This window comes from Monomorium pharaonis, chromosome 7 (assembly GCF_013373865.1).
Source record: "Monomorium pharaonis isolate MP-MQ-018 chromosome 7, ASM1337386v2, whole genome shotgun sequence".
NCBI lineage: Eukaryota > Metazoa > Arthropoda > Insecta > Hymenoptera > Formicidae > Monomorium > Monomorium pharaonis.
In genome coordinates, this window is record NC_050473.1 from 22,639,827 (window position 1) to 22,784,005 (window position 144,179).

General features: G+C 37.2%; 5 protein-coding genes and 1 non-coding gene across 19 annotated transcripts; 4 read left to right on the plus strand and 2 right to left on the minus strand.

The window, feature by feature from the left end:
- Nucleotides 1-20,570: 20,570 nt before the first annotated feature.
- On the plus strand, nucleotides 20,571-27,666 carry LOC105840889. 5 transcript variants are annotated; one of them, XM_036289464.1, is made up of 5 exons: nucleotides 25,179-26,065; nucleotides 26,168-26,260; nucleotides 26,348-26,866; nucleotides 26,940-27,058; nucleotides 27,131-27,666. In XM_036289464.1, the coding sequence occupies exons 3-5, from the start codon at nucleotides 26,706-26,708 to the stop codon at nucleotides 27,370-27,372; spliced, it is 522 nt and encodes a 173-aa protein (XP_036145357.1). In that variant the 5' UTR covers nucleotides 25,179-26,065; nucleotides 26,168-26,260; nucleotides 26,348-26,705; the 3' UTR covers nucleotides 27,373-27,666. The 5 variants fall into 5 exon arrangements, with proteins under 5 accessions (XP_036145354.1, XP_036145353.1, XP_036145357.1 ...); XM_036289461.1 differs by adding an exon at nucleotides 20,571-21,023 and having other exon boundaries at nucleotides 25,604-26,866; XM_036289460.1 differs by adding an exon at nucleotides 24,891-25,063 and having other exon boundaries at nucleotides 25,604-26,866.
- On the plus strand, nucleotides 24,866-45,907 carry LOC105828494. Of its 6 annotated transcripts, XM_036289450.1 has the most exons (11): nucleotides 24,866-24,876; nucleotides 27,569-27,571; nucleotides 37,537-37,777; nucleotides 38,251-38,366; nucleotides 40,572-40,616; nucleotides 42,465-42,731; nucleotides 42,970-43,545; nucleotides 43,805-44,001; nucleotides 44,775-44,940; nucleotides 45,435-45,528; nucleotides 45,649-45,907. In XM_036289450.1, the coding sequence occupies exons 4-11, from the start codon at nucleotides 38,264-38,266 to the stop codon at nucleotides 45,779-45,781; spliced, it is 1,581 nt and encodes a 526-aa protein (XP_036145343.1). In that variant the 5' UTR covers nucleotides 24,866-24,876; nucleotides 27,569-27,571; nucleotides 37,537-37,777; nucleotides 38,251-38,263; the 3' UTR covers nucleotides 45,782-45,907. The 6 variants fall into 6 exon arrangements, with proteins under 6 accessions (XP_036145343.1, XP_036145344.1, XP_036145345.1 ...); XM_036289451.1 differs by lacking the exons at nucleotides 24,866-24,876; nucleotides 27,569-27,571; nucleotides 40,572-40,616 and having other exon boundaries at nucleotides 37,305-37,777; XM_036289452.1 differs by lacking the exons at nucleotides 24,866-24,876; nucleotides 27,569-27,571; nucleotides 43,805-44,001; nucleotides 44,775-44,940 and having other exon boundaries at nucleotides 37,307-37,777.
- On the minus strand, nucleotides 30,810-50,825 carry LOC105838619. 5 transcript variants are annotated; one of them, XR_004964050.1, is made up of 6 exons: nucleotides 38,573-38,661; nucleotides 34,533-34,729; nucleotides 32,392-32,783; nucleotides 32,080-32,317; nucleotides 31,865-32,020; nucleotides 30,810-31,777 (listed from the first exon to the last, which is right to left on the minus strand). It is a non-coding gene; the product is annotated as an uncharacterized LOC105838619 (transcript). The 5 variants fall into 5 exon arrangements; XR_004964051.1 differs by lacking the exons at nucleotides 30,810-31,777; nucleotides 38,573-38,661 and adding an exon at nucleotides 47,823-50,825 and having other exon boundaries at nucleotides 31,837-32,020; XR_004964048.1 differs by lacking the exon at nucleotides 30,810-31,777 and having other exon boundaries at nucleotides 31,837-32,020.
- A 4,074-nt stretch (nucleotides 50,826-54,899) lies between these two features.
- LOC105830224 lies at nucleotides 54,900-57,805 on the plus strand. Its single transcript, XM_036289459.1, has 2 exons — nucleotides 54,900-57,681; nucleotides 57,792-57,805. The coding sequence occupies exon 1, from the start codon at nucleotides 56,340-56,342 to the stop codon at nucleotides 57,282-57,284; it is 945 nt and encodes a 314-aa protein (XP_036145352.1). The 5' UTR covers nucleotides 54,900-56,339; the 3' UTR covers nucleotides 57,285-57,681; nucleotides 57,792-57,805.
- On the plus strand, nucleotides 57,370-60,027 carry LOC105829651. The gene is made up of 4 exons (XM_012668672.3): nucleotides 57,370-58,560; nucleotides 58,756-58,997; nucleotides 59,197-59,356; nucleotides 59,729-60,027. Exons 1-4 carry the CDS (start codon nucleotides 58,527-58,529, stop codon nucleotides 59,746-59,748), a joined length of 456 nt encoding a protein of 151 aa, XP_012524126.1. The 5' UTR covers nucleotides 57,370-58,526; the 3' UTR covers nucleotides 59,749-60,027.
- Nucleotides 60,028-65,096: 5,069 nt separating this feature from the next.
- Nucleotides 65,097-68,676, minus strand: LOC118646475. Its single transcript, XM_036289466.1, has 2 exons — nucleotides 66,164-68,676; nucleotides 65,097-66,033 (listed from the first exon to the last, which is right to left on the minus strand). Exons 1-2 carry the CDS (start codon nucleotides 66,372-66,374, stop codon nucleotides 65,783-65,785), a joined length of 462 nt encoding a protein of 153 aa, XP_036145359.1. The 5' UTR covers nucleotides 66,375-68,676; the 3' UTR covers nucleotides 65,097-65,782.
- Nucleotides 68,677-144,179: the final 75,503 nt, after the last annotated feature.

The following is a 144,179-nucleotide window of genomic DNA, read 5'->3' on the forward strand; positions in this document are numbered from 1 at the left end:
CCCACGTTTATATGTATTTGTTGCCAATAGTATGTTTTTATAATTTTGCAGATCATTAGTCATGTACATGATCAGCATTTTCATGAAAATTAACTCGTACAGACGAGGGGTTTCCGCGTATATTTTACCATCTAGGACTATGTTGTCATTCTTACGTATGTCGATGCGTTTATCGCCGAGCATTGTTCCAATGTCTGTGAAATAAACTTTGTGAACAGTATCTATGATGACTGGTTTTTTACCGCTCAGAACAGTTCCCGTGTAAATATTTTTTACCTAATAGGCCGTAGTGCATATGCAACTTTTCACATCCCTCACGTATTTCCAACTGTTGTCGAACTGATGTTACACTTTATTGGTTGCGATTTCAAAAACGTTTTCATCAGAAGGCACATGGCTGTACGATAAATCGCTCTCATGTACTATTTGCGATGTTCTATTTAAATTAATTGATACAGTTTTTGATCGTCTCATTGTTTCTTTAACAGGAGTCACTGTAGAATTGTTAAACGAAGCGTTTGATCGCTTTCGTTTGAGTTTTGGTTCTGTGTATTTATCTTCCCTCGAAAAGAATGTTTCAACCTTAATCGGATCTGATATATCACCAGCGATGTTTTCAACAATCTGTTTTAATGGTTTGACGATGGCTTAAAGTATCTTTTCAACCCCATCTCTTCTTGTAGTTTACCTACTTTCAAAGCGCGATATTTTTTGCGAATTGAATCACTTGTTTTCGCAATCTCTTTCACGATCCATATTGTTATCTGTGTTATCAATGTTGAGGAACGCTACTTAGTCAACGTACTGAAAACAACTAATTGCTTTATGGTATTGTGAAGTCATTAAATTCTCTTCGATATCGTTTATCAGCGAGTGCACTATCCTTATCTATCACTAAAAATCCATACTTTTGTGGCCAAGTATGACATAAATTGCTAAAATCGTCGTAAGACATATCAGTGTTTATGTGATCGTTGTACGTATGCTTTAGATTGGTACCATCCAGCTTGAATAAAATTAGCAAATTCGCGTTATCGCGTATAAGATGTTTCGGTATCTTTGCATACGTCTGACAGAGGTAGAAGCAATCGACGTCTACGTGTCGCCCCATTGCAAAGTAGTCTCTTATCGTATCTTGCTTGTCATATGTCACATCATCAAAGATAAAAATGGAATTCGGAAGCACTTCACTCGGATGAATGACGTCATAGTCACTGAGAATGCAAAATAACTGACTTTTTCAATCGGTATCAATAAATTTTCCAAGTATCGATATTTCGGTTGTTGTAATGATTTCGAGTACACATACATTCACAAAACGTACTCCATGCGGACTTTCAGACAAACTTATTAACACGTCTGTCTTACTACAATTTGACGGACCATAAATTATACTGCGTATAGAATTCGGCAACATGTCTCCATGCCTCCGTATCTTTTTTTCGGACATTATCTTGTCATTGAAATTTGTTACTTTAACCGCTGGTGAATGTTATACAAACCGCATATTTTCTTTTTCTATGCTCTGACAAAAACTGACAAAAGTTATATAATATTAGAAGTGATCTATTTATAGAGACGCGCCGAGCAAAATTGCTCAGTATGTAAAATGTTTCTCATATTGTCACATCCCTTTGACATACTCGATTTGAGCACCGAGCACTTAAGCGAGAGAGCGAGTAAACGAATACTTCCGGTAGCGAAATGTGGTGGTGTTTTACCCGTTCTATCGTTATTGGGGTTCTCGGGTCGTTGGTCGGCGGAGCGGCGGGAGTTGCGAAGGTTGTGAATGATAACAAGACAGCGCAGCGTCAGCTGGAAGAATTGAAACGTCATAATCATGGAAGGTCATGGAGTTTATCTCGCTCCATACAAGCGTGGATGAAAAAAGAAACGTCAAAAAGACGTTAAAAATGCCAAGAGGTGCAACTACCGACATACAATTATTATAGCTAACATTGTGGAATTTAACTCACAAGGGAACCTCGCGAACCCGAAAATTCTGATTTTAATGAAACTTGGCAGAAATGTAGAAGGGGTAAATACATGAATTTAGAAATTTTTAGTCGGTGCTTATAAACGGCATAGTTAAATATAAGTATTTATACTGTAAAATTTTTGTATGAAACATTTTTTTTAATTTTGTTTAGTTTGCGAGATATATCGAGAAAACGCAAAAATGTCTCAACTTTGAAAGGTGATTAAAGCCGGTTTTGAACCAAAATAGAGAATTTCTAAATTAATGTATTAACCTCCTCTTCATTTATGCCACGTTTCATTAAAATCAGAAAATTTCCGTTTAGTCTTATAAACAGTTTAAAGTAGTGAAGCCACTCTTTCAAGGTTGAGATATTTTTACCTTTTCTCGATATACTTCATAAGCTAAACAAAATAAAAAAAAGTTTTATACAAAAGTTTCACAGCATAAATACCTCCATTTAACTACGCTGTTTATTTTTCGAAAAAAAATTAAAATAAATTTTCATTAAAATTGACTTTTATGTATATAACATTTATAAATTTTATAATTTTATTTTTTATAAAATTATAAATTGATTATTATAATTATACTATTGTTACGTCCAGTCGATTTTCCTTGCCGGCCGTCACGAAATTGACAAGAATCGCGCCCCACGATGACGCGTCACCATGGTAACGCGAACCGGCGGATTCACGCGCTCTCGGTGCCCGGGCGATCACGCGTTGCGAGCATGCGGCCTTCGCTGCGTTAATTAGAAACGGTAAATTTTTAATGAACCGCATTAGATGTCGCGAAAACGCAAAAAGAGGAGTAATCCTCTCCCTAGCCGGTTTGCTCCTGCGGCGCGCGGCGTCTCAACCCCGAATTATCAACGGCAATCGCGCAAATCGAATAATTAAGCTAGCTCATTAATTACTTTTCGGACAAAATCAAACTTACGCTTCCGCTTGCGCCGGAGCATTAACACTCGCGCGGGAACATTTGGAATAGGGCAGCAAGGGCCGGACGCCCTTAATTAACTAATTAACTAAGAAAACGAGTTCCGAACACGAAGAGGAGCACGCTGTACCTCCGTGGTACAGGAAACTCTTATCCTCAGCTCCGTTTATAAAAACTCGATTGCGGAATGCGGCAAATTAAAAGAAGTGGGCGATAGTTACGCGCCCTGCGACTATAAAATATGAATAGGAGGGCGAGAATTCATCCAACGACCCTAAAGTCAGTCACGACAATTGATTAATTGTTGAATTAGATGACGTTAAGTCGTTAAATGATTTATTGCTCTCCTTTCCTCGAAGACCCTTACTTTGCAAGTATATAAACTGCGATTTTCGGGCGAAAATCGAGATTTTATCTCTTCCTCTCGCGCCGAAAGGCTGTAAGAGTCACTCCGCGATTTTCGAACTTAGAATATTTACGTAAATCAGTTATTCGAACTTAGAATATTTTCGCGCTATCACTTTCGGACTTAGAATATTATCGTGATTCAAATCTTGAATATCTTTCGCAAGTTGGATTTAGAATCTCTTCGAACATCTTTATTTCGGTCTACTTTTGCTTTATCATTCAGACTCACGAGAAATAGGAGGTGGCAACTTCTCCCTCGCTCTATTAATTAGTTTTTTTTTTCTTCTACAGATCGCAACGAGCGATCCCAGCGAGCCCGTGCGTGCAATACCTAATAGTGTGACATCAGCGGGCGTGCGTGCGTTACTCGTCGATTCGAACAAATCTAAGTGTGAAAGTGCGAGTTCTCTCTTTTTTTTTCTTTTCCTATTTTTTTTATCTTAGTTAAAGCAGTATTATTGAATTAGAATCTTTTTCTTTTCTTCTTCTTTTCCCCCGCGTCGCGGAGTCGTGCGTGTGTTAATCGGTGGTGCTTCTCTTTTTTGTTGTGTGTGCGTGTCATTCCCTCAGACAGTGAGAGTGGTGAACCATGGCCCAGAGCTGCGGTTCCCTAGGGAGCATAGCGGCCCCCGTCACTCGCTGAGGGAACGCGTTTCAGCGTTCGCTCGCGGCACGCGGGAGTATCGTGCGCCTAGGTTCTCTCTCTCTCTCTCTCTCTCTCTCTCTCTCTCTCTCTCTCTCTCTCTCTCTCTCTCTCTTTCTGTTGCAATCTCCAATCCCTGCGAGAACGACTAGCCAACGGTGCGGGAAGGTGCGCGCTGTGAAGCGTACGTCCTTCCCCGTCAACCGCCCCTGCGAAGTCGCAAAACTTTAGCGTAGACGCGGGGTTACCGGCGCGCTATATGCGTTCCGACATATCTGACAGCACCGAAGTGGACACCAAAGACGGTGCCGCTACTTAACCAGGCGCCTCCACCCAAATCTATGGTGTGAGGTATACGTCTCTCGATCCCTTTCTATCCACGCCCCAGCGTCTTCCGTACATCAATAACAATGGAAATCTTCGCGCGAAGCACAACCGGACGAATCGCCCGCCGACTTAAAAATATTAAATTTCCACACCGTGAATAATTAACTAAGTAATAATAACTTATAATCTAAACGAGAGAACTAAAGATATGGCATTTCCCGTATTCAGATGGGAAGATCTCGGCGAGGCGGCAGAAAAGTGCAGCTAAGGCGGTTGTACGCCGAACTATTGAACACGGGGAGTTCGACCCCCGCGTTTTTGATCAACCGCTACCGGCTGCTCTCGCGACCCCGCCGTGCCAACCTCTGCCTCCCCCTCGCGAGCTGTTCCATCGGGAGTCCCGCTGACCCCCGGCAGTGCCGACGTGGCGCCCGCAAGTGAGACCCGGCTACGGTCTCACCAGAGGCCAAGGATTTTCGACGACCGCATCGCCCCTGATACGGTCATAAAGGCCGTCATCTCATTAGTCACAATAAAATAAATTGATCTCTAAAAGAAATAATTTTTATTCACATATCATTTCCTTTCCCGCTGCGTACATTATCTCTCTCTGTTTCCGCTCGGCAGAGTAGAGCAATTTATAAAATCCCTAACAATAATAAAAACTCGCGATCCTGACCCCGCCGGACGTAACACTATTGTATACTACGTTTTATTTGTATCATCTATGTGTATATTGTGTATGTTATATATTATCTATGTTATAATACTATACATTTATATTATCTGCATCCCTGTATGTATTAGTTTTTATCTAACAGTTGCACAATATTAGAGTAAACACGTTGCTTTCACACAGTGTTTATTCTGTCTACGTCACATATTTCACATTCAAGTTTTATATTCGTCATATCACGGTATGTATCATATATGAAATGGAAATCATGTATTAATACAAGTTTGGTATCTTTATTAATGATGTTACGCGTCATTTTCACATTAGTATCAAGTCTAACGTGTGCTTGATCAGTACATCAGTATCACATCTAACGTCGGCTTGATTTTTCTGTTAGATTGTTTTTAATTAAGCGAAGCATAATGTTACACATAAATGTTGTGAATGTTCTTAATATGTTAATTATTTTAAAATTATTAAAAAAAAAACAATTTTTTATTGAAAAAAATTATTTTTGAAAAAATAAATAGCACAGTTAAATAGAGATATTTATACTGTAAAACTTTTGTATGAAATATTTTTTTATATTTTGTATAGTTTGCGAAATATATCAAGAAAATGCAAAAATGTTTCAATTTTGAAGGGTGGTTTCATCCCTTCAAACCGTTTATAAGCACCAACTAAGAATTTCTAAATTCATGTATTTACCCTCTCTACATTTATGCCAAGTTTCATTAAAATCAGAATTTTCGGGTTCGCGAAATTCCCTTCAGTATTCATTTCAACACGTCACTGACGTTTACGCTAACCAGCAAGAGTAGCATCCTCGCGGTAAGCTATTTTCCAGTCGTAGATTGGAGCGATGGCAATTACGAGCTCGGCCTCACAAGTTTTAAAACACAATATACCATACCTAATGTAAATTTGTCGAATATCAAATTTTACTATGACAAAGACGACAAGAAAATTGTTATTCCCGAAGGATCGTATAAATTGCTTGATATAAATATTTGAAAAGCAATCGCATCCCGATGTTGCAAGAAAGAAGACGTTTCATAAAAAAGATGAAGAGAGCGAGTATCCGCTGGTGATTTGTCCCAACAATAATACAATGAAGAGCGAAATCATGTGTGGTTAACGGATAAATTTCATTAAACCTAACAACATTGGATTGCTGTTGAGATTTTTATCGCGCTCTACTCTTGAATCGCGACTGTAGTGAATCGACTGTAGATGCACCTCTAAATCATAAACGTAAACATCATTCGCATAGAATGTAACTGAAGGTGTGTACAGCAACGACACGTGTGTACACACGATACACGAATTTTTACCGAGGGTACTGCCAGGACATAAGATATTGAAAATGCCCGCACAGATCATTTATCTTTCAATTATCGCACGGAGCATTTGTTACGTCCGGCAGACTCCACGATTTCCCTTCTTCGAAGAAACGAATAAGATTACAAAAGAAATTCCGTTTCAACGATCTCCAATAATTTTTTATGCGTCTAGGATTAGTCCGTTAGAAGCGTAACGACAAATATGGATGGACGAAAGGACCAAGTTGATAATTTCGACTCCTTTTGAATATTGAGTCAACAAATAATAAATTCTGAAGATAGAAATACAAAAAACAAATATGGGATTGAAGCAAAGTTTTCTCACAAAAAAAAGGAGCAATAAAGTATCTAAACATTAGCAAAAAATAAATAACCGTTTCCTTTGTCTGCAAACCATACCGTAGCACGTCTAGCACGATAAAAAATTATTTATCTTTTAAACCCCAAAGGGAAGATAACTTACGCGGTAGGTCGGATCCCTTCGATAAAATTAAAGGAATATGGGAGGAAACAGAGAAACTTTCAGATTTACTCAACGTATGATTGGGCAAAAAGGAAAAACTATTTCTCCAATAAGAAAACTTAGAATTTACCCACCACACAATCCTGAAAAAGAGTCCTACCAATTAGAATATTTGAATCACCTACATCTGGATCCTCCCTTTATAAGACTCTGTATATATAATACCAAATCTTGAAGAGAACAAATCAGTAAGAGAGTTAGTTAATAGTCAGTTGTCAGTTAAGTTAGTAGCGAGTTAGTTAGTAATCGGTAACGAGAAAAGTAGTTAAAAGAAATAATCATGTAGAATCAGTGCGCGAGTAAACTTTAGTGCCGTTTCATCCGGTCAAGAAATCCCTTTGATTCCGATAGATTTGTTCGAGAACCAGTAATGAGTAAGTCCCACAATTACAATTTCTTTCTTTTGTTTTTGCGTTACTCATTTACTCCTTTCCGTTTTAATTCTTTAAGACACCCTTCTATTATTTATAAATAATTCCCTCTTGAGGCTCCCGTGTGCGAATCTCAAGTTCCCCCACACTTACACGAACCAGTATGCGAATCTCGAGCTTTTTCATCGTACTCTCCGATCAGTTCTCTAAAACCCGAAGATGTTTCATCCCCACTCTCTCCCGCGCTACTCTATATCTTCTTATGATTTCTAGCATCTCTGTTTTCCCCATGTAACCATTTAGTAAACCCTTCTATTTCTTTGCTCCACGTTTATCGTTATAACTATAGAATAAAAAAAAAAAAATCTTTTTGTTTCTCTTTCTCCGCCCACCACATACTTATATAATATTTGTACAACTATATACATACTCACTATGCGTCTTAAATTCGATTATACCGTTATTACAAAATTGTCAAACCACGACTTCAGCGCTTATTTATATTTTCTTTTTATTTTCATTTCTATTTGTTATTAGAATAAATATTTTTGTTAATTTTATGTAAAACTTCATCATTTATTTTAATTAATAACGACCTCCCCTCATTCCGAACAAAGACTGCACCTGGTCCGATCCCGAGTTAAAGCGATTCAATTCGTTGACTCGAAACTTGGACCGACGGAGTACGTTGACCTATATTTTTGAGTCATAAAAAGTGCGTTCGACCCGAGGCACCTACCCTCTCTTAATTTGTGTGCCTTGTGGGAATTCCACGTGTTTGTTACGTTCTTCTTTGCTTTACCTGTTTTTCCTGAAATATCCTTCCTACCGAATAAAAGAGTTGAAATCCCATAAGGCTGGACGTAACACGTTACTGATTTGACGATTCGCATTGTGGATTAGGACGGTCGATTACTCGATTTTCGCGGAGAGAAGATAACGATCAGGTTACATGTACGAAGATGATAACGTGAGATACTCGTGTTGAATAAGCAAATGCAATACACGATTTTTATGCCAATCAAGAATATTCGGTCGCCTGAAACAATTTTTACACCAGTTAAAAATATTCGCTCGTCTGATAAAAAGAAACTCACTGCGTCAAACATTGAATTTTTAAAATCATTGGGATTCATCGTACAAAATATATAAGGTGTCTAACATCTTGAACATTGGAGGCCGATCTTTGACGACAACATCGTTAAGATTAAGACTCACACGTACAATCCGTACGCCAACATCACATTTGAATACAGCAATGAAATAAGGATACCAATACAACAGCAGGATTTATACATGTTGCCATGTGAAAGTTTTCTCTATGTCAAAGGAAGATTGGTGATGAAGAAAGACGATAAGGATAAAGACAAGGATGAAACAATTTTCGGAAATAATTGCGTGGCGTTCATGTTTGATAAAATTCGATATGAACTCAATGGTGTGGAAATTGATCGTCCAATAATTGTCAACTCTCCAAAGCTCGTAGCAAAGATAATTTGTTGAATTCATTTAACGTAATATGCGACATTTGCCACTGCACCTTGAATAATTCAATTTCCGATTGAGCCAAAGGATTTCCAATGATATCATTCTATATAGAATTGTTAACGTTACGCGCTTGTATCAAAATCAATTCGTGACGAGCGTTAACAATCACACGTTTGTAATCCTCGCAAAAGCCCAAAAATACACTAAGCGGTACGCAAAAGTTGAAGTATCCTTCTGGTAGGCAGGATACAAAAATTGCTATCCTACATTCTGAATAATTTTGCTTTGTCATATGATAACAATGCATAGTTCTTGAAGGTGCTGGTTATTCCAACGTTTCTGTTGAATATCAATTAGACTCCACACACTATGCGCGCGCGCACGCGCACACGCGCGCGCGCGCACACACACACACACACACACACATCTTGAGCGCAAAATTAATGCAACAAAAATGCCAAAATTTTACTCAACTTAAAATAATTGTAACTTCGCGAAAAACTTATCATATTTGAAAGTTATTTTCTTCGTTTTAAAGTTTGAAGTCTCTACTTTAAAGAGCATTTATCAAATTTTGGACCTCTCCCATTCCCTATTCGGCATCTCTTCAAAAGTAAGAACATGTTTTATCTTCAGAAATTTTCATACTTTGACGCACGGAGTGCAATAAACTTTTTTCGCAAATTTTATAAGAATTATCGTAAAATATGAACTTTTCTCTACAAATTCCTATAGGAAAAAATTATGCAAAAATTACTGCACAAAAAATTGCATATTTTTGCGCATGAATTTCTGCAGTTTTTACAAATTTTTGTACAAAGTTTTCGCCTTCAGAATTTTTTTGCAGAGTATTTTGCAGAATTTTATGAAATGTTTTTTGAAGTTTTTGTCTTCAGACAAAATTACATAAAATTCTGCAAAATATTCTACAGAATAATTCTGAAGGCAAAAACTTTGTACAAAAATAACTCAGGAATATGTCATTTCAAGGACACCTAGATTGTTTTGAATCACTTTGTATATACATTTCTATATTTTATAAAATATGCTTATAATATAAAATTGAATTTTATATAGGGCTTTTGATAATTTCAAATCTTCGAATATTCAAAATTGTCAAAAGTAACAGCCCCAGTTTCCGAATTTTATCAGCTAAAGAGTTTAGAAATTTAGGTGTAATTAATAAATTAATTCTCGCTCTTTACCTTAAATCAATTACAGTACTTATTCAAATTTAATTTTTTTAATACAAGTTATAATGATTGATGGTATTATTGACATAATCTCAACAAACAGTAGTAAAAGTAATGTCGTTCCAAAAGCAGCATCTCGAGAATTGCCTCTTTTTCGTATTCCAACAGCTCAAGAAATTATAATTTGGGCAAGAATGCTATGACTATAGCACGTATAAAAAGATTCCAGAAGTTCTGGAATGGAAATTTTGATCTCCAGGATGACGAACGCTCTGGACTCTGAACTAAAAGAAATTGAAGATAAGAAATTGGAGAAATTACTCCACGCCTTGTTAAGCAAAAGAAGCTTGCTGAAGAATTGGGAGTCACCTAGCTATGTTTATACATTTAAAAAAGCTCAGAAGAATGCAGAAAGAAGATGATTGGGTTCTTCATAATTTTCTGAAAACAAAATTCAACGTTGTGAAACATGTCTTTCCTGTCACAATTTAAATAAAACGACTTTTTGCACAAAATTATGACTTTGGGATGAAAAAGGTATATTGTATAACAATCCTAAGAGACGAAAGTTATGAATTCAGCTATCAACAAGTTGGAGAAAGGGAGGTAAGATGACAATCTTAAAATTTGTCGATTTTTCTTAATTTCTGTGATGGTGTAAAAACAATGATCTATTTTTTTAGATTTACTAAAGCGTTTTGTATCTACTATAAAAATTAAAAGCTGTTAAATAAATTAAAATTTTAAGAAATTTTGATTTTCTAAGAACGTGTCAATTTCGTCATCTTGTCCCCTTATGTAAGTAAGATAACTTTCAGTAGCGAAAAGAGTCCAATTTAGTGATATTGTAATCTATTGTTTATCTATATAAACAATTTTCTTATTTATTTAACGATATATTATATTAATAATACAACTACTTTATTTTTTAAAAGTAACGAAATTAATAAATTGCTTATAATAAAATTTATTTACAGATTACCAATATAACCAGTATCATAAATTACAAACTTAATTTGTCAAGAGACACGGTAGTGGCCAAGTGAAAGCGCAGCGCGAGACCGACCGTGTTCTTTACGCGAGTACGTGACTTGCGAGCACCCGAGATTATCGGATCTCAGAAATGATTAAACCGATCAATTTCTAACTAGGTTCAATCGAAAGCTTGGGGTCGATTTACATTAGAAAACTGTTTTTATTTTTCCTCTACATGCCCTATGAGTGGAGATATCGCGACGCAAAGTTCGAAATGCCAAAATTTCATTTAGAATACGTCATCGTCATTGTCGTCGTCAACTTTGCAGATATCTCTGCGGGTGCCGGCATGAGAGACGAAATTCCATCTCGCGTATCTGCTACCATGTGGCGTTCGCATCATCACTATGTGGGTTTGATGGTCGAAGGAATGATAAGTAAGTCGACATCAGGTATGCTGCTGCTGGTTTCATTGTTGGGCAGTTACACAAGGAGAATACTAAGAATAAAAGACGAATAATAATAAACGAGAAAAACCGAAGTAGTCCGACAGCAATAGCTATAATAATAGTAATAATAATCGAGATCCGCAGCGCCCTCGTTTTTTGATTGGTTTCGAAGCTGCCGGAAGCAAGCGTGATTGGTCGTCACTGGTTCCCCTAGAGCCGTGCATTATGGCGTCGGGTGATGAAGACGACGCTCGAACCCGCAGGTCATCATTTGGAAACGCGACAGAGTGCGTGGCTTATGGGCTTAGCTGGCGCGGAATTAAGAGTTGCTTCTGCCGGTAGCGCCGTAATTTAGGTACGGGCGACTCCTGAGGCTGGAAGTAGCTTGCGCGGAGAACCGCGTCAGATGGTGGTTCCACCCAGTGTTTCCAGTTTCGAATCTTTTTATAGCAGCGTGCTGTAAGTTGAGGGGACAGCGAACAGCTTGCTCGACGGCGCTCGACTATCTGCTGACTCTTTTTTTCTCGAGCTGTCTCCTTTAAGGAAAGGAGACAGCTGATAGTCGATTGTCGATCGCACGCTGCTGTAAAAGATTCGAGACGGGAAGCACTGGTTCCGCCAGAACTACAGTAATGTGTATAAGTCACGTGAGTCGCCAGTGTCTCGCTCGCGCCACGCGTCAGTTTGCGTATGATGTGCAATGTGACGTTATGTTGAGGTTATATTATGAATGACGGTTTTATAAAGTAGTGCATTGTTATACTGTTTGATGTATCTTTTAACAATAATTTTAATTTTAATTTTAATTTTTTTATACAAGAAGTCTAAGTTTTGATAATACTAGCGTAGAGCTCACTGTTCTCCGAATTCGTTGAATTTAGGCTTAATCGACGAATTTTTGCACAAAACGAACGAATCTAGCAGAATAAAGCGTCGCTCTGCCCCGCGAAGGGAGTTATTAACAGTTAAAATTGACAACTACTACAGATTATAAAACCTATCATACCGACAAAATGTAATGACTTGAGCATGCGCAGCAGTCATATCCTCATACTTCTTGGCCACAAGCGCATGGTCTATCTAGTACAAGCTATGTAAAAAAATGCGCGAATTTCAAATGTCTATATACATATTTTTACGAGCATCTTGTTTTGCGCGAAAAGGTGCAAACCCATGTGATGCAGAAAATGCTTTGCGCGCGCGCGCACACGCACGCACGCACAAACGCACGAACGCACGACGCACGCACACACACACACACGCACACACACACACACACACACACACACACACACACGGGGTGGATGCAAGGGGAGCCTTTGGTCCCCTTCCCGCACCCACCCCGTCCAAGTCGTTAACCTATGTACATTGTATTGGAAATCTGCAAACACATATGAACTTTACTTTATTTGTAATGTACAACATGGGTTAGCGACTTGAATGGGGTGGGGGGCCGGGACCCCTCTTGCACCGCCCCGTGTGTGTGCGTGCGTGCGTACGTGCGTGCGTGCGTGCGCGCGCGCCCGCGAAGCGTTCTCTGCACCACATGGGTTTGCGACTTTCCATGCAATAATCATTTTAAATTGCGAATACACGAGCTTCTCGTCGTAATTCATAATAGGAAACAATTAATAAATTATTTATTCGAACATAATTTAATAAAAAATAAACTGAAATACAGTTATCACGTGCGATCACGGAGCGTGCGCATGTGGCAGCGGAGCATATCCGTAATCGCTACATCGTGTCGATATGACAGGTTTCATAACCTGATAGGCGTTAACTTTAACTGTTAATATCTCCCTTCGCAGAGCAGAGTGACTTTTTTTCTGCTAGATTTGTTCGTTTTGTGCACAAACGTGTCGATTAAGCCTAAATTCAACGAATTCGGAGAATCGTGAGCTCTCCGTTAGTATTACCGTGATAAATTTCGGAAAACCTAATAGTGGTTCGCTGTAAGTGACGCGTAGCGTGAAATTATGATTAATTCGCTGTAAGTGACGCACAGCGGACACAGAGGTTACAAGACAGTTTCGTGCATTCTTCTTTATTATTATTGATAATCGTATCAATAGTAAAACCTCGAGAAGCCGAAAGAGAGAGAGAGAGAGAGAGAGAGAGAGAGAGAATGAAGAAAGCGGACAGCAGAAAGAGTCGGAACGGGAAAGAGTGGAAAATACAATTATATATGTGGTACTTAAGCTTTTACACAATTTTATATGCTTTGCGTAATGTAAGAAACGTGTATGATAGCTCTGATACTGATTGTTTTGAATTTTGTTTATTAATATAAGTGTAGTAATGTGGCAAAGAAAAAGAAGTCTTACATAATCATGAGATCAAAAGACATAGTAGTGACTCGTGCCAAGTTATGACTATTGATACAAATTTTTTATTGATTGTTCTCAGATTGTCATATTGTTACAAGCGTAGTCTCGCGCGCGTTGTGAGCGCGAGCTTTAGTTTGCGCTCCGGAAAAATCAGTAGTATTGATCGCCTTGGTCAGCTGTTGACAGCGTCGCCAGGAAGATTGTAAATAAATGAAATGACGTTGTTGTTCTTAAGACTGTCTCGTGCAGACGTACTCAGAATAATTGTATTTGTATTCGGCGTTATCAATAAAGCTTCTACTCTGTTCGCTATAAACGTGTGCTTATTCCATCGCGCTCGCGTGTGAAAGTGAGTGTGTCGCGGAAGAGTTTGAGCGCAATATTATAGATGTATTAAACAATTAACTGAGCTACGTTACTCTGTGATTCAACTTTACACTAGTGTTAATGAGATAGATGAGATGCTGTGTGATATAGAATTGTGTATTAGTTAAATGTTGCTGTAACTGTCAAGTAATTTTGTTGTATAAATTTATTAAAAATGTATTAAACATTTAATTGAGCTACGTTATTCTCTGATTCAATTTTACACTGGTGTCGATGAGATGCAGTTTGATATAGAATTGTGCATTAGTTAAATTCCTGTAATTGTCAATCAATATTAACAACTATTATTTAGCTTTAATAAATCTTTAAATAAATATTTTTAATAATACTACTTTCTATTCTTTTCTTTACTAGTAATGTATAAAATTGTTGGTATCTTGGCGATAAAAGATGGTCCTTATCTTTACAACATTATTAGTATTTAACCGATGCACAACTCTACACCCAGCTCAATATTACATCTTATCTCTTTTTTAATCATTAATATCAATGTAAAATTAATTAAACATATAGTAACATAGATCAGATTTTACAGTGGTGTTGATGAGATAGATGTTATACTTTACAAAGTAGTAATTATAACAGGGTGGCGCTCACTTGGACACGGTTCAAATGGACACGGTGCTTTCAGACACGATATCTTGCGCACGGTTCAAATGGCCACGGTGCATTTGCACACGGTGCATTTGGACACAAAAGAAATTTTATTAAAAATGTACACCAGTTATATGCACACGTACAATTTGACCACTGGATATTTGCACACGAAAAAATGCCCACCGTTCACTTGGAGACGTAAAAGTTACACACCATTCATTTGTACACCGCTCACTTGCACACCATTTACTTGCACACCGTTCACTTGCCCACCACTCGTTTGCACACCAAGAAATGCGCACCGATTATTTGCACACGGAAAGATGCGCACTGATCATTTGCACACGAAAAAATGCGCACCGAACATTTGCACACGGAAAGATTCGCACTGATCATTTGCACACGGAAAGATGCGCACTGATCATTTGCACACGGAAAGATGCGCACCGATCATATGCACACCGTTCATTTGGACACGGTGCTTTTGGACATCGTTTACTTGCACACCGTTCACTTGCCCACCACTCGTTTGCACACCAAGAAATGCGCACCGATTATTTGCACACGGAAAGATGCGCACCGATCATATGCACACCGTTGGTTTCATTTGGACACGGTGCTTTTGGACACCGTTTATTTGCACACTGCTCAGTTGCACACTATTTAAGTCGCAAACCCATGTGGTGCAGTGAATGCTTTACACACACACACACACACACACACACACACACACACACACACACACACACACACACACACACACACACACACACACACACACACACACACGAGGGTGCAAAGGAGGCCTTCGGCCCCCCTCCCGCACCCATCCCGTCCAAGTCGCTAACCCATGTACACATTGCAAACGCAGCCATAATGTATTAATATTTAATATGCGTTTTATTGAACGTTGTGCAATTGAACGGTGTGCAATTGAACGGTGTACAACTGAACGGTGTGCAAATAAACGGTGTGCATCTTTCCGTGTGCAAATGATCAGTGCGCATCTTTTCGTGTGCAAATGATCAGTGCGCATTTTTCCGTGTGCAAATGATCAGTGCGCATCTTTCCGTGTGCTAGTGATCGGTGCGCATCTTTCCGTATGCAAATGATTGATGCGCAATTTCTTGGTGTGCAAATGAGTGGTGGGCAAGTGAGCGGTATGTAAATGAATGATGTGCAACTTTTACGTGTCCAAGTGAACAGTGGGCATTTTTTCGTGTGCAAATATCGGTGGTCAAATTTTACGTGTGCATATAACTGGTGAACATTTTTAATAAAATTTCTTTTATTTGTGTCCAAATGCACAGTGTGCAAATGCACCGTGTGCAAATGCACCGTGGTCATTTGAACCGTGCGCAAGATATTGTGTCCAAAAGCACCGTATCCAAATGCACTGTGTCCATTTGAACCGTGTGCAAGTGCACCGCTCCCGACGAAGAATACTTCCGTATACATTACTTTTTAAAAATAATAGATACTGCGTTAGTATCATTCAAAAATAGATTTGAATTATATGCAAATAACCAGAATATTTTTGATTTTCTATATACGAATGAGATTGCAAATTTAGATGATGAATATTTATTATTATTAGATGATGAATAATTATTGTTATTTAGATGACAATATTAAAATGTTGTCAAGATCTTCATTTACATTTGGAAGGAGATTTCAACGGAACTGAAATCTTTGAAGAGATTATATAAAATGTTCCGATCGATAACGCAAGCCAATTATTCGGCTCTAGATGCAATAAAATACATTATAAAAAACAATCTTTCGGAAGCATTTATTAATTGCGTTACAAATAATGTTAACGCCAGTAACCGTGGCTTCAGCTTAACATAGTTTCTCGCGGTTGAAACTAATAAAAAATTATCTTCGATCATCACCCAGACAGCACCAGATATCGTACGAATATTATACTCTCATACGTAATGTACTGTGATCATACCGAATATACGTAAAACATTCATATAACGTCTCAATAGAATGTCATTTTGATATATCCTCAAGATAAACTTAGAATATAGCGACTGAACTTCGCAACTCCTACTGAATATACTGAGATTATATCTAATATACTCAAAACATCCGTAAAATATCCTATGATATATCTCATGTATATCTATCACATATTTCCAAAATATCCGCGTAATATCGAAAGTGAATCATGTCAACGCTATCTATGATCTGTAACGTTACGCATTTTCGTCTGCCGTGTGATGCAGACACGTGGTGAAGTGTAGGGTGTGAACGTGCGAACACGAACTCACGGACAACGTGGTTTTCTCAGGAATTACGCCCAGATAACTCTGGTATGTACATAAGATATAATATAGTAACGTAAACTATAATAATATATATATATTGTATATATACATATATTATTTAGGTTATAACCTACAATTATCTGAGCATAATTTCCCAAAGCACCCCAGCGTATTCAACAGATATTACGCTTCATTTTTTGCGATAGCTTCCTGATGTGCGAAATGATTAATTCCTCTTCTTTCTTCTTGCTAATTCTGTATGTTTAATTCCTTGTTCCTTATTCCTCTCATTATGCATGAGCCCATATAATGTGAACATACTGTAGACATATTGTGAATATACTGAAGATATACTTTAGACATACGTATAACATTCTTAAGATATATTCGGTATATTCTCATAAACTGCCAGCGAAATTCTATGGGATAAGGCAACGCGGACATAGTACGTTATGAGTATATACTCGCCATATCACAGACGTATCTCTAATATTATACGAATATTGCAATATACTTTCGCAATATCCTATTATCGTTCTCATAATCTACATGTGCTGTCTGGGCAATAAGCCAGGACCAATTTACATCTCTGGCTATTCTTTCAATAGAAAGCGAAGTAGCAAACTTAATCAATTTTGATGACGTAATCAGATTTTGCAGCGAAAAAAGCAAGAAAAATTATGTAATATTCATTTTAGAAAAAATATATGTAACATCCTTTGTACTTATAATAAATAATTCCTTACTGTAAAATTTAAATATAGAAGGGAGGGAGGGAGGGAGGGAGGGAGGGAGGGGGGGGGGGAGGGAGGGAGAGAGGGAGAGAGGGAGAGAGGGAGAGAGGGAGAGAGGGAGAGAGGGAGAGAGGGAGAGAGGGAGAGAGGGAGAGAGGGAGAGAGGGAGAGAGGGAGAGAGGGAGAGAGAGAGAGAGAGAGAGAGAGAGAGAGAGAGAGAGAGAGAGAGAGAGAGAGAGAGAGTCACGACATTTATACATGCAGATATATGTGTATATATAAATATGCGAGCAAGTTGACAAGTGCAAACTCACGTAGTAGACCTTAAAATGGCAATTTTCAAAAATTTTTATCTCCGAAACTAGGCATAGAAATGTCGCACAAATTGTAATTTTTTATTAGGGCTATAAGTACTTCAATATATAAAAAATTCAAGAAAATTGACCCAGCTTTTTTTTCATATAAATTGTGCGGGGTCCTTTCATTTAATCTTGTGTTATTTTATTCATAAAACAGTCTAATATTTAACACTAATATAATCCGTGGATCAACCCCACACAGCATTTTATACAACATGTATAAACAATCCAGTATTCGATACACATTTTTTTTGCGTATTTCTGATGTCAAATTTTATTAAAAATTATATTTAATGTTAGTTTTTCAATTTAATCGAACACTTAATAAATAAATTTAATAATATAATTGTTTAAAATATATTTTTAAATAATACAATCATAATCTTTTCTAACACCTATAATATTTTATCCATCCATTTCATTGTCAACACCAGTACACATTCTAATATTTATTAAAGATTATTCAATTTAAGTTACTCAGAGTATCTATCAACAAACATCAGTACCTTTAAATTTTTAATTAAATTAATAGCAATGTACATTGTTATAAACCTTGCAAACAATGCAGTATTTAGATTAAAAAATACACATTTTTATGTTTGTATTAAAAAAATGTTAAATTAATTTTTATTAAAAATTATTTTTAATTTAGGTTATTTAAATACAACAAAATTAGTAAAATATTAAATAAATGTTCAATATAATAACTATATAAAGTATATATAATTATCAATAATTAAACAATAAATAAACACTAATGAATAATATGATTGTAAGAATACTTAAATATTCTGCACTATATTGATGGCATGTAAACAGTAGTCAGTATCGTAGGTACTGAATAAAGGATAAAGTCTTTCCACAGCATCAATAACATTAGATGGAGATCTCCACAGCATAAAGCATTTCATCCATCCATCTCATCATCAACATCAAACATAAAAAAAATATGTACAGGCAATTCAAAATCAAATTAATTTTTATTGAAAGTTTATATTTAATGTGAGTTATTTAGATTCAGAGTTATCACAACATTTTTGCAAGTAAATGTAATGAATCTATATTTATTGTTGTGATAATTCTGCATTGACTTTCTGAAGTGTTCCAAAGATTAATCTATATTTATTATTGTGATAACTCTGCAGTGACTTTCGGAAGTGTTCCGATGATACTAGTTCTTATCCCAAGTTCGCATTTCCAACCATTCTCGAGATATACATATAACAATGTTTAGTTAATTAATAAATTAATTAATTTTAGATAAATATTGACTCTTTAAAGTGTCCCGACGATACTAGTGCTTATACCAAGTTCGCATCTCTAACCGTTCTCGAGATTTGTATGTTTTAAAATTTAATTAATTAATTTTAGATACTTATTAACTCTTTGAAATCCAAAAATATAATGCTTATACCAAATACGCATGGCGTAAATAGTGAACCAGACATAGAAAATTTCTAAATGAAAATTTCACATTTCTGGCTTTACATTGCAATATCTCCACTCGTAGGATACATAGCAAAAAAATGACAAAAATTTTCTTATACAAATTAAACTCAAACTTTTGATTGAGCCTAGTTAGAATTCAATCGGTTCGGCCGTTATTGAGATCTGATAAATTCAGGTGCTCACAAGTCGCGTATTTGCGTAAATATAAAAAAAATATATAAATAAATATATATATAATAATATATACACGGTCTGTCTCGCGCTGCGCTTTCACTTGGTGCAAGACACTACCGTGTCTTGTCTACCTAATAACTGTGTTTCAAGACTAACAAAATTGTTGACGCAGTTTACATAAGATAAAAATATTAAATTTATTTAAAAATTATACTCAGAACCGCTACAGATCGAAATAAGTAATCTAAACTTTATCTTTATAATTTTGACAAATAATATATATAATAAAAACAATTTTTTTTCAATAGATCAAATAATTCGAGCTGAATAATTCTTCTCAACATCCTTTTATTACAATTAAAATGTTGAGAAAAAGGGGGAAAAGTATTGTAGTAATTTTTTTTTCAATTAAAATGAGAAATATGTATACTTTATAAATATTCGTTATTTGTTTAAATTTAAAAATATTTAAGATAAGTATAAAATATGTTTTAAATAAAAGTAAACCATTACATAAATAACATAATTAAATAGCTTAATATTTAATATTAATGAGTGCAATAATTTATTAATATTAATTGAATATAACTTTTATTAATATTAATAATTTTATGTAATAAAGATAAAGTCTTGCGTAACTTGTCTATTGTATAATATATTTATATTACGAAAATTTTAAATATACGAAAATGAGATTTTTATTGTTCGCAAAGTTTAGAAAAGATATCAAAGATTGATTATAGAAAATAATTGGAAAAAATTATGATAAATGCAAAAGTAATAAGTATTTAGTAAAAAGCTATAAAAAGTGGATTCTATCCATTTAAAATGCACATATAATGACAAATTACAAATAATTATTTTTTTTAGTTCGTAATAGTCTTTTTTAGATGAATTAAATGAAAAAAGAAACGTTTAACAAAGAATTGGCATGAAAAAAAATATAGGTTAAATAAATAAAGCAGTAGATAATATGAGCAGCTTTACGTTCAAATAGAGAGTAAAGTGGTGGTTTGGATCATGTTGAGTGGATAATGTTCATCTTCCTGTGACACACTCAATGTTACGAAATTGTCACATGTACTTAATCATCTACTCGAGTATTTGCGCGGCACATATTTATTCAAGATTTTTTAATTCTCATTTAATTCTCATCGAGGCTTTTATTTTCTAATACACACTTGTGCTCTAAATTAAAATCAATAATTACTTAGTTATTGGTTATTAAAATTTGTTGTATTAGCCCGGGGTACCAGCAAATGCAAGCGCGCGGCAAAATGTAGCTACCCAGCGTTAAATATGAAATTCATATTAAAAAAATACGTGTCTTTTTGATTTTTGTACTCAGCAACATATTTCATGGAGAATCAACTTGGCATTGAACGCCCGTGAACGACACTTGTGAGTTGATTTTTTGTTCATGTAACTTTAACTTTTAATTAAATTAATTTTATAATCTATTAACTTTAACTTAATTTACCTAAAAAATATATAACTTACCTGCATATATATATAATTGTAATGATATTATTCGTATTGTTAATAATTTTATGTATATATATTTGAATGAACAAATATCTTTGCTGTAGGTACAGCGTTAACATTCAGAGACTTGTAATAAAAAAAAATTTTTAATAACATTTACATATATACCATATGTATATTATTACTATATGTATATTATTTAAGTTATTATTATTTATTTATTTATTTTATTTTTATTAGTTATGTATATTTACTTGGCGCCGCATGGCTAAATTTACAATTTTGTACTTATGTATATAATTTTTTTTTTATTATGTAAAGAATTTTTTTTTTGAAATTTTAACAAAATTTGTAGAATTTAATGTATTATTAAATTAAAAAATTTCAAGATTTATGTACATAAGTATAATAAAATTGTAAATTATATATAAATTTTTATTACTTTATTATATAAAAATTTATATACATAATTTAAAGTAACATTGCAAAGTAAAATATTAACAATACGGATTACAAGTATTGAAAGTATGTCAAGATAGGTGTGAAAAGATCGCTAAAACGCTAAATACGTTAATATCAACGACAATGAAAGATCTATTTAATATTAATTTGCACATATATACTTGTATATACACTTTCAAGGATTATATCATGATCCTGTATTTATTGTGATTTTTCAATACTTATATATTTTGACCATATTACTACATTTATGACGATTTGAATTTAAATCTATTTTTTTTGTTTTTATTAAAAAACATATTTATAGGAAACATAGAATTATAGAAATTATCAAATTATAAAAAATATCAGAATTTCATATCAGATATAGGCAATTCCACGAAACTTTTTAATATATAGCATTCGAGTATTATATGTTAAAGAATATTAAGTATTTTATTATATCAGAATTTCATATCAGATAGTGGCAATTCCACGAAACTTTTTAATATCCCAATCAGCAAAACAATATTAAAAAAATGTTTTTAATAATATTTAAAAAACATTTCCAAAAACGTTAAAAATAATGAGATAAGTTCCCCTTTTTAAATTGAAAAAATGTTTTTTTAAATGTTTGGACAATATTTTTTTAACCTTTAATAAATATTTGTTTTAAAATTTAAGAAAATGTTTTTTTAACATTTGGTAAATGATTTTTTTAATATTTACTAAACATATTTACAACAAAAGCAAAAAATTGATTGCATTATTAAATAATTTTATACATTCAACGTAACTCATCAATCTAATAAATTTCTACAATTTCGTAAAGGGAAGAAGACTATATACATGTTTCAGCCAAGCCACAGTATCTGTTAGAACATATTTAATTTCTACGCCTGAAAAAACGGCCACCCATCCAAGTGTCAACCACTCCCGACGTTGCTTGACTTCGAAGATCGTATGCATCCTAATGCTTCGTGATGATCCATGAATACTTTATGTTAACGCATACATATTTGGTATACATTATTTCAATAGATGTTGTCAGAGGGATGAAACATGTATAGTTAACTTATATTTTTATAAATAAATATAAATATAAAGTATTACAATTTTTTACTGATTTTCACATATGCGAAATAGTATGTGAAATATGAAAAGATCTATTTTTGCTTTGTTCGTAAAAAAATAAAAAATAGATGTCATTTCTAAAAAATATTAATTAAATATTATATAAATATATGTCCTAGATTATTATTTCAAATAATTAATTATTGTAACATAAATATTAAATTAATATTAAATAAACATTTTTTAAATATCTTTTTAAAATATTTTTTTAAAGGTTTAAATAAATATTACATAAATATTAAATAAATGTTATGTAAATATTATTTTAAACGTTTCATTAAAATGTTAAATTAATATTAAATAAATATTAATTAAATATTATATAAATATTTGCTCAAGGGAAGGAATGTAGTAGTGGCAAACAGAGGGCTGTGGGTGGATGAGAGGAGGTGGAGTTGGGATGAAGAGGGGGGTAGATGGAGGGAGGAGGGAAAGGAGGAAGAGAAGAGGAAGTAAGGAGAGGAAGGTAGTATAAGCTTATTAATGGAAAAATGTTTTGATTTGTTTTTGATTTGTGACAGGTAGCAGAAGGACAGAGGAGAGGGAAGGAGACGATAGATGTATAGAAGGAGAAGCGAGAGTGGAGAGAATCTATCCCTAGTCATTGGAGAAGGTAAAGCAGGGAGAGCAGAGGAAGTCAGGAGAAAAAGAGGAGGAGGAGAGGTCCCAGAAGGAAAAAGGAAGGAGAGGTTTGAAGAGAGGTTGAAGAAAATAATAGAGAAGAAATGAGAAGAGAGAAGGGATGAGTGGAGGAAAAGGGGAGGAAGGGGGTGGGGGGTAGGGGGGTAAGGGGCGTGCGAGAGGGGTGGGAGGTAACAGAATGTAAGGGTCGCTTATGGCCAGGTCGGTGTCGGGAGCAGAGGGTTTAAGTATTTGTGAACGGTTCGGGAACGCTCAGTGTAAAAAAGCGCCTTGTAACCCCATTTGGGAAACAATAAATTCTATTCTATAAATATTTGCTCTAAATCATTATTTCAAATAATTAATTGTTGTAACAATAAATTTTAAATCAATATTAAATAAACATTTCTTAAATATTTTTTTAAAGATTTAAATAAATATTACATAAATATTAATTAAATCTTATGTAAATATTATTTTAAACGTTTTATTAAAATGTTAAATTAATATTAAATAAATATTAATTAAATATTATATAAATATTTGCCCTAAATCATTATTTTAAATAATTAATTAATTAAATATAAATATTAAATTAATATTAAATTAATATTTTTTAAATATTATTTTAAATACTTTTTTAAATTTAAAATAAATTTTGAATAAACATTAAATAAATGTTTGATAAATAATTTTCTTAAACTATTATTTTTAATAAAAAATTAATAATTTTTAAATATTAAATAAACGTTAAATAAACGTTTTATAAATATTTTTTAAAATTATTATTTAAAATAAATAATTTATATAAAATAAATGTTTAATAAATATTATTTGTACAATAAACGCTAATAATGTAAAAATAATCAAAAATAAATATTTAAAAAACATTTATAAAATATTGCTTGCTGATTGGGATATAGCATCCGAGTATTATATGCTAAAGAATATCAAGTATTTTACTATATTATAGTTACATTACATAGTTACATAGCTGTGGAAATGTCTTGCTGCTTAAAAAATAACAAATACTTTTAATATGGTAATTAAAACTACTCTTGTGAGCTATTTGTAAGCATTAACTTAATTTAATATAAAATCGCTTTCATACAATCTAACTTACATACTAAAATAATAATTACTTAATTACAAACAATAATTACTAAAATTAAAATTTTTTAACACTTGAAATCTTAATGGCATCATATACGTATCAAGAGACACGGTAGTGTCTCGCACCAAGTGAACGCGCAGCGCGAGACCGCCCGGTGTATTATACGCGAGCACGCGACTTGCGAGCACCTGCGATTATCAGATCTCAATAACGACTAACCGATCGAGTTCTAACTAGGCTCAATCAAAAGTTTGGGTTTGATTTTGTTGTACCCCTCGTTGTGAGTACGATTTTGGGATCGCTGCCAGAGATCTCGCGAGGAAGGTATTTCGTCACATACACCGTTATTTGTCTTGAACACTTTTATTCTTGTATTCAGTTACAATAGTTAGATCGCGACCCCGCAAGGCAGAGTGTCGCGTCTATGAACTTGTTGTCCACGACCCCGCAACGCAGAGTGTCGTGGTTGTATATTTAGTATAAGTTATCTCGGCGATACACGACCCCGCAAAGCAGAGTGTCGTGTGTTGTCTTAGTTTGTCTACTTCGGATTTACCCGTTCCTCATCTTCTTTTGCCGGTTTATATATCCGATAATTCGGTAGTTGGATCGAAAGAAGGGGAGGATTGCGTGAGGGCGTAAATCGGTCAGTATTCCAAATTATTGCTTAGACAGCAAGTGCTGTCTAAGGAGCATTGCGCTAATTGTCAAGCGGATTGCGCGAAACCTCGCGCGATGCGCTCGATGCTGACTGCAGCTGACCGACTTACGTCATCGTGTTACTGACACCTTATCGTTATGAGTGTGTCACTCATAACAATTTGTATCAGAAAACTGTTTTTATTTTTACTCTACGTGTCCTACGGGTGGAGATATTTTGATGCAAAAACCGAATTTTAAATTTTTCATTTAAGATACGTCATCGTCGTTGATGTCCAGTACATGAATTTAACATTAGAGGGCATTAAGATTTACCTGTGACAGGTCTCTTATAAAGTGTTGATGTATATTATATATTGATATGATGATAAATCGCTGTTATTCGTTTTGCGAGAGTAAAAAATAAATAAATATTAAGTAATATGTATCTATAAATCGTACGATTAATAATAATAATCTCTTATAAGAAAAGTCATGTAGATCCGAGAAGTGCACGTTAATTTTATCATCGCTTTTCCACGTAAAGGTGCCTTTTCATGCTGACGCTCGACGCTCGATTTCGGCGTCAAAACTGATCACGTGATGATCACGTAATAGTGAGCGTTAAAGCTCAACTGTGTTCAGCTTTGACGCTTGACGCTTATTTTTGACTGTGAATTTGAATCGTGGTATTTTGTCCCTATGGGGACGGAAATCCAGTGGGCAAAAAGAAGAAGACTGTGAATAAAGTGTGAATAAAATGGATTTCCAAGAGGTAAAAATTTATTAAAATAACATTGATATTAATGTAACCTCTAAATATGCTGTATAGTGAAACAATAAATAATTGATGATACATGATATTTTTCCACTTATTTAGCAAATTCACATTGTACACACCTGCGGAATATGTGAGGAAATTTGCGATGAGGTAGAAGGCCATCAATGCATCAAAGACTATACAATCACATTTACATTGACGAAAATTATTATTTTTATCCCCTGTTAGGTATGTATAAGGTATAATTATTTTTGGTGTAAAGTTAATTATATGTAAAGTTAAATAAACGAAAAAAGATTAATTAAATAAATGAAAAAAATCATTTTATAGATGACGGAAAAACGATTGTTCGTCGGAGTATGATGCCAGATAATACAGAAATAATTGCATTGGATAATCAGGAAAATGTAAATTAGAATATACGTAAGATAAAACTCAACTTGTAATATTATAATTTAACTAAAACTGTTTAAGAATGACACATTCTTGTAAGTAATCATTTAATACCAGTTAAGCCAAGCTCATCAGCCAAAGAAAAAAATATTTATTCAATATCTGCCACAAAAAAAGCAAGAAGTAAGAAATTGACCGACCTAGAAGTGGAGATCCACATTCTAGAAGTCCAAAAGAGACCTCTTTTATGGAATATAACAATACGCATAGATCAAAAACATCGAGAAACTGTGAGGCGTCTCTGGGAAGAAGTCTCCTTCAAATTAAATGGTGAGGAATAATAAATTCTTTTAACATTTTCTTTTATAAGTGATTTGAGTAGCTGATTCGATTTTGATGAAATTTTCCCAAATAGAATTTATGCTACATATTATAACATTAACAATTTTTTGTTTCATCTTCATAGGCAAATTAAATGCAGCAGAGGCAAAAAAAATTTAAAAGCTTGCGAGACACATATCGCAAAATTATTCAGACAGAGCACCATGCCAGCGGTTCCGCAAGGATTGATCCGAAAGAAAAATGGAAATATTACGACATGATGGAATTTCTACGCGATTATTGCTTGATACGACCGTAAAACTTGTTATCTTTAAACATTAATAAAGTGTTGATTTGTTAATTATAATTATTACTATTTTATTTGTAGAACTCAAACAAATGTCAGACAAGATTCCATTTGCGAGGAGAATTGTCAAGAAGATATTAATGAAGACGCAGAAACACCAAACGATATTGACAGAGATGAAGACTGCAGTATGACGTCAGGTATGAAACATTTATAGGCTTTATAATGACTAAATAATAATAATTGCAATGATGATCATGATAATGTTACAGCTTCAACAGACACACGAACGAAATCGCGCAAAAATACAGCTAAAGAAAATGCCAATGAAGCTATAAATGCAATTAACAGAATTGCAGATGCTATGTGCAGAGAAGAAGCAAATATCGTTTTACCTGCTCCCCCGCAACCGGAGGTAGATTCAATATTGCATGCGGCAGAGCTGCAATTGCGTCGAATGCCATGCAGGAGACAGATGCAAACATTATTGGATATACTACAAATGACCGAGTAGAATTTGCATTTAGTGACTGTGTAGTCATGACATAGAAAAGTTGTGTCTAACATCATAACTAGCTAGTGTGTCTAGATAGTGATGAGCCAGTAATGTAACGCTCACTTTGGCTAGTAGTTGCATAAAAAATATGACCTAATGACGAGACAAAATAATATATACAGTAATGAGATAGATAATCAGAGCTGGTTACTAGACAGTAATGTAACGCTCACTTTGATTAGTAGCTAGACAGCCTGGACTATATAGAGACTAGATAGAAAATAATAAAATGTAAAAACTATTTTTGTGACATTTCTTTATGACATTTATTTTCTACATCAGACGTACATCACCCCTAGATAGATTTTGCTAATCAGAATTTGTAATTCTATTAATACTGTCCTTTAGAAACAATGCTAGTGACTTTTAATGCTGGAACTCTTGTTAATTATGTGTAACATAAATATTTCAATATTGGAAAAAATCGCTTACCACATTACTGGGATTTGAACCTGGGACCCCTGACTCTACAGTCAATCGTCTTACGTCTTGTGCTATTGCAACTATTGATAAAGGATGTTTTGCATAGTCTACATAAGTTAAATCAGAGACTAAATCACTTGAAATTCTTAATATGAAGATATTATATATTGATTAACTTGTATGTAGCTATTAGAAAGACTGAACTTCTTAAATGACTAGCATTAGAAAAAGAACAGAGATAATATAATAGATAAATTCACTACCGTATTGCTAGACAGTCCTGAGGTTGCAATTTCCACTTAGGGTTAACTCATTTTCTTCTTAGATCTGTTCTGTGTATTTTTCAAAGAACTTAAACTAGTGTACATTCGTGTAATAAGCTATAATAAAACAAAATATACTTGTCTACTCTGAGAAGTTTTTGGACAAGAACAGACCATTTATAATTAATACGGGTTACTTAGCCCTGACATATTTGCTATATGTCCTTTGCGTTATATAGCGCATTAAAACAACGTTTCCACGAGATAGTTACTAGACATTTATAATAAAGAAATATATAACTTTCTTCTTGGATCTGTCAATTAATTTTAAATTGTTAATAACACAGGCACACAAAAAAAAGTGGTTGGTCCGGCGGACTAGACTAGTCAATCCTTATGTATTTCGACCCGCTGAATCCGAATCTGAAGTCAGAATTGCAAAGTTAGCTCGCATTTTCTAACCTCAAAAAAAATTTTTTTTTTAATATTGGTCCGGTGGGTCAGACTAGTCAATTCTTATGTATTTTGACCCGCTGAATCCGAATCCAAGATCAGAATTGCAAAATTAGCTCGCATTTCCTAACCTAAAACAAAAAAATTTTTTTTTAAATGATGGCCCGGCAAACCAGACTAGTTTATTCTTATGTATTTTGACCCGCTGAATCCAAATCCAAGGTCAGAATTGCTGAATTGGCTTATTTTTTCCTAACCTCAAAAAAAAATTTTCTTTTAATGTTGGTCCGGCGGACCAGACTAGTCTATCCTTATGTATTTTAACCCGCTGAATCCAAATCCAAGGTGAAAATTGCTGAATTAGCTCATTTTTTCCTAACCTCAAAAAAAATTTTTTTTAGGTTAGGAAATGCGAGCTAATTTTGCAATTCTGACCTTGGATTCGGATTCAGCAGGTCAAAATACATAAGAATTGACTAGTCTGGCCCACCGGACCAATATTAAAAAAAAAATTTTTTTTGAGGTTAAAAAATACGAGCTAACTTTGCAATTCTGATCTTAGATTCGGATTCAGCGGATCGAAATACATAAGGATTGACTAGTCTAGTCCGCCGGACCAACCACTTTTTTTTTGTGTGCCTGTGTAATTAAAAAAGAATTTTTTTTGTGGTTAGAAAATGCGAGCTAACTTTGCAATTCTGATCTTAGATTCGGATTCAGCGGGTCGAAATACATAAGAATTGACTAGTCTAGTCCGCCGGACCAACCACTTTTTTTTTTGTGTGCCTGTGTAATTAGACAGTAACTAGATTGTTTTCTGGAAAAGCAGCATCATATACTATCATCATTTCTATGTGATTACTAGATACCAACTGTATAATTCCAACTGATTACGAATACTCAACCAGAAATGAGCTAATACTAACCTAAAACCGTGAATATAGCCAATACTATTTAACGACTGGATGTTGAATCAGAGAAATTTATAAATTCTTAAATTCCAATTGAAATCTTCTAAAAAATTCCACTATACTTACCCTGCAGACGAGTTCTTATCCGAGAACAATGATAAGGATACATATGAATATTCGCAATTAGTTGGTATGATATAGTTAGTGTCTAGTAATCACATAGACACAACAATAATAGATAGCGCTGCTTTTCCAGAAAATATAATCTAGTTACAATCTAGTTACTAGCAGTTGTAAAATTGATTAACAAATCCAAGAGAAAGGTTATGTTCCTGCTTTACAATATATCTAGTAACTACCTTGTGCTAATGTAGTCAGCATACCGTGTGGATAATACTATTACTCAAGTAGAAATAAATCTAATTCTTCTGATTCAACAGCCAATCATTAAATGATATTGGCTACATGCAGATTTCTAGATTGATACTAGCTCGTTTTTGGCTAGTATTCGTAATTAGTTGGGGTTATCCAGTTGATGTCTAGTAATCACATAGAAACGACGATAGTAGATGGCACTGCTTTTCCAGAAAACATATTCTAGTTACCATCTAGTTACTAGCAATTTGAAATTGCTCAGCAGCTCTAAGGGTGCGGTCCCATGAAGCGGATTATGCGGAAGCGGAACGAGCGGATCACCAATCGCGGGATCATTCTGATAGAACTCTTTCAAAGATTCCGTCGAAACGATCCTGTGATTGGTGATCCGCTCGTTCCGCTTCCGCATAATCCGCTCTATGGGACTGCACCCTAAGAGAAAGGTTATGTTTATGTTTCTGGCTAAGTATTTGTAATAAGTTAGTGTCCAGTTGATGTCTAGTAATAGAAACGACGATAGTATATGATGCTGCTTTTCCAGAAAACATAATAGTTTTAATTTTTATTAAAATTATTAAAATAATTTAATTAATCTTAAACGGCGAACTGCGCATTAGGAAATGAATCTGTAATACACAAATTTACTAGACCACTGCTAGACGGTTCTGAGATTGCAATTTCCACTCCGGTTAATCTCACTTTTTCTTTAAACCTGTTCTGTTTTAAAGACTTTCCTGAACTAATAGTGTAATATGCTATAATGCAACATAATACACTTGTTTTATTCCAACTTATTACCAATGTACATTAGTTCTGCAAGATTTTTAAAAGAAAACCTTTTGTAATAAACCTTTTGTTAATAATACGAGTTATTTAGCCCTGACATACTCATGACATGCCTTTTGCATTATATGCTAGCATCATCTGTAAATTCTGCTGACTACGTTACTACTAGGCAGTTACTAGACATATTGTAAGGCAGGAACATAACCTTTCTCTTGGATCTGTTAACCAATTTTATAACTGCTAGTAACTAGATTGTAACTAGTTCATGTTTTCTGGAAAAACAGCGCCATCTATTATCGTCATTTCTATATGATTACTAGACACCAACTAGATTACACCAACTGATTACGAATACTCAGCCAGAAGCGAGCTAGTACCAAACTAGAAAACTGTATGTAGCCAATACTATCTAGCTACTAGGTTTTAAGTCAAACGTACTAGATGAAATTCTACTCGGGTGGTTCACACTTGATTGGCAGAGGAAAATATCTTGCAAACGCCATAATTTCTTGTTAATGTTTAATGTTTAATGTTTAGCGTGCATTAAAAGTATCAAATTCAGTTGTAATTTTTATTTTGTCTTTACATATAAAAATTATACAATATACAAATTCATACTGTTTCTTCCCAGCAAACACAAAGTTACATGTAACACAAGTTTAAAATCATTTTTAAATTAATTAATTTTAATTACGATTATACTGCCAAGGAACAGTATCTTCTCCAGCAAAAAAATCACAAAATTCTTCTCTGATAGCTGCAGCAAGTCGACTACTGTTATTATTACCACGCACACTAATATCTCTTAATGCCGAATTCTCTATTTCTTGTCTCCAAAGTCCCGGAATTAAACCGTTAGGACCATATTGATCAATCAAGTTTGGTGGAATGTATTCGTTTAAATTGTCACATTTTCGAAGCCAATTATGAAGACATATGAAGACATATGGACTATGTTTATTGTATTATCTACAATAGTTTCAATAGGTTTTCTTAAAATTCTCCACTGACTAACTAATATTCCGAAAGAATTTTCTATTGTTCTTCGAGCACGGCTGAGACGGTAATTGAAATTGTTTTGATCTGGATTAAGACTTCCTTTTCCAGGATACGGCCGTAGTAAATAATCAGTTAACTGAAATGCTTCATCGCCTACGAGAATATATGGCAAAGGTATTCCATTAACAGTCAGTGGTTTGGGTTCCGGTAAATTCTTTTTTTTTTCATTAAATTTCTGACCTATTAGCGAGTCTCTAAAATTCCACCATCGCTACGTCGACCATAAGCACCAATGTCAATGAATGTAAACAAGTAATTAGCGTCACAGATTCCTAGCAATACGATGCTGTGACTATTTTTATAATTAAAGTAAGTAGAACCAGCATTATCAGGACACTGCAATAAATATTATTATTTAATAATGCAATTCAATATTTATCCAGACGTATACATACCTGAATTACAACACGTTTTCCATCAATAGCACCTATGCAATGGTTGAAATTCCATTGGTTTTCAAACTCTTCAGCAATATTTAACCAATCTGTTATTTGTAAAGGATACGGCAATGCTTCCTTACTAAGACAAGTCCAAAGTGTTTTACAGGTTTCATGAATGATTTTACTTGTTGTAGTAAGGCCAACAAGATATTGATTAGAAGTGGAAGTCATACAGTCACCTGTCGCTAAATATCTGCATACAAATCATATATTTTATACAATCAATTTAGACAATCGAATATATTAAAATTGTTTTGAATGACTAACCTTAATGTCATAACCAATCGTTCTGCAGCAGGTATAGACTTTTTTGTTACATTTAGTTTGGAAATAAAAGGGCCAACCAAACACAATAGTTCTTCAAATTGAATTGTTGTCATACGTAAATAATTTTGAAATTTGTCTCCATGCAAAAAGTGTTGGAAATATGGCTTTATAAAATCCACGAACGTGTCGCAGTTGAAATAGTGGATGTACCCAAAAACGCTTTTTTTGTAAGCCCTTTTTTTCTTCAGTTTTATAATTTCATTAATAATAAGAGTCATTACAACTCTTTTTCGCAGTTTCTGTTTTTTTGTTTTGTCTATAATTTTCTGACATTGAGTAATCCATGCTTGATATTTATATACACTAGACATTATGTGTATATGTAACAATCACTGCAATGTATTTAAAATTATTCAATTAAAAACAATTTTTTATTCCAGAAAAAAATACTTATTTTGCACAATTAAAGATGCGCTTATTAACCCTTTGCGGCACGGTGATCGATATATCGACCACTTATCTTGAAGTCATTTCTTTAATTTTTCGGACACCAAATACTGTATTTTATTACTTTTTCTTGTAATTTTACTTTAGTAAGAGTCTTAGTAATATTTGGTAAGGTATAATTTTCCTTTATTATTAGTTAATTTTGTTATATAAATAAATAAAGTGAAAAAAAGTGTGTGTTTTTTACAAAAAATGTATGTCAGAAAGAAGGAAGAATCATGAAGCTGTGAAAATCAGTATACAGAGGTTTTTTGGGTCGCTGATTACGAATCTGTTATCAGATTTCGACGATTCTTTTTCAAAATGGCGATCCAATATGACGATTTACGATTTTGAGTGTTTTTTATTGGTTTTTTAATAAAAATTGGTATACGGGGATTTTTCAGAACGCTGATTACGAATCCACCATCAGATTTCGACGATTTTTTTTTATGGCGAATCCAATATGGCGATTTTGAGTATTTTTTATCGGTTTTTTATGGAAATATACAGGGATTTTTCAAAATGCTAATTACGAATATAAAAATTGATTTGCTGTGCTAACTGTAATAAAAAAAGTAAATTGTGGGAAAAAAAATTGTAAAATACAAAAATACAAAAAAAAAGAAAATGGAGACAATGACCGCCACGTCCATGTTCGTGTCTCTGAAGTAAACTAAGTGCGGTTTCTTTTATGAAAAAATTTTATGTTCTATGTACCATTGTCAAAAAAATGAAAAAATATATAATCTCAAAAAAACATTTTTTATCACTCATTATTTGAAATTTTCCATATTTAAATTTCAAAAATCTGATCTACACATAATCAATCTAAAAAAGCTAATTCTGTACATCTGTTCTTGTAAAAAAAAAAGTAAGAAAGTCCGAAATTTTTCAACATTCCGACCCTAAAAAATTAAATATATCAATTTCCATAAAAAACCTATAAAAATACTCAAAATCGTAAATCGCCATATTGGATTCACCATTTTGAAGAAAAATCGTTGAAATCTGATGGTGAATTCGTAATCAGTATTTTGAAAAATCCCTGTATACCTATTTCCATAAAAAAACCGATAAAAAATACTCAAAATCATGACTTGCCATATGAAATCCGCAATTTTGAAAAAGAATCGTTGAAATCTGATGGCAGATTCGTAATCAGCGACCCTAAAAACCTTTCTACACCAATTTTCATAAAAATCCGATTAATAGAAAAATGTGTGCCGCAAAGGGTTAAAGAGCAACCTAGACAGCACACAATATTTATAAAATATTTACACAATATTTATAATATTTATTTGAATATTAAAAAAATATTTATCTAAATATTTTATAAATATTTTTGTGCTCTTAGATTTGACAGATTATAAAAATTGGTTATAAATATTATTAAAATATTTGTAAAGTATTTATAAATACTTATAAAATATTACTACCAAATCTTTATTTTTTATTTACCATAAATATTGTACAAAATATTTAGTCTATATTTTAATAATATGGTGAATAAAGATTTTTCCTTCGTGTATATGTATAAAATAATATTTATATAATATTTTTAAAAAATAATTAGAAAATTATTTATAAATATTTATTATAATTATTGTGTGCTGTCTAGGAAGTAAATAAAACGATTACATAATTCGGATAACCTCGTTAATGCTGCAACTGTAGTCACAATGCTAAAAACGCTTGTTGACATTAAAATGCTGAACAAACTGAACAAACGTTGACGTTCACTATTTCTCCTTCCACTGACAGATTTGGTCACGTGATTAGTTTTGACGCCGAAATCGAGCGTCGAGCGTCAGCATGAAAAGGCATCTTAAGTGATTGACGGTCGAATCCGCTACAAGTTTCACGACGATGACGTGACAGTTCGTGGTTAATGACGCGCGCGAGGTTAATAGCGAGTTATTTGTTTCTGTACGCGTATTATATTGCAAAAGAAAATACGGCTGTGCCGAATTTGGAGATTGGTTAACGTACTGTGCGCTGTAGAATCAGATAAGTATATTACATAAAATTTCATTTTTTTAAGAAAATAAGTATTTTGAGATAAGTCAGTACTTTATGTCATGTTTTATTTTTAGTTATTAAAAGAAAAAGAGAAAGAAATACTTGAAGTTGAACTAGAGAAAGAATAGTTTGGGTGAGTAAAAAAAGAGAGAGAGAGAGAGAAGAGCATCTACGACGGGAACATAGAGACCTTTCTGAAAACGCGGCAATTTATTAAACATACCGCCCGCCTTTGTTCACCAAAGGAAAAAATAATCACTAAAGGGAAAGATAAGAAGGAAGAGTAAGAAAAAGTGAAAATAAAGTAAGTTATGTTACACATGTAAATAAATTATAATTAATTATGTATGCTAGAAAGAGCGTTATTGTCAAATTGAGAGAGAAAGAGAGAGAGAGAGAGAAAGAGAGAGAGAGAGAGATAGATAGATAGATAGATAGATATATTTATTATGCCCAAGCATAAGCTAAAGGGCAAAGTATAAGTTACATGGAGTAAAGAAAAATATCAAGAACAAAAGTTAGATAAAACGCAGAATAATAAACGCTACATAAGAATACAAGGTAGGTTAACTTAATCTAATCTAACCTAACTAAAACTAATATAAACTAAAACTAAAACTATATAACGCAAAGAAGGACGAGTCAAAGCAAGACTAAGAATCAAGAGTAAGCGAAAAATAGGAGAAAAAAAGTAAAATTAAGTACAAATAAGTTTAGAAATAAAAGTAAAAATAAAAATAAAATAGAAAATAAAAATGAAAATAAAAATAACAGTGAACAGGCGTGCTTCAATGGTGCAGCAGAGATCATGCTAACTCCGATACTAGAAGAAATGATCGCAGGAGATTCTTGAAAGATGCAAGTGAGGGAGCGGAAACAATGTTGTCCGGAAGAGAATGCCAGAAATAAATCGCCGATAAATGAAAGGAATTACGATATGAAGTAGTTCTATGACTAGGAATATGAAAAATATGTGATGATGTCATTGTGCGATTAGATCTTCTTAATGAAGGATCAAGAGGAATGAAGAGTTCACTGAGATATGAGGGGGACTGATGATTGAGAATGCGGTAAATTAGGCAACCAAGGAAGAACAGCCTCCTGTTTTCGACGGAAAGCCACTCAAGTCGACGTCTAAATGGTGTGATATGTTCATCTCGCCTCAAACTAAAGATGAATCTAATGCAACAATTCACAAGTCTTTGCAACTTGATATTTAAATCGTTGCTAAGTCCATGATAGACCAAACAGCAATAGTCGATGTGAGAGAGAGAGAGAGAGAGAGAGAGAAGAAATATAGAAGAATAATAGATAACAACAAAATAGAGAGTAACGTTGTTAATAATGTGTTCATATGTATGTATTTATTTTTATATGTATGTATGTACATATAAGGATGTATGTACCTACTTGTGCGTGCGTGTGTGTGTGTGTGTGTTTTATCTCTTTCTCTCTTTTTTTCTTTATGTAAATAATACTTTCCTTCTTTTTTTCCGTATGTTATACATACCCAATCAGCAAGCAATATTTTTTTAATGTTTTTCAAATATTTATTTTTAATTATTTTTACATTATTAATGTTTATTGTACAAATAATATTTATTTAATATTTATTTAATATTTATTTTATATAAATTATTCATTTTAAACAACAATTTAGAAAAAATATTTATAAAATGTTTATTTAATATTTAAAAATAATTAATTTTTTATTAAAAATAATAGTTTAAAAAAATTATTTACGCAATATTTATTTAATGTTTATTTAATATTTATTTTATATTAAAAAAAATATCTAAAATAAAATTTAAAAAAATATTTATTTAATATTAATTTAATATTTATATTTCAATTATTAATTATTTAAAATAATTATTTAGGATAAATATTTATATAATATTTAATTAATATTTATTTAATATATTGACTTTATATTTTAATAAATCGTTTAAAATAATATTTACGTAACATTATTTATTTAATGTTTATATAATATTTATTTTATTTTTAAAATAATATTTAAAGTAATATTTAAAAAATATTTTTTTAATATTAATATAATATTTATGTTACAATGATTAATTATTTAAAATAATGATTTGGGACAAATATTTATATAATGTTTAATTAATATTTATTTAATATTAATTTAACAATTTAATAAATCGTTTAAAATAATATTTATATACATTTATTTAATGTTTATGTTATATATTAATTTTATCTTTAAAAAAATATTTAAAATATTTATTTATTTAATATTGGTTTAATATTTAAGTTACAATAATTATAATAATTTAGGACAAATATTTATATAATATTTAATTAATGTTTATTTATTATTAATTAATATTTTAATAAATTGTTTAAAATAATATTTACGTAACATTTATTTAATGTTTATGTAATAATTATTTTGGATTTAAAATAATATTCAAATAAATATTTGATTATCCTGGTTGGCGATCGAGCTGTCGCGATCAAACACGATGACGCATATTTTGATGCGTGTGTGGGATGATCGCTATATATGAGCGAATCTTGCTTGATTGCCTCGGTCTTTTTCGTGGTCAGTCGCCCATGTCCGTATGTGTCTGTGTGTGCCCATATATGTGTGCACCCGTGTGGCATGCGCAGTGCGTGGTACTGCGTAAAGTAACGTGTGTGAAGTGGACGAAAGCGGACACGTGTTTTGCATTCAATATAATTTTTACTTATTTCTACTGGACGTGGCTAATGCAATCAGCCGATTTTACTTTTTTGTGGTTGGTGACCGTATGGATTGAAACAAAAAATTCGAAGTGTACTGCATATATACAAACTAAAAGAACGAGCACCGGGCCTTAACTCATCGAACAATCGAGAAACTTCTGTGACGGTAAGATTGCTCTTCGACGCATTTTTTCTTCTTTCTTTCAATAGAAAAATGGTTTGAAGCATTAATTTATAACATCAAACATGTATTATATTTTTTAATTATATTTATTATATTTATTTATAGTTTCTATACAGAAAAAATGTAATATAACCAATAACATGTGATTGCGGGCTGCCAACTACATAAAATACTCAATACAATAATATTTACTATTAATGCAAGTACAATGTTGATACTGTAATAGCATATTAATTATTGTATTGAGTATATCTGTAATTGGCAGCCCGCAATAACATATTTTATTGAATATATTACTTTTTTTTCAGTGTATATTTTGTTATATCTTATTCTTATTCTCCATAACTGTTATGATTGTGCAATAAAATATTTGAAAAAAGTGTCTTTCAAAAAAGAAAAAAATATCTGCATATAAATCTAAATTTTTATATATTTTAAGTATTAAATATTTACAGATTAATATACAACATGTCTAAAAGACCGTTTCATGAACTTCATGTAAAAGTAAAAAGAAGAAGACTTGTCAAAGAAAATATTGAAGAATTTAATTCAACAGATTCTTCAATTGACTGTGAGGAATCTTTTAATAATTCTGATCTGTTAAAACATTCTGAGCACTCTAAATCTTTTAACAATGATTGTTCTGGGGAAGATATTTTACATGAAAATATTGACCCTGATAATTCTTTTCATGACTCTCATTCATCATCTCAGTCTTCGCAGTCTAATAAAAATTCAAATAGCTCTGTGGGAGATATTTTATATGAAAATATTAACCTTAATGAATCTTCTTATCATTCCCATTCATCATCTCATTCTAGCTCTTCGCAATCTAGTAAAAATTCAGTTTCTGTTAATTCGAAAGTATTACATTTTCTTCGTGGTTGGGCTTTGCAGCATAATGTAACGCATGAAGCCATTTCAGATTTATTGAAAGGTTTAAAAAAAAATCATGAATGTTTTGCTGATGATTCGGAATCCAGATTTCCTATCGATGCACGCACACTGTTAAAAACAGAAATTAAAATCATGAAAAAATTTGTTGAGCCTGGTTATTACATCCACATAGGATTGCAAAATCAATTATCAAAAATTGCTTCTAAATATCTAAAAACTGTAACTTCTTTCAAATTATTAGTAAACATTGATGGATTACCTCTCTTTAAAAGCTCTCCTGATCAAGTTTATCCGATATTATGCACAGTAGTATCTATTTCAGAGTTACGTAAAAAAGTATTTCCTGTTGGAATTTATTATGGAAAAGAAAAACCTGTAAATTTAGAGGACTTTTTAATAGATTTCATTACAGAAATTAATAATCTCTATGACAATGGCTTACATTTTGAGAATCACATTGCACAGTTAGATGATATCTATTTTGTTTGTGATGCCCCAGCAAAAAGTTTTGTAATGGGAACTGTTTCGCATACAGGTTTTTATTCTTGTACTAGATGTACTGTTAAAGGTATTACTTCAGATAATAGAAGAGTTTTTATTAATTTAGAAAGTCCTGCTTGCACTAATGAGGATTTTTTGCAATGGAAAGATCAAAATTTTCGTCGTCGACACACACCTCTTGTTAATATTAGAGGTTTAGATTTTGCACATCATTTTAGTCTTGATTATTTACACTTGCAATGTCTTGGCATAATGCGTTCAATGCTAGTAAATATGTGGTATCAAGGAGTAATTCCTCATAAACTTTCGGCAGCACAAATTGAATTTGTATCAAATCTTCTAGTTCAGTTTCAAAATTGTATTCCTGCAGAGTTTGCAAGAAAATGTAGAGAATTGTACATTGTTTTACGATGGAAAGCAACCGAGTTTAGATTATTTCTTTTGTATATAGGACCCATTATTGTCAAGAATGTATTGAGCGAAGAAAAGTATAATCATTTCATAGAGTTTCATTTTGCAATGAGAATTTTATTAAATGTGGATCTTTGTAAGCAACAAGAACTCCGTCAGTTTGCCAAAGAACTTTTAAAACATTTTGTTCAATCAACTATAATATTATATAATCAAAATTTTATTTCTCACAATTTTCATAATAACATTCACATAGTTGATGATGCAGATTATTTTGTCGATAAATTAGATAATTTCTCTTTGGACACGATATCTGCATTTCCTTTTGAAAATTATATGCAAAATATTAAGAGAAAAGTCAGAGGACGCAGTAAGCCACTCGAACAAATAGGACGACGAATTGCAGAAATAATGTCATTTGAATCTACTTATTCAACAAAAGAACGCCAAGATAATCAATTTCCAAGATTTTATTATCCTCACAATACTGGTCCATTGTTACCAAATTGCACGCGTCAATATCGTGGTGTTGTTCTTTCAAAATTTAAAATAACAACCCAAAGTCCTAATAACTGTTGTGGTACTGCTGCTGGAACAATCATTCAAATCGAAAATATAGCTTTTTGTAAAAATTTACAGGTTCCAATTGTTATCGGTAGAGAATTTATCAACAAATGTAACTTTTACACTGTACCTTCTGAGAGTTCCCGTGTAGGAGTATTCAAAGTTAATAAATTGTCTAATCTCAAAAAGTGGCCATTATCAGAAATTATTTTAAAATATGTACAGTTGCCGTATAAAAACGGCTACGTTGTGGTATCAATTTTACATTGCGATACGCTTTAATTGAGCTATACATATCTTTTAATATACATCTTTTTTACTATATCATATTTCTTTATTTTTCTTTTTCTTATTTCTTATCTTATTTCTTTTTTTATTTCTTTTCTATTTCTCTTTTTATCAGATCAGAAATATGACATGTTATTGTTGTATGTGAGAAACGTTAAAGGTAATTTACTTCTAATTATATAAGTTACATATTTGGTTAGATAAATTATTAAAACATAAACAATTTAAATTTTATGAGATAGACAACTAGAATAATTTAATAAATTACCCTATCTTATTATAAAAAGATTATTGTTGCTACTTTTCTGTGATGCTAATTGATTCTCTTGCTTCATGCTAGTAGCACAGTGCATGAGAGTAGCACAGTGATATATATTTTGACAATTTTAATAATTTATTAGGTTTTAAAAAAAATTAAGAAAATAAAAAGTTCTTTTAATCTTAAGTCTTAACTAAAATTATGATTATAATAAGAAACAGTGTGCACAAAATACAAGGAAAATTTGTTTAAAAAAATAAGATAAATTTAATTAAAAATAATAGATTTCTTAAATTTTAAATCTTATTTTAGTTTTCTTATTGTACAATATAATATACGGAATAATATTACAGAATATCACTTAGAACGCCGTTTTTCCATGATTATCTACTTATATCATTTTTATCATTTATTATACCATTTATTATCTATAAATATTGTTTATAAATAAATAGCATTTTTAGCATTTATTAACCATAAATGCTATTTAAAACAGCATTACGAATGGTATTCTGTAATATTATGTATATTATACAATAAGAAAACTATGGTTTAAAATTGAAAGTCTTATTTTTAATGAAAAAAAACTAGAACATTACAGTGCGCGCTTCGCACGCGTCATTAAAAAGCCAAAAATTAATTGCTACACGGAGAAAATTTTTCTCGAAAATATAAGTATACACGAATAAAGTAAATACCATACTAATCTTTCACGGCTAGGATTAGTTAAAATATGTAAAAGATTTCAAGAAAGTATGGGAAATTTAGAGAGCAAAGAATAAAACTATACGCAGACGTAAATATTTCCATCAGGTATGGGAATACTTTTTCGATGGCGCGTTTTACTATATGTTTTACTATGGGTGCTTTCGGGGAGACGCTATTAACGCTACCAGCATCAGTCCACCTTCATTACTCATTAAAAGTAAAACAAGGATAAACTGATGCTGATAGCGCTAATAGCGTCTCCCCGAACACACCCTTCATGTAGAACGCACTAACCTCAAAAGGAACGTTTTACATCACAAGGACATACCAAGAGTACTTCAATTATACTGCGTTCGGCAATGCAAATCCGAGGTGTCGGATGTGCTTTTTATCTTGAAAATCGTTCGGCAATTCACATCTCGGTTCGGAGATTGACGAACGTGCGCAGTCCGCATCACAGAACATATACTGTCCACGTATTCGCGGTTACTATCGCATTTCTATAAAGAACATAAACTATTATCAGATACGCAACAAATATTTTTATGCAGTTCACAGTAGGTACCACCCTAGATTATATTTTTTCTTATACTGTCTTGAGAAGCAATTCAAGCTACAACTTCGAATATACACATATTAGTATGGGACTTTTTTATTTTTCTCATATTTCCTTGTTAGTATGGCAAATTTATTTACCTTTAGGTTACAAAATATATCTGATCAAACTATTACTTTTCTATCGTCATATATTAATTTTCGTTTGAATACGCGTATATCCTACCGGTGCGATACAATTCTACTAGTAAATTTTATTATGAGTATTCTACGTTATTCGAGAAAAATTTTCTGCGTGTAGTATATTTCAAAAATATTTAAAAAATATTAATATAATCTGTCAAGTTTTACGCATACTGTTATCTCACTATTATCATTGGTTCTATTTATAAATGCTGTTTATGGATAAACAGCATTTATTATCTATAAATAAATAAATTTACATTATTATAAAAGCATATAAATGTTCTATATATTTTTTTACAGACACTATATATTTTTTACAATTATTACAAATTATTAGAAGTACAATGACTGAGTTAATTAATTTGGATACAATTAAAAATAACAATATATCAGACAAAAATGATATTACTTGCACAAAATCAGTATTTACTGAGAAAACGCATATTGATAACAACCATTTTGATGATTCTATGACAGAATGGTCTATTGTTCATTTTGAAACTGACGAAGAAGAAGAAATTGAAAATTTTTATGATTTAATTCCATCTTCATGGATAACAACAGCAGGTACATTATGTTAGTATCCTATGAAAGAACATCAGGCAACAGTGCAAAAATTAGTTAAACAGTGTGCAAAAGCTAGTATGGAGTGGAATTGTTATATTATCAAAAGAATAGAAGCAAATATAGGTAAATTTTACGTTAATATAGTTTGGCCTACATATTGTCCTTTAATATATACATAATTGTCCTTTAATAGTTTACGTATTCTTGCTCTTGTAATTAAAATTTATGTCTTTTGCAGAAAATTATGATAAGGGTATGAAAATGCTCGTCAAACTTTCGAAAAATCTTAATGCTACACTATATTCAGATATTGAAGAGAAAGGAAAAGGAAAACGAATGAAAAAGCAAATCAAGCATTTTGACAATTCTAATAAAGAAAACAAACCCAAAAAAAGACGGAATGAACAATTGATGTTGCCACCATTTCCACAGTTAATGAATGTAAATAAGTTGTCACATCAATCATTGCCTAACAAAATAGACAAAATGAAAAAGTCATTTATGGATAAAGCTTCAACTTCAAAAAATATACAAAAGCCGATTTCAGTCTCACACAAGATAAATGTTTCAAATGAAATTGGTGAAATACCGGAAAATAACAATTACATGACACATCAAGAAGTCAAATCTGTAAAAGAGAGTTTTTCTATGGAAATGCCAAAATCAAAATCTGCAGCAATTACTTCAGAAGAAAATCCTGAAGAATTTTCTTTAACATCTACAAAATGTTCTGCAAACCACCAGAAGTGTGCTTATACTTCAAAAGGAAAGGTCACATTAGAATCTATTGCACAAGCAATTTGTCATCTTAATGGTAAGTTAAAAATTGTTATGTTTATATTTTAATGTAATTTTATTATATTAAAAAAAGACACTTGCAAATTAAAAGCTTTTTATGTATTTTGAACATTTAGAATTACATTTATAATGTAGATTAACATTTGTTTTATTATTTTATTTATAAGCCAATTAGAACTAAGCACATACTCTTTAAACGCTGCAGAAAATGCACAAATTTTAAATAAATATTTTAAAATTAATAACAAGCTGCTCGTGATTACTTTTTGCTGAAGTATTATCTTTTAAACAAACTATGCGTAAAATGGATAGAAATATAGAAAGTTTTTTGGAAACGGAAGCAATTGCCAAAAAAAATACAAATAAAGATACCACTGTACACATGTTTGACGATTTTCCATTAACCAATTTGGAGGACTTAAAGAAAATAGAGCGTAAATTAAAACATGATGAAACTTTTTATTCAAAAATGGTAAGATATTTAATTTCTTTTATTAGACTCTTTACACGTACTCACTGGCACACACACAAAAAGCCAACTGTTAACTGCCTAACAGCAGATTTGCAACAAATTAAGTATTTATGTCAATAGATCCATAATATAGTCAATAGTCCATAATTTGCCATTGTTTTATCAGCAAAGACTGTTAACAAAATCTGACGACAGAAAAAGCAAGATCTGCAGTACACTCTATTTAAAATATTGGAGACACTATTATCACAGACGGCACGGCGGTTTTATCCATGTTTTATTTAAATTCTACAAGAGAAAAAAATATACATGAGCTTTTTCTCATTCTCTTTCTCTTTTGTTTTTTACTTAATATCTCTTATTCTGTCTTTTTCTTTCTTTCGGGATTAGATAAAAAATGGGGAACCTATCAAAATTGGTTTTTTCGTGACTGATTACTAATTAGAGTGTCTTGAACTGGAATGACCTTGCTTGATTTCTGTCATTAGGTTATTATAACCTTAGAGAAAAATATTACTGGCTATAACAAACTGATCAATGATAAATTATTGTTATTTAGTAATTTTATTATCTCTTATGAAGGTAATAAAATTACTCTGATCAATAATAATTTATTACTGGCTGATAATCAATAATATTCTGTAAAGATTTTCTCACAGGTCTTGTAATATTTCTACTAGAAAACCTGTTAATAATGCCTGTATCAAATATTACACAAAATCAGTTTCTGTTTATTTGAGTTTATTTAGATCTTTATTTTTTATTATTTATAGGTTGATGCTCTACATACCGCGATAATAGGACAATCTCTTCAAAAACAAATCAATTCTGTGTTTCGGATAGTTTTAGATGATAAATTAGCTAGTCAATTTAACTGGAAAGGTCAACGAGGAACTAAATTAAAATTGTCAAAACGCCGAATAACTAAAATAATGATTGGTAAGATTGATAATATTTTATTAATTAAATATGTTTCAATAAATAATAAAATTATATAAAGAAAAAAATACCGCGAATATAATGTAATAATATTATGACTAATACACTCATCATTGTTCAATTTATGCGGTTTGCAAGAGAAAATATTACTTTTTTGACGAATTTGTTTTTAGCAAATTTTATATACGAAAAAGAGCATAAATATAAGGATTATGAGTTTTATTTCTTTAATTGTCTAAGCAGATTATATTTTCATAAGTATCCATACATGTGCAATGTTTAGTTCCCAAAAAAGAGGAATAATTAGGAAACTTTTATTTTTAGTACCTTTTTTATATATATAGATGCAATATGTTAAATAATTATTTTTTATATAAAACATATTTTTCTTAATATAAAACATTTTTCATTTAATATAATAGATAATAAAGCATACATAACGATTTTTATTTATTTATATTCTTAACTGTGTGCTCTTATTTCTTTTTTTATAGAAGCGGTGGCTAAAAACTTTCCGGGGGTCAATGAAACTATGTTTGGTAGAAAAGCCGGAGCATGGTTGGCTCAAGCTACTTTTCGTATAAAAAAGTAAGTATTATATATTTTAACATTAAAATGTACGTAAATGAGTTAAAGATTTAGAGGAAATCATTACATTGTAACATTTATCAATATTTATTAAAATTAAAATATTTGTAAAATTAACAGACAGAACAATAAAAGTGAGGAAGATAACATAACAACATCAGATGATGAAATAAAAAACGAGGTTGAGGACATAACGGAAAACATAACGGAAGACATACCGGAAAACGAAAAGTTAACAAATATAAGCGTATGATAGTTTAATATATTACATATTTTATAATATATTATGGGATTATAAACAAGTTTATTGTAATAAACATATATTTCTTAAAATATAATATACATTCGTACGATAAATAAAAAAATATATTTTGTGTAATTCAAAATGTTTATATTTTGCATTATTTATCTAAATATCCATCATTGTTATAATTATATTTATTTTGGAAATTAATTATTTTAATTTTTGTAGTTAAATGCTAAAATAATAATTCAATTAATATACCAGTTTATCTTACATTAATATGTTTAAAATATTATCTTAAAAGAAAATTTTTTAACAGATTATTAGACTCCTCAAATATTAATAAAACATTTTTTAAACATTAGAATAAATCTTTAATAAACATTTATGTAAACATTAAAATAGAAATTTATCAAATGTTAAACAAACATTTTTTTTAATCTTAAAGCAAATGTTTATTCAATATTAAAAAAATCATTTACCAAATGTAAAAAAAACATTTTTTTTAATTTTAAAGCAAATGTTTATTAAATATTAAAAAATATTTGTCCAAACATTTAAAATAACGTTTTTTTAATTAAAAAAAGGGAACTTATCTCATTATTTTTAACGTTTTTAAAAACGTTTTTTAAAATGTTTTTTAAATATTATAAAAAATATTTTTTAAATATTATTTTGCTGATTGGGTAGTTCTAATAATTATTTGTTATTACTCATATACTATATTTATTACGAGTAATTATTTAAATTATTAGAACTATATATAACATAAGGAAAAAAAGAAGAAAAACATTACTTACACAAAGAAAAAAAGGCAGAGAAAGATAAATAAAATTTACAAATAACACAGCACACATACACACATATGTAGATACATATATCATTCTATATATGTATATGTACATACGAACATATGAAAACACTTACATATATATATATATATAAACATACTTATATATATTGTAACCGCCGCTCGCGAGCGACGGCCAACTTCGCCTCCGTCCCTGGTCGCGGCCCTGAGCCGCCCGGGTGTCGGGGCGACTATCTTCACGAGGTTTCCCGACGCAACACTAAGTTGGGCGCCAGGTACGTTAAGCGTACCACTCTGTGTACACCAACTCGCAAACGAATGTTACGATACTTGAATCTCGGGAAAAACGGGCGCACGCTAGACGACCGGGGCGTTAGCGGCTCCGAGATCCAGCTGCTCAGCCCTCCAATGGCAGAGGGGGAGGTTCGGTGCGGGCGGATGGAATCGGGAAGGCGAGAGAATTACTTGCACGACACAAATGTAACAGAAAAGTAACAATTGTATTTGATCGTAAGAAATACAGAAGTGGACGATTCTGCGGAGCGGTGGTGGCTCGCGCGCGTGATCAGCGGGCGTCCGCTGAATATCAAATTTTGCGAGAACGGTATTTTAAACGAGCGGGTTATGATGCGTACGCGGGAACTCTCCGACTTGTCTTACGCTTGACCCGGCGTCGCTGGAGGACGCCGTCTTCCGCCGGGATGACCTCGCCAAGGGCGAACGGGACGGATCGCAACTCCGAGCCCGCGCGACACGCGACGGACTCGGGTCTCCCGCGCTCGAACGATTCTCACGAAAGATAAGCGCGATAATTATTAGGTATTCGCCAGTCCGGCGGTATAAGACGATTGCGTCGACAATTATCAGAGTACGCTCACCGAAGAACTCGCAGTAACCGTGCGATCGACCAAATTATACAACAATAACAACTGAATTGTTACACGACGCGACAAGATACAGCGCGGGAATAACCCGCGACACGACGACCGGACGAAACGACAATTGACTCGGCTGCGGATCGGAACGCACACGCAACGCGAAACTATCACGAAATACACAGCACGTAGCGAAATCACGCGGACGGGCGCGATCGGGCGAGACGACGATGCTCCGTGGAATCCGCGAGCTCGGGATTCTCATAAACACGCCGAACGATGTTGCGATAACTACGCGACTTCCCCGCGGCTCGCCCAACCCGCGAAATCGGTGGCTTTACAATTGGCGGAACGTTCGTCTCACCACTTTGCCTCTCTTCTCGTGGCCTCCTCCGGGTCGGGATGACTCTCGTCCCTACGTCCTTCCTCACAACTCGGCTCGGGAACTCGGGACACACACAGTCTTATCTCTACGTCCGCAGCACGAGTGAGGAATCCTGGATCTCGCGGGGGCCGCTCGGCGGCGCGCCCCACCTTGCCTCCGGCGTTCCTGGCCCTTATTGGTTGATTTCGCGAAAATCGATTTTCGCGCAGAGCGCGGTGCCCACGCTGTCGTCGGCTGATCGATCCACGCACGGCGGTCGATGATTATGGGCCCCGGGCACGGGAATCCTGGCGCTTTCTCGCGCGCCCGACTCTTTTCTCCTCGCCCGGCGTATCCTCCGCCATCGGGGCGTCATTTCCTCCTCGACGGGGCGTCGGCGCATCTTGAGTTGTCGTGATTCTTTCGCCGGACTTCCCGCGGCATCGGGTCTGCAATCGCCCCGTCGGGATGTCGGCATCGCGCGCCGTCGTTGGGTCCTGAAAGCGTGATTCAGCGGCAGTATCGGAATTCTTACATGGCACAAACGGTAGGCAAGATAAGGGCGACATTACCTGCGGACCCCCGCTTAAAAGGGTCTTCTTTGACTCCCTCGTTGCCCGTTCCTCTGCAATCTCCGGGAAGATTTTCCGTTGAGACGAGACGTCCGACAACTACAACGAGATCTTCATAGCCACCGATCTCTGCCGCACCCGCGGTATAACGTTCGCAAAAATCTTAACAAGTAATTAGATGGACAGCACGTGGGACGTCACACACACAAAGTACAAAAGAATACGCTTTTGCGTCCGCTCCCGAGCGGGAGGACGCAGGGCCCGCGTGATGTTATTGCGTAAGGGCCCTCAGGGCCTTGTGACGGACAGCAGCCTGCGGCTGTCATGTCACAATATCTAGACAATCTAAGACATTATTTTTTCCATAAATTAGTATGTAGAAATATAATATGTATACAGGGTGTCCATGAACATATTGGTCAACGCTCGTAAAAAAGTAGAAGAGATTGAGATGAACATAAAAGTCCAATATTGTCTTGGGTGAGATCCACTAATAATCGGGATATTAGCGTATGGCCCAGATAGCCACAAATGTATGTATGAGCACAAATTGTTCTCATGTTGCTAATAAAGATGTTAGCATCTTGCTATGCATTTACGTCGTCCCTTGTGCTGTTATTTGCTAGCATTCGACACTGATCTAATGCTAGTATAATGTTTGAAACGTGCAAAGAATTTTATTTCCGACATCAAATGCTAGCAGACAACAGCACAACGGACGACATAAATGCATAGGAAGATGCTAATATCTTTATTATACCAAACTGGCTATCTGGGGGGATCTGCAAGAACCTAATTAATTTCTATCGTAATTGTGAACAATAAATTAATGAAAGCTTATCGTATATTCACGATAGATCTTTTCTTCCATGTTATAGCTCGAGCGGATCGAGTTCTTCCCTCGGCGCGCTCTCTTTTGCATAATTTGAAAAATTAATACCTCGATATTGGTGGACCTAACCTAAGACCTAACCCAAGACCTAACCGAAGACAATATTGGATTTTTATGTTCATCTCAATTCTCTTGACGCGCTATGTGAGCCGGTCTTGGCTGCGTTCTAGTTCACCCACGCTTTCGCGAGGGCGCTCTCCGTACGCGGATCTGCGCGCGTTAGGTCTAGTCTACAATGGATGTTGTAAGTCGTGTCGTAAGAAATCTAGCCAATCATAGTTGATCTTAGAAAAGAAAGAGAGAAGAAAAGCGAACATGATTGGGTAAATTTCTTACGATACGACTTACGACATCCATTGTAGATCAGGCCTTACCGCCAATGCGACCACCACCATTGTTTTTCACGGTGCCATATCGATAAGATCGCGGATCAATAAACGCTGCTAACTAATCAATTAAAATGAAGGTTTATTAACCACCTAACCCATTCGGAAGTAAACAGCACAAACACTGTGACGTGCGCAGTGTCTCATAAAAGAGCTACAAGTCATAACAAACAGAAGCTCTAACAGGTACATTATTTACTACCGCATTTCACTCTCTAAATCTTAATCAGTGGATATTCACTGATTCGCAGTGACGTACTTATAACTGTGATAATCAGTGAATATTCACTGTCTTTAAGTGATTTTCACTTTAGAATTATTGTACAGTCACTGAAAGGTCAGTGTATTTATTTCACTGATTGTCAGTGAAATAAATACACTGAAAATCAATATGTATATCACTGAACGTCAATGTATTTCCACTGATTTTGTTCCACTGATCGAGTTTTCACTGATTGTGATTTAGAGAGCAAGATATGTTAACTTATATTATATTTACAATTTATAAACTATTACATTTTTGTTATTGTATTTTTAAATTTTTAATCCATAATACAATTAATAATCATAAATCTGGCAGAAACATTTTAAATTTAATAAAAATATTTTGCTATCCGAACTTTTAATAAATTAAGATTCTACCTCCTATAAGAAAAAGAAAGAAAATATATTTGGACTTTAAAATAGAATGACGAGAAAGAATCAACTTATTATCCTAATGCTTGTGTTATTCGATCGCTTAATGTTTAATTTTATTGATTTTTAATCGAAGTACGATTAAATGAATGCAGTCATGATTAAAAAAAGCAATACAAAATTGTTATATTGATAATGAATGATTAATGTTTTCAACACATTGTATTATATAATAATGTATTTAATTTTTATTAAAAATTACAAAACATTTTATTCGACAATTAAAAAAACACTAAACATTATAATAATTAATTGAAAGTAACTGGTAAGATTGGTTTAATTAATTGATTTATTGTCGATTATATTGTCTTGGCCGTCCTTAATTCATATGAGCGTGGCTTAACTGGAACAAAAAATGCATAGCGTTGCTGTTGTCTATATGCGCCCGCTCGGGTTCTTCTACGTCTTTGATCTGTAATAATAATAATAATATGATTATAAGTAAAATCACAGCAAGTGAAATTAAAAATAAAAATAAAAAAAGATAATTAATTTTTCTAAATTTAATTAATATTGAATTGTAAATTAGTTAAGAGATTATTATAGTGTCTCGCGTCAAGTGAGAGCCGTGTATTATATGCGAGTACGCGACTTGCGAGCATTTGAGATTATTAAATTTTAATATATATAAGAATATAAAAAATATTACTTGTATCAGGCAGTTGAGGATTGGCGTGAGAATCAGCGTGATGATTGGCCTGAGGTTCGGTGTGAGAATCAGCTTGCGGAGAATTGACATATGGTCGGCCGGCGTCAGCGCGAAGATTTGCCTGGTCCGCGCGAGGAACATTGGTTCTTTCGGTATGAGGACTTTCGGCTTGTTGATTTTTATTAGATGTTCGTCCATCATTATGAACATCATCAGTGCGATTGGTCCGTTTTGAATAGGATCTCTCTGCGTGTGCCAGTCGAGTGCGTATTGCAGTCGGTTTGACTGGATGATCGGTTTTACTTTTTCAATTGAAACTACGTCTTCGTCTTCCATATCGATATCAATCTGAAATTTTTAATAAAACAATTATTGTTATACAAATATTTTTTAATCAAATATTGAGGATTATAAAGAATTACAAATGATTTACTTAAGTCTGATATATTCTCCATGTTCATCTTTAATGTCCGTTTGTCATTTCTTCTTCTTCTTTTTCTTGTCGACATATCGACTTTCTGCGATGCTGATTAATATCTCGCTGCGCTTACTTCGTATTGCAAGAGTAACTTCCACTCTCAGTATATATTTTGACAGTTTACGTGTTGTGACAGTTCTTGATTTTGATATCAAAGAATTTTGCAAAGATCTTATTGTAATTTGCATGTCAAAGGTTTTCTTATGCAAAGGTCTTTGTAATAATTGTGGTAAGTGACTTTATTAACTACTTAACACACACACACACACACACACACACACACACACACACACACACACACACACACACACACACACACACACACACACACACACACACACACACACACACACACATATACACACACATTATATGTATAATATATATATATACACCCTAACAGCACATTGAGATTCTGAGAACGTTCTGAGAATATCGCAAAAGTATATTGCGTATATTCTCAAAACAATCGCATTACGTACTGCGACTAACCAAGTACATTCTGAGAACGTTCAAATGTCCGCGGTACTTTCTCCCATAGAGTGTCGCTGCGAATGTCTATAGATTGACGCAATGATGAAAACGGGAAGGTTTCAGTCGATCACTTATACACGCACACATTTACGCAGTGGGGCGCGCGCGCTTACATATAGATTAGGATTAGGTTAGGGTTATTGCGCGTTCAAGATGACAAAGCAGCTAGCCTGCTCGCCGAGCGATTAAATAAGATTGATTTTTTCTTATAGATCCAATCAATCATGGTGGAAGTAACAAGGTGTGCTATTACCTCGAACGAATTTTTGTCACGTTCTGCGCAGCACCAACCCACACAGCAATGGAGATCTGTAGGATATACTGAATTTATCCTATAAATCCCAAATATATCTTGATGTCCATAAAATATTGTCAGTATATTCTGATGTTGTATATACTGAAACGCTTTCGTAGAAAACATTTAGAGGATACCTTATTGAGATATATGCAGCCCAGAGAACATTATGACGTCTTAAAGACGTCTAAAAGACGTCTTATATTTCTATAAGACATCTTATAAAACTATCAGAAAGACGTCTTTTAGACGACTTTAAGACGTCTTATGACCCGATTTAAGACGTTTTTAAGACGTCTAAAAGACGTCTAATTTTTTTTATTTATGACGTTTTTGAGACGTCTTATATAAAAATTATTTTAGACATCCCTGGCGAAAAAATTTCTACAAAATTCTAAAAAACTACAAAAATTTACAAAAGTATTCCAATTCTGGCATTTTTTTGTAGTTTTTACAGAAAAATGCTAAATTTGAAACACACTTTTGTAAATTTTTGTAGTTTTTTAGAATTTTGTAGAAAATTTTTCCACCAAGGATTCCAAAAGCTAGGTTTATTATTTTTTATTTTTTATTATTTTAAACAAAATACTTTATATTTATATTTCATTATTTTTATTTTATTATTAAGATAAGTTTTTTTATAAATAAAAAATTTTATATTATATATTTGAATTTTATTTCATGTTTTCGTGATTGGAAATTACAGAATTTTACAGAGATACTGGATTCAGTCACATATTTTACAGCAACTTAAGCGCAACACTATTATCGTCCGATTTATTAATTGTCAAAAACTGTTGTCAGAAATGTTGTCAGAAAGGTTAATTATTTCCAATAACAGCCTACACACGCGATACGTACGAGAGTTAAAAAGTTGTGTTGTATTAACGTATCCACACTCGGCTGCGTTACACAGCAAATCGGGACAAAACGTCCCAACACACACGCGATACGTGCAAGAGTTCAAAAATTGATACGGGATAAGCACGTCGATCGACTTGATCGCATCACACGGCAGATTTGGTTATGTGCGTCATTCGACGTCTTAAAAACGTCTTTCTCAGACGTCGTAAAGACGTCTAAATGGCGTCTCAAAGAATATGTCTTAAAAAGACGTATTTTAGACGTCTTAAGAGAGACGTCTAAAATAAGACGATTTTAAGACGTCATAAAGACGTCTTTTAATAAAGTCTCAAAGACGTCTCTTTTAAGACGTCTTAAAGATGTCTTTTAGACATGCGTGTTGTCTGGGAGATTTTAAAAAGAAAATTTACACGACATCGTGAGAATATATATCAAACATATTAAAAACGTGCACAGTAGATAAAAGAAAACACCGATAGAAAAGTATAATTGCAAGTATTTTTATTAATAACTGCAGGCTATATAATCGATTAGTTTGTATACAAACATATATTGTCTTAACCGTCGTTTATTTATATATTAATTAATTGAATTCTAAAGATCAACTGCCACGCGCGCACGCGCGTCATGCGCAATCGCGGGAGTTGGTCTTTTGGCGCGCATCTGCACATGCAAGCGTCCAAATTATATGGTGAGCGTAAGAATTTCCACGTTTCCACAAGAAGTTTTGGTCACTGTAACTGATATATACGGTAAGTGAATGAAATAAACCAAATATTAGGTTTTATAAACTTAGCTTCTCAATGTCTTTTGAATAATAAGCTCACACGGTAGCATAAATTGCAAATATAATCTATCTTTTTTTAATTCTCATTATTACACGCAATAAATTATTGTTACACTTTTATACATCCATATTCTACATGAAATAATAATGTTATTTGTGTATCGTAGTTTTTGTTGCTGTATACGTTCTGCTTTCAAAAAGTTTAACATAAATAACAGAAAGAGGACAAAAAAAGATCCCCTATAACCATTTCTGCTGTGACAAATGTTGGCAACAGATTCTGTTGCCAAAAAGGCGACAAATGAAGGAGAAACATATCTTGTCATTGCAAACACTATTAGCAGATATTCAGCAAATATTTAGCAACGTCTGTCATCAGAATACATGACAAAATAATAATGAACTGCGAGCAGATTTATTGAAAATATTGATAACAGATTGACGACAAACACCAAAGTGCAAACAATGTTAGCAAATTGCTTGTAGAAATGCAACAACATTTGTGTGTCAAAGTACACGACAGATTGATACCATGCAGAAATGCAGCAGATCTGTCGAAATGTCAAATTGGCAATAAAAAGTGCGGCACCGTCGATAGGCGGCTTACTTTCTCGGGAGTAAAATGCAGTCAACTCGCTACATAAAGACCATTCGCAGCGCGACTAAGGTAAGCAAAAATTATCTTCCTTCGCAGCGCCTGCGGAGGATGTGACGGAGGACCGTCACATTATACTTTTATGATACAGAACTGGTAGTATTTTCATTTTTTTGGAGTGAGATTTAATTTAACTACAAAGAAATTTAGAGGCCCCTCTATAAGAAATATTAGATGTTATGGAGAGGGTTGGGTAAATTATTTAATCTGTTTCTACTCCTGAATTAATAAATCTTCCCAGGAGATTGCTTACATCGATTCTCAAATAAAATTATAACTGTGATGAAAGAAGAAATAAAAAGATTCGACAAATCTGTCGCCAATCTGTCATCATTTATGAATACAGATCTGTTGCATATTTGGCGCAAATCTGCTGTGAGTTTACGTTGCAACATCTGTTCTCAATTTGCTGCGTGAATTTGTCATTGTATTGCTAGTGACAGATCTGCTCTGGTGTTGCACTCAATTTGATGTCAAGATTTGATAACAATTTTTGCTTGCAATTGGGGCGCACTCGAGGACACAGTAGGCCATAGTTTTGGCAGCCTGATTCCGCAAGAAATTTTTAGCAGTTTGCTGACAATTTGGCAGCAAATGGTTAGCTGGGATGTAAGTCACATCACGGATAGACATTATAGGAGATTGATAGAAGCTGAAAATAAAAAATGTTACAGTCAAATATTTTCCTCTTTAGCTGGTACTTCAAGAGATTATAATCATTTTACTGAAGCAGTTGAACCATTATCTAATGAATCATTAACAAGCAGCGATACGAAGAGAGAAAGTGAAATTTTTGCAAGTGATACACCAGCCACATACTCTGTTGAAAGTTCAATTACTTACTGTAATGAAGATATAAATTCAAATATAGAATCTGTTCAATCGGAAAATTCTTTGTCCGATACTGTAAAATTAAAATTGTTTTTAAGAAAATAGGCTATACGAAATCAAATCACAAACTCTGCATTATCACAATTATTATGTGGATTAAAAAAGTTTCAATGTTTTGATACATTATGCTGTGATGCAAGAACATTGCTTCAAACACCTTTGCAATATGAAATAAAAACTGTTGTACCAGGAATATATATGCACTTTGGATTACGTAATGGTATAAAAAAGAATTTAGAAGAATGTACCTTATCATCAACTTGTATTGAAGTAGCTGTTAATATAGATGGACTTCCACTTAGTAAATCTTCAAATAGTTCATTTTGGCCAATTTTAGGATCTATTGTACCTCATGGAAAGGTTTTTATTATTGGAGTTTATCATGGTGATGAAAAACCAAAAAATGTTAACGATTTTTTACAAGATTTTGTTGCAGAAAGTATAGAATTATATGAAAGTGGAATTTCTATCAATAATTTTCTATATCAGTTTAAAATTAAATATTTTGTATGTGATGCCCCTACAAAATCTTATATTCTTCAATGTAGAGGACATACTGGGTATTTTAGTTGCACGAAATGTACAGTTGAAGGTACTTACAGCCAAAGGAGAATTTGTTTCCCGGAAATAAATGCATCTAAACGTACAGACAAAGATTTTAGAATGCATACTGACGATTCTTACCATTTATCACATACTTTACTTGAAAAAATTCCTGATCTTAATTTTGTACGTAATTTTGTACTTGATTACATGCATTTAGTATGTTTGAGTGTCACACGTAAATTGCTTTATTTATGGTTAAATGGAGATAGAGGATGTCACATTATGACATAGAGAAAATTTCAAATGAACTTGAACATTTAAGATCTTATATACCCAGAGAATTTGTCCGTAAACCGCGGTCATTGAAATATGTAAAATTATGGAAAGCTACTGAACATCGTCAGCTACTTTTATATACTGGTCCAATAGTTTTGAAATCTGTTTTATCAAAAGATGCTTACAAGCATTTTCTAAGCTTGCACGTAGCCATTAGAATATTATGTAACGAAGACACAAAAAATGCATATGCAGAATATGCACAAACATTACTAAAACATTTTGTTAAGTCTTTTATAAAATTATATGGAAAACATCACATATTGCATAATGTACATGGATTGATTCACCTTGTTGAAGATGTCAAAAGTTTTGGTATTTTAGATAATTTTAGCGCTTTTAAATTTGAGAATTTTATGCAAATACTAAAACGATATGTAAGAAAAAATGATAAGCCCTTACAACAATTATTTCGACGATACCATGAAGCACATGTAACAACTGAAAAAAGGTCAATAAGTAAGAAGCTTTATCCTATAAAAGTAACACGTCATTATGATGATCTATTATTACCTTTAACAAGTAATCCACAATATATAGCAGCTGAGTGCACCTACTTTAAATTAAATGCAAAGAATATAGCAAATAATTGTTGTGGATTAAAAGATAATACTATATTAATAATGATTAATATAGCACACTCTACTGAAACTGGAGAATTAATGATATTAGGTTACGAGTTTAAGTGCAAGCAAAATTTTTATAATGTACCATGTGAATCATCTGCTCTTCGTATATATAAGATATCTAAAAAATCCAATCTAAAAATGTGGCCTTTATCTGCTGTAAATGTAAAATACGTTAAGTTTCCATGTGGTAATGATGAATTCATTGTTGTTCCTCTATTACATAGCGAAATAGTGGAAGGAGCAGAATTTTGATTTTTAAAGATATATATTTGCAGGATCTTTATTTTTGTAAATTATTTTTGTAAATATTTTGTGTATGTTTCACATTATTTTTTATTATGTAATAAAAACCTGTTTATATAATAATATATTCTAATATAGTATGTTTTTTATTATTTCAGATAAAAGAAAGATAACTATTTTATAATGCCACTAGAAAACATGGATCATCAGAAAAGTTTATATTACATAGTAGAATTTTCTGACGGTATGCAACTTATACCATCTAATTGGTTGAATGTTTTTAAAACTAAGGCATACTGGCCTAACTTTACAAATATAAAAAAATATGATAAAGCTGTACAATATATGGAGCCTGTTGGAAAAAATTGGACGTTATGTAACATATTAAGAATATTAGGTAGTGCTGGTAAGCAAAAATATACAATATACATTTTATGACAAGTACTTATAAAGAATTATATATTAACTACTTTTTTTCTCTAGTAAGTTAATAAAAACACTACTTTATCATTTCAGGTTTTTTTGAGTCGGGGAAAAAAAAATTAAAATTAGCTGAGATGTCTTCAGATTTAAATACTGATGCCAGTGATGATGAAAAGTCAAAAAAAGATAGAAAACTAAGACATGCAAAAAAATACGATAATGAAACTGATTCAGATTCAGAAACTGCTGAATCTGTACTTACGCCATTTCCTAAATTGCATTCGTACAAAACTACCAAATAGTAACCGTAAAAATGCCTTATGTGGAAACGCTGCACAGGCTGGTTGTTCTTGTTGGAAAATTAAAGTATTTAGGTCGTTCTCTTTCTTAACTCAGTACCAGTGTTTGCGATATGCTGCGTCCTTTTATGCGTTTTTCTTTCTTTGTTTTATTTCATGGCTGTTACCGGGTACCACTAGCGCGCTGTCTATACTCGCTCTCTTCCTTTTGTTTTTGTCACTAGTCGTCATTGTCGCTAGTCAGTACGCTCTACCATCCTGCACGAGAAGGATCACGCGGCGTGTTAACCTATCTTTGATTCGTGTAATCTTTTACTTGAAATACATAGCAATTATATACACGGAAATATAGTGTGACGTACTATCTGCTACCTAAGAAAAATCCAACAGTTCTACAGAAACTCAATTAGAAAATCATATTAAATCCGTTTCTAAATCTACAAATCTTATAAAGACTAGAAAGAAGGATGAAGAATAAGAGGTAGCTTTGGAATATAAAAGGGCAAAGGAAGATGATACTGAACAACATATGCAAGAAATTTTCAAAGAAAATATGTTTTATGGTACATTCATTTATACGTTTATTATAATTTATTATTAAATATTTCTATTTTTTATTTTTTATTTCGTGAATGCTTATGTATACGTGTGCTTACGTGCGTGTATGTGCAATTATAATATGATTCCTATATTACAAAGTTATTAGCACGGAAATATTATACAATGAATTAATGAACATTAATAATGTTGACATATAGGAGAAGGAGAGTTTCAAAAATTTATGATAAAAAGTATGACTGATACTAAATTTAAATTAAAACGTTGCGAAAATATTTTGGTGCATATATTAACAGCAATTAATACTTCTAATGTATCACAAAAGGAAGATAATTCAATATTAACAAATGACTCATTAGATGAATTTCCCATAGCAGATTTGGAAACTTTGAAAAAAGTCGAAGATCAATTACAAAAAAATGAATCGTACAAAAATGCAATGGTAAGAAAAATTACACATCTCTAGAAGAATATATGCTTTCTGCACATATAAGTAGATCAGATCATTCTGAACAAAAAATCTTTTACTAATAACCACGCAAAATTTAGTTATTAATTTGGGTTAATTTATAACTGTCAAAGTATCCATTATAATTTTTAAAAATATAATTATTTTTATTAATTCATAGTTCTTTTTTCAGGTAAAAATGTTGAGTATGGTAGGAGGACATGGCTTAAAATCTCTTACTCTTAACATTTTGACACGTGCATTAAGTAACTTTATTGCTACGAAGTACAGTTGGGTTGGTGGAAAAAAAAAATTTGTATTTTCTAATCTATTTTTGTGGAAGATTATTTTAAGTAAGTAAAAAAGAGCAAAAAATATCTTATTAAATTAAATAGTAATAATTATAGTGCGCACGCGTGTCTATACAACACACGCGTAATTTAAATTTTGACTCTTTCATAATTATAATTGTATTTTTATAATTGTAATATATTAATAATATAATTGTATTACAAGTGTTGTCAGACGACATATTCCTAATGCACTTGAATCTGATATTTCAAAATATATAAAAATATGGTTAGCGCATGCAGGAGAAAGATTAAAAAGAGAGCAAAAGTGATTATAATTATTATTTATACGTTTTTACTTTATGTAATGTTATTTAATATTCTTTGTACTAAAAAAACGCTCTAAATAATAATTAAATAATTTATTTTTTCCAGAAAAACTGAAACAGAGCTAGAAGACGCCAGTAATAATGATGCAGTAGGTGAACAATCATTAATTGCATTAGAAGACTGTATCTTACTGCCTCAGATATAATATTGTTTTATTTCTATTTTATAGTATATTAGATTTGTAAAGTAAATTGCTGATAATTATGAAGTAATAACATTAGTTTAGATTTAAATACAAATACATATAAAAAAAATTTATTTTTATTAATACTAGTGACTATTATATCAAAGATTTATGATTATATATAAAGAAAAAGTGCAATGAAAACAAATTGAAGTACAAATTAACCAAAGTATCTCATGTTTATTTAATTTAATTAATAACAATCTAATTGTAATTTTTATTTTGCTAAAGCAGTTTACTTCATAATTAATTCTTTTATAAGTCGTATTATAAAACGTAAAGGAATACACATATAATTTTTAGTTACTCAGTATATTAAAATATTAAGTTAAAAAAAAAATAAAAATATTTTATTTTATTGAAGAATAAAGTTCTACATTTTTAAATTGAAGATTTATGGTAAACTAATATTTTTGCATTAAGAAATATAATTAGAATAAATATACGTATAAATAAAATCAGATTGTTTTTCAACGAAATAATATAAAAAATGTTTTAAATTATTATTTAGAAAAAATAAAAAAGGAAGAAGCAAGTTACTTTAAAGAGACGTGGGAAAAATATTTGTAGATAATTCAAAATGATTTTAATTGTTTTAAATGGATAATTCTTAAAGTAGAATGAATTAATTAAAAAGAAATTTTTATTTTAAAGTAGATGAAAAATATGAAATTTTTTTATGTAGAGGAAGTATTTCATAAGCTTCGACTATTTTTTGTGTATAATATTAAATTGTGTTAAAAAGTTGTGTTAAAAAATTAAGAATTTGTTAAAAATGTAACTTTTGTATTTTCTTCGTCTTTTATAATAATAATAAATTTTATATAATTTTAGATTCAACGTTAATATTGAGTGTGCTTCACACTTGATATTACAAATCGTTGAATTGACCAATTAGGACAAAAATTTTTAAATATTTTTGTCCTATCTTGTCAATCAAACAATTTGTAATATCGGGTGTGGAGTACCACCTATCATTATTTATAATATTATAAACGTTTTTCCCTCAATGTCCTGATTAATTATCACAATAATCTCTAGTACATCTATATGATATACATGCAAAGTACTGAGGTGTATATTCTGTGTGTGTGTGTAAACGATACTATTATAATATATCTGAATAATATTCTATGAATATATTTCTATAAACTAGAAATATCTTAATGGTTTCGCAAGAGCGGACATTAGTCTATTTTACAAATATTCTATAGATATTTAATGGTATTTTAGATATCTCAATAATATTCCGATTTCCCGGCAAGATATCCTAATGACATTACGCAGATCCACTTTTACTGTGTGGGAAGTTTCCGCCATCTTGCATAATTACCATAGCAACCAATTGACAGGTTGTCGTTTAAAATGCCATCGTGTTTATTTTTAAATAAATATACAAATTTGTATATTTCCTACTGAGTAATTCCTACCGGGTAATCCTACTGAGATGTTGATTAATCAAGAAAATGACTGGATTAACTACATCTCTAGAGGAAAGATTATAAGGCCTTCTCCAGACTTATTTAAAGCGGCAATAGTAATGAATGAAGAATTCCCAGCGTACCATGGATCCTTCTTGCGGAAAGATCTATGGATATTTCAAACAGTCGCAGATAGAACCGAAAAAAGATTTGACAAAAATATAATAATCCCGCACGAGGTTTTATTATGTTCTATTAGAACACGAACATATATAAGACTTCGCATAATAAATAAAAAAATTTCGGCGGAAATAATAAAATAAAACAAAAAAGAAAAATGAAAAAATTTACTAATAAAAAGTAATTTTATATTTTATTATATTATATATTGTTTCTCTGTGTTTATCAGTGTTATATTTGTATTTATGTATTTGTATTTTTGTCTTTTAATATATTCACTATAATTATAATTATATACAAAAATCTTTTATTATAATAATAACTCTTTCTTGCTCAAATCTTTGTTTAATATCCATTTAAATTATACAAGATGGCGGAATCTTGGCATGCTCTCTTATTGGTCAATAGAAATGCCTGCGCAATAGCACACCTTGTTACTTCCACCATGCAATCAATCACATATTCAACCACTCGACGAGCAGGCTAGCCGCTCTGTTAATCTTGAACACGTTTATTAATTTCACAATTTTACATTATAAATTTGTTTTTATTGTAATGTGAATAATGATTTGTATTAACATAATTAAAGTTATACAACTGATAGAAAAACGCTACCAAATAAACTGATCGAATAAAATATTCGCACTCGGTACAAAAAAAATATGGCTAATAAAAATAAAATTAAAAAATAAAAAAACAACAAAAATAAATATTATAATCAAACATAAACTTAAAAAATTATAAAACATTCTCAAACGACGGCACCTCTTTTTTACGCATAAAAACGCAAACTTAAAAAATCTACGGGAAAAATATTTTGCTATTCATCAAGTTCTTCGGCGGATTTATTGGCGAGTTCTTCGTTTCGATTTCTTTCTCTTTTTTCTCTTTCTCGGTCTATTCTTTCTCTGGCATGTGCCAACCAAATTTTTATTGGCTGTGAAATCTGATCGTCTTTCACACTTGTATATGCGTTTCTTATCACGCCTGTAAAAATAAATTTTTATATTACTTTATTATTTCTTAGTTAATAATAGATTTATCTTTACATCACAAGTTTATAATTATTATGTAATTTTAATTAATAAGTGTAATAGTTAATTTTATTTATAATGCACATATAAATACAAGATTATTAAGAAATATTGATATGTCACTAATTATATATAAATCAATAATTAATGTATACATATTTTGTAAATTTAATAAATAAATAAATACAAATATTTACGAACATCTCTTTCAAAATCGGAATTTTAGTATTTTATAACATTAATAAGGAAAACTGTTTTTTACTTACTTTGAATTACTTGGCACAAGTTTAATTTAGAAAAATTGCCCTTTTTTTGCACCATGCCAGCTGAACAGCACCGCAACTTCATTTGAGATTATTTGTCTCATTGAAGATAAACATATGTTTATAATCTTGCTCTGTTAAACGCGCTAATTGTTTAATCTAGAATAATTTGGAATTATTATTATACCTATGTTCTAAATATAAGCAATCGAAAGTTTAAGTAAATTTTCTTTAAAGGCGTCATTTAGGCGTCCCTAATTCAACAAGTGATATTAATTTAGGATCTGCAATTCTTAAGCGTCGTTTACAATGACAGCAGGAGTAATGGATTAAAATTGGAAGATATCAGAATAAGCTGGTTTTCCAATGTAATAGGGCATGGAGTAAGACCGTAAGCAAAATAGTTGAATCTCTTTCTTTACTTTGCTTACGGCCTTAATCTATACCCTATTTCACCGGAAAACCAGCTCACTCTGGCGACTTACGCTACCCTGCTGCCATTGTAGACAACGATTTGAACTATAATCATAAACATAAACTATTGTGTCCTTTTAAACAGAAACTTTTTAATATTAAAGTAGTCATTACCATTTCATTCCGATAAAATGCATCATTGCCAAGTTTTATTTCCATGGCTTGTAATTCATTTTCATTCTTTAAAGGTAGATCTTGAAAAATGTCTATCTTTTCCTGTTCTTCATCTGGCTGTATCGTATTAGATATCTTGTCTAAGATTTGTTTTAATCGTTTTGCGACGTTACTGATTTTCATTTCCAGATGCTGGAATTTTTGAACGACATATCGTTTAAAATCAAATCCTACAACACATTCAAAATACATTAATGCGTGGATACATATGTGTGTATACATATGTGTGTATATTATTAATGTATCCTACATTACCGCTCAAAAGTATTTGTCCGCTGTCTTCCTTAAGTAAATGATAGAAATTCAAAAGATTAATAAACAATTTAAAAAATGAAAATTGGATATAACATTAAAAATGTTTAATAGATTAAAATTTTACATTCAACAGATCTAAAAAAAAAGACAGAAATAGAACAGAAATTAAACATAAATTTCATGTATGAATCAGAGCAAGCAAATATTTTTCAGCGGCAGTGTATACATACATATATACAACAAATATAACTTTCTCAAATAGCGTTGACTTCCATGAGAAGAACAGTTTTAAATAATTTAATTGCAAACAAAATAAAAGAATATCGAAAAATTACAATTTATCATAAGAAAGAATGGAGTTTTAAGAACATGTTAGATTTAAAAAGTATATAATTGATATAAAATAGATATATAATATATAACAGATAACCGTACTATCAATTACTTGTATACTAACCTCCTTCATAATTATTTACCATCCTTGCCGGTCTGTTTAGGACATAATCATTCTGCCAGTCATCCGATTTTAGAATACTGCGTTGTAGTGCGTTTGTGCGATGTAAATCTAAAACAAGTAAAACATGCTATTATTCATATTTCAAAATATATATACATATACACATGTATATGTATATAATACATACTCGTTAAGAAAATAGAAATTATTTGCAAAGATAAAATAAATTTTAGATAGAATTTATTTGCATACTAACCATCTTCATTATTTATCCTTGCCGGTTTGTTTAGAACAATATCATTTTGCCAGTCATCCAAATTTAGAATATTGCGTTGTGGTGCGTTTGTACGATGTAAATCTAAAACAAGTAAAACACGTTATCGTTAATATTTCAAAATAATGTTAACACATTAAATCCAAACAATATTTGTTATATGTGTTACACAAAATTTTCTTAAAAAGTTGATTTAAACAACTTTACTTAGCTCATTATTTAAATAAAATTTTATTAGCATTATTTATTATTTACATTATTTATTACTTTTTATTCTTTACTTTTTTATTTTATGTGAGTTACTTTTTTATCGAGTTGTTATTATTAATTATGAAAAACTCAAAAATCCAAAGATTATACAACTTTGGCATTACGTAGAAAATATTTTAATATGTAAAAAGAAATATTTTTTGCTGCCAGAATTCACCCTGGAGTAAAATCAAAGTTGGACAATTTTTCGAATAAAAAATAACAAATAAAGAATAAAGTTTCATTTATAAAAATTTATTATTAGAACAAAAATTTTTTCGCCTAAATATTTTATTTATGTAGAAATTTTGTAATATACAAATATAAGTTTTATTTGAATATAATCTTGTTCGAAATAGGCGAATAAATTTTTATTCCAAATTAAAACGTATTTTAACACAAAAAATAAAAGACTTAATTTTATGTTTAAAATTACGTTTGATCGAAACGAATAAAATTGATTTTTTAAACGTAACATTAATAGTAGAAAACGATTTTATTTCTTTTGATTTGCTTAAAAAACCAACTTTCTCAGGCAGATTTCTTAGCTTCTACTCACATTATTTAACGATTCATAAAAAAGAAGTTATAATAGGACTAATTGATAATGTACTACAATTGTCACACCCTAAATTCCACCAAAATAACATAATAGCAATAATTGAAATCCTACTACATAACAGCTATCCACTGAAATATATCTTTAACGTAATTAACAGAATTAAATTTACATATACAGAAAAAACAATAATAATATAAATCTCACTAATAACAATAAAAACACATTTACTATTCCTTACTTAAAAAATATGTCTAAAAAGTTTAAAAGATTAACTTCGATAAAGGAATGTAAAGTATCTTATTCTCTTAACAACAAATTAGGTTTATAAAAACTGACAAAGATTGACTAGATGAATCAGAAAACTGTGATATGATATATAAAATTTCTTGCCAAGATTGCAATGCTTTCTATGTAGGACAGACAAAAAGAAAACTAGCTACTAGAATTAAAGAACATAGAACAGATATTAATAAAACCTGTAAATCCCCGGTTTCTCGACATAAAGTTGGTTTTGATAACGAATTTAGGTGGAATAAAGTTAGAATCCTAGATACTTTATTGTATTCTTACCTTTAAGTGCCTGAGTTTTTTTTTTGCGATATTCCTCTATTAATATTAGTTTGTTTACATGGAGGTTTTGGAAGGGATAACATTAATGATTCATCAGACTCCTCACTATAGTTACTAGTAGAACTTAACCGGCGTTTTTTAGCAGCTCTGACTTTTCGTGATTTTTTACTTTTTTCCTCTTCGTCAGAGCATGTATTTAGATCTGATAACTGCTCGGCTAACTTTAATTTTGATCGTGCCACTTCATAGTCGGCTGAAAAATATATCATAATAAGCATTACAAATCATTTTCTGTAATAATAAAAAGTAAAAATATATATGCTACATAGAAAATTAATAGAAAATTTATGTCACAAAAAAGTAAAAAATATAGCATTACTTACAACATGATGTAAATATTTTCATAATAGGATACTCCTCCCAAGTTGATTCTGGTTCTTCCATATTTTTTACTGCTTTGTCATATCTTTTATTAGTTATGTAATTTTTCGGCCATTTTGCTCTTTTTAAATCACTAGTCAACCATATCGTGGGTATTATTTGAAGTCCATCTTTGAATTCAACAATAACATATTTCTTATTCTTGTCAGTCATTCTGTGGAAATGGATATAAGATTAATTCTTGGAATGCATCAGAGGAAAAACGGCAAATTTCTCATTTCTGTTTGGCAATTTCACATATTTTTAACAATGTTTTTAAGTGGCCATAATTTCAAATCAGATAAATTATGAACAGAATAAATATCAAGTAAGAAAGATGAACAGGAAACATTAAACAGATCTTCCTTTTCCAAAAATTTGTAACCAATAATGACAGGAGCATTCTGTTCTGCGCAGTAAGCCACGTTTTCTATACATACAATTGTGCCACAACTTAACCCACAACAACTATCAGCGACTGTCCCAGCTTTAAATGTCATTCCGTTGAACTTAATAGTTTTGTATTGTGGATTGCAACAATTCGGTATAAGCGGACCATCGTAATGTAACAACGATAAATTAGAATGTTTTGGAACAGAATATGACAAAGCGGTTGACGTGTAAAAGTTTTTCTCTTTTTCAATACATCTCCGTACAACTTGTTGTAAAAGTTTTTCCGCTTTTCGTACATATTTTTTCAGTATCTGCATATAGTTTTCAAATTTAAACGCACTAAAGTTGTCGAGAGGTCCAAATCTTTTGACATCATCGACAAGATGAACTAGACCGTGAACATTATGCGATACGTTTTGAATTCCGTACAGTTGTATAAATGTTTTAATAAAAAAATTAATAAGATCTTGCGCATAGCTTAGGTGTTGGTGTAAGTCCTTTGAAGATAAGATCCTTATAATGACATGTAATGTCATAAAATGTATATAGACATTTTTCTTTAATATAGATTTAAATGCCAATGGACCCGTATATAGTAATATTAATCTATATTCTGTGGCTTTCCATAATTTTACACAATCCAATCTTCGTGGTTTTCTCTGAAATTCTATAGGTATTGAGGGCTTTAAATTGGTAATCAAACGTGTAGAGATTTCGTCCGTTGGGCTCTGTGTTGTAGTCGATATTGCAGTTCACCATAAAGCCACAAGTTTAAGGGGCTACATACACCCAGAAATTTTGAAAAAATTGATTTTTCGTTTTTTGCATATTCGTAAAGTATAAGATCTTGAGAATATCCCTTGCAAGTTTCAAAGTGATTCCTTAAAAATTGTCGGAGATATAGCGAGAAAGGTCCAAGCGCGTTTGACGATGCTGGGGCGCGATGAGCGCCTTCTAATCCTTTGCAGCAAATAGTTTACGCAAGAATATTACACCGGCAAGCTAGAATTGAAGCCTTTGAAGCCGCTACATCTGAGAAGGGTTCACTGTATGGCCCTGGAGTGGATGACTCCATGTAAGTTTAAAAAGAAATTATCTACGTTTTAACCGAATGTCAAACTTTAAACGCGTTTCTCTCGAAACCATGTTTTCAAAACGCGTGCCAAAAATATCTCGGAAACGGCTAGACCGATTTACTTAAAATTTGGAGGGCTTAATCTACACAAAAAAAGGCAGTTTTTATCGGCGGTTTTTTTTAGAGCTCTTACTTTTTTTAAAGTTAAAAAAACGACCGATTTTTACCCTAAAAAATTGCTTTTTTTCTTTAAACGGCCGCCATTTTGCCAAAAATCGATATTTTAAAAATCGGCGATAAAGACTAGATAATATCATTCAGTTTAAGAAAATTCTAGGCTGGTCTGTTTCAGATAAGTTCTGTACGAGCTGCAATTGGCACCGCGGAGCACCTTTTTTTAACAAGGTCTTGCGACGAGGACAATATCTCCGCCATTTTTAAATATTTTTAGTTCAAATTTATTCTAAAACATGTTCTAAGAATGTATTTTAAAGTAAAGAAAACTAGGATTAATTACATACATTACGTTTCGAAAAAAAAAATCGAGAAAAAGGCCTATTTTTTATGTCTCTGGGTGTATGTAGCCCCTTAATAATTGCGCAATTTTCCTAAGCATATCAAATGCATGTAATCCAACGGAACATTTGTTACCGGTTTAAAATGAGAAATATTTAACAGACTGCACGTTGTATTTGGTTTGTGATAACTATCGTCTACTTTTTGTATAAAATCATCATCTGATCTAAATGGTGCGTCAAGTTGTGGGAAACATATTCGACCTCTTATATGATCTCCTTCCGTAGTACACTTTGTACAACTAGAATATCCAGAATGTCCTTTGATACACAAAACAAATGATTTAGCTGGTGTATCACAAATCAAAGCTTCAATCCGGCATGCTATCTGTCGACCGTTGAAGTTAATTCCATTTTCGCATATTTCGGTAGCCTCATTAACAAAATCTTTCAAGAAATCATTGGTGTCCTTCGGTTTTTCATACCCATAATAAAGTCCAATTATGAAAACATTGCCATATGGAATAAATGATCCAAGTATAGGCCAAAACTGTTGTTGCGATGATTTTGTTAATGGCAATCCGTCAATGTTCACAGCTATTTTTAAGCAATCAATGTTCTCTTTTACAGAAGATAATATTTGTCTTATAGATTTTACTAAACCAAAATGATAATATGATCCTGATATAACTGTACGGATATCTTGTTGTCTTGGTGTTTTTAAAAGCGTTCGTGCATCCGAAGAGAGTGTGGAAAAACAAGAATGTTTCTTCAATGTTAATAGCAATGCTCTTAAAGCTGTATGTGTAATTTGATGCTCTACAACCCAGACTGCAAGGTCGTCTTGAAAATCTCTTTCAATTTCATTTTCTAATGGCAGATAGCTTAATTCATCGCGATCGTTTAAAGATGATGGTTGTGAATCCGATTCTGATTGTTTATTTGCATTTTCATATTGTACGTCTGCATTTTTATGTTGTACAAAATCGACATTATTTTCACATTCAATGTCATTGTTGGTATTTATTCTGTTACAATTTATTCTATCATTGTTCAAATCTATTATATTACAATTAATTCCATCATTGTTCAAATCTGTTAGAGATTTACTATTTTCACGTGACAATGAGGATCTATCAAACAAATTTTGAGAAATAATATCTGCTTCTTGTACAGCTATTCTCCTGAGGTGTCTCTTTGATACATCTAAAATATCTTTTCTTTGACGTTTTCGATTTATTTCCATGTCAAGTGTTATATCGGTACAATATGAAAAAATATATACCTATAGACAAAATATTTTTATATTATATACCTGTAATTTATACAGGGTGTCATTTTAAGTTACCCACTCCAATAACTTTCTTATTTTTGATTACGTAGAAACATAGGTTTTAGACAAAAGTTGTATGGTTTAACATATGATTCCGCATTATGTTAGTAGATGTCGTCGTTTTCAAGAAATTTAGAAAACAATTTATTTCTAAAAAGTACTTGATTTTTTCCTTCATAAAAAAGTTGCTGATCTCGTAAAGGTATTTTCAAAATCTTTCCTGAAATTGTCTTCTGCATACGTTGTTCCAAACATAAATTAAGAGAGGTTGTGCGTTGCCAGTAAATAAATTAAATCTTGATGCTGGTTAAATCGACCTAACTGGCCAAGTTTATTGTTTAACAATTATAATATATAATTGTTATAATTGTTAAACATATAAATTAAGCTTCAAAGTTTACAGAGCCACTTACGATCTCAATAATTGTTTGTCAGAAGAAAAAGTGGTATAAAACTTTTTGACTTGATTTAATCTCAAAAATATATTGTTGCAATAGTACTTCTCCTTTCAAACCATACAACTTGTTTCTGAAACATTTGTTTCAACAATAAAAAGTAAGAAAATGATTGGGATAAGTAACTTAAAATGACTCATCCTGTATATTGTTTACAAGGTAAGCCAGTAATAGTGCCAGTATTAAAATTATGTCAAGTTATATTGTGTAACTATTAAAATAAATATTAATATTAGTATAAATTTATATAAAAATTATATAATCAATAAATTTTACACCTGAAATATATTTTTCAGACAAGACATTAATTTACTCATTTGCTTTAACTATTATATTTTTTTATTTTTGAATGTTTATATTTTTATCATATTTCACTTTTAAGAATACTATTTAACAACAGTATCTATGCATTTATTCAAAATGTTATTTTTCATATAAAGGTTTTTTTTTCATATAAAGTATATATATTTGCAATAAAAAAATAATTTTTATTATCAAAATTATATATTTTTTGAATTTTAGATTTAAAATGGAAGCTGAAGAATTTATCGATAATACATTAAGTACTCACCAAATAAAACTACCAAATTATATAAAGTTACTTTTAAAGTATATACAGGCCATGATATATCAATTTCAAAATTGGATGATGTTTATATAATAGAATTAGAAAAATTTGCACAGAAGATTTAACTAAACTTTTAAATGAAAGTGAAATAATAGAATTATTTGCATATCATCGTCATAAAATCGCATAAAATCCGTCACTTTTTAAGATTGCTGATAGGCATAAGAAATCGTTATTACATTAAAAAAAATATTTGTACCAAGGAAATTAAAAATATTTCAAATAAATTTTGTATCAAATGTAATAAGAAAAGTAATCCGTGTAAGGAAAAAAGTCAAAAGAAAAGATATCACGATAGGCAAAGAAAAGCGGAAGAAATAATTAAAGATAAAAAAGAAAGTAAAATAGATGGTGCTAAAGAACACGTAGAAAACACGTAAAATACCTGTCGTAAATTTCTACAGCGTTGATTGTCAAATAGCCAGCAGCCAATCCAAATAATAGAAATTGAACTGCAAAAGCAAGCACCTCTGAAAGCAATTTTATGTATTGTATATCACTTCACGTTCGCGACACTACTTGGAAACTGTATGTATATATTAAATAAGATATTAAACGCAAAACGTTTTAATTATTATAGTTTTACATCTTTTAGCATGAATAATATCTTTGCTAAATGCGGCTTTGTGACTAAGGATAACCTCTTAATCAGAAATTTTACGAAGTTGTACAAAATATTAAAAAATATCGCGTAATTTATATTATGTAACAATTGTTTCGCTAACTTTATCCAATATTTTATGAAAATTATAAAGAAAAATTACCTTTATATCAATCACGCTTCAATATAATTAATTCTGTTAACATATATCACTATGCGAGCACATGCGGGTCCGTTGGTCTGGGTTGGTCCGTACTTTGTACCACTCCGTACTAGGACAGTATAATGATTCGACGTATGCAGATGTCGTTAGTATTACGTACCGTTTCCGTATCTTGAGTACAACCTGAGATTATACGCGCGCGAAAGAAAATCGAATAATACTGTAAAAGATATTATAGCGATGATCTCAACATTCTATGATGATCACAGTACATTGAGTATTAAAATGGGATGATACGTAGGATATCATGTGCTGTTAGGGCATATAATAACGAACCACGTTCCTAGCGGCTAACAACGACCACGCGGCCCGGGCCGAAAACCGAGCAAACGCGCCCGCCATAAGATCTTCGCGCCGTCAAGATAACGCGCATCTCGGAGGCACCATCTCTACGTACTCCCATCTCGAGCCAGCATCCCGATCCGAGGGGATACGTTATCGAGAGGAGACCGAGGACCGCCGAAGATCCCCGAGCAGCTGCCGGGGATCATATATAAGGCCGCCCGGCAGCAGCAAACTCCACTTCTCGCATCCCGTCCGAACCAGTTCCGACAAGAAGCCAAACCTCGAGCTACGTTTCACGGTGGAATATTCTCTGTCATCGCCGAGAGTTCTCGGCCTAGCTCAAACTTCTTTTCCTCCTACCAGCTAGCAAGCCGCGGGGTAGAGTTTTCTCTGTCTCCGCCGAGAGCTCTCGGCCGCTAGTTGAAATCCTCGCAGAAATCCTAAAACGGCCCGGTAACCGGCACGAAGTGTTCTCCGTCTCCCTCCGATCGTTCTTGAGGCCGACGCCGCTCCCGGAAACCAACTGTCGCTTCGCGGAATCACCGGAGGACTTCGGCGAAAACACCAAGAACGCGAAGCACCGACTCCCGCACCGCGTGCCCGCCGATCTCCAAACGCCCGCAAAAATATCTTTCACGCGCCGCGTACCCGGCCGCCGAATTCCGAGCAGCAGACGCGAGACGAATACCGTTCGTCTCACCGCGCGTCCCGCGAGCATCCCGCCAAACGAACAGCTGAGCTGATCAGCCGACCGACACGCGTTTCGTTGCCGGCACTTGTAAATAGCGCAGTATTATTATTTTGTACTCTTCACCGTTGTAAATAAGCGCGGCATAAATGTAATTTAGAATAATATATAAAATCTTGTATCGTTAACCGAAGTCCTGACGTTTGCTATCTCTGAGCCTTTTTTCGCCCTAGACCCTTCCCGAGCTCAATTCTGCGCGAAAAAAAACGGTTACATACTTATATGTATTCAATTCCAATAAATTCAGGTTTATCATGCTCTAGAAATATATATTTTAAGCATCAATTTTTTTTTTATTTAATAATTTAGTTTAGAATTAATTTCAAAAATTAGGCTTATAATAATATGTTATATGTAATTATATTATATCTACAGGCACTTATTCAATGATTAATTATCAATGTGTTTTATTTTTTCAAAATTTAAAAAAAAGAAAAATAAAAAGAAAAGAAAAACAGAAGAAAAGGAAATAAAATAAAAAAAAACTAAAAGAGTTCGGAAGCATTGATTTACTGCTACAAGTATAAAATGTTATACAAATAAAATATTATTTTTTATTAAACATTTAATGATTAAAAAATTTAAAAAATTGGTTTTAATTGATTACAATTATATAGCTTCAACGTTTAAATTCTATATAACAACACTATTATTACGGTGCTAATTGATAATATTGATTTAATATTGCTATAATAGAGGAAAAGGTGGTAATATGGCCACCCATTTACATTTTGTATAATAACTTTGCTAATAAATAATATTTTTAGTTGAAACTTCACAATTATATTTATTAAAATGTTGTTCATTAGATTTTAAATTTAAAATTATAAAAGATTTCCCATATTATATATTACTTATAAAAATGTAGCGACACTGCATAATAGGCTAAAAGGAAACAGGGAGGATAATATGGCCACCACAAAATAGATGTAATACTTAAAAAATTGATTTTGTTTAAAAAAGTAACAGTATTTTATTAAAAAATTATATGTTTATGTAAAATAAATTGTTATATTAAAACAGGTAATTTTTTAATTTATGGTTAACGAGAATTAAATAAAAACTTTTAAAATGAAAGAACAAATTGTTAAATATTTGATAAACAACAAAGATGCTTGCGAGCGTTGCAAACGTTAAGTAGAACGCACCCAAAATATATTATGTTATATAATTACAGAAAAAAATAGAATATTGCAAAATACATACATTTACACATAATCTCTTTCTTTTGTCGCAAGACATATGCGGTATGTATACTGTCACGTGAGTAATTAATACCACAGCGACAATCAATTTATCGACGAATTGTCTCGATATTGAGATCTTAAGTTTAAAAAGAATGAGAAAGTATGTGTAATTAAATGTTAAAATGTATCTAAAAAAATTTTTGAAATTCTCGAATGTAAAAATGTCTTGTAACAAATGTTGACTGTTGCCCTTTGTCACATTAGCGTCACTATATCAAATTGCAATATTGGCTATATATTAGAGCACCACTTACATGTAATATAAATAATAAATTACATTTTATTATATAATGGGAGGCAATAAGGAGAAATAATTGTGATATAAATATCACAAAATATTTGTCATATAAAGTATTACTCTCAAGTTATATAGCAGTAACAAATTATGTTAGCTGGAGAGTTACTTTAATTATTTGATCATATTATACAAACATTATAATATAAATATTATAGATTGTATAAATGTACATTTTTCTTTTACAGATTATTTCGAGAAAGTGTGTGGATATAATAAACACACAGGCTGCTTATTAACGCTGTATAGTTGTCAAAAGCGAATTTTAAAATTATTGACAATTCATTGGCACTGTATAAAGTTGCCATAGCGCTGACAAATCGGTTACTATATAGTATATTGGCTGCTTATTAGCGCTGTACGGCTGCCAGAGGCGTTGATAATTAGACTGTTATTAAAATTAAATTTTTATTTTCTTTAAATTCAGTTATCTAATAAAATCTGTTGTCCTAAAGTATACATATACAATCAAAAGTCAATTTACAGGCATATTATGTAATTTAAGACACATATTTAAAAAATTTTTTAAAAGTTGAAATTTTTGAGAGACAATATGTCTGTATACACAAAAAGACATATGACTTTAATGCCTGCAGAGAAAAATATAATAATCCGAGGCGAATGGCTAACAGATATACACATGGATTATTTTCAATGACTTTTAACAAACTATTCAAATTATAGATCTGTCGAAACATGGCAAATACAGTTATCAGATACAATATCAACTATGCCAAAAGATACAAAATATATACAAATATTGCACAGTTCTTCAAATTTATTAGATGGATATTGGGTATGTAACTTTTACGACAAAAAATATTTTTATATATGATTCGTTAAATAATAAAACATTATACCCAGACAACACGCTTGTCAGAATGAAAACTTTAAGAGAAATTTTTTAAGAAAACATTTAGATATCTTGGAAATGATGTCAAAATGGTAACATTTACCAGAGACGTCTACTAAGAGAGGTCTTTAAGATATCTCATTGAAGAGTCTTACTTAAGTTTCTTGAAAATGTTATTCTTATGACATCAGTTAAATGATATCAGCTTGGTATCTCATAAAAGATGTCACAATGCTGTCCGATTTTTGAGCCGTCCATGCGCGTCGTAGTTGACTCAGAAATCAGACAACACTAAGAGGTCTTTGAGATATCTAATTAAAGAGTCTCATTTAAGTTTCTTGAAAATGTTATCTTTATAACATTAGCTAAATGATATCAGCTTGATGTCTCATAAAAGATATCACAATGCTGTCCGATTTTTGAGCCGTCCATGCGCGTTGTAGTTGATTCATAAATTAGATAACATTATAATATCTTAAATGAGAAATCCATTTGATATTATTTAAAAATTATCATAAAGATAATGTTTTCAAAAATAACGGTTTGCCTACAATTACTGTGCACAAAAAATGCACAAAATCTAAATTTATCATGTACTAAACAAAAACAGAATAATAAAAACCATCTAATTAACCATCCCATACAGCACAAAAAGATTGCAGCAACATTGTGGCAACATTTCAACGCAAGATTGCAATATTGCATAAACGTTGTGAAATGTTGCTGCAAGGTTGCTGCAAGATTGCAGCAATGGTAAAATGTCCGCTTTTAGAATATTGTTACGTAATATTGTAGCAATATTGCAGTAAAATATGTATGCAATATTATTCAGAAAAAGATTATTCAAAATAATTCATCTGATTTTAAATAACTATTTTGAATTTAACAAATACAGAGTGATTAGTAAAACTTCAACCAAAAGATAAACTTTGCAAGTTTTGTCTTTTATTTTATATAAGTACATTATAAGATGAGAGAGACAAAACTTACAAAATTTATCTTTTGGTTGACGTAATCACTCTGTTGTTAAATTCAAAATATAATTATTTAAAACTGAATGAATTGATCGGATGATCGTTTGGTTGATGTCACTATAATCACTCTGTATTTGTTAAATTAAAAAATACAGTTATTTAAAATAATTTTGAATAACCTTGTACTCTGTTATACACAAATCTACATAATAATAGTTTTACACACAAATTAAAACTACTCCAGAATGCATGTATCTCTATAGATGAAAAATTTTAAATAATATAGAACGATCACTTTTACATTATTTTTGAAAAGTTACTGTAATATATTTATTCAAACTGTATTGAATATTAATTTTATCTATTTTCACTATTTTAATAATATTTTAAAATGTTGCTGCATCATTGCTGAAGTAATATTGTAAAATAATGTCTTTGCAATATCTCTGAAACATTACATCGCAATATGCAATGTTGCAACGTTGCAGCAATGTTGCTGCAAGCTTTTGTGCTGTATGGGATTTGAACGCTTCAAACTATTAATGCTAAAAATAGATCGCAATTTCCATCAAATTATTAAGGCTATGGAAAAAGATAAATTTAACAATATGAAATTAATAAGTAAATAAATTAATGCTATTTATTTCTAATGTTTTGCAAAATTTAATTGCTTTTATAAAAAATAATATAATTGCGTCAGTTTATAACATATTGGTATTATATGTATAAGACAATAACAAGTACCCATATCGATAAGTCAAATTGGCGTAGCAGATAAAGTACAAGGTTCGTCATCCTAAGGTTCCGGGTTCAAACCTACCAGCGGCAAGTAAGAATAAAATAATTTAATTTAAATTTAATTAATCAATAAAAATTTGTCCTAAATTTAGTATGTTACTGTTGATAAAAATAATTTTTAAAAAATAAATTTTTATTTTATTTTTTTATCTTTAGTTGCAGTTTAAAAATATCTGATTTAAAAAACCTTTTAGATATCCGATTAAAAAAATTTTTTAGATATCCGATTTAAGAAGTCTTTTAGATATCAGTTTTATGATATCTTTCTGTTCTCAAAAAACGGCGCATTGGTTAACATTCTGACATCATTATGTTATCTTTTAGAAGTCTCTTTATGTTATCATTTTCAGAAACAAGATATCTTTTAGAGATCTTTTTGACAACGTATTGTTCACTGGATACATAAACAACATAAGCAATTCTTGGAAAGATTATTTCCAACATATGACTTTGAAAAAAAATCCTGTCAAATTTCCTACTGTGCAACACCAACCGAATTATAATTATTGTGGTATTTTTGCTATAGCTTTTGCAACTTTATTATTATTTAATATTAAACCTGAAAGAGTAAACTATGATCATAGATTAATGCGTTTGCATTTGTTAAAAATTTTTGAAACGAATATAATTGAGCATTTTTCACAAGATTTACAATATAGTAGTCCTCAAAAAGTATTTCCTTTAGCAGTAATAAGAGCAAGAGAGATTGCAGCACTTGCTAAATATGTAGAGCGTCAATGTGAGACGGAGTAACAGAAATTATCTCGATTACAGAATGTGACGATTATCACTTGCTTGCAGAGTTTGAGGTGGTGATGAAGGAGTTAACTGAATGTCGAACTTGATTGCGTATGTAAAGACAGATTTATTATAGTGTAGAATACACGTGTGTGTTCTGAGTAAAAGGTGGAATATATGTATATGTATATTAGGTGGCCGTCGGTAAGGTGAAAAAAAAAGGGAATACTGCCACCTAGCGTTGACGAGCGCCTCAGAAAAAAGCAGTTGATAAAACAGGCAGCGTCTGCTGCGCTTTCGTAACACAGAATCATCGTGATTACGCAAAGAAACGTAATTTAAATGAACAAGATTTAGATAATTATCGTGCTAAAATGCAATTTGAATATGCATTAGATGTAGAAAATAATCGTGCTAAAAAGCGATGTCAATATGCACAAAATAAAGAAAAGGATTGTTCTAAACAATGGCTTCGATATAAAAAGAATAAGGTAAATAATTATCTTAATAAGAGATTACGTTATATTAAACATTCTCAGCATGAACAAGATAGACAAACACAAAATTTTAATCATAAGTGGATTTACAATAAACAATATTACGATAAAAAAAATAAAATCCAGTCTTGTAAAAAAAATATTGGTCAAAAATATTATTAAAAAATATAAGAAATTTTGGTCTAAAAATTATATTCATATACGTAATCTTGTAATAATTACAGATATGAAAAAACTTGATATTAAAGATAATATTAAAAAAACGATTAGGAGCTGAAAAAATTTTACGTTGGTCTATGAAAGTAAGGAATAATTATATATATTCGTAATATGTATAAAATATTAGCTATATAGAAAAAAAGATCAGAAGTACATTTAATTCTTGTTACTGATTTTGTTACAATTGATGATAAATTACGTGCATTATGTGATTTATCGAGACATACAGCTTCATCGGAAAATTATTTTGTTGATTCCAAATGTGAACTTACTATATTGCAACATTTGGTAATGAATGTAAAAGGCCAAGTTACAAATGTATTACCTTTAATAAAAGCACAAGCCAAACATGCATAGTTATGTAGTAATACTTTATGTAAAATTGATTTATAATTCATTTATATTAATTGATTCATAATTGATCGTTATGGAAAATTTCTTGAAAAAATAAGTACATGTACTTTAAAAAAAAAACCAGAACTATTACGTAAGGTTCATTATAAATGTACAGTAAATAATTTGACTAACAAATTGGGTCATACACATGCTTGTTATATTAATCTAAATCTTTGTAAAACGATGTCTCTTCCTATTTAGTTATTATCACCTCATTTTCCATAGGTAAGAAATATTAAACGTTTTATTTGTTACGTCCGGTGGACTTAACATTTTTCTTCTCGTTGTCCTTGTAAAGATAATAATTAAGTAAGAGAAATCGTATTCTAACGGTCGCCGAGAGCAAGAAATGTTTGCAGAAGATCGCTCTATCGTCACACACAAGTTCGTGAGATATAGCGACAATTTAAAATTTTATTTTTTTTGAGGAATAATAAATACATAAACTAAAGGAAATAGTCATCAAACAAATGGATAGTTCCCCATCTGTAAACTATTTTGAGAGCGACCGTTAGATATAATTTAATTCTTTCGGGAAGTCTGGGGCAATGTCGAGCCTAGAATAAAAAAAAAGAATAAATAATAACTTTATTACCGAACGTTACTCTGACAATGCCCTGGATCAATACCCGACGCTAAGCAAAGGAAAAGGGAAATATTGAAAACCAATAAAAATTAAAATCTTCAAACAAGAAACCTCCGGAAACTATAAAAATTTATTATTCACAGCAAAGACTCTGTCCGCGCTCAATCAATAAAAGTATGTTCTCACTAAAATCCTACAGGAAGACATAAAGACCCTTTTTTTTGCTTGTTTGCTTGTTGTTTGAGTGACCTAAAGATAAGAGGAGCGAAAATTATAAACATCCCTCTCCTATACTCAACAACAAAACCAAATCGGACGGAGACGAGAAGAGATGGACCAATAACTGATCATCTCTACGAAATAATAATTTCGCGAGTTCCCAATAGACAAGCTCCAAATTTGGTGGTTTTGAAAGGGCCCACCAATCCAAGAATGACACCGCCTACACCTTAACCCTTCTCTTCGGAAAATTGAGTATAAAATCGCGATCCCAAAGACCGCGAGCAGCTTTTTCCGCCTTTTATTCGTGACCGAGTACGAGTCTAAAAATTCCGCGAGTTCACGATTTTTCACGATTGCTCGAGTGCGAGTCGGGACAAACATTGAAGTGTCGAACACAAAAAAAACAAACCGCAAGTGAAGTGAGTGCACTGGTGTACTTCCGTGGGTTATTACTCTCCAGTGCCACCAGCCTAGAGTCCTGACGGACTGACTTGTTCCGGCCGAGAACCGTCCGAGTATCCAGAAACCGGCATTTCGGATTACGCTCCCCCAGAGGAAACATTTCGACAAGTAGTAAGTCTCTAGACATAAATATTTACCGGATCCCGATTTTTGTTATATAAAATCAAACTTAAAATTGTAGTGGACAATAGTTTCTTCCATCGCAATCGGTCGAACTTAAAAAGAAAACGGAGACGGGCGATCAGGCGGGCTCGCGCTTATCCGGACCCTATCACCCTCACTTCGCGTTCAAAGGGCTGTTCATCTTCGACGGGAAACGGGGACTTCGACCCGGCCCTTCGAGAGTCCGACCGGCTGACCCAATGCGCGGATTCAGAGACGGTCATTCGAGAGTCCGACCGAGCGTTCCGGTGCGCGGATTCAGAGCTTGTTGCTCGAGAGTCCGGCCGGGCGTTCCGGTGCGCGGATTCAGAGGCCGTCGCTCGAGAGTCCGACCGACAGTTCCGGTGCGCGGATTCAGAGGCGGTTATCGTCCAAACATCCGAAAATAGCGCCCACAACACTCATAATTTCGCCACGGTCTCGGATTATAGCAATAAGCAATTTTCTTCACCGCCTCCTCCTCCCTCACCTCACGATTCCCCTATCAGTTCTCCCGAACCAGAAGAGGTTCCTCAGCCACCCTCACCCACACCATCTCTTGAGTTTATAGCCGAATTCCCCCTCCTACCTCCTCGTCCCAGGTATTACTATTACGACGGCACCCAAACCTCCTTGTTAGAAATCTTAGAGCAGTTCCCTCTCAAATTAGATCCTTTTCTCCATCTTTTCCGAGACCTTACAATCAATCCGGAAGCAATTGATCCGGAAGTCCTTTTAGACATACTACCCGCCCTCGCTCCTAACGATCCTATTTTGGTATTTACACCTTACTTTTTCGATCCTGTTGCTATCCCCTCCGACTTTTTTTATAACTTCTTTCCCCCTTCATACGCCACAGTAGAAGAATTACATTGATATATAAATCTCCTCCCGATTTAGTAAAGAAAAGATAATTGTATTAGATTTTTAGCCGATCTTAATAATTATTTTGTAATTATAATATCAAAATTTTATATTATTCTAACTATGTTAGCCGATTTTTGAATTATCATTATTATATCTAATCTTCGATTATCTGTTAGCCGATCTTTCGAATTATTTTAGCCGATTTATAAACTATTATTATTATGTATGTTGCCTTATTCATTCAAATTATTTTGTCACCTTTTTTCATTATTTAATATTAAATTTCTTATTTATAATTATGTCAATCAGCATTAAAATTATCATGCAAATCCACCCAATATTATACCGGCAGAATTAATAGTATTTGTTTTATAAAACATAACTTCAGCGCTAGTTCTAATGTACTAAAACGTCAAATAAATTCTTTATATGTAGTTTTAAATAATTTTTGTTAACTATTTAATTTCAAAAACCACCCCCAGATCTCCAATCCCCGATCAAAGATTGCACCAGGTCCAATCCCGAGTTAAAGTGATTCAATTCACTGACTCGAAACTTGGACCACGAGCGCATGACACAGAAACAGGGTTATAACGGGCTTGAAAGGGCACGCTGACCCATATTCTGCGTTGTAAAAAGTGCGTTCGACCCGAGGCACCTACCCTCTCTTATTGTGTGCCTACGGGAATTCTATAAGTTTGTTGCGTTCTTCCTTGCCTTACCTTCGTACCCGAAACAGATTAAATTTCTTAAGGCTGGACGTTGCAGCCGCCAGCAGGAGCCGACGCTGCACCGATCCGGGATCTCCGCATAAACGTTGCGAGGATGGAGGAGGCGCCGAGGACGACGCCCGCACCAAGGCCAACGCCGACACCGAGGCCGACGCCGACGCCGAGGACAACGCCGACGCCGACGCCGAGAACAACGCCGACGCCGAGTCCGACGTCCGACTCTGACACACCAATTCCACCGGCGAGCCAGGCACCGACGGACGAGCCGTTGCATGACTCACCGGTCCCGCCGACTCAGCCGGCAGGCCAAAACGATGGAGGGGACCAGGGGGATTCCAGCGTTCCCCCAGCATCGCATTACGTCACGCTGTGATGCGTGAATAACGAAACTTAGTGCGCGTAGAAACAATAAACCGTGCAGTGTAAATATGAGAACATATATATAAATACTATAAGTATAGTGTGTGCTAATTATAATTTAGATTATATTTTATGTAGTATTAAGTATACTCGCAGCGGCGAGACCGCGTGTTGCTTATAGCAGTAGATTCACATTATAATTGTAATAATATTCATTAGATTAGATATAGTCATAGCGGCAAGACCGCATATTGTTTGTCGAGTGATAAATTCACTTATAATATTATATTCTTGTATTACTTTAAGTGCGTTCGTAGCGGCAAGACCGCATAAGTTTATATTATATACTTTATTGTATTTTCCTAGTATTAAGCGTTAGCTTTGCGTTAGCGGCGAAACCGCATAAGTTCATGTAAATATTATGATATTCATGTAGAGTTTGTTACGACGAAAGAACCGCGTCATAAACATGTTATATATTTTATTAAAGTATTTCTTATATATTTGTCTACAACAAGTGTCGCGACAGCGAGCGGCGCACTGCGAGCGCAACAGCGCATGTATTATATTTGTATTTTCATACGACGACACGTAAATGTCAGGATTCGCGATAAGACGCGATAATTATATTCTGTTCGTTAGTTTGCATGTTAATAAACGCATAGAGCCCGATTACAACACTCAATCCCGATAAACGCTGAGCCGTGCGAGCGTGCGTGAGAGAGAGAGAGAGAGTGAGTGGCGAGCGTGCATGCATATATTATTTTAGTTATGTATTTTGCGTTAAACGGCATAGCCGTAAATAAAGATTTATAAGTTGCATGTTATTAAACATATATATATTTCATAATTATTTGTCACATTCCGAGAACATCGCTATTAAGCATTCGTACTCTCATTTAAACAGAGACAGATAGAACCAGGGACCGCGAGCGGCTTAAGACCCCTGAGAAGCAGGCAACCGGCTCGACGTACTTTGACAGGTTGAGGTTAGGTTGCCCATGGACATACATACGCGACACGATAAACATGTACGCGAGACGCATTAATCGAGAGATTACGCTCGAGATTCCCCAAACAATAGTCCTATACTTTAACATCCGATGGTGGGATATCATTTACCACCTATTTATAACAATTACGATATCGGAAGGACCGGAGGGAATCGCGACCGTTCTCTGGCAAGTCTACGATGCTACGGCAAGCGATTCGGAACGCTTTGCATAAACAACGCGTGATTCCGCGTTAATTATTATATTTCATTAAGCATTAAGTGACGCTTAAGGCGCGTTCACTTTGTGAGTGACACAGGTCCGTAATTTTGTATAACACGCACATCGCTGAAGTCGAGTGCGAATATTCTTTTCATTTTATATTCTTCTATGCCGAATTAGGCAATTCATTTAATTAAAAGCGATCATTAATCGTTTTTAGGACCTTAAGCCCTAAGGGCAGTCCGTGTGAACGGACCTGTGCCACCAATAGCGTTGCGACATTAATCGCTCAGCGCTGTGGATTCTCCGCGCGATGCGCATGCGGCACCACAGCGTGCGAGCAAGACCCCGAGCAGGAATGAGTGAGATACCATTCGATGCTCCCCGATTGGCGACAGACCACAGCCTGACAACAACAAGCCAATCGGGGTGCACCGAGTGGTAGGGATGCATGCGAACGAGCGGCTCAGCGTCCCGATGCTAAAAAAGTCTGCAACGGGATCTCAAGGGAGACGGACGTGCGTGCGTGTACGTTTTCCCGCGCGATCTTGTTAACGTACAATACGTAATTAGTGCACAGGCAATAACGGGCGCGACTAATTAGTGTTTGCGATACCACCCGCGAGCCTTGCCAGCAGATTCTTTCCGCGCTGAGAATAATCGCGAGCGCGTAATAAAATCGCGAAGTCGAAGCACGCTATGCGAGAGGCGTCGCTTAGACAATAGAATCGCGACACACGCGTGGGCGATTACGCCGCAGTGTGAATGTGTGCGCGAGTGAGCATTATAATAAACCGAGTTGAGTGATAATTCCTAGCAGCCTTAATTATTCGTGCGACCCAAATTCCTATCCTGGGTGAGTTACTCATAGTGGCGGGAGATTGCGTCATCCGACGCGCACCACGTAACGAGGCGTCCCAGAGGATTCAACGCGGGGGTCCCAGCCGAGTTCGAGCGGACGAAACAACAAGGGCTTCCGCATTCCAAAGCCGTGTAGGCGAACTTCTACGTCCGGCCGAAGGATCGAGAGGGCCGTGACCACACCCTGGCGGCGGGGCTGTACACCGACCTGGCGACCGTGTAAAGTAAGGAATCTTCGGAAATCTTAAGATCCGCTAGGATTTTTATGATTCTGTGAGCATGTTCGGTCACAACGTAACATATTTATCAAATGAAAACAGACTATCAAGAGTTGATAAATCTAGAAAAGGCTTTAACTTCTGATGACGTCGATACATTAAATAAAATTATAACTTTAGCAACAGAACAATCAAATGTACAAACATCTTCAGATTTTGATTAATTTGAGTGATGATGATATTATTTCTAAATATAATAAAGCATTTAAAGCATTTACTAAAGCGTTGTTTGGTTACACCTCGACAAATTTGTGTTTCATGTGAAAAACTGTTACAAAAGAAGTGTGTCTGAAATTAGTAAGGTTAAAGCACAATTAGATATATCAATTTGGAGAGATTTAATAACACATAAAAATCAGAATATTAATCCGCAATACATATGTTTTCATTGCCAAAGGAAATTTTGTAACGGTTTAATGCCTGCTTATTGTGTTTTAAATAATTTATTTATATAAGATGTTCCTGAAGTAATATCGTCTTTAAATTCATTCGAAAAAATGTTTATACAAAGAGTTAAAGCATTTTAAAGTATTGTTAAAATGGAAAATGTGATAAATAAAAAGTTGCCTCAAAGACAGATGATACAGAAAGTAAAAGGTAGAACATTTCATTTACCATTACCATTAGAACAAACAATGAACAAAATATGTTCAAATACTGATAAATAAAAATATGAAGTTGTATATTTTAGTTAGGGGTATTCCGACAAAATATAAAATTATTTGGGAAGAAATGATTAATTTTAAAAAAATATTCGATGCTTTTATATGGTTAAAACATAACAATCATCTTTACAAAAATATTATACTGCGACAGACTTACAATGGATTATGTTTGAAAAAAATATACCTTTTTTGGAATAAAAGAGATAAACAGTGATACTGAATTTGTATCGGATGACGATGATACATTAATAAATTATAAAATTGAAATGCGAGAAAACGTAATTCAGAAGCAATTATTATAAAACATCAAGGTGAGGCTATGATAACTCAAGTTACTGATGACAATGATAGTTATTACGAACAGTGTACTATTTATCCTTTATATAAAAGAAATCACGTGAAAGTGCTACCGCTTTATATTAAATGTTAAAAGTTCAAGAATTACCATTGAATAATCTTTAGATCTGTTATGTTTTCCAGATTTATACCCCTTTGGTGTTAATGGACAACATGAATGTGGCGGTCTTGTAGTTCGCTCGCAGAGGAATAGGTCGGTCTCGGAGAAAAGTATACGGTGGTTCCTTTAAATATATAATTTATTCTAACTTATATGTTTGTACAAAATAGCTTTATGTTTGTGTTAATTTATTGGCCCTGACAAGGGCCGTTGTGTAAAGCCTTAAGCCTGGCGTGGCTTCCACGCTATTGGTGGAAAGATCTTTGTCACTCCGCCTATGTTGTTGTTCAGGTCTAGCGACAGAGTAGATGTTATCTCCGAAATTGGACGACTGCTTTCCTCCTTTTCTTCTCTTCCTTGGAAGAGCGTTTCTTGCTCTTCTTCTTCTGGGAGGCGCGTTCCTTTCCGCGGTGGCTGTCCTTTGGTTTGTTGCGGGATTGGCCGCTTTCCGTAGGATCTTTTGGTTACTCGGCGCTATCGTTCACGCTACTTGTGTACTGGGTACCGTGGTCGCAGGTATTGGTTCGTTCTGTCTGTGTAGCTCTCGCTTCCAAGGTAACTTCCACCTCGGTCTGTGTACCCTGTGTCGTGGTTTCCTTGGCAAGGCTTTCTAGCAGGTCCGGTAGCAGATACCTCGGTAATGTATATCGCCAGATCCTCGGGTCGTTGACAGCCAATAATACCCTCGGAGGCCTGGTGCGCCTGAGTGGCAAGACTTCCGCTGTCGCGGGTTTCCACGGCGTTTCACTGGTCGCCAGCGTGACCGTCGTACTATTATACGAGAGACAGGTATCGTCTTCGTAACGAAAAGCAGATTCGAGGCGAGTAACGCAAAGAGTGGCTCATCCGTCTTCTCGCGCTCCTTATAATGCCTGGAAGTTGTCATCTTACTCCTGAGATAAGATGGTCTCTGGTAGCGTCCACGCGTACTTCTCTTTCCTTACTGTCATAATTCTTACAGTGTTCGCCGGTTTGCGCGGTTGCTAGGCGCTAGTTTTTTCCTTACAGTGTCAACCGGGTTGCGTGGCTGTTAGGCGCTAGCTTTTTCTTACCACGTCAGCCGGGTTGCGCGGCTGTTAGGCGCTTGGTGTGGCGATTAATGGTTTTGTGTCGCCAAAATGAAAGTAGACAAATTAAACTTTATGACCATGAATTTATTAAATGTCGTTTAACTTCTAAACATCCGCAATATAGATTAAATCAATAATATTTATTTTATTTATTAAACGATGCGAATAATCAATTAAAGCGTGGTATTTATCATAAGTTGAATATAACTAATTTGCGAGATCGTTATACGGCTTCAGAATATTTACAAGCAATGCAAAAAGAATTATTACAGTCTGACTTAAACACAATATTTTCTCTTTTAAGAAATACAGAGCAATATTGGCGTAGACCAAGAAATGAATTAAATTGTATGATACAAAATTACGGGCAAAATTACCTGCAGTATGGTTTTTAACATTGAGTTCTGGTGAATGGATGAGTGAGTCCCAGATACGCACAGTAATAAACGGACACAGACCAAATGCGCACGGACCAAATGCGCACAGTTGCAAACCTATGTAGTGCAGAGAATGCTTTGCACACACACACACACACACACACACACACACACACACACGCGCGCGCGCGCGCGCACACACACGGGGGGTGTAAGGGGGCTTTGCCCCCCTCTCCCGCACCCACCCCGTCGGTAGAGGTGCCCGAAAAGTCGCAACCCATGTGGTAAGTTTGTAGGTTACTGTGTCCGTTTGGTCTGTGCGCATTTGGTCCGTGCGAATTTGGTCCGTGTGTATCTGGTCCGTGCGCATTTGGTCTGTGCGCATTTGGTCTGTGCACATTTGGTCTGTGCGCATTTGGTCTGTGTCCGTTTCACTCAGCCTGCTGTGTCTGTTTATTACCCCTATAACCATTTCTGCTGTGACAAATGTTGGCAACAGATTCTGTTGCCAAAAAGGCGACAAATGAGAAACATATCTTGTCATTGCAAACACTATTAGCAGATATTTAGCAAATATTTAGCAACGTCTGTCATCAGAATATATGACAAAATAATAGTGAACTGCGGGCAGATTTATTAAAAGTATTGATAACAGATTGACGACAAACACCAAAGTGCAAACAATGTCAGCAAATTGCCTGTAGAAATGGAACAACATTTGTGTGTCAAAGAACGCGACAGATTGATACCAGAAATGCAGCAGATCTATCGAAATGTCAAATTGGCAATAAAAAGTGCGGCACCGTCGATAGGCGGCTTATTTTCTCGGGAGTAAAATGCAGTCAACTCGCTACATAAAGACCACTCGCAGCGCGAAGGTAAACAAAAATTATCTTCCTTCGCTGCGCCTGCGGAAGAGTCCGATGTGGCGGAGGACCGCCACATTATACTTTTATGATACAGAACTGGTAGTATTTTCATTTTTTTGGAATGAGATTTAACTACAAAGAAATTTAATGAAATTAATTGCACCTAGAATAGATAATATACCTGCGATATAAAGGGTGTTGTGAGTGCGCGACACTCACACAAACTTTACTTGTAATAACGATAAGGGTGTCGAGTGACACCTCGCGCGACGACACCGTCCGGCCTTGCTACCGGGCATCGCACCGGCCTTCACACCGGACATCACACCGAGCTACATATCCGGTTACTCATTTTGCCACCCGAAATCTCCTGATTTCCGGTGGAATGCGCCTAGCTAGCAATTGCTGGCTAAGCTAGTGCACGGGCCAAAGGCCCGTGACCGCGAGTGACATCCCTTGGTAACAAGCCGAAAGGCTGAGTATATAAAGACCGCGGAAAGAGAACGAGTGGGCTCATAATCAATAATAATAGCGACGAGTATATGTCGCTCGTCGAATCTACAAACTAGACGTAGTAACACATCTTTCGGGTTCGCTAACGAAAACTGTAAAGGAAGAACAAATATATATCTCTTGTTATTAACTCTCGGCATTATCTTTTGGAAACCTGATCCCGAGGAGTCATCGGCAGCGGTCCCGCACTGTATCCCGAGACCAGGGATACAACAAATTGGTGGCAGCGGTGGGATTCACTGCCGAAAAATACCGAAAAGGAAAAAACGCTCCCTAACGGACTCAGCGCACAGAAGAAAACCGCCGAAGAGAAACATTAAAGCCAGGGCGACAATTCACCCGAGGCGCAACGAAGCCGACCTGCTGATTCTCCGAGACAAGGAAGGAAGGTAGCACCGGACAACAGCGATAGCAGTGTTATCTAAGACGACACCGACCTACCGCAACGTGACGCACCAGCCACAAGCAGCTGAGCGACGGACAACATGCGGCGATACATCGCGGTAATGTAAGTCCACGAAACTATTTTGTATACCAAAAAACTTTTGTAATAAAAACGACACGCGAACCCGAATTGATTAGACCCCCGGTAACACTATTACCGAAACGCGTACTAACGATAGCAAATGTCCGACGACAATAGCACACCGATAAGAAACGAATCGTGGCTATTCAGTAGAGCGGCGGCGCGATCCATACACTATCGCGAGTTAGAACTAGCGTGGCGAGCGGCACAGGCCCTCCGTGAGGATCGAGATAACGATCGCAGGGCCTTAGGGCGTCTCCTAGACGGCGATAGCGAGCTACCCGAGCACGTCCTACGTGAGCGAGAATTTCCTTTCGGGGCCCTCGACGCCAGTTTATTTTCCAACAACGCAGTTGACGTAACACTACGGGACCGTGTGGACAGACGGACGAGACCGTACGTTAGTCGCACTCCAAGCCGCGTATCTTCACGAGGTGAATTCTCACTGATCTCGTACGATTCCGATATCTTTAACCCTGAAGAAATTTTCGAGAGATTCGAAATGAGTACCAACGAACAAGCTCAACCCTCGGGAACTCAACAATCAGAGGCTCAACATTTCATAGCCGACGCAGAGCGGGAACTTCAAGAAATACACCACGAAATCCGCGAAAACACAGTTGCACGAGCCGCACCGCCCAACGCAGCGCAAGAAAGAGACAATGACGTCCGAGACACTCTGCGCACGGTGATCCAAGAATTACGTCGGTTACAAACAGACATAGACGCCGTGCGAGAAACGCAAGTACACACACAGCGCATACATGACTATCGACCATCACAACCCAGCAGGAGAGACACAACCTACGTAGATCACGATCTCTTGTTATTAACTCTCGGCGTTATCTTTTGGAAACCTGATCCCGAGGAGACATCGACAGCGGTCCCGCATTGTATCCCGAGACCAGGGATACAACAAGGGAGAAAATAGATAGGTCAATTGAGGCCCCCCTATAGGAAATATTAGATGCTAAGGAGAGGGTTGGGTAAATTATTTAATCTGTTCCTACTCCTGAATTAATAAATCTTTCCAGGAGATTGCTTACATCGATTCTCAAATAAAATTATAACTGTGATGAAAGAAGAAATGAAAAGATTCGACAAATCTGTCGCCAATCTATCATCATTTATGAATACAGATCTGTTGCATATTTGGCGCAAATCTGCTGTGAGTTTACGTTGCAACATCTGTTCTCAATTTGCTGCGTGAATTTGTCATTGTATTGCTAGTGACAGGTCTGCTCTGGTGTTGCACCCAATTTGATATCAGGATTTTTTTATTTGTTCTGACGATCATCCGATTGGAGAAGTTACACATTATTCCTAACGAAGAGAATATCAATACAACATTTTTATCTGTTAATTTGAATTAAAAATGCGCCAATTATTGATGAATCTTTTATCAAAAAAGTTTCTAAATTTATTTTGCAACATGTAATTTGTAAAATACCAGACAAAATATTTCTCCATTATTATATGAACGAGTTAATAGGTATCAACAACATAAACAACAATTATTGTCTTTGTTCTAAGAAAGTAGGACGTAAAGTTATTCGTTTATATCGTTTCGGCTTTCCTCGACCTGTTCCAGACACGTTTACTATAAGAGATGTTCCAAATTCAATACCAGGTAGAAAACAATTAAAATCTAAAAGTAGGCTTTATGACCTTCCTCAGACAAATTTGGAGGTAAATATAAATGACTATAATTCTATTGTTCTTACTGCATGGAAAGGAAATATGGACATACAATTTATTGGTGAAAAATCAACGTTGCTTATATTACTAAATATATAAACAAAGAAGAAAAATGTAAATTATCTGAAAAATTTCTGGATTGCAAAAATTAGAAAAATAAATCAATTGCAAGCTGTCTTTGAAATATTGGATTACGATTTTTAAATAATAGAGAATGTGGAGCTCTTGAAGCTGCTGATACACTGTTAGGTATTTCTTTGTATGGCACTAATCAAAACACGACAATAAAATGGCTGGATACGAATCAGTAGTGCAATTTTGTAACTCGTTAAATAAATAACGACAAACACCGTTAAATATTCGTTAACGAATTTCGTAGTTTGTTCTAGCGATGGTCTAGGGAATTGTATTCTGTAAATTGCGCTAACGACTTCTTTTCGTTGCAAGGCGATAACGACTAAAGGTGTGTTCAGATAAGAATTAGATTTCTCAACGAATGAGAATCGAAGTATTCTCCTCGATGTGACAAGAATTCGTGTGAAGTGATTCATAATTAAGGTTCAAATGTAATTAAGACTAAGGAAATAAACAAATTCATATTTAAACATGTAAGTATATATCATTATCACTAACTGGAAAACATAAATAAATAAATAATTACAAAAACGATTAGAAAATTAATTTATTAGTGTAAATCAGTACAGAAATGATAATAAATGATGTTCATGAAATATAACCTAAAATTAAATTGTTTTGATATTTTTGACTCTATAAAAATGTAAAAATATACGATGTTTTGTATATAGGGAACCACCAGCAAAGAAATTAAGACAAGAAAAAGCTAGTAAGCAGCAGACTGAGACTATGATCAATTATTTAATTGTACATCCCCACGTAGCGAGTGGAAAATTTACCTCGCTGCGTGAGAAAGAAAACTTAAACGGAAGTTGGGAAGAGCTTGTTTCTCAATTAAATGCAATGGCCAAAAATGGAAAAGTGAAAGATGTGACTTCATGAAAAACTGTAAGTGCTTTGTATACATACATACATACGTACATATATATAATAAGAGTATAATTTAATTTCGTAAATCTCTGTATATTTTTCTGTTATAGACTTAGAAGAATAATGAAACTAGAACAACAGAGAAGGTTGTTATAAACTTCGTGCGGCTCGTGCAAAAACAGGAAATGAGGCAATCGATATCCAGTTAACGTAATTGGATAAGAAGATTATGGGAATTCTGAGTTATGATTATGCCGAAGGACTCGATGAGTGTCCGGATAATTTTCCAGAAGAAAAAGTATTATTGGCTGCGTTTCAAAATTGCTGTCAGCGCTTCTATAACTGTTCCAAAATAGCACGTTGCAGCAGTGCTGTTGACGAGAGATGACGTCATTAAATTTGTCGTCACTTTCTGCTGTGGCTGCTGTAGCTATCGAAGTGAGGCAGCTACAGCAGGAAAGATGGCGAACACCATGGAAAAAATAACTTTGATTGACGCAGAAAATAATGTAGAATATAAACTGAAAATTTCATCAAAAATTGCTAATAAAACTAGAACTGGTAAGTATATTTATATTTTTTTTGTAGAATAGCGCTTATGTTTAAAGATATTTAATACAAAAGTTGGCATAATCTATATTATTATATATTATATAATATTTGAATTGTTTTATTAGTTTTAACAGATTTGTAATTAATTTTGTAATTAACAGATCACGAATTTGCATATATGTTATTGGAACATATAAAAAAAAACAATACGATAATAACATTACAACCATCTAACAATAACATCACAACCAAGCATACAGAGTACAGATAAAAATACAGAAAATGCAAGTTGTAGTAATCCAGAAAATAATTTGACTTCAGAATTAAAAGGTAAATTGGCATCGATACATAATTTATAAGAAAATAATTTTAAACTCGTTAATAAGTTATTTTAATTTGTCTAGATCAACATATATGGACTCGGTCCGAAACAATGCTACTCATTGACTCATACAAAAAGTTCATGAAAACTGAAAACAAAACTCCTTTAAAACATTGTTGGAATAATATATCTAAAAGAATAGAATATAAAAGGGATATAAAATACCATCAATAAAATGGAGTGAGTCCCAGATGCGCACAGTAATAAACAGACACAGACTAAATGGACACAGTAACAAACGGACACAGTGCGAAACGGACACAGACCAAATGCGCACAGACCAAGCGGACACAGTAACAAACGGACACAGCAACAAACGGACACAGTAACAAACGGACACAGTAACAAACGGACACAGTAACAAACGGACACAGTAACAAACGGACACAGACCAAATGCGCACAGACCAAACGGACACAGTAACAAACGGACACAATAACAAATGGACACAGTAAAAAACGGACACAGTAACAAACGGACACAGACCAAATGCGCACAGACCAAATGCGCACAGACCAAACGGACACAGTAACAAACGGACACAGACCAAATGCGCACAGACCAAACGGACACAGTAATAAACTGACACAGACCAAATGCGCACAGACCAAACGGACACAGTAATAAACGGACACAGTAACAAACGGACACAGTAATAAACGCACACAGTAACAAACGGACACAGACCAAATGCGCACAGACCAAACGGACACAGTAACAAACGGACACAGTAACAAACGGACACAGACCAAATGCGCACAGACCAAACGGACACAGTAATAAACGGACACAGTAAAAAACGGACACAGATCAAATGCGCACAGACCAAATGCGCACAGACCAAACGGACACAGTAATAAACGGACACAGTAACAAACGGACACAGTAATAAACGGACACAATAACAAACGGACACAATAACAGACACAGTAATAAACGGACACAGTAACAAACGGACACAGTAACAAACGGACACAGACCAAATGCGCACAGACCAAACGGATACAGTAACAAACAGACACAGTAACAAACGGACACAGACCAATTACGCACAGAGCGAAACAGACACAGACCAAATGCGCACAGAGCGAAACGGACACAGACCAAATGCGTACACTGCACATGCGCACGGACCAAATGCATACACGGAAAGTCGCAAACCCATGTGATGCAGTGAATGCTTTGCACGCACACACACACACACATACACACACGGGGGGGGTGCAAGGGGGGCCTTCGGTCCTTCTCCCGCACCCACCCCGTCCAAGTCGCTAACATATGTGGACTTTACTCTGCTCGCAATGTACATGGATTGCATTTGATCCGTGCGCACGTGCAGTGTGCGCATGTGCAGTGTGCGCATTTGGTCCGTGCGCATTTGGTCTGTGTCCGTTTGTTATTGTGTCCGTTTGTTACTGTGTCCGTTTGGTCTGTGCGCATTTGGTCTGTGTCCGTTTGTTACTGTGTCCGTTTGTTACTGTGTCCGTTTGTTACTGTGTTCGTTTATTACTGTGTCCGTTTGTTACTGTGTCCGTTTGGTCTGTGCGCATTTGGTCTGTGCGCATTTGGTCTGTGTCCGTTTGTTACTGTGTCCGTTTATTATTGTGTCTGTTTATTACTGTGTCCGTTTGTTACTGTGTCTGTTTGTTACTGTGTCCGTTTGTTGCTGTGTCCGTTTGTTACTGTGTCCGTTTGGTCTGTGCGCATTTGGTCTGTGTCCGTTTCGCACTGTGTCCGTTTGTTACTGTGTCCGTTTGGTCTGTGTCCGTTTGTTATTGTGTCCGTTTCACTCAGCCTGCTGTGTCTATTTATTACTGTGCGCATCTGGGACGCTCCCATAAAATGTGCAACCAAATTTCAAAGTTTGAAAAGGACTTACAAAACTGTAACTGACCACAATAAAAAATCTGGTAATAGTCGGAAACAATGGGAGTTTTATGAGCTATATTTTTAATTAGAATTATTAGAAAATTATAATTTACTTAAATTATAATTATTTAGAATAAAATGTAAAGTAATAATAATAAAATTGTAATTAAAAATAAAATGCAATTAAAAATAAAATTGATAAAATATTTTGTAATGATTTGCCATTAAAAAATAGTAACATAATTTATTTACAGTATCTAATAAAAATAACTATTTTTCTTTTTATATACATTTAACATTGTGCATGTATATGAGATGTATATACATTTCAAATATATTAATGGATATACACGTCCCAGTAAGCAAGAAACATTGATCAACATTTTTGAAACGTTAATTTTAGAGAAATTTCTTAACATTATAACTTAATGTTTTATAAATATTTGTAGAATGTTACTTAATAATATTGCCGCCCTAATATTATTAAGACATTTTAAAAACATTTATTAGATGTTATTTAAATGTTTTTAACATTTTTTATGACATAACGTTTGATAAATATTTTTTAAATATTACTTTATAATATTGCTGTCTTAATATTATTAAAATATTTTAAAAACTGCACTTATTAATATGTTTTTTAAATTTTATTAAACGTTATGACATAACGTTTGATAAATATTTTTAAAATATTACTAAATAATATACTGTCCTAATATTTTAAAAACATAAATTACATACGTGTTTTAAATGTTATTAAACATTATAACATAATTTCATAAATATTCTTAAAATATTAGTTATTTAACACATAAAATCTAAACATTTAATAATTTTATAGACCGTAACCGTGCTCGCGAACAACTTCGCCTCCGTCCCTGATCGTGGCCCTGAGCCGCCCGGGTGTCGGGGCGACCGTTTCTCGCAAGGTTTCCTACAAAAATATTTGGTTGGGCGCCAGGTACGTTGAGCGTACCACTCTTCTCTCAACACGCGGGAGATTACGCTTTAATTGACCAAATCACGAAAAAAATAAGCCTCATAAGCGACCGGGCGTCGGCGGCTCCGATATCCAGCTGTTCAGCCCTAAAATAGCAGAGGGGGAGGTTCGGCGCGGGCGGATGGAATCGGGAAGGCGAGAGAACTATTGACCCAACGTAAATTTAACAATAAAATTAACAAATGTATTTAACAGCAAGTGATATAAAATGACAAGGTTTTGTTGAGCGGCAATGGTAATTCGCGCGTGGTACAAGCGGATGACCGCTCGGAATTAAATTTGGCAAACGCGGGACAGATCTGAAACGAGTTATTTTGCGTACGCGGGAATTCTCCGCCTTGTCTACGCTTTATCCTGCGCCGTGGACGCCAATGGACACCAAACTCCCGATAGGATAACAATGTCGCCAAGGGCGATCGGGACGAACAGTAACACCGAGCCCGCGCGACATGCGACAAACTCGTGCTCTTCCACATATTACAAGATCTCGCGAATGATATGCGCGATAATTCTTAGAAGCTAGCCAACGAGGTGGTACCAAGACAACGAGATGAAATCGAATGAGAGCGCAATTAATAAAGATTCGCGATGCCGGTGCGACAGATTGAATTAAACTTTACGGCATACGGCGTACGAACATACGGCAATAACAATAAGTTAGAAATGCGCGACGATTCACAACGCGGTTAATAACTCGCGACACAACTATCGGACGAAAGTACAATTGACTCGGCTGCGGATCGGGACGCACACGCAATAGTAATATAAAACGAACAGCACGGAACGGACTCACGCGGGCGGGCGCGATCAGGCGAGGGAGCGATACTCCAGTAATTTCGCGCTCTTTTGTAACTTTACTCCAGTGCTCGGAACATACGGCAATAAATTCGCGATTTTTCCCGCGACTCGCCCAACCGCGAAATCGGTGGGTATTCCAATACGACGCTCGTCTCACCAAGCTGGTTCCTTCGTCTCGGCCTCATCCGGATCGGGAGCTTTCCGGTTCCTGCGTCCTCTTTCACAAGATATCTTGGCTCGGGATCTGGATTGCACGCACTATTCGAGATAACGTCCGCAGCATGAGTGCGGGATCCTGCGGGGGCCGCTTGGCGACGCGCCCCACCTTGCCTCCGATACGCCGCGGTTTTCCGAAATCGATTTTCGCGCAACGCGCGACGTGCACGCCGTCGCTGACTGATCGATCCAAGCGCGGTAGTCGATACTGTTGGGCCCCGTGCACGAGAATTTTGGCGCTTTCTTCTGCGGCAAATTCTTCTCTCCTTGCCGGGCGCATCCTCCGCTACCAGGACGTTACCTCCTCCTCGACGAGGGCGTTCACTGATTATAAGCTGTCGCGATCTCTGTCAAAATTTATGCGGAATCGGGTCTGCAGTCGCCCCGTCGGGATGCCGGCTTCGCGCGCCTTTGCTGGATCCTGAAAGCGTGATTCGGTGGCAGTATCGGAATTCTCACAAGATAGAAATTGTAGGCAAGATAAGGGCGGTATTACCTGCGGACCGCTCAAAAAGGGTTTCCATTACTCCCTCGATGTCCGCTTATTCTGCGACCTCCGGGAAGATTCTCCGACGAGACGAGACTCCGTCGAGAGAAAAATTACAAGATCGATTGCTGTGGCCACCGATTTCCGCCGCACTCGCGAGGCAGCGCTCGCAAAAATCTTAACGATCAATAAACGGACAACATATGGGATGGCACACACACAAAAACACGAGACAACACGCTTTTGCATCCGTTCCCGAGCGGAAGGACGCAAGACCCGCGTGATGGTAACGCGTAAGGGCCCTTAGGGCCTTGTGACGGACAGCAGCCTGCGGCTGTCACGTCACAAGACATAAATTAAAATATTTTTCATGTGTTTATAATACGAATTTTATAAGAACTAGTACAAAAAATTAAAAGTTTAACAATTTTTAAGATTTAAAATTTTATTAGTTAAAGTATTTACTTACTCATATAATACTAAAATTATTTTTAAATAATTGTATTTAATGTACTAAAATTACATTAATTTATTTATTGTTTGACATAAATATTTTTTGTAGAAATTAAAAAAAAATCATTAAGTGACTATTTTTTATTAATATTTTATAATAACATAATTTTAGTTTTATAAAGAACAGAGCAAACAGATATTTTTATTAAGTTATTTCACATATATAAAAATCAGTAAAAACTAAAATATTTATTTATAAAAATATTATTTAACTGCACCCCAAGTAGCACGTAAAATGGCTGCGAACGTTGTTGCAGTTTAAACCAGCATTTTTGTCTAGCACAGTTACTGCCACAACATTATTGCAACGTTTTGACAATGTTGTAGCAGCAAAAATGGGACAACATTTTTAGGTTTTAAACATGTTGTTGCTGCTATTTGGCTGTACAGCTATGTTGCTATAAAAAAGTTATAATAACTTCTTTGTAGCAAAATAGCTGTACAACCAAATAGCAGCAACAACATATTCGCAGCCGTTTTACAGCTATACATTCGCTATTTTAGTAAATTAATTAAGAAAGCATAAAAATAATTTAATAAATAAATGTTTTGAATATATAAATTAAGATTTAAAAATACAAATTAATTAAATTAAATTTTAATTTTAAAATTATGTTTAAAAAATAAAAAAATTATTTATTCAACTAGGATTGAACTTGAAATCTTTGCCTTATTAAATTGAGATAAAAAAATTAATGTATATTATTAATTAATAGCTGTAAATTACTACAACTTATACTATACAAATAATAATATTAACGCTGACGCAAATTTCTAAGTACGCTAATTACAGAACTACGCATAGAGTTTTAAGTACTAATTTTCGAGTCTTATAAATAACGCATGGATCCGCTTAACCGTCGCTGATACATGCTAGATGTAATATAAAATTGATAGTCATGCTACTTTTTACTTTTGCTTTGGAATACAAATTACAGCCAAATTACAGCTATTGTGGCTGTAATTTAGCTTTTACCAATGAACATACTCAAGCACTAATGGCGCGCAAGCGCGATAAACGTCTCACGTGCCACTCTCACTACGTCTCACATGGCGTACATGTAAACACGCTAATCATAGCATAACCTTCAAAAATTGATTTTTGCTGTGCAATAAACTTAATCCAAGTAACACTGTCTACCTATATTAGCTGCGACAGGAAAAAAGTGATTAGTATAACCTCCCAACTTTGTTTACAGGTATTTGCCAACAAACGGTATTTTGCTGGATGTTTAGCTGCGAAAGCGCTATAACAGCTAATAAAAAAGTCAAAATACTGCAACAGCTATTTCAGCTATTTTGATAGCTATGAAGTCGTTGTGACAGAAATTAAAAAAGCAAAATATAGCCACAGCTATTTTAACTATATTAATAGCTGTATAATTGTGACAGCTACTCATATAGTTAAAATAGCTGTGGCTATATTTTGCTTTTTTAGTGTCTGTCACGACTTTATAGCTATAAAAATAGTTGAAATAGCTGTTGCAGTATTTTGACTTTTCTATTAGCTGTTAAAGCGCTTACGCAGCTAAATATCCAGCAAAATAGCATTTGTAGCCAAATATCTGTAAACAAATCTGGGAGGATGTTATACCAACCACTTTTTTGCTATCGCAGCTAATATAGGTAGACTGTGTTACTTGGGACGTTTTATCTTTCTGACATCTATTAATCTAATCTATAACAAATATGTATTCATGAGCATTAGGTGTTCATGGATCATCACGAAATGTTAGGTTGCGTAGGGTCTTTAAAGTCAAGCAACGTCGACGGCGGTTCAGAGTTGGATGGATGACCGTAGATATTAAGTAACCGTAGATATTACGCAAGCAAGCACGCACACATTCAAATGCACGCACAAAAGAAAAAGAAAGAGAGCTGGCAAATTATTCGGTTTAGCGGCGCCAAGTTTTTGTAATAAAATTTGTATTAAAATATTTATTTGTAATATTTGAACAAATAATTATTTGTAAAAGTGGATGTTTTAGTTCGTATGAACATTCATTTTCATAGTTGGCGTATTTTCTTCATGTCATAATTTTTATAGAGAAAATGAACTTTTTGTTCTTTTTGGGGGGAAAAGACAATTTTATTAAAATTTCCTTTGTAGTGCACATTTGTAATGCCAAATAAAAATTATTTTGTACAAAAATAGATTTTTGAGAGCGTTTCATGCGCGCGTATACTTGGCGCTTTTTTATAACTTTTTTAAAAAAAGTAATTTTGTTGCGATTTATTAATTACATTATTCTTGCGATGACTGACACTTTTGTATCGTAACTGCAATAGTTTCGAAAACGTAATAACGTATAACACATGCTTTTAAAAATAATAATTATTTATTACAATTAGAAATAGTTATTAATTATAATAAATAATTAATTTTTTAAAGTACTTCATACGTTTCATGTTTTCTACCGCATTCGCAATGCAAAGGTTTTATCCGATCGTTTGTTTTATCTCGCCGCTCGCGTCAACCACGCGCCACGCAGCCAAGGATGCGGCGCCGCAGACGGCAACAGTCGCGACAGCGACTCCTACCACGCCGTCGCACCGACGCGCTCGCTCCCTCTGTTTACGGCGCCGATATTCTTGGTCCCAATCGCAGCACGTTGTAAACATAAGGGCCTAAACACAATGCCAGGCAACAGGCAATAGGAACAGAAATAATGAAAGAGAGAAAGGATCTTCTTCTCTCTTTCTCTCTTTCTTTATTTCCTGTTTCTATTGCCTGTTGCCTGGCATTGTGTGATGGCCTTAACCCTCGTGGTCGTCGTCGTGCAGTCTCTGCGGTCCGTCGCTTTGCGTCGAGTCCTGCGCTATTCGCATTCGCGTTTCTTTTAAAGTAATTTTTGAAAACGGTGAGTAAAGTAATTTTTGGAAATCGGTAGTGAGTGAATAAACAGTAAACCCGTAATTTTTATTGTGTCAATTAAGTGTAATTAGTAAAAGCGAGAAAGTTTGGATGTGTCGTGCATCTTTAACAACCATCTCTAATGATTGTTCATAAGCATGAAAATTGGCTACGCTGCTACAAGGTGAGTGAGCAGGTGTGTGAGTAATTAAATGAGAGAGTGTCTGAGTGTTTATGCGTCAGACGCTGCAACCAGCTGATTGATACACGCGATGTGTATATGTATGCCGTGTTTGTGTAAAAAAAGAGAGAGAAAGAGAGAGAGAGAAAGTGCGTGCGTATGACCGTCTTCCCCCCCTCCCTCTCTCTCTCTCTTACAGAAACACGGCATACACACACATCGCGTGTAGCAATCAGCTGGTTGCAGCGTCCGACGATCCGGAACAACTTTGAATTATTACAATGATTTTAAGAAACACGTATTCCTAACATAATTCCAAGACAATATTTTCTTTACCAAAATTTTATTTAAAGCATAATTTTATGTTATAAGATAAAATAGTTAGCGACTTATACGGTGGTAATCACCCGTCAGCTGACGCGGATAGTCAGCCGCGCCCGCGTTACGTGGCGCGCCGCCTCTGCCTGCCTTCTGTACTCGACGCGTAATTCGTTAACTATTTTGGCTTATAACTCAAAAACTACGCTTTAAATAAAATTTTGGTAAAGGAAAAATTGTTTTAGAATTGCGTCAGGAATACGTCATTTTACGAATTTAATGTTATTTTGAATGACCCTGTATATACATTTAACATTGGATGCTGTATATATATTCCAAATACATTAATAAATATTGTAAGAAACTGATAATTAATGATCAGTATCGGAGTAATCCTTTCCAAGCTGTAACCTTGTAAGGATGTGGATGCGACAGGAGAAAGCAGGAGAAAAGATCGCGATTGAGTCGAGCCTAAGACTTTATTAAATTTTACTTGCTTTACAATGCGTACGTGTCGCAATTTGAGTTAAGACTGCCGGTCTTTTCTATTACATTGTAACGTTCGGCTCCGAAATCGTCGGGCTGCGCACAGGACCTAGTGCGCAAGGCGTTTTGCGCTTTTCAGAGCTACGCGGCGCTGATCTATCGTTCACGTGGAGCAAGTGCTGCTCCGCATTATGGAGAGCATACCGGGTGACCAAAAAATTCTTTACAGTTCGACCGTTCTGACTCGGCGTTCGTCCTCGAACGCTATTTCTTATCCCGCGAGAAGAAACGCGGATAACGTACATGATCGCTGGTTGAAATGTTTTCGCCGCTAATTAACATGGTTATCTCAGAAATCGACAATACGTGATTTTCTTCTTTTAACAAATGATTACGAAATGACTTAACAATATTATCTTAACACTAATAGCTTAATGCTAATGGAACGCATGTTTTACAAACTATCTTTACAATATTATCTTAATGCTTTAATCATACAGATCTTTCACTAATAAACTTAATCTAATTTTAGCTTTGAGCTTTGCCCTGGCCGTGGTTGCAAATCTTTGATCATAACATAATCCCCGACAACATACTTCAAAATTTTTGTGTGCTTTTTGTCATAATATCGTTTATTATATTTACGCAGTTGGTCAGTAGCCTCGATGGCTATTGCCTTGTTTGTTTCTCGTTCGGAGGCGAGATCGCGATCAATGCCGGCGAGTTGATTTATTAAATCGGTAACAATTTTGTCGCTGTGCTCGCAGCGATCATATCCGAGGAGCAATTTAGCGGGTGTATTCTTAATCGCAGTATGAAACGTATTATTTATAACATACTGAGCCCTATCAAGATGGGCGTGCCACTGGGCCTGTTCTTCGATTAATTTTTTAAGAGAGGTTTTTAGAAATTTGTTTACCCGTTCTACCATCCCGTTGGCCCACGGGGAGGCGACGGCAATTAACGAATGTGACACGTTTAACTCCTTGAGAAAATCACCGAATTCCGATGATGTAAAGGCTGTGCCTCGGTCGGAGATAATTTTCTTGGGCTTGTCGAAAATGCTAAACAACAATTTTAAACGTTCAACGACCTCCTTGATTCCCGTCGATCTCGTGGGATAAAGCCATGTAAATCTAGAGAAAGCATCGATAATGACTAGAACATGTTTAAAATTTTCTTCGGCCGCCGGCAGCGGACCGAAATGATCGATGTGCAAAACTTCGAATGAATCCAGGGCCGTATCGTTAAGTTGCATTTCGCCCTCTTTACCGTGCGTGGAGCTATTAGCCGCGAGACAAGTGATGCAATTATCGATATGATCTCTAATCTTTTTCCTTATCGACGGAAACCAATAAATAGCGTAGACGCCTTGGTAAGTCTTTTCAAAACCGCAGTGTGCCATCTCATCGTGATAGGCTCTTATCACTTTCGCTATCATAGAGTCCGGTACCACAAAACGCGGACGATCCTCCGACTTTCTGTAGACTAGGCCTTCGATTAATTCGAATTTGTCGTGATCCGAATATTCGAGTTGCTGAGCCAGCTCGTTAAGTTTCGGATCTTGCAGTTGCTTATACTCTAATTCACGTTCTATCGGCATGTACGCCGAGTAAGCTACTTGTCGGCTAAGCGCGTCGACATGCGACATACGATGACCGGCTCTATGTATTACTTTAAATTTATAGTCCTGTAATTTTAAAGTCCAACGCGCGATACGCGGGTTGAGGTTTGCTTTAGTCACAGCGTGTACGAGGCTATTACAATCGGTCACGACCGTGAATTCGATTCCGTATAAATAAATATGAAACTTTTCGACCGCGCGTACGATAGCGAGCATTTCAAGCTCGAAGCTGTGGTAATTAGCCTCGGCTTTATTAGTCGTCTGACTGTGGTAGGCTATCGGAGCCCATCCGTTAGCGGTATTTTTTTGTAATAGAATCGCGCCTAGTCCTAGCGCGCTCGCGTCCGTATGAAGATGCGTTTCCGCTAGCGGATCATAAATTCCTAGTACCGGTAACGACGTTAGCGCGTCCTTGAGCGAATTAAACGCGCGGTCGCAATCTTCATTGAATGAAAAATCTACGGCCTTCCGGAGAAGAAGTTGTAATGGTCTAGCTTTGTGCGTATAATTTTTAATGAATTTTCGGAAGTAATTCGTAAGTCCCAGGAAACGTTGGACTTCTGTAACGTTTCGCGGACGCGGAAATTTCCGAACCGCTTCCGTGTGTCTCGGGCTAATCGTTATCTCGCCTGGAGTGATGATATACCCGAGGTACTCAACTTTAGATTTCAAGAACTGACATTTAGTGAGGTTCAGTTCGAAACCATAGCGTTTTAATTGGAGTAGAACGGCGCGGATTATACTTAACTTTTCAGATACCGTATCGGACGGAATCATGATGTCGTCAATATATACAATAATTTGTTCACTTCTGATGAAGGTTTGCAAAATGTTTACCAGACGCTTCTGAAACTCGGCCGGAGCTTCACAATAACCGAAGGGCAAACGGACGTACTCGTATTGTCCGGTGTTGCGAAGGAAAAATATTTGGTATGGTCGGGATGAACATGGATTTGGTGGAAACCGTTCTTCAAATCCAAGAGGGTAAAGACCGATTTATTCCCCAAGCGCGCAACGCAGTCCTCTATAAGCGGAAAGGGGTATTTTTGCTTTACCACGCGAGCATTTAGTGGCCGAAGATCCACGCATAAACGTAATGATCCATTCTTCTTGCGGACCGGTACGATTCGCGCGCAGTATTGTGAAGCGCTGGGCCGTATAATTTCGCGATCTAAAAGATCGTCTACAATTTCGCGGATTTGCTTTCTCTCCGCCCAAGCGAAGCGACGCGACGCGTACGCGTAAACTGAGTCGTCCTTTAATTTTACGGTGATTTGATAATCGTCCTCCACCGTGTCGACATCTGTTGCCTGAATTTCTACAAGTAAATTTTTTAATTCTTTTTTTACCTCGGAATTGAAATCGATTTTAATTTCGTCAAATTGACTCTGACTGGAATCTCCTTCCTGGTGACAGGCCAGGATTTGGAGCAGCGCTTCGGGGAAGTGAGAGTCACTGTTCCCCTCGGCGTTAGGCATATACGTGACCATGATTTTTTGTTCATCAAGGAAATCCCGGCCTAGTATAAGATCGGTACAAATACCGTTGTCCTTTAGGACATGTAAACGAATGTTCAAAACAGAGCTTGATAGATCACGCAGTCAAATGGTGGCCGAAACCGTGCCCAGAATGTTTATCGATTCGTCATTTAATGCTTTATATAAATGTTCCGGTGATTTTAACTCTATCCCGGGAGCTTCTAGAAGCGTCTTATAAACATGTAAGCTAACGAAGGAAATCGGACTACCGGTGTCCACCAGCGCATGTAAATAGCAGTGCTTATTATTTAGCGAAATAATACTCGCAGGGCGACCATCAGATAGAACGAGCCTACCGTTACTCGACTAGACGAAGGCCACCGTTTGCGAGGATGTTGGATCCTGCTGGGACGTCACGGCCGCGACCGCTGCCACCGTCTGTCGGGATGCGATGGCCGTTGCCGCGGCTTGCTCCTTTGCCTTCAGTTTCGGGCAGTCGTTCCTGAGATGACCGGATGCCTTGCAGTAGACGCAACTCACGTCTTTCCTGTTGCTAGATGCCTGTTGACCCGGTCTACTCCCATTGTTGCCTAAATGATCCTTGGACTTCGAGGTTTTGATCCCCGGTGATGGCCTTCGTTCATGGTCATTTGTGACCGACGTGACCATATCCATGGCCTCCAGGAACTCGTCCACTGATTCCATCCTGAGGGCGGCCGCAGTGGATCTGAGGGATCTGCTGCCTATTCCGCCAATAAGAAGGTGGATGAGACTAGTTGCTGGCAAGTCGAGCCTATGAGCGAGTGCAAGTTTGTCCGAAGCGTATTCCATGAAAGTCTCCTTGGCGAAGTTCCATTTTCGGGCCTCGACCTTCTGCATCGCCACATGGTGTATTACCCTCCTTGCGTATCTCTTAGAGATGGCTTCTCTTAGTCCGGCCCATGACTCAATCATGGGTCCGGAGCCGAGATCGAACCATTTTTTCGCCAATTTCGTCAGTTTCGACGATGCGGCAAGGAGAATGACATCTTCGGGCGCGTGGTGAACACGCGCGACCTTTTCGACGCGTTGTATTCAGAGCTGGACATTTTCATCTTATGATCCTCCGAATTCCGGGATCTGCGAGGACAGCATCGTGACGGCGTGCGAAGATGACGTCGCCGACACGGTTGTGTGCCTCGTGGAGGTTTGGCTGACCGAAGATGGCGTGTCCCTGACTGCCGCTGCTCCAACCCCTATTGGGGTGCGAGTCAGCGTCAGCAGCAACTGCTGCACGAGCTCCTGATGCTGCTGCTGCTGTTGCAGCAGAATTTGCTGCATCTGCTGCATTTGATTGCTCATGGTGGTCGTGAAATGCGTGAAAAAATTGGTTGGTAGCGGAGCCGGGGGCGCGCTTCCCGCGCGAGAGGAAGTTTCCTCCATGAAACCCTCACTCGACCGGGCGTCGAGCGACGATGGTGCGGAGAGTTTGGTGGGTGAATCGACGTGAATTCCTACCTCTCCTACTCTCTGCTTTTTAAACGCGGTGAGCCTCTCATAGGCAGTGAGGAGTGCGTCTATCATTTTCTCCCGGTCTTCTCCAACCGGTAGGGAATTTTTTTTGATTCGCGCTTTAATTGCGCTGTGGTGAGTGCCTCCAACTGTGCTCGTTCCATGCTGGAGCGCGCTGAAAACCACTGGGCGGCGAGGTTGTCCTTCGTCGACACCGCGAGGTAGAAGACCGCGACGGGACGCGGGCAATAATCGTTGGAGCACTCACTAACCACGCGACGAAACGCGGGCAGAAAAACCGAGTAACTCGGTAAAGTTTCACGACGAAACGCGAAAAATCCGAAAAATCCGTTCTCGCGACGGAAGCGGATAATGGATTAGAGGAGGTGGTGAATCCCACTTCTGAATTAATTGTAAGAAACTGATAATTAATGATCAGTATCGGAGTAATCCTTTCCAAGCTGTAACCTTGTAAGGATGTGGATGCGACAGGAGAAAGCAGGAGAAAAGATCGCGATTGAGTCGAGCCTAAGACTTTATTAAATTTTAATTGCTTTACAATGCGTACGTGTCGCAATTTGAGTTAAGACTGCCGGTCTTTTCTATTACATTGTAACGTTCGGCTCCGAAATCGTCGGGCTGCGCACAGGACCTAGTGCGCAAGGCGTTTTGCGCTTTTCGGAGCTACGCGGCGCTGATCTATCGTTCACGTGGAGCAAGTGCTGCTCCGCATTATGGAAAGCATACTGGGTGACCAAAAAATTCTTTACAATATACACATTATATATTATGATGTATATTCTAATTATGTATATGAAATATATATACATTTAACATTATACGCTGTATATACATTTCAAATATATTAATAGATATACACGTTATATACCACAATGTATTGTAACCGCCGCTCGCGAGCGACGGCCAACTTCGCCTCCGTCCCTGGTCGCGGCCCTGAGCCGCCCGGGTGTCGGGGCGACTATCCACGCGAGGTTTCCCGACGCAACGCTAAGTTGGGCGCCAGGTACGTTAAGCGTACCACTCTGTGTGCACCAACTCGCAACAAATGCTACTATCCTTGAATCTCGGGAAAAACGGGCGCACGCTAGGCGACCGGGGCGTTAGCGGCTCCGAGATCCAGCTGCTCAGCCCTCAAATGGCAGAGGGGGAGGTTCGGTGCGGGCGGATGGAATCGGGAAGGCGAGAGAATTACGTACACGACACAAATGTAACAATAAAAAGTAACAAGTGTATTTGATCGTAAATATGACAATAATAGACGACTCCGCGGAGCGGTGGTGGCTCGCGCGCGCTACCAGCTGACGTCTGCTGGTTATAAAAATTTCGCGGGAACAGTACGTTGAACGAGCGGGCTATAATACGTACGCGGGAACTCTCCGACTTGTCTTACGCTTGACTCGGCGTCGTTGGATGACGCCGGCTTCCGTCAGGGTGACCTCGCCAAAGGCGAGCGGGACGGATCGCAACTCCGAGCCCGCGCGACAGGCGACGGACTCGTTTTCTCCCGCGCTCGAACGATTCTCGCGAAGGTAAGCGCGATGTTTACTAATGAGCCGCCAGTACGGCGGGATACGACGAGCGCGTCAGTAATTATCCGAATATACTCCCCGAAGGGCTCGCAGTCACAACGCAATCGACCAAAGTATACAACATTGACGAACAAAGGCTTTTACGACGCGACAAGATACGGCGCGGGACTAACCCGCGACACAACGACCGAACGCAACAACAATTGACTCGGCTGCGGATCGGGACGCACACGCAACGCGAAACGATTATGAAACACACGGCACGTAGCGAAATCACGCGGACGGGCGCGATCGGGCGAGACGACGAAGCTCCGTTGAATCCGGGAGCTCGAGATTCTCATAAACGCCGAGAGATTTTGCGACAAGTACGCGATTTCCTCGCGGCTCGCCCAACCCGCGAAATCGGTGGCTTTACAATATGCGTGACGCTCGTCTCACCACTTCGCCTCTCCTTGGCTGGCCTCCTCCGGGTCGGGATGACTTCCGTCCCCGCGTCCTTCCGTACAGCTCGGCTCGGGAACTTGAGAACGCACGCACAGTTTTTAAGAATACGTCCGCAGCACGAGTGAGGAATCCTGGATCTCGCGGGGACCGCTCGGCGGCGCGCCCCACCTTGCCTCCGGCGTTCCCGGCCCTTATTGGCGGATTTCGCGAAAATCGATTTTCGCGCAGAGCGCGGTGCCCACGCTGTCGCCGGCTGATCGATCCACGCACGGCGGTCGATGTTTATGGGCCCCGGGCACGGGAATCCTGGCGCTTCCTTGCGCGGCCGACTCTTTTCTCTTCGCCCGGCGTATCCTCCGCCATCGGGGCGTCATTTCCTCCTCGACGGGGCGTCGGCGGATCTTGAGTTGTCGTGATTCCTTCGCCGCACTTCCCGCGGTATCGGGTCTGCAATCGCCCCGTCGGGATGTCGGCCTCGCGCGCCGTCGCTGGATCCTGAAAGCGTGATTCAGCGGCAGTATCGGAATTCTTACATGGCACAAACGGTAGGCAAGATAAGGGCGGCATTACCTGCGGACCCCCGCTTAAAAAGGGTCTTCCTTGACTCCCTCGTTGTCCATTCCTCTGCAATCTCCGGGAAGATTTTCCGTGGAGACGAGACGTCCGACAACTACAATGCGATCCTCACAGCCACCGATCTCCGCCGCACCCGCGGTATAACGCTCGCAAAAATCTTAACACGTAATCATAGGGACAGCACGTGGGACGCCACACACACAAGTACAGAGAATACGCTTTTGCGTCCGCTCCCGAGCGGGAGGACGCAGGTCCCGCGTGATGTTATTGCGTAAGGGCCTTCAGGGCCTTGTGACGGACAGCAGCCTGCGGCTGTCACGTCACAGTATATTTTAAACATGTATATGAGATGTATATACATTTAACATTGTACGCTGTATATACATTTTAAATACATTAATGGATATACACGTTATATACTGTAATGTATATTCGAATCGTGTGTATGAGATGTATATACATTTAACATACAAGCTATTTTTTTCACATTATGGAAAAAAAATGCATATACATAGAATGTGGGTAAGTACTATTTGTCGATGATTTTGAGCTTAATGTTGAACGAATCTTTCCAGGTAACCTAATGAACATGTTCTCGTCACTTTCCACGAAAATATTTTTTAATTAAAAATATTAGGAGGATCTGATACTTTTCAATGACCCTGAATACTTATTTATAATATAATTAATTAAAAAATTGTTTTCAGGAAATAGAAATGATCTATTTAGGATCCAATCGAAGCAATCGAATATGAGAAGTGAAAATTAATAAAATAAGCAACATCAGCATCCAAGTTTACAAAATACCTTGCTAGAAACATATGGAGCACTGACGTATTAATGAACAGATGTTTAAATGAAAGTAACCGAGTAAATAAGATATCTACTAGAACATCACCACGCAGTGACTCCAAGTAAAGTAAAAGTTTTACAAGGTAAAGTAAAACAAAAACTATAAAATAGACTTAATTATTAAAACTTATTTTTATAATTAATTTATATTATTAGATACTAATTATACTTATCTTATTTCAAATTGACACTTGATAAATTGTCTTTATAAATTATAATAAATATATTTCAGAATGTTTAAAATATTTTTTGAAAAAAGTTAAGTCACATTTGAAAACAGCTGATATATACAGGGTGTTACAAAAGCATCGGATTTGCTTAGCACCGTGCGATAGAGAAAATCTAAGGAGAAATGTCTAATACTATTTTTCAATACGGTAAACAGTTTCGCCTTAATTTATCATTGTAATAAGTCAATAAGTGCGGAGGTACAGGAGAAAGTCAGTGACGGAGAATGCGTGAAGTTGACTCCTTGATATTAAAAATTGAAAAATGCTTCTAATGCTAATAATTATCGATAAAATTGTTTGAAAGGCTACCAAAATTTTTAATAGAACTGTCAATTACTGAGAAATATTTCCATTTTGACGGAAAGTGTCATAAATAGAGCAAATAAATGTTTAGAAGCTAATGGTGGACACTTTGAGCACTTGTTATAAGAAGCACTTGTTATGTTTTATCGTTTCATAATAAATAAATTTAATTACCATTACATTTTTTCTTATCTTGTCTGACAAATCTTTGTAAGACCTATAGCGACAAAATTTTTTTCGGTAATCGACAGTTCTGGTAGCCGCCTGAAGAATTCTATCAATGATTATTAGGACTCAAAGCTGTAAACTGCGGAATAAAAAATTTTTTTAGTTGAAGATACAAATTCGAAAATTTTCTAAGTCCCGTCAAAATGGGAATATTTCTTGATAACCGACAGTTCCACTGAAAATTTTGGTAGCCTTTCAAAGAATTTTATCGATAATTATTAGCATTAGAAGCATTTTTCAATTTTTAATAACAAGGAGTCAACTTCACGCATTCTCCGTCACTGACTTTCTCTTGTACCTCCGCGTTTATTGACTTATTACAATGATAAATTAAGGCAAAACTATTTATCGTATCGAAAAATAGTATTAGACATTTCTTCTTAGATTTTCATTTTCTATTGCATGGTGCTAAGCAAATCCGATGCTTTTGTAACACCCTGTATATATACGAAAGTAAAGAAAGTAAGAAGTTATTTACCAGAAGAAATTTCTTTCCAAGTAAAAGAATATAAAAAATCACAGAAGTACAAGGTAATATATGTAAAAAAATATAATAAATGATCAAAGAAACAACATTTACTTTTTAAATGAAAATTTTATAAAAATAATAAAAAATTTTATAAAAAATTTCCTATAAAGTTTAAAATCATCTTGGTTATTTTCTACTGTACAACTCTTACATTTAATTATTTAATATTTTAACAATAACTGCATCTTTTAATTCAATCTGTATATAATATTTTTTTAAATTGTTAAAGTTTTAAAATAATATTTGCTGTTCTTTTATTTCAGGAAAATAATAACCAACAATAGTTGGAAGATTAATCATTACATGCTAAAACAAAGAAAAGTACAAAAAAATTTATTTTTATAAGATTTATTTTATAAGATTATTCATTACATGTTAAAACAAAGGAAAGTACAAAGAATAAATTTATTTTTATTACTAAATCAGTAAAGTAGAGTTGCTATATAAATAAAATGTTTTTTAACATTGTCACGACTTTTCTTGACCGGGAAAGCCGCGAGCAAAAAGCAGCGAGACCAACAGGGTAACCGGTACCCCCGATGCCGTGTTTGTCGCGCTCGAATCTCGGCCCCACGTTGGGCGCCAAATTTTTGTCACGACTTTTCCTGACCGGGAAAGCCGCGAGCAAAAAGCAGCGAGACCGATAGGGTAACCGGTACCCCCGATGCCGTGTTTGTCGCGCTCGAATCTCGGCCCCACGTTGGGCGCCAAATTTTTGTCACGACTTTTCCTGACCGGGAAAGCCGCGAGCAAAAAGCAGCGAGACCGATAGGGTAACCGGTAACCCCGATGCCGTGTTTGTCGCGCTCGAATCTCGGCCCCACGTTGGGCGCCAAATTTTTGTCACGACTTTTCCTGACCGGGAAAGCCGCGAGCAAAAAGCAGCGAGACCGATAGGGTAACCGGTACCCCCGATGCCGTGTTTGTCGCGCTCGAATCTCGGCCACACGTTATCACGAAAATGGTTGGGCGCCAGACGCGCTCGACGACGCGTCAATTCGCGAAAATCGTTACGCCAAGGTGTCCTCGATCCTCGCGCGACAATCTCGACCAGCTCTGCCTAACGGTAGAGGGGCGGGGTGAATCGTAAGGGAGCAGGCGAATGCGGTAACACGAAGTGGCGGACGACACACCAGAAAAATAGACTCCGAACGTAACAAGTAACGAACTTTATTAAAATGAATAGTCAGACCGAAACAATAATATCACGGGGCGCGGCAGGCGGCGTTCCGACAAGGCGGCGCCCCGGCGCGAATCAAACCAAACAGAAACGCGAACGATACGCGGGAAGCTCCCGCGGTAGGCACGCGGCCGACAAGGACAGACGATGGAATCTTCCGCGCACATGAATTTCGGACGTTCGAACGTGCCGACACTCCCGGCAACTAGAGAACGCGACCGCGTGTCTCGCGGGGGTCACACAATAATCGCCGGCCGCTACCGCACTACACACCGTCGCGAAACCGGAAGTCCCGTCCACCCGCTACTCGCGACGCGATACTCGCTCGCGCGAGGGCTTTGCGGCGTGCACGGTCGAGGGGAATCTCCGACGGAACCCACGCGTCTTCACGATCGTCCTCCCCGTGGCTCGGCGCTTCGGCGTCCCGCCCGCTTGCATCCGATATATCCCCAATTACTGACACGAACGTATGACCGCCCTGCGGTCCACGCGAGTCACGCACCAACACAAAAACGGATGCAGAACGGGCCCGGGAACACCTCGCCGGCCGGCAACCGCTCACACTAAGTTATCTTGGCTGGCCACCTCACCGATAACGTCCAGGGCGTCCTCCCTCGTCTCTCGGCTCGTCCTCTGGCTCTCGCAATGGCCCAGCACGCGCCACACCGATAACTTTGGTCTCTCGAGACACGACCCGCAACTTAACGGCTGAACTGCTCGCACGCAAAAGCGGGGTGGATCGCGGTCGATCCCGGATCGACGCCGCGACCCCCCGTCCAGTCATGCGCATTGTTTCCGCGCCGCGACCCAATTGCTGCAAGGCACGCAGTCCTGCGTACGCAGGGACGTGCGCGCCGTAATACTTCCGGGGGCCTCGCAGGCCCCCGCGAAATTTTCCTTCTCCCGCTGGGCCATTTCCCGAGCCGGGGCAGCGCACGCGGGGACCTCCGGTCCTCGTGAGAGGCCTTGACGCCTCCCTCGACGCGTTTGGTCCCATCCGGGCTCCTCCACAGCCCTCCGGGACGTCCCGTCGTGGTATTGGCGGGCACCGCCGCTTTAGGCTCCGGCCGTGGCTCTCCCAGGGCCACGCCGAATTCCCGTGCGGGTCGCGTGCTCGTCTCTCCCGGGCACCGGTGGCGTCCTTCCTCCTTCCCCGCATCGTCGTCGCTCTCTCTCCTCCTCTCTCGCTCTCTCGCCGCATTCCATCGGAAGACGGCCGCCGCGCAAAGAAATCAAAAATATAAGAAATTAATACTACGCTCGCTAGGTCTGTCGCGGTTCCCCATGGAGATCCCCTCTCGCCTCTCGCCTGTTTTCCCCGTACGGCGCGAATTCGCAGCCTGTGACGGGGGAGGAACGCTGCTACCCGTGGCAGCTGAGCTACCACGTCACAACTCCCCCACGCCAAGAGGATCCCTACCAGCTCGGCGGCCCGCTCCGCGGACACCGGCCAGCGAGGGCGCATCCGAGATCTCCACGGGTCCCCCGACAGTTGAGGTCACACCAAGGACGAAACACAAGAAAAAAACTTTAATTCGCCTTGCGGCAACTTGAATCCTGTTGCCAATCAAACAACCAGAACAAAAGAAAAATAACCACAATCCGCAATTTAACTCCCGCGATTCCGTCGACACTCCTCACACGCACGGTTTGATCCCGAGGCGCGCCGCAGCGCTACCTCGTTCCCGCCCCTCTTGCGGCCGCACGACAAGCCACGACCACCTGGGTCGAGACGCGGGGAAACCAGGAGGGTCTCACACCAAAAAAAAACTGTAGGCTCTTTCTAGTCTCCCACTCTCTTTATTCATAAGTTCTCTTTCCGGGGTTTTACAGGGGCTTTACTTGCCCGATACCGATATTAGGCCCCTCGTCCAGACCAAAAAAAAATTGGAAGAGAGAAAACAAAAGAAAAGAACAAAATTAGACACAACCAAAACAAAACAAAAAAATAAAAAAAAAGGAAAACAGGACAACAAAACAAAAAGAGAAACCGATACGAAAAAGAAAAACACAAAAAAACAAAAAAAACGGGGCCCCCCACCAAGGCGGGGTCCTATTTCTTCGGAGGGTCGTTGGTCTTCGTGTGCCGTCCCTCCGTCGTGCTCCCTCCGCGTCCTCTGCCGATACTCTCGGGGGGGTCTCGGAGGCTCCCCGGCGGTCCTCCTCTTCGTCGTTCGGGCTCCGGGCCCTCCCGTCCTCGCCCCGGAAGGTACGGCCCCTGGGCTTCGTACCCCTCCCGACAATCGGGGCATGCACCCACGGTGGTACCCCGCCGCCCGCACCGATAGCAGTGGTCTTCCTTGCGCGGGCGGGGGCACCTCTTGGTGAAGTGGTAGAGGGACCCGCAGTTCCAGCAGCGCTCCCTCTCCACTGTCTTACGCGGCTCCTCTCCATCCTGCGTGGGGCGCGGAGGTTCCCTCGTCGCGGTTGCCTCCGTCTTCTCCTCTTGGCCACCGGGAGGTCGGGGCTCCTCTCTCCTTTCCGCAGGCGCGGGGCCCCCGCGCGGGCTCCCGCGGGATGGGACCCGGTCCTCGCCTTCGGTCATCGCTCGCTCTTCCGGAGGCCACGGTATGCTGTCTAGCAGTCGCGCTATCGCGCCCAGCCCCGTCCGGACGAACGTACGCGGATCTGCGAACGTCATCCAGGTTTGGGCCTCCTGGTCTCGCCTCGTCCCCTCCTCCCGGTCCGTCTGGGTCCCGACCGTCCTTTGGGTGGGGCTGGCTTGCGTCCCAACGGAGCGAGTCGCCCCCGATATCGGCCCGGTCTGGGTCGCCACAGTTCGGGACGACGGCACCTCCACCACGACGGCCCCTTGCGTCGTCCTTCTTCGCCGCCTCTCGTCCTCCAAGGTTTGGGTCAGATCCACCCAAAACCCCGGGTACTCTGCGTCGACCCTCCGGAACAGGGCCGCCCACCGGGCCATAAAGTCGTCCATGGGCCCTCTGTGCTTCTGACTCGCAGACTCACCCCTCTCCTTGCTGCCTACCACCACGGTCCGGTCTTCGCGGACCCCGATAAATTCCTGTAGGACGACGTTAACAATATAGCTACCATCACCAGACAAAACAATACATAGAAATCAAGGCGCCGGGCACTCATCTTTCTTCTTCCCTTCTCGCCCCCACGTAACGGTCAGCCCTGGGAGAGATTCTACACATCCAGGGGTTCCTGGTAGGGCTTCAGGTCCTTTATGTGGACCTTCCCAATACTTCCCCCCGTCAAATCGGCGAGCTCGTAGACCACTGGCGATAGGATCCTCCGTATCACGAACGGGCCGTGAAATTTTCGCGCCAACTTTGCCGAAAAGTGCCGCGCCCCCGACGATAATACGTGGTGCCGCTTCAGCACCTGTTCACCCACCTCAAATTGGCGGTCGCGATGTCGGCGATTATAATATTTCGCCTGTTTCTCGTGGGCCGCCTCGAGGTTCTCAACTACCCACTCCTGCAGTGCCTCGAGGCGCTCCATTCGCTCTCGCCATTCGGCCGGTTCGGTTCGTTCGACCTCGACGGCCGCTTCGTCCCGATACAGTCCCACCGGCGGTGGCTCCCGTCCCAAATTCAAAAATGCCGGTGTCGCCTGCAAGGACGTATGGTGCGCCGAATTATACGCGAACCGAAATTCATGCACGTGCGCGTCCCACTCACGGACTCCCTATCCACGAACGCGGTGATCATTGTCTTTAGTACGCGGTTCACGCGTTCGACCGGGTTGGCCTGCGGGTGGTAGGGCGGGACCGTCGCGTGGTGAATACCGCACCGCTGCGTCAAAGCCTGTATTTCTCTGTTAACGAACTCCGTCCCGTTATCGGTTAGAAGCACGCGCGGCGTACCCCACCTATAAATAACCAACTCTTCTATCGCCTCGCGGATTCTCTTTCCGGTAGCTTTTCGAAGTGGGCAGCACTCCACCCACTTTGTGAAGAGATCCTGAAGGACGAGTAAATATGAATGTCCCGCTTTACTGGTTGGGAGAGGACCCATTATGTCTGCCGCGACTACCGTCCACGGTGACTCTATCACTCTTTGTCCCATCAAACCGGCCGGAGCGTCCTGCTCTACCTTCGTCCTTTGGCACGTATCACAACGACGCACGTACTCCGCCACATCCCGATACATGCGCGGCCAGTGATACCGCAAAGCAATTCGCTGGTACGTCTTATCGACCCCCAAATGTCCGGCGTGAGGAGGATCGTGGTTCTCGCGGATCACTTCCCGTCGCGTCTCCCTCGGTACTACTCTTTTCCACTGGTTCCGGTCGCCGACAACCCTCGCGATGCCGCGCGTCTTTCTTACGTATAGCTCGTCGCCCTCCAATTTCCAGTCAGGGTACCGCCGCGGATTTCTCGTTATCTCTTCCGCCCGCCCGACGTACCACTGGTCGTCCGTCGCGATCACGGCGCAGAGTTCCTCGCCCCCTTCGTACATTCGCGAGAGGGCGTCCGGTACGTGATGCATGGCCCCCTTCCGATATTCAATCACGTAATCGTATTCTAGGAGCTCTAACGCCCATCTCGCTAGTCGGCCCGTAGGGTTTCTTAAATTGTGCAGCCACCGTAGGCTGTTGTGGTCCGTTACCACCGTGAAACGATAGCCCTCGAGGTAGGGCCTAAATTTCCGAATTGCCCAAACAACCGCTAAACACTCCCGTCGTGGAGTATTTCTTTTCCGCATCCGTTAACGAGCGACTCGCGTACGCGATGACGTGTTCGGCTCCCCCGATCTTCTGCGATAGTACCGCGCCTAAGCCCACCGAACTAGCGTCTGTCTGCACTACAAACGGCTTCTCAAAGTCCGGACACGATAATGTGGGAGAATTCACGAGACACGATTTTATCACCTCAAAAGCTTGCTTTTGAGTGTCCCCCCACTCCCAAGAGCGGTTCTTCCTTAAAAGGCTCGTCAATGGCTCCAATCGGGCCGCACACTGTGGTATAAAACGTCGATACCACGACGCCATACCAATAAAACGACGCAATTGACGAATGTTACGCGGCGGCGGGTACTCTAGTATAGCGACCGTCTTCTCCGGGTCCACCGTTAGCCCTTCGTGTTGTACCAAAAATCCGAGGTATTTGACTTGCGAGCGACAGAATTTGCTTTTGTCCGGGTTGATAGTGAGGCCCGCCTCTCCGATACGATTGAACACGCGCCCGAGCCAGTGGAGGTGTTCCTTGAAAGTTCTTGTTACGATAACGATATCGTCAAGATAAGCGAACGCGTGCGGTTCCATCTCGAGCCCTATCAATCTATCTAAAAGTCTCTGAAACGTTGCGGGGGCTCCCGTGAGCCCATACGGCATGCGTGTAAATTGAAAGAGCCCCTTCCCTGGGACTGTAAAGGCGGTATATTCCTTACTATTCTTTTCCAGAGGGATCTGGAAGTAGGCCTGACTCAAGTCTATCGTCGATATGTATCGCGCCGCTCGCAGCTTGTCTAATATCGAGTTCATGTACGGCAGTGGGTACGCGTCCTTTTTCGATACGTCATTTAACTTCCGGAAGTCTAGGCAGAACCGATACGTGCCGTTCGGCTTCTTTATCATAACTATGGGCGTTGACCACTCGCTATTCGAGGGTTCTATAATGCCGGCCTCCAACATTTTATCTACTTCCTCGTAGATAGCCTGTTGTATTTTCGGCGACACGGGGTAGTACCGCTGCTTGATCGGCGCGTGCCCCCCGACGTCGATACGATGTTCCGTTAAGGGGGTCGTCCCTGGTCTCTTAGGGTCCCTGACGACTTCCGACCTTAGAAACTCAGCTAATTCGCGACTTTCCGCGGCCGATAGTTCGCTCAATCCCCCCTGCGAGGTGTCGGGCGTTAGACTCGCGTTCGCCTCCTCGCGTTGTACCGCCCCTTCTCTCGGCGCCTCCCTAGCGCCGCTCTCGCTGTCCGTCCGCTGACCGCCGGTCGCCCCCCTCGTTAACGCGGCCGATAACGACTGGGTGGTCTCGGTCTCCAGAGAGAACTGTCTCGTCGGGTCGTCTCCGAAAGCCCATGTCTTCGCCGAAAAATTCACGACCATCCCGAAAGCCGACAAAAAATCCACGCCCAGAATGCACGATAAGCCGACCGTAGGTAGTGCGTACGCCCTCACCGTCCGTTTCCGATTACCCAGCTCGAACGGGATCTCTACCTCCCCCCTCACTCTTGTCGTTTGTCCGGTCGCGGTGGTCACCCGCCGATCCGCGGCCGGACGAAACCGAAAACCTAAACGTTTCACCAAATCAATCGTCTCCGCCCCTAGTATTGTGCGGCTCGATCCGGAGTCCAACAGCGCACGGACGCCATGGCCCAATATCTCGACGTTAAGAAAGGAGAGATAGGAGTCCCTCACCCCGAACGAATTGCAGACATAGTCGGTCTGAATCGTCGCGACTGCATTTTCGGGGCCGATAGGTGCAGGAGTCGGACCGCCCCCGGGTCGCGACTCCCCTACGCGTTTCCCGAACACGTGGGACAAGTGCGCGTCGTGACCCCGGCCCTCCCGCACCGATAGCAGTTCATCCGCGGGGCCTCCTTACAATCGCGCGCGTAATGTCCCGTTCCTTCGCAATTCCAGCACTTTCCAGTAAGTGCCCGGCGTCGTCGTAGACGTACTCGGGGCGGCCGACGTGGCTTGCGCGCTTGCGTCGCCGCCCGCGGCCGGTCTCCTTTCCTTCTTGTTTTTCGCCATTCCGCTTCCCCCCCCGGGAGTCGATACTCCCAACGCGGCAATCGGATCCGTCGTCCGTCTGTGACGATTTCCCTCCTTCGGCGGCCGATAGGCGAGATCCGGAAACAATGACCTCTCCGGGGGTGGCGGGGCCCGGTAAGTTTGTGCGGCGCGGTGACAGCTCTCCGCGCGCGCAGCTAGCAATTCTAAGGCGTCCAAATCCGTTACCGCTTCCCGCGGCACCATTGCCTGCAACCGCGGTAGCATGTGGCGATGCGCGTAACCGATTTTCTCTGCCTCGCCCCATGGTGGCGTTAAACGATCGAACATCGTGCCCAAACACGTTAAATAGTCGACGACGGGCTCCCGCTCCCCCTGGGTACGGTGCATTATCTTGTCCCGTAGCGCGAATTGGAAATCCGGGTCTCCAAAGCGCACCCGCCACGCGGCCTTAAACGCCGCCCAAGTCGTCAAGCGCGCCTTCTTACCCCGGAACCAGTGCAGCGCGATCCCCGACAAAAAGAACGGCAGGCAACGCAAAATATCCGCGTCGTCCAACGGAATGAATTCGCGCCCCTCCTCGATCCGTATCAAGAACGTCTCGGCGTCCTCTCCGCGCGTTCCCGAAAACTTCAAGTTCCATTTTCGCATAATATTGTATGCGTTGCCCATGGAACCGCCCCCCCAATCCCGGGAGTAGTGTCCCCCGCTTTCTCTCGAAGGCCTCGCGTGAATGTGGCCGATCGGCCCCCTCGCAACTTCATATGGGCTATCCGGTCGGTCTCCCTCCCCCTCGGGTAGGACTAAATGGTCCGAGTCCGACATCTCACGGCTCTCGGCCCCCTCCGCAGACTCGCACGTGAACGCGGCCCGTCCTCGGCGCAGTAATCGAAGCGCTAATACGGAGTCCGATCCGTCCGTAGATAACCGGCGCCGCTCTAATTCCGCGATCAGCTGTTCGCGGTCGGCGGTGAAGATCCACGAGTCGTCCCCCTCCCGCCGGTTCATGCGGTCCCCCGGGGAACGCTGTACGCGTCCCTGTTATCTCGAGCCGCCTCACGGCGCCCCGTGCCCGCTCAACCCGACGCCGGTCGCTAGTGCGACGGTACACCCGTCGTGGATTACGCGAAAAGGACCAAATCGCCAGTGGTAAACGCGACTCCCGCACGAATGTATCCCGTCGAATTACTACAATAACCCATACACAAAAAAAAAACAGCACAATACAAAAATATTAGAAATTAATATCAGAGGTCAGTTATACTGACGAGGTTTCCACAGGCACAAAAAGAATAGGTGTGCAAATATTCGCCCCGTTCGCGAAATCAATTGGTCGGCCCGCGAAACAACACTACGTCACACGATAGAGATCCGAAGGTATTCCGAGAGAAAAAGGAAAAAAAAAAGTTTTTCAGATACTCCGTTCTGAAAGGTCAGTAGCTAAACAGTCTCTCCTCACTAGGAGGGACTAACAATAATAACCGGGCGACCCCCAAAAAAAATATTTTAGAGCTAGGCTCCCGCGGAGGTAATATTTGCACACCAATAATCGAGTATTAATTTATCGATCCGTCAATCACCGGTCAATACCGAATTGCCGGTGGAATGCCACGAGAAAAGGAAAGGAAAAAAAAACGTTAGTTAATCGTAAAGCAATCCGAACGGTCTCGTAAATCGATAAATCCCGAAAAAGAAAAAAAAGGAAATCGATAAATCAAATATCTCGCCTAAACGGTATTATTCACACCAAAATAATAGGGCACACAATTCAAATATTAAACAAGTAAATCATTGAATTCAATAACTCAAATAAATCAGATATATTAGCGTACACCGAGGGACGAGAAATAAGTTCGAACAATATTTCGTATTGATGGCGATTTTCTTTCAATCCTCCGCGTGCTCGCAACACCAATCTTTTCGTAAATCATAACATCTCCGTCCTTGGTAATGTAAATCTACGTTCTACGGTACGGTCTCTCTTCCCAAAGTTTCACTATCGGCCTTTCGGCCGGGAAGTATTTACGTTCGAGCAACTCCGTACTAGCAAAAAAAAATTAATAATTAGGAGCACGACGTGATCTACTCGTGATATTGTTATCGCTTGCTCTTTACATTGGCCGTTGGCAATTGGCCTTCCGATACTCGACTTCACTCTCCGGTATTTAATTCGTCGCGGGAAGAAGTCCCACGGCTCGTATCCCGTGCTCCCTTCAAAGGCTCGATAATACTATGAGAGATAGAAATGGAAAACTTGCAGGCGTTTCTCACTAATATCCTTGCACGCTTTATCGCCACTTATTTTCTCCTCCTCCCTCGGCACTCGCCGACAGACACAAGAAATAGCAAGATATTACACAAAAAAAAAATATCACTATCAAATCACAATAGTAAATAACAGAAGTCAAAAAAAAAATATCACATCATATATCAATCGCAAATAATATTCATAATATCATTGGAGCGTACGCCGCGAGACGAGAAATAAGTGCGAACAATACTTCGTGCTTATAGCGATCTCGGGGCATTCCTTCTTTGTTTTCTTTCTTTAACACAATAGGCTCAGCGATAGCTACCTTACTCACTCGTCAACAAAATCTCAATATTACCAAAATCTTCCTTGAGCCCTTCAACAACACGGCGAACGGTACGAACTCGAGCGCGCTTCGAAATTCTAATCGTTGTTTTCGTCCTCTCGCAAATTCTTGCGCGTCTCGAAATTTACTCTCGTACTCTCGTATTCTAGCTCACAAAAAAAAACTTTGCTCGTACCGAGAAAAAAAATCTACAGAGCCTCTCCTGGCTCGTTTAATTTTCTTAGGGAATTGCCCTCGCCACTTATTCCTCTCTCGTCTCCCGACGTAAGCCCGACAATCAACATAAATTTTCAATAATATCAATTCAAGGTAATTCACAAAATATCAAACACAACATATGCAAGATATTACCAAAAGAAAGGTTCGCAGGTGTAAGCGGGAAAAGGGGAGACCAAAAAAAATGTAACTCGGAGCCCCCCTCCTTTTCCCCGCGCCAGCCGCTCGACCCGATAGTGCGCGATAACCGCCTTGCCCCCTTAACTTGAGGGCCCCACGTTGGGCGCCAAATTTTTGTCACGACTTTTCCTGACCGGGAAAGCCGCGAGCAAAAAGCAGCGAGACCGATAGGGTAACCGGTACCCCCGATGCCGTGTTTGTCGCGCTCGAATCTCGGCCACACGTTATCACGAAAATGGTTGGGCGCCAGACGCGCTCGACGACGCGTCAATTCGCGAAAATCGTTACGCCAAGGTGTCCTCGATCCTCGCGCGACAATCTCGACCAGCTCTGCCTAACGGTAGAGGGGCGGGGTGAATCGTAAGGGAGCAGGCGAATGCGGTAACACGAAGTGGCGGACGACACACCAGAAAAATAGACTCCGAACGTAACAAGTAACGAACTTTATTAAAATGAATAGTCAGACCGAAACAATAATATCACGGGGCGCGGCAGGCGGCGTTCCGACAAGGCGGCGCCCCGGCGCGAATCAAACCAAACAGAAACGCGAACGATACGCGGGAAGCTCCCGCGGTAGGCACGCGGCCGACAAGGACAGACGATGGAATCTTCCGCGCACATGAATTTCGGACGTTCGAACGTGCCGACACTCCCGGCAACTAGAGAACGCGACCGCGTGTCTCGCGGGGGTCACACAATAATCGCCGGCCGCTACCGCACTACACACCGTCGCGAAACCGGAAGTCCCGTCCACCCGCTACTCGCGACGCGATACTCGCTCGCGCGAGGGCTTTGCGGCGTGCACGGTCGAGGGGAATCTCCGACGGAACCCACGCGTCTTCACGATCGTCCTCCCCGTGGCTCGGCGCTTCGGCGTCCCGCCCGCTTGCATCCGATATATCCCCAATTACTGACACGAACGTATGACCGCCCTGCGGTCCACGCGAGTCACGCACCAACACAAAAACGGATGCAGAACGGGCCCGGGAACACCTCGCCGGCCGGCAACCGCTCACACTAAGTTATCTTGGCTGGCCACCTCACCGATAACGTCCAGGGCGTCCTCCCTCGTCTCTCGGCTCGTCCTCTGGCTCTCGCAATGGCCCAGCACGCGCCACACCGATAACTTTGGTCTCTCGAGACACGACCCGCAACTTAACGGCTGAACTGCTCGCACGCAAAAGCGGGGTGGATCGCGGTCGATCCCGGATCGACGCCGCGACCCCCCGTCCAGTCATGCGCATTGTTTCCGCGCCGCGACCCAATTGCTGCAAGGCACGCAGTCCTGCGTACGCAGGGACGTGCGCGCCGTAATACTTCCGGGGGCCTCGCAGGCCCCCGCGAAATTTTCCTTCTCCCGCTGGGCCATTTCCCGAGCCGGGGCAGCGCACGCGGGGACCTCCGGTCCTCGTGAGAGGCCTTGACGCCTCCCTCGACGCGTTTGGTCCCATCCGGGCTCCTCCACAGCCCTCCGGGACGTCCCGTCGTGGTATTGGCGGGCACCGCCGCTTTAGGCTCCGGCCGTGGCTCTCCCAGGGCCACGCCGAATTCCCGTGCGGGCCGCGTGCTCGTCTCTCCCGGGCACCGGTGGCGTCCTTCCTCCTTCCCCGCATCGTCGTCGCTCTCTCTCCTCCTCTCTCGCTCTCTCGCCGCATTCCATCGGAAGACGGCCGCCGCGCAAAGAAATCAAAAATATAAGAAATTAATACTACGCTCGCTAGGTCTGTCGCGGTTCCCCATGGAGATCCCCTCTCGCCTCTCGCCTGTTTTCCCCGTACGGCGCGAATTCGCAGCCTGTGACGGGGGAGGAACGCTGCTACCCGTGGCAGCTGAGCTACCACGTCACAACATTTTAAAATTGTTGTATGGGTCTAATAATGTAGTTCAGGCATTTTTAGTTGTAGGTAAATGTGAAATGCAGTTAGAAATAGATATCTTTAAATACAGCTTAAGGTATTCCTTACTTAATTGTGATATTCCTTACCAAAAAGTAGATGTAACATTACATTTTTGTACAACTGTCAAGAATATTAATAAAAATAAGAAACTTATGGCAATAGAAACTAATAACATTCAAAATAATGCGTTTAATGCAAATTAATGCAATTTTTTTAAAAGTACCCAGGTAGCAAGGTGACGTTAATACGACGTCAATAATTCGTCATTTAAGGTCGCGGACGTCATGTTACCAAATTAAGACGTAATAGTAACGTCATTTTTTGACCTATTAATTACGTCAGTCATTTATCCATCCTACAACGTATTTCCGACGTCATATTCTTGACTAATTAATAACGTCAGTTAATTGATCATTTTACGACGTATTAATAAGATTTTATTAGTGACTAATTACTGACGTTAACTATAATTCTTTGTAATAATTGACGATTTGACCTCAAATGACGAATTATTGAGGTCTAGTGGACGACACCTTGCTACCTATAACTATTAATCATTATTTAAAGATTGGTTAATAAACAACATTATTAAAATTAATATAATATTTTATATAATTAATACTATCAATATTTTAGAATCATCCCAGGCAGCACATAATATTTATGATAAATATTTATTAATATTTATTAATATTTATTTTTTCAAAATATTATATAATTATTTTACACATATTTTATATATACAAAGAAAAAAATCTTTATTCAACATATTAAAATATAGCTTAAATATTTTATATAATATTTATGGTAAATAAAAGATAAAGATTTGTATAAGTAATATTTTGTAAATATTTATAAATATTTCATAAATATTTTTATAATATTTATAATAAATCTTTATGATTTGTCAAATCTAAGACCACAAAAATATTTATAAAATATTTGGATAAATATTTATAAAATATTTAAATAAATATTATAAACATTTTATAAATATTTTATAAATATTGCGTTTTGTCTAAGGTATAATTTAGCTTTATCAAAAGAACAGAGCAAAAACATATTTTTATAAGTTATTCCACATGTTATTTCGCATATGTAAAAATCAGGAAAAAAACTGTAAATTTATATTTATTTATAAAAATATTAGTTAACTACAAGTTTCATGTTTCTCTATTGAACTGATCTATAACAAATATGTATTCATGAGCATCAAGTGTTCATGGATCATCACGAAGGGCTAGGTAGCGTACGATCTTCGAAGTCAAGCAACGTCGACGGCGGTTCAGAGTTGAATGGGTGACCGCGGAAGTTAGGCAATTCCAAATGTGACTATGGTGTGGTGGGTCGTGATGCTTGTTGAGAAACAACGTAGATTTTTTTTTTACATTATAATTATGTTATTTCGATATTTTCATAATGCAAGTACTGCATATATAGGACATGTATCCGAAATATTTTCTAAAACGTCAAAATAATGGCTTTTACTACCTGGGATAGTCATAAAAATGACGTTAAAATGTCGTCTTTATTAAATGTAATCTAAAAACCTATGTTTTGTCATAAAAATAACAATAAAATACCGTCAAATGTACGATACTAGCTTCTTGAAAATGACGTCAATAATATGAAAATAATGACGTATTTTTGACGTTAATATATGACGTCGTTAAGATGAGACAAATGTACGTCAGTTTTACGACATTTAGACGTCATTTTATCTCGACATTATGACGTCTGGTTCGTCATAAAATGACCAAAAAATACCGTCAATTAGACGTCACCTTGCTACCTGGGTAAAAGAATATGTACACTATTCATTAATGCCTGGATCTGTATTTTTACCGTTGGTTATTTCTATCATCTATATGACATTTATTATAACCATGCAGGACAAAAGAGTCATATTATCATGTGTTACGTAAAAATAATCAATTCACATAGAGGAGATAAAAAAAAACGACAAAAATGTCACTTTGTGCAAACGGAGAACCAGGCATTAATGAACAGTAGTGTACATTAGTTTATTACCAGATATGTATCTTTATTAGATAATAATTTATTATAATGAATAAAATAAGATTTTATGGCTTTTGCAATATTTTTTTTATAATTTCTGTAATAAATTTTAAAGTAAAATCAAGATACATTTCATTCCGTTCACCACTTTAATTCCACACATATTTTGATAGCAAAATCTGTAAGGATTTGTAATAACACATGAAATTTACGACTAAATTATGTAATTACTTTAAATTTGTTCAATTATTAAGATTTTTTACAGTACTGCTAATAAATAATTTAGAAAATAATTTCATCAAAATTTTATACTAATTAATAACAAAAGTTTAGAGTTATTAAATAATATTTTTATTGTTACAAACTAATGCATTTTACTATTGTAACAATCAAGGTTAAATCTGATTACACAGGTACACAAAAAAAAAGTGATTGGTCCGGCAAACTAGACTAGTCAATCCTTATGTATTTCCACCATAGAGATATAAGAATAGAGCGCGTGAGTTGTACGTTTTCATATAAGTGGCTGCGATAGAGAGATAGAAAGAGAAAGGTAGAATAAGAGGTCCTCTGTCTTTGTCAAATGACGCATAGAGTCAATGAACAAGCTATAAGTGCGCTGATTTCATAGCATTAGAGTACACAATATTAATTTGAGTCTTTTATGAGAAAGTGAATTTATGAAGATAACAAAAAATCGTAAAACACTAAAAAATTATTATTATTTATAAAAATAAATATGAACTTTAACTTCCCTGAGACACAACTTAAATATTTTAGTAATATAATATTGATATACGTACGTGATGGCAACGTTAGCAATGCATTTGCTTTTTAACTTGTATAGGTACGGGGGATCGCGCTTAACTTTCGGAAATTTTTATTTTTTGTAACATAAAAAATTAAATAAAAAAATATTTTATATAGTTATACATTAAAAATAAGCATCATGTACGAGAATTATAATCATTCTGCTAAAAAAATATTTATATATAGCCATCAAAATAAATAATAAACGTTGAATTCTAGATTTATAATTATATTTTATTTTGCTACAAAAAGTGTAACAATATTTTGAAGAACATAACATATAGTATAATTGAATTTATTATTAAATTAAACATATAGAGAATAATTAAATATATAGATATTATTGTCCTTTAAAATTCGTCAATTTATTATTCTGCATTCGAACTCTTTGGTTTTTATCATTTAAAATTTTACTTTCGTGGTTTAATCGAATATCAATATATTTTTGTATGATCAATAAAATCAATTGATTCCGATGATCCATGAAAGGCTCTTGATCATGATAGTGATTATTATCATCTAAGATGATACTTGGAAGAACCTTTAATGTCTCTGTAATTAATTTAATGTTAATATTATTAAAAAATAAATTTTTATTTACACGTATAATTTTTTCTGTGCATTTACATATAAAATTAACATCATCTGATGCGAATTGTAAACCGCCCCGATTTTTTAATGTTATTAATTTAGACTTATAATTACTATTACTTCCATCTAGTAAGTCGCAGCACTTTTTACAATGAATTTGACGCTTTAAACTACGCACTATTGAACCAGCGGTATATTTTATTATTTCTTCTGCATATTCTGAAGAGCACCAATTACTTTGACCATAACAATGTTCATTTAAATCTATTTCATCATTTTTTAAATTTAGAGCCTTATTATTATTAAAATTGATGTTTAAATTTTGATAATTGTTTTTATTTACTTCTATAGTACTATCACAGTTTTCTTTTGAAATAAGTAGTGTATTATCAAGTGGGGAGCAGTTTGCACAAGAAGAAATCATAATATCTAATTTATGAAGTAATAATTTTTTATACGCAGATATGTATTGAGTTGTAGTAGGATTATTATGTCCGTTCATTCTTCTTATCAATGAAAAAAACATTTCTATATAATCTTGTGATAATTTATAACTTAAAAAATAATCAACAAAATTATTTTCTATTAAATATTTTGAAAGATTATATACATTTTTTAAACAAACAACAAAACCCGTTTTTACCGAATCACAAGCGACAACTGATTTCTGCACAGTTTTATTTTTTGTATTGACATTGTTGGTGCCATTTTCTTTGTCTGATTTTTTAGATCGTACATTTATCTCCAGTCTTTCAATATATGTAATAAATTCATCAATTTTAGTTTTTAAATTTGGTAAAGAATCTTTAGTTATACCTGCTCGTCCAGGTGTTTTACAAAATTTATTTCGTACGTTCAATATATCAAAAATGTCATTGAAAATTTTACAAAAATGGGCAGTTGAAGACGAGTTTTCAAAATTTTGATCTTTTAAATTAAATTCATTAAATTGTAAAGCTATTGCTGTGCTATTACTTAAAACTTGTGCAGCTAAAAAGACTTTCATTTTTTTATTGTGGAAATTAATATGTCTATTTCTGATTTTGCTAGCGCAGTGTAACTTTTCACTTTCTTGCTTTTCGTTTAATTTTTTTATAAATGTTCAATGAATATATTCATTTTTATTATAAATAAATGGTCCTTTTAAGGCAAAATAATTCCTAATTAATTTTAGACAATGACATGGATCATAAAAAATGAACACAGGCTGTAAAGTTGCTGGATGTTCGAAATAAGGTCTAAAATTTTCTTTATTAGTATAATTAAGATTTGCTCCTAATGCTTCGCACGCTGTTTTATGAGCCCTATCACCGTCAAATGTTATACTGACAACATTAATATTTTTTTCATTTAATTTAATTAGCAAGTCGTTCAATAAAATTGATTTTTCTATTCCATTTAATGAACTAATTAAATAATAAGCTACTGGAGTTTTGAATTCTCCATTTATGTTAACCAACATAAAAACTAAAGCTTTGCTAGCAGTTTTTTTCTCTCCATCTTGATTAATTTCACATAATTGATTGCCTAAATCTACAAGGCTTTTCCACGAATGCGTATTTTTATCCCACTCTTTGTGTTGTTTAATATTCATCTCATCAAAAGTTAGAGTAAAAACTAATTTTTTATGTCGTTTTTCATTTTCATTAACAATACTAGACACATTATTAATTATTTCTTCTGAAATCCCTGGTTTATATTGTCTTGAATAAGCCCAATTATTTAGTGTTTGAATACAGGGTAAACAATTAAGAAAACCACGTCTAACAAATTCGTATGCAGCTGGTGAATGAAAGTGAAGAGTTCTGGCAAAAGTTTTTAAGTTCACAGGAAAAGGAGCTGTTGGTTTACGTGATTTCATACGGGTTATAAGTTCTTGGAGATGTGCTGGTAAATCCTGTATATGTATATATATATATACAGTATGTATATATATATATATATATATATATATATATATATATATATATATATAGCCAAGCAGAAATCAAGAACCATACGCACCGCGTTACGCTGAATTGCGCCGAATAATTTTAATGCATACTTTGTATGATTGTCTGACATTGCTATTAATTTTAAATAATAGAATTATAAACTTTTAAACAATTTTACTGGTATGCTTATTATGATTTTGTAAAATTGTTAATAATAAAGATATATCGACACACATATATATATATATATAAACATATATACGTATGAAAGGAACAGGATAAGATGTTTGATTAATTTTTTTTATTATTCTTTTTTCTATGCATGTGTTTATTAAATAATATATTTTAGAGGCATCCTATCTTAAAAAAGATATGTAATGGAACCTCTTTTCCGCGATAATTGGTTCTCTCGCTGCGCTTACTTCGTGTTGCCAGAATAACTGTCATTTGCGATTGTATTTTAAGTTGTCAAATTTGTATAGATGGTTATTGTTGTAATATATTTTTTAAAAGTAAAAAATAAAAAATCAAATAGCGCGCGCGAAGTGCGCGTCTGTGGTGTCTAGTAACAATATAAAATATATGAAAGATAGGTTCAAAAATATCTAATCTTCAGTGTCGGTAGGTAACTCATTGTCCTCATCAGAATCACTGTTTTCGTCGCTACCGTATTCCACATCTTTCTTTTCAACTAAAATTAGAATTATGAAAGGTTAAAAATTTAAAGTAATAATAAAATAAATTAAACTTGTCGATATTTAAGGCTGTACCTTCGGAATCATCCTTGTCCATTATAACATCTTTAACAATCTTTGGCAATTGTTTTCCGTCAAACTATTTAAATTCATAACGTGTGAACTGGTTAGCAGCAATCCATCCAAATGCTTCTGGATCAAGGTTAGAAGGTTTTTTTTTATTAGCATTTTGCCAAATATTTGTGATGTATTTGCAACTAAGCAGCTGTTGGCGTAATTCTGATTAACATGGTGGCAAACTGGAGGCGTCGAAATTTTTCAAATTTTTTTTTGGTAAAGGCTTCATTTATATCTTTGACTTCGAAATTTTTTAAAAATAATTGAAAACGAGCATTATTAACAGTCATCTGCTTTTTTTTAGATGTTAAACCGTACATGTAACATACAAAAGCTTCCAGAATTTGAAATACATCTTTTTCGTTGCATGAGTGGTCGCCAATATCTATGAATGCTTTAATGTAATTTTCATTCTTTGTCAACATGCTGTACGGTCTTGCTGTACTATTGCTGCTAACCAGTCTACACGTTATGAATTTAAATGGTTTGACGGAGAACAATTGCAAAAGATTGTTAAAGATGTTATAATCGAGAAGGATTCCGAAGGTACAGCCTTAAATATCGACAAGTTTAATTTATTTTATTATTACTTTAAATTTTTAACCTTTCATAATTTTAATTTTAGTTAAAGAGGAAAATGTGGAATACGATAGCCACGAAAACAGTGATTCTGATGCGGACAATGTTACCTATCGACACTGAAGACTAGATATTTTTGAACATATCTTTCATATATTTTATATTGTTATGCCTCTGGAATCTATTATTTAATAAACACATGCATAGAAAAAAGAATAATAAAAAAAATTAATCAAACATCTTATCCTGTTCCTTTCATACGTATATATGTTTATATATATATGTGTGTGTGTCGATATATCTTTATTATTAACAATTTTACAAAATCATAATAAGCATACCAGTAAAATTGTTTAAAAGTTTATAATTCTATTATTTAAAATGAATAGCAATGTCAGACAATCATACAAAGTATGCATTAAAATTATTTGGCGCAATTCAGCGTAACGCGGTGCGTATGGTTCTTGATTTCTGCTTGGCTATATATATATATATATATATATATATATATATATATGTTTATACATAAATATTCCACTTAGACTTCTGCCAGTTTTACATTTAGTTAGTGCACAATATAAAGAATAAATAATCAAATTGGCAGAAATGTACCTCTATGATGTACACCTATAAAACAATGAAAGAATAACGACGACGGCTGATAAGCGTTCACGGCGCGTTACATACATTTCATCAACTTTTTCAATATTAATCCTCCATTTTCACTTCTGCCGATTTACATACAGTTTTTATATTACCTGACAAGTAAATATGCAAATTGGCAGAAGTGTACCTTATCGCGTATTTTTCAGTAATTTTTTTATAACGTTAATGACTTCTGCCAACTCTTCAGCTTCCACCTACGCTTATGCCAATTTTTTCCCTTCATTACATTTACAAAAACAATGTAAATACCACAATTTTCACAATTTTCTTGTACCTTATCACGTTTTTTTCCTTCAAAATTTGCATGTTTGGTCGCCCATCCACGCTTCCAGCACCCAGACTGCCTTCTGCCAATCGGGCTTTCTCTTAATTAAGAATAATACTAACATTTTAAGCATAAATTACCCTTGTACCGAATCACGTTGGATTTTTGGCGCTGGCTCTTGGTCTATTAGGACCACAGCGTACCACCGCACCGCTACCGCCGATACCGCACCCGCCGCCAATCGCCGCGCCGACCGACCGGCACGCACGCCGCCGTAGCCAACCGAGGCAGTACACCGACACCGATCGTGCGCACCGCCGCCAATCAGGGCACCGCACCGATCACGCGCAGGCACACGAGCGCGTGCCGCGACATAGCCGCCAGCACATGACACACGAACACTTCGCAGTGCGAGGCCGCACATTGTATATAGTAGCTTAGGGCATTGTACATATTAACATAGGAGTTGTTTATAATAAATCATAGTATTAGACCGAACACACCGTCTTCTCACTTATTCGAGCCCGCCGCCCGAACCCTGAATTCCGCGGCTATCCGCAGCCAATAAGGACACAGGATTCACGGTTACAATCTTTTTAATAAACGTTGATATCGCTCAACAGCAACATTTTCGGAAATACTTTTCTTTCTATAAATGGTTGGAAAAATTGTAGGATTGTAGCTGGGACTACGAGGATCTTCTGATTTCTTGTTTCCAATAAAATGGTCACTACAAATACGTGATCTATTATGTGGGTACCAATCTGATCCATCAGGTCTAGAAAAAGAAAATTGTTAAAATAAGTAAATAAGCTCTATTGTGTTTTTTCACAACTTTAGAATCTTTATTCATTAATAAATTATAATTACCTCAACTCTTTTACAGCTTTTAACTATGTTTCACGTCTTTGTACTTTATGTGGATAGTGTACATTAAATGTTGGGAAACAGTAAAATAATTTATCTGGAGTATCACTAGAATTATTTTTGCAATTTACTACACAACAATATAATTTTGCTTTTTTTTAAAATTGTTTATTTTCCATCTTTTCAGTTTATTTAAAGGTTCGGAGTATTTTCTGAACAACTTTTCAGGTCAACTTTTAAAATCAACCGCTATGAGCGCTTAAGTCGTTTCGCGAATCCCTTCCACATTCATGCACAAAGCGAATACGTGCGCGCTAGAAAATTTCTTTCTGTGAGTTTATTTTTGAGCACTAAGCAGTTGATAGTCTGAATAGCATTTGTACAGTTATTTATTACTAATAAATTATTAGTGTGAATAATTTAAGTTTTTGAAAAATGTGAAGAAAAATAAAAACGTGCTAGTAAAAAGCTGGATCGACCAAGTCGGCGACAAATATTTAACATAAGATGGAAATTCTGTTTATTGTAGTGGATGTAATAACAAAGAGGTAATACATATTATTTAAAAATAATATTATTAAATAAATATCTGAGATCAATCTTATTAAAATTACATTTCTAATGTTTTATACATTACATGTGATAGAAAATCACAATTGACTCAGCATGTTTTAACATCCACACATAAAATGAATGTGTTATATTTAGAAAATAATGAAAGTAATAATTCAAATGGAGAAAAACAGTTATCAAAATATACGAATAATTTTAATGTCGATCTATGCAAAACTATGATTGTTGTTAAGCTACTCTGGCGTTGTCTTGACAACGAGATATTCAGAAATTTTCTCGCTAAATACACACGCCAACAAATTCCAGATGGGTCAACTTTGCGGAAAAATTATTTGGCTGTCTGCTACAATTCGGTTATTGAAAATATTAGGTCAGATATTGGTAATAATTATATTTGGATATCTGTAGACGAAACCACAGATAAACTCGGTCGTCAAATCGCAAATTTAATAGGTAATAATTTTTTACTTAAATGTCATTAATTTATTTAATTCTATTAATTAAAAATTTTATCAATTTCCTTGAATTTCTAATCGGTAAACTGTGTGAGGAAATTACTAAACCTCATCTACTTTCGTTTCAAGTCCTGGAGAGAACCAATCATGCCATTATTGCTTGCTTGGTAAATTCAAACATAAAAATTTTGTGGCCAAAAAAATCCCACAAAGAACGAGTTTTATTACTTGTAACAGATGCAACTGCATATGTGTTAAAAGCTGGAAGAGATTTTAAAATCTTCTATCCAAACATTATTCACCTAACATGCTTGGTGCATGGATTCAATAGAATAACTGAAGAAATTCGTCTTCACTTTCCTCTCATTAATACTTTAATATTTTCAGCAAATATAAAAAAATATTTCTAAAAGCTCCGCTTCGTGTAGAACCATATCGAGCAACATTGATCAATACTCCATTATCACCTGAACACAATTTTGACAAGATGAAGAACCTGGCTTGAAGCTGCACTTTTTTATGCAGATAATTTGACTAATATTCGAGAGGTATGCATTTATTTATCTTTTAAATCCAATAATTAAAAATAAAATTGAACTTGATAAAATAAAATTTTGATTTGATCACAGGTTATTGAATCTTTTAACTCAGAAGATGCTACGTCGATTGTTTCGGCGAAGATTGTGCTTCAAAATCCACAGTTTATCACAGATTTATGTTATATTAAAACATATTTCAAAAATCTTCCAACAGTAATGACAAAACTGGAATCAGTAGGATTACCTTTAACTGAATCAATTGAAATAGCAAAGTCGTGCATTGAAGATTTAAAAGCGATTCCAGGATCTTGTGGACAAAGAGTTTCAGAAAAAATACAACAGATTCTAAATAGAAAGCCTGGAAGAAGGAAATATTTAGAGTTAGTGACGTATTGAAATATATGCCTAGTTCTGAAATTCCTGAAGATATTCTATCTTCTTTATGGAGCAAATATAAATATGCTCCCGTCACATCGTGTGACGTTGAAAAATTATTCTCTGCTTATATACTAATTCTGACAGAGAAAAGGCATAATTTCACTCCGGCTAATCTTGAAAAAAAATCTTGTTATTTATTGTCATTTAAATTATAACCAATAGTATATTGCTTTATACACACACACACACACACATATATATATATATATATATATATATATATATATATATATATATTGTAACCGTGCTTGCGAGCGACGGCCAACTTCGCCTCCGTCCTTGGTCGCGGCCCTGAGCCGCCCGGGTGTCAGACCGTTTCTCGTAAGATTTTCTACCAAAAATATTCGATTGGGCGCCAGGTACGTTAAGCGTACCACTCTTCTCTCAACACGCGGGAGATTACACTTTAATTGACCAAATCACGAAAAGAATAAGCCTCATAAGCGACCGGGCGTCGGCGGCTCCGATATCCAGCTGTTCAGCCCTAAAATGGCAGAGGAGGAAGTTCGGCGCGGGCGGATGGAATCGGGAAGGCGAGAGAACTATTGAAACAATATAAATTTAACAATAAAATTAACAAATTTATTTGACAGTAAATAATACAGCGTTAGACGGCTCTGTTAAGCGGCAATGGTGACCTGCGCGCGTTACAAACCGACGATCGCCTGAAATTACATGTCGCGAATACGGGATAATCAATGAACAGATGATTTTACGTACGCGAGTATTCTCCGACGGCTCTACGCTTTTTATCCTGCGTCGTTGGTGGACGCCAAATTTCCGATGGGATAACAGTGTCGCCAAGGGCGATCGGGACGAACAGTAGCTCCGAGCCCACGCGACACGCGGCGGGCTCGTGCTCCTCCGCACGTTACAAGGTCCCGCGAATGATATGCGCAATAATTCTTATGAGCTCGCCAACAATACAAGACAATGAAAGGAAGTCGGACGAAGCGCAATTAACTGAAATTCGCGATAGGGATGCGACAAATTAAATCAATATTCTACTAACCATAAATTATAAATGCGCGACAATTGACAGCGCGGTTAATGACTCGCGACTATAAGACCACAACTATAGAACGAAATTACAATTGACTCGGCTGCGGATCGGGACGCACACGCAACGTAATTATAACACGAAACAAACAGCACGAAGCGAACTCACGCGGGCGGGTGCGATCGGGCAAAGTGGCAATGCTCCCAAAATTTCGCGCTCCTTCGCAACGTTACCCCAGTTCTCGGGACGTACGATAATAAACTCGCGAATCTTCCGTGACTCGCCCAACCGTGAAATCGGTGGCTTTACAAAGTATTGCGACGCTCGTCTCACCAAGTCGCCTCCTTTTTGCCTGCCTCGTCCGGGTCGGGATGTACTCCGGCTCCTGCGTCCTCTTTTACAAGATTCGCTGCTCGGGACTTCGGATTGCACGCACTTTATCAGACAACGTCCGCAGCACGAGTGAGGAATCCTAGATCCCGCGGGGGCCGCTTGGCGACGCGCCCCGCCTTGCCTCCGATAATCCGGGCCCTTATTGGTCGATTTTCCAAAAATCGATTTTCGCGCAGCGCGCGGCGTGCACGCCGTCGCTGGTTGATCGATCTAGGCGCGGTAGTCAATACTGTTGGGCCCCGTGCGCGGGAATTTCTGGCGCTTTCCTCTGGCAGATTCCTTTCTCCTGGCCGGGCGCCATTTTCGCCACCGGGGCGTTATTTCCTCCTCGACGAGGGCGTTCACTGATGTCAAATTGTCGTGATCTCCACCGGGACTAGCGCGGGATCGGATTCGTAGGCGCCCCGTCGGAACATCGGCCTTGCGCGCCTTTGCTGGATCCTGAAAGCGTGATTTGGCGGTAGTATCGGAATTCTTACGTGACGAAAATTGTAGGCAAGACAAGGGCGGTATTACCTGTGGACCCCCGCTCGAAAAGGGTTTCCGTTATTCCCTCGGTGTCCGCTCACCTGGTGACCTCCGGGAATGTTCTCTGTCGAGACGAGACGCCAAAAAATTACAAGATCGATTGCCGTGGCCACTGATTTCCGCCGCACTCGCGATGGAACGCTCGCAAAAATTTTAACGATTAGTACGCGGACAACACACGGAACGTCACACACACAAAAACACGAGACAACACGCTTTTGCATCCGTTCTCGAACGGGAGGTCGTAGGATTCGCGTGATGTTATCGCGTAAGGGCCGTTAAGGCCCTTGTGACGGACAGCAGCCTGTGGCTGTCACGTCACAACTCTCCCTTCCCCGGAGATGACCAAGGAGATCTTGGCTTTTGACGAACACGTCAACAGCCAACAACTTCTTCCCGCCATACGCAAATCCGAACCAATACCGAACCATACCGTAAATTTTACGGCGTAAAAATAAGAAAAAAATGGGGGGAGGGGGGGTCTAGCCGCGTCCGGCTATCACCGCCGCCCGCAAACACGAAAACGCTAGATAACGTGGGGGTTTCTAGCCCCGGAAAGCACGCTGTCCATTTCGTGGAGCAGACATACCTTTTCTCCGCGGTCCATCCACGATCTCACAAACACTAAAGAGGAAGGATCGACACGGCGGAGAATTCTTGTGAACTTCATGCTTACGAACGGAACTCCGATCTTCGCTGGCGATCCGCTGCTCCACCGCCGATGCTAAGCCTCGATTTCCACATTTCACGTACGATCTTCACCGCCATAACCAATCAGAACAACAAAAAGAAATAGAAGGAAAGAGAACGAACGAACAAGACAAGGCAACATAAGACGTAGAACGAAATACTTTCTCGACACTTCTGAATCCGCTCCATGATCCCGCGTAATTGTTATCGCATTCCTAAATTTTTGAGGCTCGTAAGGGAAAGGAATTTGGCATAACAAATAAATATCGTGAACGTAAGCCTCAGTGTTTTTTATTACGTCCCGTATAAGAGAGAGAGGAAACGAAAATCCAAGGCGGGACGGAGAAAAAGGCAGAGGGAAAAGAGAAAGAAAAAAAATGTTTAATGGCGGCGCCTCTCAAGGGCTCGATCAGGGGCGTGCGCCACCCTGGTCCGCAGTTGGGGCATCTTTTTACGGTGGTCCCGCGCTGGCCGCACCGGTAGCAAAATTCGGCAAGGCCTCGGTTGCATTCGGTGTAGTAGCGGTGGGCTCCTCCACAGTTCCAGCAACCGCTTCGGCCGCCCACCGCCCTCTTAGGTCCCCAGTCTCGCGCTTCGTCATCCGCGCGCCGTCGGTCTCTTGGGCCGGCTCCTCCTCCGCCAACTTCCACCACGGGGCGGCATTCTCTGCCTCTGCTTGTGCCCCAATTTTCCGTTGGGCGACCGGACAGGGGCTCGTTTGGGCCGCACGCTCTTCCGTTCCCCTCGGTTTTGGGGGGTCGGTTCCGGCGTCGCGTCCTTCCGCCTGTTCCTCCCGCCATAATTTCCGGACGGCCTCCAGCATCCGGGCCGCACGCGGGCAGATTGTTTTTGATACGCAAGCTCTAAATTTTCGTTAACCCACCCGTGCAGGGTTTGCAGATCCTTCATTCGCTTCAACCACTCCCCCGCTTTGCTTTGTTGTACTTCGGTAACATTTTCACAACGGCGACATATTGTACAGGAAGGCTCTAATTCTCTACCGCAATTTAAGAAAGCTGGCGACGTTCCTATCGACGAATGATGCGCGGTATTGTATGCAAAGCGAAAGTCGGTTAAATGTACGTCCCATTCTCTGTGATCTCTGTCAAGGAATGCGATAATCATCGTCTTCAGAACGCGATTCACTCTCTCCACGGGATTGGCTTGGAGATAGTATGGCGGAACGGTAATGTGCTTTATCCCGTAATCGTCGACAAAAGAACGCAGCGTACGATTAATAAATTCTGTCCCGTTATCTGTGAGCAGAAATTTCGGCGTTCCCCATCGCGCAATTACTAGATCTTCTAATGCCTCCCGTATTAATTTCCCGTATGCGGCTCTTAACGCACGGCACTCTACCCACTTCGTGAATAAATCTTGGATGACTAAAATATATGCGAAACCTGATTTGCTACGCGGGAGCAGTCCCATAATATCTGCCGCGATAACGGTCCACGGAACTTCTACGACTCGACGACCCATAAGCCCAGCAGGGCTCGCCTCCTCTACTTTCGTGCGTTGGCACGTGTCGCACTCTCCAACGTAAGACGCGACGTTTCTAAACATGTTAGGCCAGTAGTATGCAACAATTAACCGATGGTGGGTCTTCTCCACTCCTAAATGGCCTGCCTGTGGGTCGTCGTGCGCGTCCCGAAGAGCCTCTCCCCGTAACTCCGATGGTAACACTAATTTCCACTCATTTAAGTCGTCGACCATGGCGGATGTCGTGCCACGCGGCCGCGAGTAATATAATTGTCCGTCCACTATTTTCCAATCTAGAAACTTATTCGGAGTTTCAGATACGTCGCGAACGCGCTCGAGATACCAGCGGTCACGTATGTCGTCGGGAATCTTAATATCGACAACGGCGGCAAGGGGGATCTCGGTGTCAATCACATACGGGATAACGCGTCAGGCACATGATGTTAAAGCACCTTTTTTATGTACGATCTCATAGTCGTATTCCAAGAGCTCCAGCGACCAACGAGCTAACCGGCCTGTCGGATTCTTTAAATTGTGTAACCATCTTAGATTACTGTGGTCTGTTATGACAGTAAATTTATAACCTTCTAAGTATGGTCGGAATTTCTGAATGGCCCACACAACCGCTAAACATTTTTGTTCCGTTACCAAATATTTTCTCTCGGAATCCGACAAAGCACGGCTCGCGAACGCGATAATATTCTCCACGTCATCGATATGCTGAATCAGGACAACGCCAAGCCCAACGGAACTAGCATCAGTCTGCAATACGAACGGAATCTTAAAGTCGGAACATGATAAAGTCGGAGCGGACGCCAATTGGTCGCGGATTTGCGCAAACGCGCGTTTCTGCTCTTCTCCCCACTCCCAGCGTTGCGCTTTCTTTAATAATCGAGTCAGAGGTTCACTTAAAGTCGCGAATTGCGGTATAAATTGGCGATACCACAATGACATGCCGAAAAACATCATAATTGCTTAAGGTTACGCGGCGCCGGGTATTCAAAGATCGGTTTTGCTTTGTCGGGATCGACAGTTAGGCTGTCCCATTGTAAAATAAATCCCAAATATCAAACTTGTGAGCGACAAAATTCACACTTCTCGGCATTTATCGTTAGACCGGCAGCTGTGATTTTGCTTAGAACGCGATCTAGCCACTCTAAATGTTTCTCGAAGGTAGGTGTAACAATCACAATATCATCTAAATACGCGAACGCATGCGGTGTTCCATTTCCGGCCCGATTAACTTATCCAAAAGACGCTGGAATGTCGCGGAAGCTCCGGTTAGTCGGCATTCTCGTGAAATGATAAAGTCCTTTTCTGGGGACGCTAAACGCGGTGATTTCTCGATTATCTTTCGCCAAGGGTATTTGAAAGTACGCCTGACTCAGATCAATCGTGGAAATGTAACGCGCCGATCTTAATTTATCCAATATACCATTCATATTTGGTAATGAATACGCGTCCTTTTTTGAAAAGCTGTTAACTTTGCGAAAATCTAGACAAAATTGATATTTTCCGTTTGGTTTTCGTACCATGACAATCGGATTGGACCACTCACTAAACGACGGTTCGATAATGCCGGCCGTTAACATTTTATCGACCTCTCCGCGAATTGCTTTCTGCACCTTAGGCGTAACTAAATAACAACGCTGTTTAATAAGGGTGTTTTGACCTACGTCGATTCTACGTTCCGTAAGAGAAGTGACACCGGGTTCGGTAACCGCATCAGGTATCTTATTTTCCAAAAATTGTTTTAACTAATCTTCCTGGTCGGGAGTTAACTCGGATAGTCCACAGCAAACGCAAACGTCACCATTATCGGTAGGATCGAAGGAACGACGCTCCCAAGATCGGTTCGCGAAATACCAGCCCCGCGACGCGAAATTTAATCCAATACCGAACGCGCAGAGAAAATCCATCCCTGCAATGCACGAAATGGCAAGGGCCGGCAATAGGCACACGGTAATCTCACGCTGTAAGTCGTGAAGCGAAAGCGTAAGCGAAACTTCCTCTCGAATTTTTGTTATTTGTCCATTCGCGTTGCGAATCCGGAAAACGCGCGCGCTTGCAGTCGGTAACGCCAATTGTCGTACGATTTTAATACCTTTGTCCCCAAAAATCGTTCGGCTAGACCCTAAATCGACCAGCGCCATTAACGGAAATTCTCCGATAAAAATGCAAAAATATCGTAACGGCGGTAATTCTAGCGCGCGAAACGTCAAGTTCAAATATTCAACTTATTCGTCAGCAGAATCAATGTCGCGGGTCTCATCCGATTCGGCAGGAGTCGCGATAACCCGCTCTAGCGACTCGTCTCCGCGTTTCCCGTACACGTCGGGCAAGTCCTCACCGTAACGTCTTTCTTCCCGCGTCGATAACAATGTACGCGGCGAGCTTCCGCGCACTCACGCGCGACGTGCCCGATTTTCTCGCAATTCCAGCAACGGATGGTAGAAGTACGCGCTGGATTCGCGGCGGCAGCCGCAACCGGTACAACGGCTGTGGTCGAAGCCTCGGCGGCCTTCGCCGGTGCGCGAGTTCGTCTATTAGCTTTCGTATTTCCCGCCGGACCAGACGCGGCGAGTCCCGCCGTCACGGTGTCGAGAACGCGGGATGATTTCTTCGACGGCTTGTATGCCAAGTCAGGAAACAGAGACTTTTCGGGTGGCGGGGGGTTGCGGAACCGTGAGCGAGCCTCGTAGCTCGCTTCCACGCGTATGGCTAGCGTCTCGAGGGTCACAAAATCATGAAACTTATCGCGGCGCACAGCCATCTGCAAATGCGGCTGCATATTACGATGGGCGTAATTGAGTTGCTCGACGAGAGTCCACGGGGGGCTTAAACGCTTGAAGAAAGACTGCATGCATGAGAGGTATTCCGGCTCCTGTTCCCCCTGCACGCGTCTCAAAATTTCATCCCGCAACGCGAACTGAAAGTCCGGGCTACCAAAACGCGCACGTCACGCGGCTACGAATTCCTCCCAAGTTCGCCATCCCGCGCGCCGATTCTTAAACCAATATAGCGCTGGTCCCGATAAAAAAGGTGGCAAACATTTAAATAACTCTGCATCCTCGATCGGACACAGAGTGCGACCCTCTTCGATACGATCGAGAAAGGCCTCCGTGTCACTACAGCGCGATCCCGAAAACGTAAAATTCCATTTACGCAACGTGTGGTACGTATCCATAGCGATATTTCGTCTAGGCGAGTACGGGAGAGAATCACGGGCGCGAGGAAGCGGGGGGGATGCGACGGGCTCCAGCTCGGCAACGTCGTCTTCGTCGAATCGCCCCGGGCTGTCGGGCCGTACGTCCGCGGGTGGCGACAGGTGTAATAGGGTGGACCTTCCCCCGCGCTTGTCGAGGCTATCGGCGCCACCGGAATACCGAGCTCGAAGCGTAATAATCGGTCGCGTAAAACAGTAACTTCGCCCTCGCTCTCCTGACCCCGCTGCGACAACTCATCCCGCAACTGCTCGGCCGTTAATTTATAAATCCAACTGTATCGCGTCCGTCCCTCCGACATCTCGAAATTATTATTCGAACTCGTAACGGATATCTTTTAAGAACATGAGAACACGCGTATCCGCTGTGAACTTCCCTCCACGACCTTCGCTAACAACGCTAAGTTAAGTAAACGGACACTCGGAAAAACAAACCTTGAAACTGCCGGTATTATCAAAAATAAAACTCGAAACGGTCTGTAGCGGTTAGCAACAGATATCAAAAATATTCACGCAAAATCGGAGTACGGAGAGGTTCTCAGGACGACATTCGCCAACGTAAACACGACGCGGAGCACGGAGTAGAGAGAGAGATAGCGATACTCGAACACGCAGTAATCACGCGGTAAGACGGACAGCACAGCAACCGGCGACGAACGAAATTCTTAAAACACTTAATAATCGCGCCACCGAAAAAACACGGACCCGAAAATATTAAACGCAAAATGACAAAATTCGCGACACGCACAATTTCACTCCTCTGAAAAAAAAAAGATTAACACAAATATCAGCTCATCAAAAATCAGATCACACTAAAATATGACACAAAGCAATATCACACATAAAAAAAATTCGACATGCACAACGGGATAATTCTCTCGCTCTTCCGAGCCCGCCGAAAGCAATAAGCGAAAGGATCCTATCTACTTTAATTTTAGAAGGCGCCCCACGTTGGGCGCCAAATCTGTAACCGTGCTCGCGAGCGACGGCCAACTTCGCCTCCGTCCTTGGTTACAAGATCCCGCGAATGATATGCGCGATAATTCTTATGAACTCGCCAACGATACAAGACAATGAAAGGAAGTCGGACGAAGCGCAATTAACTGAGATTCGCGATAGCGATGCGACAAATTAAATCAATATTCTACTAACCATAAATTATAAATGCGCGACAATTCACAGCGCGGTTAATGACTCGCGACTATAGGACTACAACTATAGAACGAAATTACAATTGACTCGGCTGCGGATCGGGACGCATACGCAACGTAATTATAACACGAAACGAACAGCACGGAGCGAACTCACGCGGGCGGGTGCGATCAGGCGAGGTGGCAATGCTCCCAAAATTTTGCGCTCCTTCGCAACGTTATCCTAGTTCTCGGGACATACGATAATAAAGTCGCGAATCTTCCGCGAAATCGGTGGCTTTACAAAGTATTGCGACGCTCGTCTCACCAAGGCGCCTCCTTCTTGCCTGCCTCATCCGGGTCGGAATGTACTCCGGCTCCTGCGTCCTTTCTTACAAGATTCGCTGCTCGGGACTTCGGATTGCACACACTTTATCAGACTACGTCCGCAGCACGAGTGTGGAATCCTAGATCCCGCGGGGGCCGCTTGGCGACGCGCCCCGCCTTGCCTCCGATACTTCGGGCCCTTATTGGTCGATTTTCCAAAAATCGATTTTCGCGCAGCGCGCGGCGTGCACGCCGTCGCTGGTTGATCGATCTAGGCGCGGTAGTCAATACTGTTGGGCCCCGTGCGCGGGAATTTCTGGCGCTTTCCTCTAGCAGATTCCTTTCTCCTGGCCGGGCGCCATTTTCGCCACCGGGGCGTTATTTCCTCCTCGACGAGGGCGTTCACTGATGTCAAATTGTCGTGATCTCCGCCGGGACTAGCGCGGGATCGGATTTGTAGGCGCCCCGTCGGAACATCAGTCTCGCGCGCCTTCGCTGGATCCTGAAAGCGTGATTTGGCGACAGTATCGGAATTCTTACGTGATGAGAATTGTAGGCAAGACAAGAACGGTATTACTTGTGGATCCTCGCTCGAAAAGGGTCTCCGTTATTCCCTCGGTGTCCGCTCACCTGGTGACCTTCGGGAATGTTCTCCGTCGAGACGAGACTCCGTCGAGAGAAAAATTACAAGATCGATTGCTGTGGCCACCGATTTCCGCCGCATTCGCGATACAGCGCTCGCAAAAATCTTAACGATTAGTACGCGGACAATAAGGGTAGACTTTTGCATCTTTACTTCGATAGAGTTCGGCGAACGCGCGGAAAATGTATATTTCCCGGGCGATATTCCACGAGAAAATACGCTCGACGTTTGTACAGCATAGATCGTGTGTGATAGAAATGATATATGAGCTGTATTTTTTTATTATTTCATGCGATAGACCGCCGCTCCCCCACACGGGACGTCACACACACAAAAACACGAGACAACACGCTTTTGCATCCGTTCCCGAGCGGAAGGACGCAGGATCCGCGTGATGTTAACGCGTAAGGGCCGCTAAGGCCCTTGTGACGGACAGCAGCGAGCCCTGGTAAAGCGTGAGGCGCGGCAGCACGAAGGCGACGACGGCGACGTGGGCGCCGGTGATTTGCGATGTGATGTCGAGGGCAACCTTTCCCTTGGTTGAGCCCGAGTGAGCTCCTCCGATTCCAACAATGGAAACGGTGGTTCTCGAGCGAGCTAGGCGGAGTCCAGGGCGTTGGACCAGGGCTTCTGAGATAATGGATACTTCAGATCCCTGATCGATGAGAACACGCACTGCGTGCGGCTCCCCATGGCGGTCGGCGATCATCACTCGTGCTGTGGCGAGTAGGGTCGCCTTGTGGTTGTCAGTGTGGCGCACGGCTGACAGAGCACTGGCTTCGGCGGTTATCTCCTGCACATATGCATCGTGTAGCATTGAATTGTGTCAAGCGTTGCAAGAAAGACAATTTCGCGACGACTGGTACTTCGCGACCTAGTGATTTCCAAGGCAGTTGAAGCAGCGTTTATTGGTTTCCACAAAGGTTCTTCGATCTCTCGCGGATTTGTCCTTGAAGTCCGAGCAGAGTATCAGCGAATGCTTTCCCTTGCACAGAGGGCACTGTGGGGGCTCTGAGGATTGTTTGCAGAGGTGAGCCTTGACATTGCGGGTTAAATTGGACGCGGTCTTCGTGGCGCCCTTTGGATTCGCAGCGTTCAATGTGAGAATCCGTCGCATCATGAAATCCACCAGAGTTTTATGATCGGCCGGC

Bases quoted from the DNA above. Each gene is read 5' to 3' on its own strand.
- LOC118646475 (XM_036289466.1), bottom strand. From the start codon at position 66,374: ATGACTGACAAGAATAAGAAATATGTTATTGTTGAATTCAAAGATGGA. The intron at 66,034-66,163 runs GTAAGTAATGCT...TATATTTTTCAG, and splicing joins GAAAATATTTACATCATGTT to CCGACTATGAAGTGGCACGA.
- LOC105840889 (XM_036289461.1), top strand. From the start codon at position 26,706: ATGCAGCAGAGGCAAAAAAAATTTAAAAGCTTGCGAGACACATATCGC. The intron at 26,867-26,939 runs GTAAAACTTGTT...TTTTATTTGTAG, and splicing joins GATTATTGCTTGATACGACC to AACTCAAACAAATGTCAGAC. The intron at 27,059-27,130 runs GTATGAAACATT...ATAATGTTACAG, and splicing joins AGACTGCAGTATGACGTCAG to CTTCAACAGACACACGAACG.
- LOC105830224 (XM_036289459.1), top strand. From the start codon at position 56,340: ATGTCACATTATGACATAGAGAAAATTTCAAATGAACTTGAACATTTA.
- LOC105828494 (XM_036289450.1), top strand. From the start codon at position 38,264: ATGTCTAAAAGACCGTTTCATGAACTTCATGTAAAAGTAAAAAGAAGA. The intron at 44,941-45,434 runs GTAAGATTGATA...CTTTTTTTATAG, and splicing joins AATAACTAAAATAATGATTG to AAGCGGTGGCTAAAAACTTT. The intron at 45,529-45,648 runs GTAAGTATTATA...TAAAATTAACAG, and splicing joins GCTACTTTTCGTATAAAAAA to ACAGAACAATAAAAGTGAGG.
- LOC105829651 (XM_012668672.3), top strand. From the start codon at position 58,527: ATGCAAGAAATTTTCAAAGAAAATATGTTTTATG. The intron at 58,561-58,755 runs GTACATTCATTT...GTTGACATATAG, and splicing joins CAAAGAAAATATGTTTTATG to GAGAAGGAGAGTTTCAAAAA. The intron at 59,357-59,728 runs GTAAGTAAAAAA...TATTTTTTCCAG, and splicing joins TTTGTGGAAGATTATTTTAA to AAAAACTGAAACAGAGCTAG.